This window comes from Oryza sativa, chromosome 12 (genome assembly GCF_034140825.1).
Source record: "Oryza sativa Japonica Group chromosome 12, ASM3414082v1".
In the NCBI taxonomy this organism is placed as follows: Eukaryota; Viridiplantae; Streptophyta; class Magnoliopsida; order Poales; family Poaceae; genus Oryza; species Oryza sativa.
Genome location: NC_089046.1, coordinates 3859447 through 3997992, shown reverse-complemented (window position 1 = coordinate 3997992; position 138546 = coordinate 3859447). Strand labels below are relative to the sequence as shown.

General features: G+C 42.0%; 16 protein-coding genes, 1 long non-coding RNA gene, 1 other non-coding gene and 2 pseudogenes across 23 annotated transcripts in view; 7 read left to right on the top strand and 13 right to left on the bottom strand.

Annotated features, from left to right (window-relative positions):
* The window catches only part of LOC9271134 (probable methyltransferase PMT26), a 4613-nt gene extending 2478 nt beyond the window's left edge, over positions 1 to 2135 (bottom strand). Inside the window, exons 1-2 of the mRNA XM_066306543.1 lie at positions 1854 to 2135; positions 1 to 1420 (exon numbers count right to left, since the gene is read on the bottom strand). The exon at positions 1 to 1420 is cut by the window's left edge and continues 729 nt beyond it. Coding sequence (XP_066162640.1) covers positions 1 to 1372 — 1372 coding nt within the window. The 5' untranslated portion in view covers positions 1373 to 1420; positions 1854 to 2135. The remainder of the gene's footprint in view (positions 1421 to 1853) is intronic.
* Positions 2136 to 4807: 2672 nt separating this feature from the next.
* Positions 4808 to 8298, top strand: LOC4351664 (probable L-ascorbate peroxidase 5, chloroplastic). 2 transcript variants are annotated; one of them, NM_001423353.1, is made up of 11 exons: positions 4808 to 4947; positions 5049 to 5180; positions 5484 to 5604; positions 5686 to 5786; positions 5886 to 5973; positions 6996 to 7063; positions 7151 to 7237; positions 7438 to 7512; positions 7592 to 7669; positions 7769 to 7873; positions 7967 to 8298. In NM_001423353.1, the coding sequence occupies exons 1-11, from the start codon at positions 4858 to 4860 to the stop codon at positions 7982 to 7984; spliced, it is 963 nt and encodes a 320-aa protein (NP_001410282.1). In that variant the 5' UTR covers positions 4808 to 4857; the 3' UTR covers positions 7985 to 8298. The 2 variants fall into 2 exon arrangements, with proteins under 2 accessions (NP_001410282.1, XP_015618475.1); XM_015762989.3 differs by having other exon boundaries at positions 4824 to 4947; positions 7151 to 7258; positions 7967 to 8220.
* A 692-nt stretch (positions 8299 to 8990) lies between these two features.
* On the top strand, positions 8991 to 12841 carry LOC4351663 (probable L-ascorbate peroxidase 6, chloroplastic/mitochondrial). The gene is made up of 11 exons (NM_001423354.1): positions 8991 to 9140; positions 9271 to 9393; positions 9740 to 9860; positions 9933 to 10033; positions 10136 to 10223; positions 11253 to 11320; positions 11402 to 11488; positions 11989 to 12063; positions 12150 to 12227; positions 12324 to 12428; positions 12510 to 12841. The coding sequence occupies exons 1-11, from the start codon at positions 9075 to 9077 to the stop codon at positions 12525 to 12527; spliced, it is 930 nt and encodes a 309-aa protein (NP_001410283.1). The 5' UTR covers positions 8991 to 9074; the 3' UTR covers positions 12528 to 12841.
* Positions 12842 to 12899: 58 nt separating this feature from the next.
* On the bottom strand, positions 12900 to 21737 carry LOC9271186 (aldehyde dehydrogenase family 3 member H1). Its single transcript, XM_015762688.3, has 10 exons — positions 21445 to 21737; positions 20485 to 20553; positions 18998 to 19094; positions 15794 to 16000; positions 15563 to 15678; positions 14534 to 14638; positions 14275 to 14447; positions 14090 to 14180; positions 13809 to 13958; positions 12900 to 13345 (listed from the first exon to the last, which is right to left on the bottom strand). Exons 1-10 carry the CDS (start codon positions 21646 to 21648, stop codon positions 13103 to 13105), a joined length of 1455 nt encoding a protein of 484 aa, XP_015618174.1. The 5' UTR covers positions 21649 to 21737; the 3' UTR covers positions 12900 to 13102.
* A 3144-nt stretch (positions 21738 to 24881) lies between these two features.
* On the bottom strand, positions 24882 to 30448 carry LOC9269277 (putative receptor protein kinase ZmPK1). 2 transcript variants are annotated; one of them, XM_015763262.3, is made up of 4 exons: positions 30098 to 30448; positions 29904 to 30009; positions 28069 to 28312; positions 24882 to 27368 (listed from the first exon to the last, which is right to left on the bottom strand). In XM_015763262.3, exons 3-4 carry the CDS (start codon positions 28094 to 28096, stop codon positions 25054 to 25056), a joined length of 2343 nt encoding a protein of 780 aa, XP_015618748.1. In that variant the 5' UTR covers positions 28097 to 28312; positions 29904 to 30009; positions 30098 to 30448; the 3' UTR covers positions 24882 to 25053. The 2 variants fall into 2 exon arrangements, with proteins under 2 accessions (XP_015618748.1, XP_066162391.1); XM_066306294.1 differs by having other exon boundaries at positions 30143 to 30277.
* Positions 30449 to 30716: 268 nt separating this feature from the next.
* On the top strand, positions 30717 to 32646 carry LOC136354762 (uncharacterized). Its single transcript, XM_066306456.1, has one exon. It carries the CDS (start codon positions 30717 to 30719, stop codon positions 32430 to 32432), a length of 1716 nt encoding a protein of 571 aa, XP_066162553.1. The 3' UTR covers positions 32433 to 32646.
* A 247-nt stretch (positions 32647 to 32893) lies between these two features.
* On the bottom strand, positions 32894 to 36226 carry LOC4351659 (aspartic proteinase Asp1-like). The gene is made up of 9 exons (XM_015765190.3): positions 35997 to 36226; positions 35676 to 35793; positions 34931 to 35166; positions 34602 to 34835; positions 34030 to 34168; positions 33761 to 33949; positions 33607 to 33679; positions 33421 to 33508; positions 32894 to 33342 (listed from the first exon to the last, which is right to left on the bottom strand). Exons 1-9 carry the CDS (start codon positions 36161 to 36163, stop codon positions 33231 to 33233), a joined length of 1356 nt encoding a protein of 451 aa, XP_015620676.1. The 5' UTR covers positions 36164 to 36226; the 3' UTR covers positions 32894 to 33230.
* An 11570-nt stretch (positions 36227 to 47796) lies between these two features.
* Positions 47797 to 50593, bottom strand: LOC136354761 (uncharacterized; annotated as a pseudogene).
* Positions 50594 to 57839: 7246 nt separating this feature from the next.
* Positions 57840 to 58810, bottom strand: LOC136354664 (uncharacterized). The gene is made up of 2 exons (XR_010738233.1): positions 58615 to 58810; positions 57840 to 58144 (listed from the first exon to the last, which is right to left on the bottom strand). It is a non-coding gene; the product is annotated as an uncharacterized lncRNA (long non-coding RNA).
* A 20403-nt stretch (positions 58811 to 79213) lies between these two features.
* Positions 79214 to 83518, top strand: LOC4351657 (eukaryotic translation initiation factor 2 subunit gamma). Its single transcript, XM_015764623.2, has 9 exons — positions 79214 to 79359; positions 79897 to 80010; positions 80602 to 80663; positions 81110 to 81222; positions 81445 to 81547; positions 81906 to 82133; positions 82214 to 82432; positions 82522 to 82782; positions 82859 to 83518. Exons 2-9 carry the CDS (start codon positions 79905 to 79907, stop codon positions 83159 to 83161), a joined length of 1395 nt encoding a protein of 464 aa, XP_015620109.1. The 5' UTR covers positions 79214 to 79359; positions 79897 to 79904; the 3' UTR covers positions 83162 to 83518.
* Positions 83519 to 83640: 122 nt separating this feature from the next.
* Positions 83641 to 89589, bottom strand: LOC9266524 (SWI/SNF complex subunit SWI3C homolog). 2 transcript variants are annotated; one of them, XM_015764621.3, is made up of 9 exons: positions 89459 to 89589; positions 88812 to 89366; positions 88148 to 88707; positions 86911 to 87265; positions 86723 to 86793; positions 86169 to 86257; positions 85934 to 85986; positions 85699 to 85841; positions 83641 to 84549 (listed from the first exon to the last, which is right to left on the bottom strand). In XM_015764621.3, exons 1-9 carry the CDS (start codon positions 89487 to 89489, stop codon positions 83968 to 83970), a joined length of 2439 nt encoding a protein of 812 aa, XP_015620107.1. In that variant the 5' UTR covers positions 89490 to 89589; the 3' UTR covers positions 83641 to 83967. The 2 variants fall into 2 exon arrangements, with proteins under 2 accessions (XP_015620107.1, XP_015620108.1); XM_015764622.3 differs by having other exon boundaries at positions 85934 to 85980.
* Positions 89590 to 91648: 2059 nt separating this feature from the next.
* LOC4351654 (replication factor C subunit 2-like) lies at positions 91649 to 95551 on the bottom strand. Its single transcript, NM_001423352.1, has 12 exons — positions 95387 to 95551; positions 95184 to 95262; positions 95011 to 95090; positions 93918 to 94037; positions 93766 to 93835; positions 93614 to 93687; positions 93412 to 93532; positions 93263 to 93325; positions 93118 to 93177; positions 92644 to 92769; positions 92484 to 92567; positions 91649 to 92013 (listed from the first exon to the last, which is right to left on the bottom strand). Exons 1-12 carry the CDS (start codon positions 95428 to 95430, stop codon positions 91915 to 91917), a joined length of 1020 nt encoding a protein of 339 aa, NP_001410281.1. The 5' UTR covers positions 95431 to 95551; the 3' UTR covers positions 91649 to 91914.
* Positions 95552 to 96419: 868 nt separating this feature from the next.
* On the bottom strand, positions 96420 to 96492 carry TRNAR-UCU (transfer RNA arginine (anticodon UCU)). Its single transcript has one exon. It is a non-coding gene; the product is annotated as a tRNA-Arg (tRNA).
* A 2558-nt stretch (positions 96493 to 99050) lies between these two features.
* Positions 99051 to 101364, bottom strand: LOC4351651 (nifU-like protein 1, chloroplastic). Of its 2 annotated transcripts, none has more exons than NM_001423351.1 (4): positions 101014 to 101174; positions 100670 to 100760; positions 100180 to 100496; positions 99051 to 99528 (listed from the first exon to the last, which is right to left on the bottom strand). In NM_001423351.1, the coding sequence occupies exons 1-4, from the start codon at positions 101092 to 101094 to the stop codon at positions 99337 to 99339; spliced, it is 681 nt and encodes a 226-aa protein (NP_001410280.1). In that variant the 5' UTR covers positions 101095 to 101174; the 3' UTR covers positions 99051 to 99336. The 2 variants fall into 2 exon arrangements, with proteins under 2 accessions (NP_001410280.1, XP_066162074.1); XM_066305977.1 differs by having other exon boundaries at positions 99101 to 99528; positions 100180 to 100499; positions 101014 to 101364.
* Positions 101365 to 104203: 2839 nt separating this feature from the next.
* Positions 104204 to 104725, top strand: LOC107276091 (bisdemethoxycurcumin synthase). The gene has a single exon (XM_015763670.2). It carries the CDS (start codon positions 104204 to 104206, stop codon positions 104723 to 104725), a length of 522 nt encoding a protein of 173 aa, XP_015619156.2.
* Positions 104726 to 105011: 286 nt separating this feature from the next.
* LOC4351650 (protein GAMETOPHYTE DEFECTIVE 1) lies at positions 105012 to 107618 on the top strand. 2 transcript variants are annotated; one of them, XM_015764671.3, is made up of 4 exons: positions 105012 to 105340; positions 106079 to 106659; positions 106804 to 106961; positions 107073 to 107618. In XM_015764671.3, the coding sequence occupies exons 2-4, from the start codon at positions 106120 to 106122 to the stop codon at positions 107305 to 107307; spliced, it is 933 nt and encodes a 310-aa protein (XP_015620157.1). In that variant the 5' UTR covers positions 105012 to 105340; positions 106079 to 106119; the 3' UTR covers positions 107308 to 107618. The 2 variants fall into 2 exon arrangements, with proteins under 2 accessions (XP_015620157.1, XP_015620158.1); XM_015764672.3 differs by having other exon boundaries at positions 106076 to 106659.
* A 493-nt stretch (positions 107619 to 108111) lies between these two features.
* Positions 108112 to 113135, bottom strand: LOC4351648 (transmembrane 9 superfamily member 1). Its single transcript, NM_001423345.1, has 12 exons — positions 112911 to 113135; positions 111836 to 112028; positions 111615 to 111719; positions 111480 to 111497; positions 111296 to 111384; positions 111053 to 111205; positions 110744 to 110878; positions 110466 to 110632; positions 109638 to 109732; positions 109057 to 109430; positions 108551 to 108824; positions 108112 to 108461 (listed from the first exon to the last, which is right to left on the bottom strand). Exons 1-12 carry the CDS (start codon positions 113034 to 113036, stop codon positions 108394 to 108396), a joined length of 1797 nt encoding a protein of 598 aa, NP_001410274.1. The 5' UTR covers positions 113037 to 113135; the 3' UTR covers positions 108112 to 108393.
* A 1387-nt stretch (positions 113136 to 114522) lies between these two features.
* Positions 114523 to 115557, bottom strand: LOC112937427 (momilactone A synthase-like; annotated as a pseudogene).
* On the top strand, positions 115518 to 119550 carry LOC4351647 (monothiol glutaredoxin-S12, chloroplastic-like). The gene is made up of 2 exons (NM_001423346.1): positions 115518 to 115906; positions 118698 to 119550. The coding sequence occupies exons 1-2, from the start codon at positions 115556 to 115558 to the stop codon at positions 119202 to 119204; spliced, it is 858 nt and encodes a 285-aa protein (NP_001410275.1). The 5' UTR covers positions 115518 to 115555; the 3' UTR covers positions 119205 to 119550.
* A 7206-nt stretch (positions 119551 to 126756) lies between these two features.
* LOC9272091 (myb-related protein 308) lies at positions 126757 to 128039 on the bottom strand. The gene is made up of 3 exons (XM_015763436.3): positions 127773 to 128039; positions 127535 to 127664; positions 126757 to 127458 (listed from the first exon to the last, which is right to left on the bottom strand). The coding sequence occupies exons 1-3, from the start codon at positions 127903 to 127905 to the stop codon at positions 126921 to 126923; spliced, it is 801 nt and encodes a 266-aa protein (XP_015618922.1). The 5' UTR covers positions 127906 to 128039; the 3' UTR covers positions 126757 to 126920.
* Positions 128040 to 138546: the final 10507 nt, after the last annotated feature.

Here is a 138546-nt window from a genome sequence, read left to right as displayed (position 1 = left end):
CGTGCGCCACCGCCACCGCCGCCGCCGCCGCCGTGTCGCTGCCGTTGCTCTTGTTCTTGTTTCTGTCGCGCGCCTTCTTCTCGGCGCTCGACTCCGACGCCTGCGTCGGGAACGAGCCGTTCTGCGCCACCGCCGACGCCGTCTCGTTCAGCAGCTCAGCCTGGCCGCTCGGGAGGAGCTCCTGCTCCGCCGCCGGATTGATCTTTTCGGTGGCGGCGGCGGCGGCGGCGGCGCTGTTCGCCGGCGCGTCGTCCTCTGTTGTTTGGGAGACTGTGCCATTGCTGCTGTCCACGGCTGCGAGTGTCGTCGTCGTCGTCGTCGTCGTGTTCGAGTCGTCGTTCATGTCGCTGATAGTTTGGTTGTTCGATGACGCGCCGGTGGCCGTGTCGTCGTCGGTGGTTTGCGCCTCGCCGCCGCCGCCGCCGTCGTCGCCATTGGTGGGAACTTGTTCGGAGCTCTTCTCCGTGACCTTGCCGTCCTCTGCCACCGTCTCGACGCCGTCCATCTTCCCGTTCTCGTCGTCGAATGACGTCTGGTTCTTCGACGGCGTGCCGCCGTCGCCGGTCGCCTTCGCGTCGGTGGGCGTATCGTCGGAGCTCTTGTCAGCCTTAGTCTCGGTGGAAGCCTCATCGGCGTTCTCGCCGGCGTCCTTGGTGTCCCTGGGCTCCTCCGCCGTGCTGTTCTTTTTCCCCTTCGTGTCCGTCGACGGCGCCTCGTCGGCATCGCCGCTGGCTTGGTCGCCGGTGTCCTTGCCGTCGGTTGGCGCATCGTCGGCGCTCTGCTTGTCGGGATCTTCTGGGCTCACCACCTCGCCGCCCTCCGTCTTGCCGTTCTCGTCGGAGAATGTCTGGTTCTTCGACGTCGTCGTCGTCTCGCCGTCGCCTACCTTGTCGCCGGCGGGCTTGCCGGACTCCCCCGCCCCCGTGCCTCCGGTGGTGGTCTTGGCGACCGCATCCGTCGCCGTTTGCGTGTCAACGCCGCCGCCTTTCACGCCGGTGTCCCCGACGTCGTCCGTCGTCTTCGCCGTGTCGCCGGCATCTTGGACTTTCTTGCCAACGTCGTCGGCTGCCTCGTCCGTAGTTCGCGGCGTGTCGCCGCCATCGCCGCCGCCGCCGCGACCCTTGACGCCGTCGGTGACGTCGATGGACGACGCGTCGTCCTCCTTGACCACCGCCGGCGGCTTGTCCTCCGGCGACACGGCCATCGGGACGTTTCCCGTCGACGACATCATCCACGCGCCGACGAGGCAGAGCGCCACGAACAGGACGATGGTCGCCGTCGAGCAGGACGACGGCGAAGAACGGCGTCCTCCGCCGCCGCCGCCGCCGTTGCCATCCAGCCGCTGGTACCGATCCCGATCAAACAACGGCATCTTGTGACAGGCTCACAGCTAGCTCATGCAGTAGGCACTTCACACTCTCTGCACATTCACACAGGAAAGGCTTATTAGCCTCTTATTTTGGAGTGAACAAATTATGTGTAAATTGATCTGGGATTTGAAATCCAAATTCCACATCAGTAACAATCTAATCACACTGATCAATATAGCATATTATTACTCCAGTAAGAAACTGTCTGAGTATCTTATTTAGACAGTTTATTTGTTTATGTTATGTGGACAGAGACACTGTCTGAAATGTTGCAAATGCTAATGACAAGAAACAATAATGGAATTCCTGTTTACAGATCAGATTGTTTGGGTTATTACTACCTACATTATACAAAAGAAGGTGATCTATTAGTTAAACATGCGCCAAAATTCAACAAAATTAAGCACAAATGAAACGAACATCCTAGCATAATTAGCAACCAAGAAACAGTACAACAAAACAACATCCTGGATTGAAACTGACCTGATGAGTGATGAATTGAACACACTCAAAAAAATCTCCAAATCAATTGATCCTCAAACCAATCGAACGGTTGCGAAAGCGAGATCAAATATGCACCATTACTTATATATGCAGCTAGCAGCCACAGTACTAGATCGATCTCGAGCTGTTGCTTTGCTTGGGAGAAGAGAAGAAGAAGAAGAAGTGAAGTAGAGAGAGAAAGTGAGGCAGATGAAGAGAGAGAGAAATTCAAAATGCAATCTACCCCGTTTCTATTTCCCAACAAGAAGCAACCGGGGCATGGACGCATGCGTCGTCTCCTTGTTCCTCTCGTTGGCTAATCTTTTATTAGCGCGGGGAGTTTGTGTTAAGGGAGGATTACGCGGGAAGCGAGGAGAAAATGGGGTGACGTCCACGAACACCACTCTCTCCGGGTTTTTGGCGCCATCACCATGCAAAATTGCAAACTATGCAGAAATGGATCGAATTAATTAATTAGCTGGATCAAATCAATGGGAAATTAAAGAGAAGTTTTCATTCACGAACAAGGGTCGAGTGCTTCTCAAATTTTGGCGATTGAATGGGGAATATTTCTTATATATGGCCACATTTGAAACGCAGGATATAATAAACACAAAAAGAAATTAGAAAAAATGCAGGAATTGAAGGGGTGTGTTTCTTTTATCTTACAGGAATGAAAAACAAATGAAAAATGAAGATAATCCCTTCAATAACAGAAAACAAACAAAGAAAAAGGTTTCCAAAATTGTTGGACGTCTTCTTCTTTTTTCCTATGAAATTGGCTATAGAAATGCAATCCTATGAAAAATTTCCATTCCCTTCTTACGAACATATAAAAATTCCTTAGAAAACTGAATCCTCCAAAATTTGTAAAGCAATCCTCCAATTCGAAGGGACCTTAGAGTAAAGATATATCGTTGTTGAGATATGAAAGTAGGTGTAAACATAATTATATTTTTGGAACGGACGAATACATTGCTGGAAATTCCATGGTGCAGGATGAAAGATGCATGTACTTACTGGTGAAGTGTAGCTGACTCTACAGGAGTTGACGCGTCAAGGGGAAGCTTGGCTGGCTAATCCTTTCCATGCATTATATACCGTTTTCTTTTTCATGCTTCTTATACACTTCGTGTGCAACTAATTAATAGAGAGTAAATTTCATAAAACTGCAACTTTAGTGACAAAACTATCAGTTTGCTGCAACATTAGCGACATGTTTCAGTTTGCTGCGACAATAGTGTGGGAAATTATCACAAAACTGCAACTTTTACGTTATATGCTGCTACAGTACTAGTTTTGTCACTAAAGTTATAGTTTTTGGAAATTTACTCATTAATAAATCCGCTGGTTAGGAGTAAGCATGCAAAAGTTGTTCTTCCACCTGTTGCAACATGCTAACATATCCTGTTTTTCTTTAGCAAGAGAGAGCAACGACTTTCAGCCTCAAAATTGCTTGCTCATAGTCATTGCATCACCAAACTTTAAGCATCTACGGTTTAAATAAATACTAAAATGGAAAAATAATAAGACAAACAAATTAATTATCCACACGATCTTGACAACTATACACTGAAAAAGTTTTGAGGTTTTAGTCTTCATGACGATACCTCCAACTTCCTAAGGAGTAAAATTCGTGTGCTCGTCGCTAGATGCAATCAACAAAGATTATATAAAGGGATTTCACCAAATCTCAGGTATTATTCTCAACTAACCTCGTTAAGACCACCACAGCAAGCAAAAATAAGTCTTGGAGCTCTACTCACTTATTGGTGGAACATCTGGTTAGGGAGGAATTGGAGGATTTAGATCAGCGAGCCCGTCGTAAAAGCTGTGTTATTTAACCCTTGTAACCTCTCAAGTCTCAAAAGTTGTAACCTCATCTATTCTCCATTTTCCCTAAACCTTTTGTATTATCTGACTTTTACTCTTTCTCAGTTATATCCGGCAGAGCACTTGTCATTGTTGGTTTCAGAAAAAGATAATGTATTAGAAAAGGGAAAGCGACCAATTTGATTCTATTGCAAAAACAAGCAATTAAAGCCTAGACATGGAGTTTTCATCCTATGGAAAAAAAATACAATAGCTCTACCACAATATTTAATCCAATCCTATGGATGCACATGGTCATTATAATTTCAAAGTCTAGTTTAAATCATATTTCATATTTGTAACCTAAAGTAAAAATTCCATGCAACTGGACTCCCAAAATTATTTCCAACAGATTATTCAGCATCGATATCAAAATCAGTAATGTGAGCTATGACTGTGTGACAGAAACCCACGGTTCATCTTTCCAATTGAGCACGGAATCCTGACTCCTAGCAGTTTGAATGATTTTCTCCAAATTTTGGTCAAATTTACTGTTTTAATTTTGAATTCTCAAAAACCATTTAATAATTAACTCGCACTCCACTTTTATCCAACATCAAAACCTTCAAAAGTTTACAATTTTTGTACATTTTTATCGCAAACGTGAACCCTGTAGAGTGCAGACACGATTCTCGCGTGTTTACTTTTCTACTTCTTCTGTCCTAAAAATATATATGGTACTCTCTTCGTTTTTAGTATACGACGCCGTTGACTTTTTAAGATACGTTAGACCATTAGTCTTATTAAAAAAATATAATTATTATTTATTTTATTGTGACTTGATTTATCGTTAAATGTTTTTTTAAGTATGACTTAAATTTTTTATATTTGCACATAAATTTTGAATAAGACGAATGTTCAAATGTTTATCAAAATATCAACGGCGTCATATATTGAAAAATGAGCAGTATGAGATTTAACATATTTTAGTACTATATAGATTTGAATAGATCTTTCTTCATATTTATATAGTATCAAATCTTTTATTATAGGTTGCTATATATTCTACAACAAAAGATTTAATCTTCCCAAACTCAAACAAACGGAAAAAAAGAAGCAAACCACTCCCCAAACGGCCAAACCCCCCCCCCCCCCCCCAAACCCTTCCTCTCCCCTCGACTCCGGCGCCGACATGGCCGTCGTGCACCGCATCCTCCGCCGCGGGCTCTCCGCCGCCTCTCCCCTCCCTTCTCTCCGCGGCCTCCTCCTCGTCTCCCCTCAGGTACCACCTATTCACGCTCCCCTCGGCGTCCATTACCCGCGCCGGCGCACGGTTTCTTGATTTTTTTTATCGGTGATGTTTCTTTCGCTTTCCCCGCGAAGGAGCTCGGCAGGCGTCCGGCGAGCTCGTCGTCGTCGGCGGCGGCGGCTGCGGGGGACGTGGAGGCTGAGCTGCGCGCCGCGCGGGAGGACGTCAGGCAGCTGCTCAAGTCCAACCCCTGCCATCCCATCCTGGTACCCTGTACAAAAATTTTTAGATTATCTGTCTAGCTGTCAAATTTTGCATCTGTAAACAAGTTCGTTATCACTGTGATATGTAGTGAACTAGTGCTAACAATATGGTCTATGTGATTGCGTGTTTAGTTAACTGGTAGATTATGCTGTTCGAACCAATAATTTTAGACTTTGAGGGGATGACTGATGAGGAATAGCTATTTTTTTTTAGTATTCGCTATATTTGCGTGGTTCATGGTTGTGCATCTTCTTGATCAAACATGCATATTTATGACATGTCTGCTGAGTTACCATTGGTTTCAGGTTCGGTTAGGGTGGCATGACGCTGGCACTTACGATAAGAACATCACTGAATGGCCAAAGTGTGGTGGTGCGAATGGTAGCTTGAGATTTGGAGTTGAGTTAGTACATGCAGCTAACAAAGGTAGTGGCGCGTCTGGTCCATTAAGTATCAGTTGGTTCCTGATGCATATATGATGATTCTTACAGTAGTTCTCTGCTGCAGGTCTTCTGAAGGCGTTATTCTTGGTCATTCCCATCAAGAGCAAGTATGCAGGTGTCACTTATGCAGATATATTTCAACTTGCCAGTGCTACAGCCATTGAGGTCCTTCTGGCACTTCTAATCTAATCTAATGATATCTATCATTCAAATAGTTCTTCCTTATTTAGTGGTGATATGACTGCTTTGGCTTTCGCATTTCAGGAAGCCGGTGGCCCCAAGATCCCCATGATCTATGGAAGGGCTGATGTTGCTGATGGTGAAGAATGCCCACCTGAGGGGAGACTTCCTGGTCAGTAACTTTTAGGTTCTGTAGACCAAATTTGTTCATAACCATGATTTGTCGTCTATAAACAAAACTATAATGCTGTCCCTTTAGTGTCATGTCATACCGATCTCAAGTTACTATTGCAGTGGGTCATCATCTTACAACTTCATTTCCCAGATGCTACTTTCTTCTAATTCATTAAACTTAGAATATTGATATGTTCTAGAGCATTGAAATTTAATTGATATGCGTTTCAAAACACAGAAATAAACTTACAAATTTACTCTATTTGTCCTCTCCTTTTATCTCAATTTACGAGTTACATGCAATGCAACTGAGATACCTGATTGATGTAATCCTTTTCAAGCTTGTACACCTCTCACTTTAAGGAACCACCCATATCAAAATCTTTATTTGTCTGTTGTATGTACTCACACCAAAGTATGTTAACGTAGTGTCAATAATAGAGGACATAAATATAATTGTAAATTTTTTCTTGCTACTAACTCATTGTAGGTGGCCTGTTATTTTTAAACAGATAATGGTCTGCCTATAATAGGTTGTTGCATTCCTGGTAATGTTTCCCAGGTCCAACTTATTTAGAAGGTTTAGGCAGGGTACCTTATTCATGTATCTGTGGATTTTAGTTTGTGAAATACCAAAATTGGTGTGAACAGACTAAAAAAAAAAGAAAGAAACAAGTTATGAAATATTGCTACTGTGAGCTCTATAATCTGGTGTAATCACATTTTGGATACGCAAATGTGCAAGAAAAATTACTCCAGTTACAATTTAAGGAAAATTTAAAGCTGCCCATGCTGCGCAGAATAAAAATCAGGCATGTGATCGTGCTTTGCCTGTGAAACTGATGAAATATTGCTTCCCTAGTCTTGCTGCAATTTCAGCTGTTTGGTTTTTGTAATCACATGGCATTGATATATTTCCTGCTCTGTCGTATACTGACGATGATCTAATCCTCTTTCCTTTTAATGTTGTTTCTGTTGGTACAATGTTGTTCCCTGCATTTTACATTTCCACCCTTTCAGCTGCTGACCCACCTTCACCTGCTGAACACTTGCGAGAAGTATTCTACAGAATGGGCCTGAGTGACAAGGTACTTGCAAACTGGTTGATTCAATATTCCAAACAACTTTTCTGGGGGGTTTGCATTGGCTAGTCTCATCTGTTTCGCGATCTGCAGGAAATTGTTGCGTTGTCAGGAGCTCATACACTTGGTCGAGCTAGACCAGAGCGTAGTGGATGGGGTAAACCAGAAACAAAATACACTGTATGTAACTTACAGCAGTTGGTATTGTTCTGATTTTAAGAACACCTTGTCCATTGATGCATTTTCGAGTATTGCATGCTATTTAGTTATTACTATTTTTAGATTAGCACACCTTCATGAAGTTCTTCTGATGGTGAATTTGTTCTTCTGATGGTGAATTTGTTATCTGGCTAATTGATTATTTTTCTTGACTGGCAAAGGAAAATGGGCCTGGTGCTCCTGGAGGGCAATCTTGGACATCTGAGTGGCTCAAGTTTGACAACAGCTACTTCAAGGTAGGATGCACAATTTTCTATATTAATACTAAGCATTATAGCAGTAATAGAACTTATGCAAGTCTGCATACATATTCAGGAAATCAAAGAACGCCGAGATGAGGATCTTCTAGTTCTCCCTACTGATGCTGTGCTCTTTGAGGACTCATCATTCAAGGTTAGTGAAGTTGCTCATCAGCTAGTGTTGTAAAGAATTGCAAATCAAAAGTGATGCTCTAAATTTTTTTCTTTTTTTGCTTGCTTGTCATGCCTGAAGATCCATGCTGAAAAGTATGCTGAGGATCAGGATGCATTTTTCGAAGACTATGCTGAAGCTCATGCCAAACTGAGCAATCTTGGGGCAAAGTTTGATCCTCCAAAGGTAAATGAGATTAAAGACTTCCTCACTTCCATTATTGGAATGGAGAAAATGTCCAGTCAACTTGACTTGCTTATTATCGCTGAAATGGCACAGGGTATTTCACTTGAATAGCTGGCGTCAGCTGCCGATGAACTGCATTTTGGCGAGTGATAAACAAGATAATACCTTGTTTGTTCTTGCTACTATAGAGCATATTCTGGTTTTACTACCCATCCAGAAATTTAACTTATTGTAAATGTGATGCTGGTGCTGTGTATTGAGCTGTGTTACTGCTTGCCATCTTATCTATTGTACTATATTATAAAGATAGCTCGAAAAAGAGCAACCAAATTTGTTCAGGTCAACAATTAGATGCATCACAACCTCAGTTAGATAATACTAGGTTTTTATATAACGAAGATAGTAATGTGAATTGTGAGTTCCTACATTATTTCTAACATACTTATTTAGCATTAAGATCAAACTATAGTTGCGAGTTGTGAGTTGTGACACCCAACATGCTAGCACGGGTTCCTTCGGTTTCTCATGGAGGAGGAAGATTTGTATTGTACGCGAAATGAGAAAGCTCATTAGTATATGATTAATTATCTTAAAAAAATTAAATATTAACTATTATAAACTTGAAAAAATAGATTTATTTGTTTTTTAAACAACTTCCATATATATAATTATTTTTTTAAAAGAAAGTAACATTTAACCGTTTGAAAAACGTGCTAATAAAAACGAGAAAATTGAAGTTTGAACTTAAGAAAAAGAAGAGGCCTAAATAACTCAACCTAAATACTCCCTCCTTGACGCCGTTGACTTTTTTAAATATGTTTGACCATTCGTCTTATTCAAAAACTTCTGTGAAATGTGTAAAACTATATGTATACATAAAAATATATTTAACAATAAATCAAATGACGGGAAAAGAATTAATAATTACTTAATTTTTTTAAATAAGATTAATGGTTAAATATTTTTAAAAAAGTCAACGGTGTCGAAAATTTTGGGATGGAGGGAGTATGTGTCTTCCACTCTTCTCCCCCCCAATCAAACGAACTAGTTAAAGAATTCCAAAAAAAAAACACACACACACACACACACAAAAAGAGAGTGAAATTTTGCTATTGGTAGATTCCTCCCCTGACCACGGAGCAGCGAACCACTCCCAAAACGCCACCAAAACCCTCCTCTCCCCACCTCCGCCGCCGCCGACATGGCCGTCGTCCACCGCCTCCTCCGCCGCGGCCTCTCCGCCGCCTCTCCCCTCCCCTCTCTTCAGGTACTAGTACCACCTACGACGCCTCCCCCCCTCCCTTTCGCTGTTCATTACCCGCGCCGGCGGCGGACCGGTTCTTGATTTAGCGATGTCCCTTTCTTGATGATTTTTGTTCATTTTCTCCCCCGTGAAGGAGCTCGGGAGGCGTCCGGCGAGCTCGTCGGCGGCGGCGGCGGGGGACGCGGCGGCTGAGCTGCGGGGCGCGCGGGAGGACGTCAAGCAGCTGCTCAAGTCCACCTCCTGCCATCCCATCCTGGTATGCTAATATATGCTTTGCTGCTTTAGTGTTCTTGTGCAAAGATTGCGGGTTTGTATGGTTCGAAGAGTATAATGGGATTTTAGATTGTCTAGCTATATCCATGGATTTCGCATCTCTACAAAAGATTGTTCTTTGTGTGTTTAGTTAACTGGTCGATTATGCTATTTAAAACAGTAACTTTTACTTCGAGAAGATGCAACTGCTCTAGTTCACCTGTGTGCAAGAAGACTGTAACACGTTCTATGCACAATATTCGCTAGATTTGTGCAGTTCATGGTTCTGCATCTGCTTGATCGAACATTGCATATTTATGACTTGTCTGCTGGGTTAACCTTGGTTGCAGGTTCGGTTAGGGTGGCATGATGCTGGTACTTATGACAAGAACATTACTGAATGGCCAAAGTGTGGTGGTGCCAATGGTAGCTTGAGATTCGAAATTGAGTTAAAACATGCGGCTAATGCAGGTAGTGCTTCTGTTCTGTCATTATCTATTGTTCGTGATTCATGGTTATCCTTACAATAACCCTCTACTTCAGGTCTTGTGAATGCTTTGAAGCTGATCCAGCCCATCAAAGACAAGCATGCAGGTGTCACTTATGCAGATCTGTTTCAGCTCGCCAGTGCTACAGCCATTGAGGTCCTTTTGTCACTTTAGTCTAATGATAACTATGAACTATCATTCAAACAGTATTTATTATTTAATGCTGATATGATTGCTTTGGTCTGTTTTAAAACTCAGGAAGCCGGTGGCCCCAAGATCCCCATGATCTATGGAAGGGTTGATGTTGCTGCCCCTGAACAATGCCCGCCAGAGGGGAGACTTCCTGGTCAGTAGCTTTTGGGTTCTGTAGCCCAAATTTGTTCGTTACCGTGATTTATCATCTGGAAACTAAAATATAATGCTGTACCTTTAGTGTCATGTCACACTGATCCCAAGTTGCTATTACAATTGGCCATCTTCTTGCAGCTTCATTTCGCAAATTCTACTTTCTCCTTATTCATTAAACCTAGAATATTGATAACTTTCAGAGCAGAACTGATATGTGTTCCAACACTCAGAAATGAAGTTACAAATATACTCTATTGGTCCTCTTGTTTAATCTCAATTTATGGGTTATCATGCAATTGAGATACCTGATTGACATAGGAAATCGCGCATATCCATCTTTATTTGTCTGCAATCTATTTACATCAAAATCAAATTATTTAGATGTAGTGTCAACAATAGAAGACATTAATATAAATTGATAGTTTTCTTGCTAACCTACTGTAATAGTCCTGTTTTATTTCTTCTTTAATGATAAATTTATTTTCTTAAATGGACAATGGTCTGCCTATAATAGGCTATTACATTCGTGGTAATGCCTCTCAGATTCAACTTATTTAGAAGGTTTAGGCGTGGTATCTTATCCATGTATCTATGGGTTTTACTTCATGAAGTACTAAAATTGATGCTAACTGGCTAAAAGCATGAAAAAACAAGTTTCTTATGAAATATTGCCACCGTGAGCTCTGTAATCTGGTGTAATAACATTTTGGACATGCAAATGTGTAAGAAAGATTACCCCAATTGCAATATAACAGAAAAATTGTAAGCTGCACATGCTGTGCAGAATGAAAATCAGTGCTATGATTGCACTTAACCTGTGAGATTGATAAAATATAGCTCCCCAAGAATTGCAGCACTTTCAGCTGTTTGTTTTTGTATTCACATGACATTGATATATTTCCTGCTGTGTCTTATAGTGTACTTTGATATTTGAAATCTAGTGCTGATGATGATCTAATCCTCTTTCATATGCATGTGCTTTCTGTTGCAATTTTGTTCCCTATATTTTACATTTCCACCCTTTCAGCTGCTGGCCCTCCTTCACCTGCGGAACATCTACGAGAAGTATTCTATAGAATGGGCCTGAGTGACAAGGTACTTGCAGATTGCTTCATTCAATATTCCAAACAACTTTTTCTGGGGATTTGCTAGTTACATCTGTTTTGTGATCTGTAGGAAATTGTTGCATTGTCAGGAGCTCATACACTTGGACGATCTAGACCAGAGCGCAGTGGATGGGGCAAACCAGAAACTAAATACACTGTATGTAACTTATATAGTTATATCAGTAGTAGGTTATTGTTCTGATTTTAGTAACGCCTTGTCCATGATTCATTTTGGAGTATTGCATGTTATTTAGTTACTACGTATTTTTTAGATTAGCCAATGGGATAATTAAGTTGTCATCACTGGCAATGCTTATTGATCTTGCATATATCTCTTCCTTGTAAAAGCTCTGTATTGAAGATCTTTATATGATTTATTACTACTTCACCGAAGAAAATAAAGAGATGCTTCTGCGCTGTTGTGTTAGTTGACCATATTATGCTTCATCTCTAATCGCGGATGACCTATATTAGCATCAATGCTACAAACTTTCCTACTACAGTGCTTATATGCTTTCAAATATGTTCTTGTGGGTAGTAGACTTGCAGTATTAACTATATCTAGCATGCACTCCTTCATGAAGTTCTTGCTGATGAATGTTCTGAATGTTGAATTTCTTGTTTGGCTAATTGATTAATTTCTTTTGACTCGCAAAGAAAAACGGACCTGGTGCACCTGGAGGGCAATCTTGGACATCACAGTGGCTGAAGTTTGATAATAGCTACTTCAAGGTAGGATGCACTATTTTCTTTATCAATACCAAACATGATAGCAGTTACAATTTACAAAACTTATGTTAGTCTGCATAAAATTTAAGGACATCAAAGAACGCCGAGATGAGGACCTTCTAGTTCTGCCTACTGATGCTGTGCTCTTTGAGGACTCATCATTCAAGGTTAGTGAAGATTCTCATCAGCTCTTGTTGTAAAGAACTGCAAATCAAAAGTGACGCTCTAAACTAAAAAGTTTTGCTTGCTTGCCATGCCTGAAGATCTATGCTGAAAAGTACGCCGCAGATCAGGATGCATTTTTTGAAGACTATGCTGAAGCTCATGCCAAACTGAGCAATCTCGGAGCAAAGTTTGATCCTCCAAAGGTAAGTGAGATTAAAGACTAACATTACTGGAATTAAAAAATGTGCAGTCAACTTGACATGGTTATCACTGAAATGACACAGGGTATTTCACTGGAATAAGTGGCGTCTGCTGCCGATGAGCTGCATTTTGGCGAATGAACAAGACGATACCCTGTTTCTTCTTGCTACTATAGAGCATATTATGGTTTTATTACCGATCCAGAAATTTAATCCATTGATCGGCAAATGTGATGTTGGTGTTTTGTATTGAGTTGTGCTCTCCATTAGAAATAAAAATAGCGGTGGCCATTTTCGTTTCCAGGACCAAACATTTTGGCACATTACAATACAATGTTTTAGATGATGTCTGCATTGAGCTCTTACACAGGATGATCAAAATATATGACATAATTTATTACTGAATCCTTTTGTGATATTTCCCAAGTAGGACTGTACATAACCAGCAATCTCAAGTCAAGTTACTTTTCATAGTTTATTTGGATCATCTGCTTCCAGATCTTCTTCCTTTATTACCAGATAACTTGGTCATCATCCATATAAAATTACATCTGCCAATCCTACTATACATATTTATTTTATACCCACAACTGCACTGAAATGTTCTCTTCATCGAGAAAACATACAGCATACATCTTTTATCATGGTGAAATATACATTGCTGAGGACATAAGATTTCATTTCCCTCTTGGAAACCCCAAGATAGCCTTGATCATGGCTCCCAGGTTGCCCTTGAGCACTCCCCTGAGGATCTTGAGCTTCGCCGGCGAGTACGGCGGGTACCTCGCCGCCGCCTCGCCGGCGAAGCGGCGGACCAGCACGGCCTTCTTGTGGCTGAAGGCCTCGAAGCTGAACCTGCCATGGTAGGCTCCCATGCCGCTCTCCCCAACTCCTCCAAAAGGTAGGTACTGGTTTGTTAGCTGCAGTGGTATTTTTGCAGACACATCAGAATCAGTCACACTTGGTTAGCAATGTTGTTTGCATCAGTTAACATGTAAGTCATGATATGCTTAAAATGCACAATTAAGGATCAGATTAATGATGATTATTACTCTCTGTGTTCATAAATAAAAGTCAAAACGTACCTTAAAGTACTCTTTAACTCACTGGCTTATGTTTTTATATAATAAATTGATATCAGTAGAATTGCTATGAAAAATATTTGCATGCAGTTATAGTTAATGATATTTATGAAAATATGGCTAAAAAGGAACGAGAAATTAGAATCAATCATTTGGTTAGCACTATTGTTTTGCATCAGTTGACATGCAAGTCATGAAATGACTACTAAATGCACAATTAAGGGACATATTAGTACGGATTTTGCGAGTAAATGAAAAGCTTGGATGCAAAATTAGAAGCCAGATTAATGCTGATTATTACGTGGACGGCTGTGTCGTTGACAAGCATTCCTCCTGCAGAGATGGCTGCCTCATATTGTTCCTGGAGCTTGCTGTCCTTGGTGAAGAGGTAGGCTGCAAGTGCCTTTGTCATGGAGTTGATGAGAGCAAAGCTCTCATGGATCTTATCAACCTAAGGACAGCAGCATCATGTGAGAACAGAGATTTGTCCATCATGTATTAATTTCCCAACTAATGGTAACATTGTCAATCTACAGAAACTCATCTGTAGTTGACTACAAAAGGTCATTTATTAGCTCTAACCGTTATGATAGGAAGCAAGGGGCCAAAGATTTCCTCCTTCATGATCCCTGAATCAAGAGGAACATCCATGAAGATTGTAGGGGCTATCTTTCTGAAAATGTTGCAAACAAATAAAATTTTAACTGATCATCCAAACCATGTATTCAGAAGCATTTGTCAGAGTTGTAAAATTTCAGTCAACTTACAGCTGATGTTCATCTCTCTGACCTCCGAACACGATCTTATCAGAGACATTTTCATCGTCCATCAGCTTCTTCAGCCGGTTAAAATGGTTGGAATTCACAATTCGCGACAAGTCAGATGATCGCAGCGGGTCCCTCCCGTAGAACTTCTCCAAAACTTTCTCTAGAGCCTCCAGCTGAGTTCGTGGCACGGTTGATTAGTTAAAACCATTTCACCACATATTCTTTTAAATATTCAATATAAAATGAGTTTTTTTCTTACCAGCTTTGGGGCGAATGATTTTGTTGTTATGATGAAATCAGGAGAAATGCAGGCCTGCCCATTGTTGCAACCCCATTTCCCGGCGGCTATCCTCTTGGCAGTAACCTTCAAATCAAATTAAAGAGAAGATTGCGACATGAACGAACAGGGTATCCTATATAATTGTACACTCGAACTCTAAGTAACCTTCAAATCAAATTAAATATTGTCATATGAACGAATAGTGTGCACTATATGATTCTACATTTGAAGCTAGCACGTTAGGATTTCTATCTTATCATCTTATTAACACGTGTTTCTATATGTGCTCTACGTGATTCTACACCCGAAACGATGCACGTTTTACTCTATCGTGCTATAGGCACATGAATATGACACCTATCTCCCTCTAGTCATAAATAAGTGTCATTCCAACATCTGCGAAGTCGACATAAATTAATTTTAAACATGGCTATTGTTCAAAAATATATGTTTTACCATATGAAAAATGAAAGACAAACTTGTTATAATAAAAACCTTCATACTACTTCCTCTGTCCCAAAAAATCTTGATGTTTTAAGGTTTGTCAACAAAATTTGCTTCATGTTAAAATGATCAAATTACCCCAATTTATTTGATTCGGCTGTCATTTATTTAAGTCAGCACACACTCAGCAGGTTACAAAGAAAATATATGCATACAATTAATCAATGTATTTTTTTCAAAACTCATTGGCAGATGACCTGAAGGAATAGACGGCCCACTTATCTAATCAAGTTTGCTAGTCTAATGACATTTTTATGGGATAATACTGGAAATATTGAACGGCTTGTTTTCTGGGACGGAGGAAGTATTACACTTACGCAACTAATTTTGGATGCTACAGAAAAGAATAAAGTGGTCAAAGTTATATCTTATTAACTTTATATCTTATTTGTGACCGAGGGGAGTAGGTCTCAGTGTCCCATGGGGGTAGCAAATCCTGAAACACCAAAGTTTATGGTGCAAAATGCAAATTCATAGAGGGGAATTGTGTTGTGCTTTGCTTACATGGAGGTTGACATTAGAGTCGACAACAACCGGGCATTTTCCGCCGAGCTCCAGGACCACCGGCGTCAGGTGCTTCGCCGCCGACGCCATCACGATGCGTCCTACCTTGCCATTCCCTGCAATTTCACCCAGTTTCGTCAGATTTCAGAGCCACTGCAAGAGGAGCTAAGCTTCGATCACTTCTCGAACTCCATCAATGGCGACAATGAGAATCAAGAACTAAGAACCTACCTGTGTAGAAGATCTTGTCCCATTTCTGCTCGAGCAGGGTGGTGGTTTCGGCGACGCCACCCTCGACGACCTTGATGCAGCTGCCGTCGACGTAGCGCGGCAGCAGCTCGGCCAGCAGCGACGAGGTCGCCGGCGCCACCTCCGACGGCTTCAGCACCACGGCGTTGCCGGCGGCGATCGCTCCGATGATCGGGTCGATCGACAGCACTGAAATGGATAAGCAAAAGTAATATTAGCTTGATCAATGCTACTGGCAATAAAATAAAATGCTAACTCGATCTAAACCACAGATAACATGAGGAAATTAAAAGAATATCTATGCATGCTGGTTCCATCTAGGCATATAGCTCTAGTTACATGATTTTACCCTCGACGAAAAAAAACAGTTAAAATTTTGGAAAAATTGTTCACTTCAAAATATTTTGTTGCATTCTATAGAACAGCTGTAAAATTAAGGATAGAGCAGTAAAAATTTAAGTGCACGTATCTATGGTTTCACAGGAAATTAAGGGTTGGTTGAACTCAAATATCGTTTTTCATTTGAGAAATATTCTTTTTCTTTTACTCAGCATGATATTGTACCACCACTATAAAGGGTGCAGATCTTTTTCTATTTTCACTTTGCCTGATCAACATGATAATTTCTCTTTTAGCGTTGTCTTAACTAGTGCCTAGTCGATTTTTCTACACAAGCTTAGATTTTAATAGTACAATCGAATTTGATATAAAGCCCATGGTTATAATCAACCAACCCATATGGTTATAATCTACTCTCTTCATTCCAAAATATTTGACGCCGTTGACTTTTTTTTTAAATGTTTGACCGTTCGTATTATTCTAAAAATTTAAATAATTATTAATTCTTTTCCTATCATTTGATTTATTGTTAAATATACTTTTATGTATACATATAGTTTTACACATTTCATAAAAGTTTTTGAATAAGACGAACGATCAAATACGCTTAAAAAAATCAACGGCGTCAAACATTTAGGGAATGAGGGAGTATATATTTTAATAATGCAATAGATATATGTTCCTCCAATATCATGATGTTGTTTATAGTAGAAAAGCATTTTCGCATTCTATTCATGTTATTATTTTTCTGTTGCTGTATTGCATAGAGGCATCATGGAAGTTGCATGCTGCAGGTGGTTGAGAGTTTGCTGTCGGAACCCTCTGCTTCTGTCTGATACACACCTCAAAACTGAATTCTTTTTGAGCAATTAATAGATAGGTTGAGACTTCGCATTGGCATGCCAACACTATGGTCCACTAGTAATCAAACGATTACGGCAACCAGCTAGTCAGCGTCTCAAAAGATGCTTATTTAATTCTGAATTTATTGAAGCTCAAGCAGTCAGACGTCGATCGATAAAGATGGATCACAATTTCAGAACCACACTTAAACTTTTGTTTGCAATGTACTCCGTAGGAGGGAAATCATGTGTACTGGGTGGCAAATCACCAACCATACACATCACATCATGCAAGCCATATGCATGAGTCAAGTTCTTGGATTGAGCAAGCATGCAATGCAAACCACTAGAACGAGACACATCACACATGTGTTTAGAGACATCGAGCAGAAATGTATATACTTCCCTAAAAAATGTAGACATGTATGTGTACTCTTGAAATTAATGGATATAAATGTTGAATCTAAGAATTTATCATGGGTGGGCCTGATGTACTTGTTGCAATACTCAATTCTACTTCCTCCGTCCCAAAAAAAAAAAAACTCAACCTAGAAGGGATGTGACCCCTCCTAAGACAACGAATCTGGAGGGGTCACATCCTCTCCTAGATTAAGTTTTTTTGGACGGAGGGAGTAACTCACAAGTGGATTGAGTGGGTTGGAGTTTTCAAATTCAGATTTTTTTTAATGAAGCCCAATTCATGGAAATGTATATGATCAATTTAAGCAAAGAGAGTTTTGGAGAAATCTAAGGAAAAAATGGATATATTTTTAACCAGTATTTTTGTCATCGACAGAATAACCAAACAATTTAGAATTATATCTTGGGAGTATTTTTGGTAAAAGGAAAATTAGCCCCTGGCCCGTGAAAGAACAAAAATGGAGAAGATGGGCATTAATTTCGATGAGGAACTGCCTCCAATTCCATACTATTATGTCGTCACAACTTGTTAATTTGGATGGTATTTTGGCAAAAATAAATTCTATGACAATTTTAATATATGTTCACTGATAATTTTATTTTTTGGAATATATACTTATATTTGTGAGAGCTTGTTTATTATATTTGCCTAATGTGAGCTCATTTGTGCTCACGCGCATGCTCGCTCTCTCTCTTCCTAGTACCACTGGGAACTTTTTTTTTTATATAAAACCATGCAATGCATTGGCACAACATATATAGTTTTAGAAAATAGTCTATTTGGCAATAGCAACCAGACCGTGGCCATAATGCGTAATTAATTCGTTCAACGCTATTTAAAAGTTCCATCTCTTACATGCCGTAATGTGTTTCCAGTCTAGGCCTCCCTTCCTGTGTGGTCCAACTGCCATATCTGTTCTAATTGTTTCATATTTTCAGAATATATTACTATCTTTTCAATATAGAATTAAAATCAGTGTCAAATACTGAAATATCAAAAGATTGTTACACCAAACAAAATCATCATAGTCCACTGCAAAATCAAATGATACTATATTATTATTGCGGGATTGTTTGAAAGCAACCCTGACCACAAAAAATATTATGCAAGTATTTTTTTAAGTCAAATCTAGTTATATATGAAACCATTGTGTATGGTTTTATCGCATATAGTCTCAGTATTTGAAAATTTTAAAATGCTGAGATTTTCCTTAAAATTTTAAAAATGCTTGCTGACTATTATTTAAAATTTTAAACTCTAGCCGGGTACTGTGAGGAGGGATTGAGCAAGTGACCAACATTAACGAAGCTCTCATCTCACAATTAATTCCAATGAGACATGAACGTCAATGGCATGTCATGCACAGGGAACACGGATTATGTGTTTCCATCGGAATTGCGTGTTTGACTTCTGCTACTCAACGGAAAAACAACATTCTAGAACAATATTAATATTAATATAGTAATTGCTGCAAACAAATCGATTGAGTTAAAAATGTTCAAGGCACGCAGTAAATTAATTACTTTTCTATGAAAGAAAGATCAAATCATATGTGAATGTTAATTTGGTTTTGGTCCAACTTACAGAAAGGGTAGTTCCAGGCCGAGATGACGAGCACGACGCCGAGTGGCTCCGCCGCCACCCTCGCCGTCGACGGGAACGTCATAAGCGGAGCAGTGACCTGAACGCCATGTACACACGTGTGCTAATTAATTACTCCCTCCGTTTTAAAATATTTGACACCGTTGACTTTTTAAGTATATGTTTGACCGTTCGTCTTATTAAAAAAATTATAAAATATGTAAAACTATATGTGTACATGAAAGTATATTTAATAACGAATCAAATGATATAAAAAGAATAAATAATTACTTTATTTTTTTAATAAGACGAATGGTCAAACACGTACTAAAAAGTGAACGGTGTCAAACATTTTGAAACGGAGGGAGCGGTTAATTGGGAAGCAGCTAGGATATAGACATAGGGTACTAATACACTCTAATTAATGACTTGTTAGATAAGGTTTAGATAACTAATGACTCTAATTAAGGTTTAGATAACTGATGAACAAAATTTTGTTTTTTTAGGTAGAAGAGAGGCGCCATCGCTACACTTTATAGTGTTATATATTTTGTGGCAATTTTGATACTATTAAGATGTCTGAAGGAGCATCAGGTGCTATAGTAGTTGGCTAGTTGCCACTCCTCTGTAATCAGCCTCCAGAAAAATATCGACTGTTACACTAAATTATGATTGTTTTACTATGCGCTCCTTAGGTTCTTAGGCTAGTTGAAAAAAGAACCTATACAATATGATCTTTAATTACCAAGTGGTGAAAAAAAAGAGAACGAAAATGGCCTTACGATTCTCGACAATGATACTACGTAGCTGCACATATCATTTCATAGCTAATAGAGGCACCTTGAGTGATGAATTTTTTTTTAAAAAAATGCGTGCAAAATTTTTTAACATTAAAAAGAAACAAGTTTACTCAAAACATGTAACATAATTTTAACGCGGATGTCACCATGTAAGTGTGGCGCAGGAAGAAGAAAACGACCATCTATTTATCAAATGTCTGGATTTTATTTGGCAACCACTTTTTTCAAGCAGACTAGCTACACATCGAACAACTCTGAATGCCTATTTTCTTTTCTTGGGGTGAAATAAGAAATCTAACTTCGGACTTTAAAAAGTATACTTTAGTGTGAATTTTGTCAATATAAAAACAGAAATAATTTATAGGAGCATAAAAAAAACTTATTTTGTTTTTGGAGTAAATGATATTTAGGCTGTGTTCGGATGGCTGTGTTGCGAACTAATCCCTTGCATGCAAAACAAAACGATTAATTAGCGCATGATTAATGAAGTATTAACTTTTTTAAAAAAATAGATTAATATGATTTTTTAAAAGTAGCTATCGTATAGAATTTCTATTTTTCTTTAAAAAACACACCATTTAGTAATTTAGGAAACGTGTGCGTTAAAAACGAGATAGGTGAGTTGGGAAGTCACGAAGTCACAATAAAGACATAGCCTTAATGAAGTGATAACAGCCATAATATCCACACCTTTTGGGGCTTCATCCATTTCTTCAGATTCTTGAGGGCAAACTTGCAGGACGACTTCACCAGCGCAATCTGCAAATTATTTTATTTTTGTCATCTATCAGCAGAGCAGACAGAGTGGCAAACTGCAACAGCATATGCATATGCAATTGATGTTCAGAATCGTCAGATCAGGAAATTGATCAGTTCCTTTCCTCAGTTGTACGTTGTGCGCTGTGAGCGTTTATGTAAGCACAGTTAACATCTAAATCAGCATCATTAATCATGGTAATTAAAACTGCTAACAAGTGGCAATAACGACGTACTAATACTGATCAACGGCCGATATCTGTAGAAACTGGTCGACTGTACGTCTCAGGATGTATACTGTGCCGCTATTGTCAAGGCTAAGTACGATGAATCAAACACAAACCAATATTCAGCTAATCAATTTTGTACTTTTCAAATTATTTACCACCATCACAGGATTACTTTTACTCTACGCTTTGAAAAATACATTTTCTCAAAAAATATTATGTATATTGTGTGAACAACTTATTTTAAATTTCAAATGTTCATTTGTTAAAATATTTAATCTATAACCAATTTAGTTCTTTTCAAACTATTTACCATTACAACAGGATTATTTACCCTACGCACTAAAAAAACATTTTCTTAAAAGATATTCTGTATTGTTTGGACAACTTATTTTGAGTCTTTTATGTTTATTTATTAAAATATTTAATTTATCTTTATAATAAGTAGACAATCCGCAGCAACAATTCACTCAAGTAATCTGCTTCAAACTAAGCGAGACAGAAAATTAAGGACGGAAATGTGGCAGCAGATCAGAGTAGTTAACCAATTCGGTATCAGTAAGCCAGTAACCAACTCGATCATAACAGAACAGAGATTACTTGGGTGGATTATTTTATCTTATTTTATAGGAAGAAAGAAGAGGAAGAAGGGAGAGATTGGATTTGCCTCGTGGACGTAGGACTCGGTGTAGGGCTTGGCGAGGTCGGCGTGGAGGGCGCGGCACACCTCCGCCTCCGCCTCCGCCGCCATCCGCAGGATCCCGCGGAGCTGCGCCGCCCGCCACTCCGCGCCCCGCGTCCCCCCCGCCGCGAACCTCCCCCGCAGCGCCGCCACCTCCGCCTCCATCCCCACGCTCCTCGCCGCCGCCATCTCTCTCTCTCACTCTCTCTCGATCGCCTCTGATCGCCGGCGATGGATGGAAAGGCTTTGCTGCTGCTGCTGCTGCTGGTGATGGTGGCGAAGGATGCGGAGGCGTGTGGGGGGTATATATAAACCTCTCCCCTGCACGCAGGGTTTACCAGACGGTTTGAACGTCAAAATGGGACCCCGGGCGAATTTGACGAAATTCATGAATATCGAGCGAATTTGTGGTGGGAAAAACGATGGGACTTTGTAGGTTGCGATTTAAATCCCGGTGATTTGTTTCGAATCAAAATGTCAGAACGAATTTTTTTTAAAACACATAATAAATGTGGCACACACAACACACGTGTGTTTACATATTTTGAGCACATGCATAAAATTGGACCGACATATTTTTGAGATTAAAAGGCACCACGGATATCTCGCTATCGATTGATACGTTGTCTACCACTTATATAAGGAATAATTAGCTGAGAATATTCGTGTCAAGGGTAAGGCTTTAAGCTGGGTGGACCGGTTCAATATTGTTTTTAAACCGAAAAGTTAGAATATCGAATGAATTTTGTAGAAAGCGATTACTTGCGTCAAAATCTGACTAGTTTCTTGTTAAATTACAAACTATATAATAAAATTTTAATCAAATTAAGGACTTTTCTTAAAAAAAATGCCGCATGGCATTGGATATAATTTTTTTAAGGACATTGGATATAATTTTGACACGCTGAATATGTATACAACACAATTAACATTATATCAACAATAGAAAAGTTTAAAATACATGCTAGCAAGTCACATAATATTATAATGTCCATAGTAGTATCATAATGTACATGATATCAACCAACTAAAGTAACGAGCTTTCGGTCTATTAAAGCCATTTATTTTTCCTTTTTCCTTAGTTGAAGTGCCAGCATATACATAAATTTAACACATTTAATATTTTTTTCGTTTTTAATCAATATTGATGTAATTCACTCTATTGGTTTTGTGACGGCTGTATCTTTTGAGGATTTAGGCCATGTTGTACTGTACCGCATTTTTTTTTTTGCGGGGAGTACTGTACCGCATTTGTAAATTACTGGGATGGAATTTCCGAGATTTATTTATTTTTCCTTGGAAAGAATTAGTTGTCCTGGTGAATTAACTTTCTTTTGGATAAATTCACATTAGAACTTATTTGCTTTCAATTTCTGAAGCTCGGTTGTTTACGGTACAGAGGAACAACAGAAGTAAAGGAAATTTCTTGACTGCATTTAAACATGGAACCCAACAAAAAAACAGAGAACTAAATGCACATGCAAAAAATAATAATTATTGGAATCGAGAGCGTTGTGGAAGATTTCATTTAGATATTAAAATAAGACCTATTCTTTTTAAAATTAAGCACACGAGCTTTATTGTTCGTTCAAAAACATAATGACCACTAGCTCCAACAACACCACAAATTTCTATAGAACACAAAAAAAGTTTGTTATCTTGATGTCTCATTTGACAATGTTGAGACGGAAGAGCCAGAACTAAAACTTTTAATAAAGCCGACTCCCCTTACATATTTAAAACCATATATCTACTATACAAAATATCAATAAAATTATTCCGGCGTCATAAATATTTATGCGGTGCAATTTCAATTGGATTTTAGTGAGGTTACTACTAATTTACCGTTGATCTCAATTTTTTTTAACTGTGTTATAAGATATATTTGCGGGGTGGGTGAGTGTGGTATACTTGTGGGTATAACAATAATAAGAAACCTATGGGGTTAGCTGACCCCACAAGTCTCTAGGGTTGGCTCTGCTAATGAAAGAATGACTAGAGACACTCAATGACACCCAAAGCAAGTACTCCCTCTGTTTCAGGTTATAAGACGTTTTGACTTTGGTCAAAGTCAAACTGCTTTCAATTTGACCAAGTTTGTAGAAAAAACTAGTAACATTTTCAACCCAAGACAAATTTATTATGAAAATATATTTAATTATTGATTTGATGAAACTAATTTAGTATTATAAATATTACTATATTTGTCTATAAACTTAGCCAAACTTGAAACAGATTGACTTTGACCAAAATCAAAAACATCTTATAACTTGAAACAACTTGAAACGGAGAAAGTATCTATTGTTTTTCTATAGCCCTGAAAGATTATAACCGAAACCTAGTGCTGAGAAGCAAAATAGGACGCCTCGCCAAGAGCGTCGCCGTCTCCCGTCCTAGGGCAGAAGAGGTTTTCATATTGAAGAGTAGAGAAGATTTTATGTAAAATATCTTCTCTTCATAAGAAAATAGCTTAATTGTTTATGCTTAGAAAACATACGAGATGAAGATATTGCATAGGTAGTCGTTGTAGCCTTGTGCCTTCTCAGATACACACAACGAACGGACATACTCATGTGTGAAAGGAAAGACACATTATGCATTACACAAATATCAATAAAATTATTCCACTGCTTATAAATATTTAGCATTACGTACACATGGATACACTTTCAATAGAATTTTAGCGAAGTTAGAGGGCGTTTTCATCACGATTCGTGATAATAGTGTGCGTGTAGCGGTATGTGTGTGACTAGGCACACATGATGCCAAAAGCAACTAGTAGTAGCTAACAAAAGAGAAGATTCTTGGTGACATTAGTTAGGCATGACTAGAAAACATAGACCGTGTTTAGATCCAAAGTTTGGTCCAAACTTTAGTCCTTTTCCATCACATCAACATATCATACACACGAAACTTTTCAGCCACATCATCTTCAATTTCAACTAAAATCTAAACTTTGCGCTAAACTAAACACAACCATAGGAGAAGAAGTCCACAGGTCGTCCCCTTGTGCCTCATCAGATACCCACAGAACGGCCGCACTCAAGCCTGAAAGGGATGACGTCCTTTCAGCCTGAAAGGGATGACGTCCAGATTTCTCAACGATACATCTCATGTCCTTCACTCCCCAATAAATCGCACAAAAAATTATGCATCTCAGAAATGTTTAGTAGGTGTCCAAATTTTTCAGTCCCATTGGAGAATATTACAGTTACGAGTACATCAAATTCAGACAGCTAGCTAAAGAGAAGAGAAATGCACCCAGAATGGGAAAAGATACAGCCAAACAAATCTGTGCACAATTGAGACGATAACTATCAGGCGACAATGGTGTAGAGATAATTCCAAAAGATCATTAGAAGGCTAAATATATTGGTTCCAGTGAAAAGGGAAAACACTGTGAAACAGACATATATAGGATCTCATCAAAACAACTAACCACAGGATCATCTTGAATTAATGTGTAATACAAGAACAAGAGTGATACATCAAACATTTGTTTCCATTGCATCCAAGTAGTACGAAAATTATAAAACTGCATTATGGCTTTCATTTAAGGTAAACAGGCGACAGGGACATGGAAAATTGTCGAATTCATTCATACGAAAGGAACTTCTGCACCACATGATTCATGTTTGGTCTTTGGTTCCTTTCTTTCTCCAGGCACAGAACAGCAAACTCCAGCACCAGTAGCACCTCGGAGCGCACAAAGTTGCCATTCAATCTAGGATCAACAACACCATCGATCAATGTTTGGTCACCGGTTTTAATCTTCTCTGTTACTGTCCACACTAACTGCCTCAATGCAGCACCTTCATCTGCACTGCCATTTGCTGGTAGCTCAGACATTCGAAGCCCCATGACTAACTCCAGAAGCACCACTCCGTAACTGTACACATCAACCTTTTCAGTTATGGGAACACCAGAAACCCATTCCGGAGCGATGTAACCCCTAGTTCCTCGGATCTTTGACATGTTGGGATCAGTCTGGTTTCTCTGTAGCAGCTTCGCGAACCCGAAATCGCTGATTTTGGGCTCGAAATCCTGGTCGAGAAGTATGTTCTCAGGCTTTACGTCACAATGGATGATCCAATCCATACACTCATGGTGAAGGTAAGCTAGCCCTTTGGCCACACCAACTGCAATCTTGTACCTATGCTGCCACTGTAACAGTCCCTTGCTACCAAACAAGAACATGGCCAATGAACCGTTCTCTACATACTCATAGACCAACAGCCGGTGACTTCCCTCTGAACATACACCCATTACTCTCACCAGATTCATATGGTAGATGCTTCCAATCACACTTACCTCTGTCTGAAACTCGGCCTCACCTTGCTTCACATCTTTGAGCTTCTTGATGGCAACTATGCGATTGTCATCTAGAATCCCCTTGTACACAGAGCCATATCGCCCACGGCCAAGCTCATCTTTGAAATTCCTAGTAGCCCTCCGCAATTCTTTGTAGGTAAACCTACGGAAATGATCTGTTACAACCCTGTAGCCTTCCTCCGCAGCCCATATCGCTGATCGTGCTGAGTGTGTTTTTGCCATGAACCACCAGCCAAAAGCAATGAAGCAGAGCTCCACAAGAAAGAATGCAGCCAGGAAACAGTAGTAGTAGTACCACATCATGCCCGTTCCTTTGTTGCTCTGTGTAGCGTAATTGAACGTTTGTGTTTTTGATGCATTGCAAACATGGCGATTGGCAAGTTCAGAAACATGTGCTTGTGACCGGGACAGAAAGCTCTGAGGAACCTTGATATATGCTGCACCAGGGTATCCTGAAACTGTCTTGCCATTGAAGAGATCAGACTTCAAGAAGCAGCCATTAGGGTACACTTTGTACACGAATGCTACACAGGAGCAACTCGCCAAACACATTGCTCTACAAGCGTGCAGGGATGTTGACATGACATAGTTCATATCAAAGCCCCAGAAGTCAGTCTGAGGAATGCGCACAAAGCTCATTTTCTGGCCATCATTGCTGCAAGTGAGGTTGAATGCTGGCTTGCATCCTCTGCTCCAATCACCAGGATCACTGACCACATAACCAGGAGGGCAAGAGCAGCCAATCTTTGGTGTGTATGCACATATCCCGTTCCAACCACAAAGGCCGTGTATTTCACAGGGTTGGGAGAAAGCCATCCAAGAATTGTACCAGCTCCCATCTGACTCATTCAGGCTGTAAAGCCGAAGATTTCCATCATAGTCCAACGTGAGTCTCCTCTTAATCTCCAAACCCCAATCTGAGGCATAGAAAGTTGTGTTATCGCTCGCCATAAATTTCCCCAGCTTATCAAGAACACCACTCCTGCTACGGTTGTAAGAGATCCTATAGTTTGTCCAGCTACTCTGGTCAGGGTTAGGCCAGTAGAGGTTAAAGATGTCTGGTCCATCATAAGCAAGTGATAAAACGTACCGATCATCAAACCGTAAAGTGTAGTAACTTGTTGGGTGTGAGGGATCAGTTGATACCAGCTTTGCGGTGGCTGTAACAGGCTGCATCGGGAGCAGAGTGTTGGTTGGATGATCAAAGCTTTGCCATAGGATGCTTCCACCTTGATCCTTCACCACAAGGTTCCCAGAGTCCATGAGCTCGGCACGGACAGCTTCTGCAGAGCTACTGATTTGCCAGACAACCGTGCCATCATAGTCTGTGAGAACCATGCTTCCATCCTTGTTCAGCATGACTTTCGACCCGCTCTCATGCACAGGGCGGTCTTGATTTGCGCTCCAGGCGATGGTCTTGTCAGCTGAATTGGTGAACCAGATTGACAAGGTGAACACAGTGGATGAAAGGTTGTAGAAGCCGAACGAGAAGGTGCCATCCGTTGACCGCAGTACATTAGAGGCATGCTTCGCGGAGAGGGAAGACCCTTTATGCAGGTAATTAGCATGACCAGCCACTGCAGAAATAGGAGCCAGAAAGGAAAAGAATATGAGGTTTAGTATCAATAAAGAGCTTGGCATGATATGCTTTCAAAGAGCAAGATCCAAGGAGAAAAAATGCTGCTACTGTATCATGCAGGAGGAGGAAAGGAATCAGTTGCATGTATGCATAGTTCCATAGTTCTGTACAATTGCAATTAAACAATATGAACAAGCACATGGCAAGTGATTAGGTACCTAATTAAGATTAATAATTCAATCAACTGGGGTACCTTGGAATACAGTCCAATATGATATTCCTTCTCTCATCTGTTTTTTCATCCTATGATAGATGACTAGATGTCACCCGTGATCAGTTTGGCAGTCCACCAAGTTGAAGATTTCAGGTCTTACTATATGTTTGCTTAAATCTATTATATATTTATAAATTTAGGCCAAGCACATGATTACCTCAGAATGCTGGAAAATATATGTTTTTCTTGATTGAGAATAGTAATAATATCATTAAAAAAGTGGGTGCCAGTGATAATTTGGTTTATCTAATTTGACACAGGTTCCAATTAATTTTTCCTTAATTCTTGTTTATGAATTGACAATTATGCAAGTAGTTTAGTATGGTTTATTATTGGTGTACTTTTGCATTCAGTTACTCTCTAAAACATTATATAACAATCTAGATCTGGGTATATCGGGGTATTTTTAAGGAAGATAACTCACCTGGGACGAATGATTTAGATTTCGGCATACCATTTTTTATGATTACATGTAGTGCAATACTACAATCTCACTGGGAAGTCATCAAGTCACCCCAAGGTCCAAGGAGATCATTTGAAGAATAACCAAGTTTTTTGAACAGTAGAATGAAAAATCAGATGGCCAATCCAACTTGAATTTAATACAACATAATTTTGCAGTCTCCACTAGTTTCTTCAATTGATAGTGCAACAAGTCCAGGAAAATGCTACAGAAAAAAAAGTTTACACTTAGCATGAATTAAGAAAAATAAATGATGCATCTCGATTTTAGTTATTCAAACATAAACCCATTGTAAGGAAAGAAAATGCACACCAAAGAACACTCCATCATTTCCCTGTAATAGGATTGTGATGGAATTGTATATGAAAAGAAAAAAAAAAACTGCACACGGAGACTAATCACCAGCATTACAATGGGCATTTGAAGGTGCCTGTGCAGTTCCTGTTATTTCTATAGACTACTGAATGAAACATCAATTTGATGGAACGAAAAGCATGCTATCTAGCATCCCAAAGAAAATATTCTTCTTCAGACTTCAGAGATAGAACTAACAGCAACAAAGGTATTGCTGATCAAGAATCAGGACTGCAATATAGCTGCAACAAATAAAGTGCAGATTAATCGTTATCCCCGACAAGCATGTATATAGGCCACTCAAATCCATATAGCAAGTATGCAAGCCTGAATCAGGGGAGGCACCATGCATCCTAGAAGATAAGACCGAAGACCAAAAAATTAGACAAGAAGGCCATGGTCATGATAGGTGGAAACACAAAATAAAACAAAGTCTTATTGACTACAACAGAGCACACAATATCAGGTAGTATATGATTTAGGTGTGTAACTAACAGATTATTTTGTATCAAGTTGGAGTTAAACAACACAAACCCCTGGCACAAGACTAATTAAGAAAGAATTATACTCTTTTCAAATTATTTGGCATTACTATAAACTGTCTTCTCAATAATATATGATATAGTTCACTCATCACCGTCAACAACTATTTTTTGACTTCAAAGATGAGAAGTTGTAGGCTTTCCACACATGCAATGTGTCAATCATCAGCTAAAGGAAACACGAGTTTTCTCTATTGGTTTGTGGGATCATGCAAGTTTAGGGGAACATCGTCCACCTCTAACATACTTTATTGGCGATCTTTTTTACCTTTTTATGGTCACTTGATAATACCATAAATATCAAGGCAAAGACAATATCTTATTAGTTATCAGACACATCATGGACATAGATTATTCAAACAAATACAATCCAAGAAAAAAATCAAACAATTTGGAGAAAGTTGAATGGAATAGGTTATTTTAGCCACTTTTGAGAAGATATAAATCATGATATCATCTCTTCTTGCTAGACTTTACACAACCTTAGGGATTCCAACTTTTGACCAAGATAGGTGATGGAAACTACTGATGGGTGACAAAAACTGCTGGTAAAACAAAGAACATGGCTTGACATGTTCATTAGGGCATAGCTTAAAGTCTGAAAGGATAGACACAAGATCGAAACTTATGGTCATCGTGAGAGAATAACTATAATCATATGACCAGCATGAAGAATAACTATCATAGTGAAACAGCATTCTTGTGTTGAACATTTAGCTTTATCTAACTTCAGAAACATGCCAGGAAAAAAGGTTTCGGCTTCAGGAATTCAACTGGCCACCAGCACGACAGGATGAAAAGAACATGTACCACTACTCAAAATAACAGCTCAAAATGTAAATTTATACCAGGCAGATTGTACTAAGATGAGAAACATTGCATCAGACAAGTGAGGCTCACAGTATTTATTTCCTTCGAACTGAAACTATGCGGGCAGTGTATTTGGAAGCCCTGCAAAATGCTGTCGTCTATAAACCAGGTATCCTCCATTGGCAAACTCAAGACCCTGCAGGTAGCAAAGATGATAATCCGGAATCCGAATAAAAACTGAATTCGAAGGCATTTTGTTCAAAACCGAAGATTAGAAAACGAACATTTTCTGATAAAAAGAGGAAATCGAACTCTAGAAGAAGAGAGACCCCCAATCTGAAGGGATTTCGTCAGTCTGCTCCCTGCTGCGAATGGCCATTCCCCATTCCCCCCACAAACGCGGCGCCGCCGTGAGACGGTGCTGGCCGGATGGAGACAGCGCCGCCCATGCGAGCAAGCGGCGGAGGACAAAGATAGCGGCAGCGCACTGGCGTCGTGCCGGGCTCGCCTCAACTGCCGACGGCGGCGAGCCGGCGACGGCGTGGGCGCAGCCGCAGTCGCGGAGGAAGCCGCCGCCTTCGCCTCGCCGGCGGCTCATATATGGGCCGATTTAGCTACAGGCCTTAAGAAATTACAGCCCAGAAAGCCCAAAAACGTAAGCAAATATTTCCGACTCCGAGTCTTTGAACATTTTTTTTATTTTTACAGAAATTTTGAAAAAACAAAAAAGTTTTTTAAACATTTTAATAAAAAAATTTCCTGAGCCCGCTTAGCCGAACGGCCCGAACCCAAGTTTGACTCGGTTTGGCACCATCAATTTTGCCATTAAAAGGCAAGACCAAACCGGAAAAAGGTCCAAAAAAAAAAAAGTCAAAGCAGTCAAACCACCGCGCGGAGAAGGAGATGGACGTGGACCCTCCTCCTCCGCTGCCGCCGCCACCGCCACCGCCACCGCCGCCGGCGACGCCGCAGCAGAACAAGGCGGTGGAGCTTCCTCCCGGCGTATACTTCAACCCGACGCGTGAGGAGGCCATGCACCACTACCTCAACCGGTGGATCGCCGGCAAGACGATACCGGAGATGGAGGCCGGGTTCGTCGCCGGCGCCGACGTCTACGGCGACGGCCCCGACGCGCTGCGGCGGCGGCACCGGCCGGGATACTGGTGCAACTGCGTGTACAAGTGGTTCTTCCTTTGCCACCGCAAGCGCCAGAGCTCGCGCAGGACCACCGGCAACAAGCGCGCCGAGCGCGTCGTCGCCGCCGGTGGGCGGTGGAAGGTGGAGCAGGGGAAGAAGGTGCTCGGCGGCGGCGGCGGCGGCGGGGAGAGGGACAGCTTAGGGTTCTACTCCAGTAACTCCACGAAGAAGACGTCATGGATTATGGAGGAGTACACGAGCTCCGCCGCTGATGGCGCCGCCGCCGCCCGCGGCGAGGAGGACAGAATGGAGCCCGTGCTCTGCAAGATCTACCTCTCGCCGCGCGCCCCCGCCGGCGAGAAGCGGGCGCTGTTCGGGGAGGACGGCGTGGCGGTCGGGCCCGACGGACGCAAGAGGAACGCCCGGGTGACGGTTCTGGCGACACTGTTCGACGACGTCGCGGCACTCCTTGGACAGCCGGTCGCCGCGCCGCCGCTGCCGGCGCCAGGCGAACAGCTTGGCCATGGCCATGGCCATTTCGATGATGTAGCGGCTCGTTTCGGACAGGTCGCCGTGGCGGCGCTGCCGGCGTCGGGCGATCTTGGCCACGGCGATTTCGATGACGACGCCGCGGCCCTCCTTGGACAGGTCGCCATGGCGCCGGCGCCGGCGCCGGGACATCACCAACAGGGTTATGTCGTCGCGGAGGCGCCGCTGCCGGAGTCAGGTTATCTTGGCCATTATCACCACGACGGCCATCTCGCGCAGGCGGCGGCGGCGCCGGAGCAAGATCATTATCTTGGCTATCACAGTCACGACGCGCATGTCGTGGACGCGGAGGCGACGCCGGAGCAAGGCTATCATGACGACGCGCATGTCGCGGTGGCGCCGGCGCCGGAGCAAGGCGATCTTGGCCATGACCAGGGGCATCTCGCGGCGGCGCTGACGCCGGAGGAATGTGGCGAGATAGTTGGCGCATACGAATTTCACCCGGAAATGGTGCAGATGCTGTCCATTGGCTTCGCCGCGCCCGACGAACAGTTGTTGCCGCAGCTGCTAGACCCCACCGGCGGCGGCTACGACATGGCTAGCTCCGCCATCGCCGCCGTTGGCGACGTGAACGCATATGCCGCCGCGGCGCCCACGCCGCGAATTAGACCCAACGCGGCGGAGGCAATGGCGGCGACGGCGACGGCAGAGACAATGCCACCACCGCTGGACGCCGTGGCGGCCGAGCTATCCGCGCCGCCGCGTGGCTTACCGCCGGAGCTCGCTTTCAGTGCCTTGCCGTCGGTGCAGCAGGAGCCATCCTGTGACGACGGCGACAACTTCGGCGAGCTCGTGGCGGAGGCGATGCCGCCGTTGATCGGGGAGAACGCCGGCGTCGATGCCGGCAGCGACGAGCCTCTGCCGGATTTGGCCGGCATCATGACGGAGTTGGATTTTGGACATGACTTTTTCAGCAATCAGCACAGAGAATGAAAAAAAAAAGTCATTTGATGTTAAGAGATGGTTTACAATTTGTTTGTTTGGAAAGAGATTTGATTCTTTTAAGTTCTTGCAGTAGTCATCGAAGAACTCTGATCCCTGATTTATTGCTAGGACTGATTTTTGTTGTGGTGACAGGTTCAATCAAACACTGGCCTTCCAGATTATTTGCATTGAATCCGATTGTACAGTGTACGCTCCATGAGTATTTTTTTTTCTACAAAAATATTGGCCTGATAAGTATATAATTCTAGCATTATGTTATGATTCATGACAGCAACACATAGCATTTCACAAGTTACCTAGATGTGATCTTGTCAAAGAATAGAAAAATGCATAGCAACTCCTGAAAAGAACACCGAACATATCAGGGAATAGAACATTGTAACATGTACAGGCACTGCTTTGTTTTCTTTCCCTATGATACTGATAATAAACATGTTCAGATTACTCAATGACACTAAGGAATCAGCTAACAAATCATATACATAGCATATTAGACTACATAATGTATAGTCCCAGCCAATAACAGATTGTGGAACTAATTATATTCAGTCTTACAAGTATACAGGAAGAACTTTGTGCCAACCAAGAGTGGGACTGGGACTGGGACTGTTTCATAGGAACATCATAATTTTATTTCATATGAACATGATGATGTTTACAGGTAACTAGATTTTCTCTTTTCTAAAGAATACATTCACCTAATAATACCGTGTAGAGCCTCCCTTTGATGTTCATCCTTCTGACGGTTGGTCCTTCTATCATCCTAATGGCCTTTTCCCTTGTCGCTCATTTTGTAATTGAACTGTAACAGACTGCGGACTGCTCATTCTGATAACCAATGATGTTGGGGAACTGAGGCCAACAATAACCGTCCTCAAATCCATGAATGGTATTGTCACTGTTTGAATAAACAGAGAGTAATTATGGGTATATATGTTCAGGTGTGTGAAATGATCACAGAAGGGAAGATCCAAACTTGGGGATTCTATCACAGGGTGCACGGATCCATCCAATCTGCCCTCTCTCATTGTCATATATCACCATCTGATCTTGCATTGTGATGTCTGCGATAGGAGAGAAGAAGATTAACACCAAGGCATTAGAAATATGTGAGAAGATGAACTAGGGAGTTTCGTTGCTTGTTTATGTCTCAACTTCCTACCTCCGACAATGTTCAGATCCTTGAGGCCAACCTCTGATCCATTGAGGATGCCAAGGCATGCATTCCCATATTTCTAGCATAAACATAAGAAAATGTTAGCAACCAGTAATGCATAATTAATTACTAGTAATATGCGGAGTTCTAGAATGTTTACAGTGACAATAAGGTAGTTTTCAGGAGGGATCTCCATGAGAGCTTTCTTGCCATTAGAAAAGCTCAATACCACTGTTCTGAACTCCTTTTTTACATCAAGAACAGATTTGAATGGTTTCTTCCCCTTCCAGCATAGAGGCAAAGAGTGGTCAGGTACCTCTTTCAGGTTCTTGCTTAAATCACCCTTAATCTGCAAGGCACAAATCACATAAGCCCCAATGTTTATTTATCAATCCTGTGATGTCAGAATGGGAAATGTTTAAAACTTACTGCATCAACAAGTGCTTGATATGGCTGTGCAGAAAAGTAAGTGAATGAACTGCCGCTGTCAAAGACTACTTCCATTGGCCTCACACCTAGTGGCCGGCCACCAAAGTAAAGGTTTGCCGAGCCAGGTGAATAGTAATTCCTAAAAATAGAAGTTCAGATCATTTGAAACTAGGAAATACAGGTCATGTCATTTTATTCTTAAGATGGGTCATGTCCATGCCTAGTTTGAAGACCCATCAACAATATGGGTATACAATAACAAAAACAACAAACATGTTAACCAAGATTCGCTACACATTCCATACAGAGCAAAATGCAGTGTATAAAATTATCCGTGATTTCCAAGAAAAAAGAAAAAAAGGTAAATCCATAAATGACCATGTTCACTACGCTGCTCTCAATTAATCTTGGGAGTCATTTGACACTAGTAACGATCGACCACTCAATTTCAACATCATATTCGAACATGATACTAGTCATCTGCATTTACTTAAGCATTGTTGCAAACAAGCACTGAGCACCCAACCCATGTTTGTCAGACCAAAATGAAGTCCAAGGATAATAGGGCTCACCGGGATGTGCTACGAGCCATAGGAGCCCACGTTGCACGCGAGTAAGGCACAATGTCATCACCAAAGAAGAGGAACCCTCCACCTCTTGTACTGAGGCAGTGGCCAACCACGTTCTTAGTGATCCCATGCTGCTTGAGCTGTGAAAGCAGGCTGACAGAGCCACTCCCAAGCCCAAGGACACCATCAGTAGCTGACACCTCAGTGCTGCTCCCAACCTGCTGATCATACCCACACCTGCACACACAAAAAGGCCTCCATCAAGAACCACATCAAGTGGCCAATTCTTATCGTCTTCCAATGTTATATCTAACCAGTTACAAGTAGCATACCCAAATGCAAGACCGGGACGGACGATTGAGGAGTTTGCAAGTCGGAGTGCGAAGCTGTCAGTGACAAGCACACCAAGTGATGATCCCTGGTCAGCATACTTAATCTCATAGTCACACTGCTGCTTTGGTGAATCACATTTGTGCCTCCCGGTCAGACCACCGTGCAGAGCGGCGCACATCTGATCCACACATGGAACCAGCTTGTTCTTTGTTGGTCGGTACAGCGGGTGCGGAACCTGTACCAAACCATCACCATGCAAGACAACATTGAACATAATAAAAGATCTTGAGCCAAAAGAGCAATCAAAGAATGCATTCTAATGAGGATTACAATGAGCTAGAGTGAAATATAGCAATTGACATAATCCATGGGAGACCAAAAATGGATTCAACAATCAACACCACATTTAGAAATGGAGAACTGAATAAGAGATGCCCATAAATAGGCTTCAAGCCCAACTGAACCCAACAATGATGTAAGCAACAAAAAGGGACATTTTACAGCATCAGCATGCAAAATCATCATCCCAATTTATAAAAACCATCTCTATTTCTTTTTGAAAGGTCAACCTCATCATCCTAACTACTACTAGCACAAGCCAGGAAAGGAGATTTTCTCCCCTGAAAAAACTACTACTGAGACAAATCTTGGATTACACAAACAAAAAGAGACACAAAGACATCACCAAATATGGACATTGCAGGTTGGAGGAGGTGGATCCCAAGAAGAGAAGAATGCTACTACCTTGGAGCAGCTGACGCAGGGGGCGTCGCACTGCAGCCAGGTGAGGTCGCTGCCGGTGTCGACGTCCAGGAAGTAGGGCCTCGGCGGGTTGCCGATGCTCATCGCCACATAGTACAATCTGCGCAACAACAAGAACAAAAAAGAAAAATTCAGATTAGGACTTTGATTCATCGATGCCTCCAAGGGGCGCACACAGAAATCCATCCCCAAATAAGACCAAAATTTGCAGTCAGTTGATTAGTTCTTGGCGCCGGAGGAGAGGAATGGATCAGAGCGGGGCCGAATGGATCAAGGAGAGGATGGGATGGAAGCGAGCCATACCCGTGGGGGTACACGTCGCCGTAGAGCGGGAACACGGCGGAGGACTCCTCCGCCCCGGCCGTCACCGACAGCCCGCCCCTCGCCGGCCTGTCCGCGCTCGCCGCCGCCGCCAGCACCACCACCACCAGCAGGGCAAAGCCGGCAGGGCGGGCCCACCCGGCCGCCATGGGAGGAGGAGGAGGAGGAGGAGGGGAGAGCTAAGCTCTGCTTCTGCCCCCTTCTCCTTGTCTGCTTCTTCCCCTTCTCTTCTCTGAATATATATATATTTTTTTGGTTCAGATTTCTTCAGAAGATGATGATGAAAAAAAAAGGAGAGGATTTTTTTTTCGATGGATGGTGATGGTGATGGTGAGATGAGAGGAGAGGATGTGTGCAAAATGGTGGGTTTTATAGTGGAAGTATGGAATGTATTGCAATGGAAGGTTCTTTGTTGGGTGCAGCAGCAAGGAACAACAATGGGGGTTTCAGAGCCTCTTTGTTCTTTTCAGAATTGAGAACTTGAGATGACCTTTTCTCCTAGGTAACCTCTGAGATGGATGCAAGGTCAGGTGGTGTGGTGGTGGTGGTTATATGCCTTTTTGTTGATGCTGTGGAGAAAGGTATTTTGCATGTGGTTTGATCATCTTTACATCATTAGTGAAAAAGGCTAAAAGTGTACTTTAGTTCTAAGATGCATTTGGTTTTGACACGTGTGTTTGAAAATGTTAGCTAGTAATTAAGTTATATCTTATAATTTTAAAAGCTCATTCTTCGATTAAAATGTTGGTTCGATTAGAATGGTGGAATAGTTAACATCCTATCTCAGGAAGTGAAATGATGGTGGGTGATTCAATTTTGAGATTTTCTATATTTTGTCATTGACAATGCAACGGCGGAAACACGGGGCACGGCGAGAGGTCAGGTCCCCTCCAACATTTTTTTACATGGAATCATTCAATTAATTAGATAATTAAGCTAAGTAATACTAATACGTATTAGGACTGCGTTTAGTTCCATCCAAAATTTGAATTTTGGTTGAAATTGGAGATGATGTGACTGAAAAGTTGTGTGTACGATAGGTTGATGTGATGGAATTGTGCAAACTTTGGATCCAAAGTTTGGATCTAAACACACCCGTTCCTTCCAAGACTCTTGGAACCCTTCTATATCTAAATCTTAGCTCCGTCATTAGACAAACGATCGATTTTAGGAACCATTGCGAACGTGATTTCTTCTAAATGCCTTCACACATGCATTTTCTTTCCATTTTTTTGTGTCTTCCTTGTTACGTTGCAAAATGTCTATCTTACCCTAAAAAGTATACGCTAGGCTAGGGAGTGCTTAGGGCAAGTTTTATAATAGATGTGGTGGTCACTTTTAATTTTATCCACATCATCCATCCAAAAAATTAAAACTAACTTATATAAATACATTACATTTAATACACTAGTCCCAATACACTTGCCACCAATCAACCCCTCTTATTTTCTCTTGTTTCTTAAAATTTGTGTGGAGGTTGTCTCTTGTATATATGAGGTGTGACTCCTCTCTCTCTTCTCTTCTCTTCTCCACATCGTCATTTCGCCCTTAGTATATTCTAAGGAGTGTCTTTTCCGAGCATTCACTAGAGAACAGTTGGCAAAATACTAATCACGATGGTAAAAAGAAAGAAAAATGCATATGCTATAGCATTTAATATAACTCATGTTTGATGGTAATTCGAAGTATCGACCGCTTTTTAATCGCTAGATGTAGGCAATATTCTTATAAGATTGTTCAATATATTACTACGGGGGATTATCTACTTTATTATAATAATAAAACAAATATTTTAGAAAATAAATTTAAAAATAGCTTAAAACAAGTGATGTATAAAAAAAGTTTATTTGGGAAAATATTTTTCAAAGCATAGAGCAAATAATATGTTTTAACAATCCGGTAAATAATCTGAAAAGAACAAAGTCTAGTATCTCTTTCGATTTTCATAGATGGCACTTGCAGGTTTTCGTGGACTAAAAAACAATGTGTATTGAGGAATTGCTATGATTCAACTTAATAAAACTACAAAAATGAAGAAAAATCATTTTGGTAGTAGGACGAAGTACATATTAAGATGATTAGGCGATGTACTTAATTTGCTTGAGTAAAAATGATATACGATTTACCAACAAGACTAAAACCTGATTTGGATGATTTATCACTGAGCGATAAAATGATCAATATTTGCGCCCTTTGCCGCTCATGCAGGGAACTAACAAAAAATTGTAGCACTACGTGACGGTTGCTTGTCACTTTTCACGAGTACTACTAGTGATTTCTATCAACGTGACAGGTTACAGGTAGACGTGTTGTTTGCTTCGTTCCTTGTTCTTGTCACACTGGTACAGACAGAACTCTCAATTGGCTATATTAAATTGCTGGTTGAGTCAATATGCAAGTCTCCCCTAATAAAGTTAAGCCCCAAAAGAATGTGGATTGATAATGAAATTAAATTAGAACCAGCAAGTAATTACGAGCAAAACCACTCCAAATTCCAAAAACGTGTAGCATCTCTTGAAAGTGGGAAGGCAGATGGGGACTGAAAGTTATATCTGTGTTCCCTTCTTAAAAAAAATCCCTTCTAAAAAAAAGTTATATCTGTGTTTCAAGCTGACTTCTATAAGTAGGAGTAGTTCTTTTTTTAATCAAGTAGTGATTTTATAATTAAGAGTCATTTAACCTGCAATCTATATAATAATTGGGTATAGCTTCTTTAAAGCAAATACCAGAATGAATTCTAGTTTTTTTTAAAAAAGATGAGAACTGAAATAATTTTGATAACACTTCCAACAATTTTGTGCAAATGTTAAAGACACAATAATTTGTAACGTAGAATCTATTTTACGAATTTCATAGGAAGTGTAACTTTTTTTATCCCTGTAAGATTTCTTACATGACACATTTAAATTCTGAAGAAAACAAAACAGAAATAAGTGTACAAATGATACCTTCTGGCGTAGTTTTACTAAAGCAGCAAAAGAATTGCAGTATCCTGGCCACAAAGAAGGTGTAAACTGCAAGTTGGAGTATTTTAAGAGATGAAACCTACACCGCAGTGCAATTATACTATTCATTCTCATTCCTTACTTTAGGCATGCACAAGCACTAGAATAATAATAACAACACAAGAACAAATTAATGTGGGTTGTATTTTGGTGTAAGGAAGCATATAAGTGCAGCTTTATTCCTAGCCTTTGCCCTCCATCAGTTGTGATTCTAGCCTTTGCCATTAGCATCAAGTACATTAGATGTATAAAACAACAGGGAAAAGCATTTCTTTGTTTCTTTACTTTGGAGCCAGTGCAGCCTGCTGATTCATATTCCTGTTGTGCAGGGCGAACAAGTTCTGAAATTTTTCCTTTTCCGAAACACAATACAGATAGGTGACCTATAAACACAGCTTACCCTTATGAGTACTGAAATTATCATCCTACTCTTCACAATTTATGATAGTTGCAAGCGCGATATTTGCACTCTATAAATTCCTCAAAAAATATTTGTAAGAATTTGTAAAATTTGCTCCTCTGGTTCTAAAGTTGTTGTCATCGTCTTTTTCAGAAATTTTTTTTTGTCAAATTTCAAGACATGATACTTGCCCTACAAGTGCCTCAAAAATAATTGTAAGAGTTTATAAAATTTGCTCTAACAAAATTGAAGGAAACAATCCTCTTTTGCCCCCAAACCCTAGCTGGGGATGAAAGATCCATGCTCTATAGTTGCCTTGTAAGGGGAAAATTGAAGATATATGGTCCTAAGAGTGCGGAGATTGTTTTGGTAATTAATGACAACCCATTGTTGCAACTAACTATTTTCATGAGTTGGTGAGATTAGGTTGAGTTCCGGCGTCAAGTTGAAAAATTGAAGCTAAAAGATAGACACTATAATTTGATGATGAGCAAGTGAATACATTGACGATATGGGGTATGAAGTGGCTATCTATGGAAAGATGGTGAAGGGCAAGCAAGGCTCAGTTACGATACCTGGCCAGGCTAAGATCAATCGAGAGCACGATACCTCGAAACCTGATAAAGACGGAGATGAGAATCCATTTTTATGTCTATCAGACTATCACTTAATTAAAAGGTATAAATTGTGGTTCACTTACAATTTATGAATTAATCCATAACACCTCCGTGGGTTGCAGAGAAATTTGAGATTATACCATAGTCAAAGATGGGTTCTCTCAAATGCAAATCTCTCAGATTCGCCAGAATTATATTCTCAAACATGGTGGTGCTCCATGTTAAAATGTCTTTCATCCTCTTTTGTTTGTGACCAGACGAAATTGCCCTTGGGTTTTTCCTTCCACTCACAGTCACCCTCGCCGTGTCCGGGGAGCTCGGAGCTATTCTAAGCCCAAGCTCTTCCTCTCCTCTATGCCAGAAGCTCGAAACTTTCTCTTTGTCACCGCTCCTAGCCCAAGCTTGTCCTCCTCGTGCCACAGGCTGAGCTCAAGCCCTTCCTCACTACTGAGCTTCGAGCTCAACCTCTTCCTCCACTTTATGCCGGAGTCTTGTCTTTATTTCCCTTGACTAGAAAAAATACCCGTGCATTGTAACGGGTGAAGGCTATTTTAATTGTACTATTGTTAGATATATTTGTTTTTGTCTAAGAAGTATATGGGATTTTTGTTTTGAGATGATATCCAATTGAAACCCTTGTATTTTCAAAAACGAACGAATTTAAAAACCAACTTAAATACAGATGACATACCAAAACTATCGGTATTTTTGTTTTGAGATGATATCCAATTGAAACCCTTGTATTTTCAAAAGCGAACGAATTTAAAAACCAACTTAAATACGGATGACGTACCAAAACTATCGGTAGAAACTTCTTCAATTTTTATTAACATATGTAAATACTCCGTAGAGAGTCCCGCCTCTCCCAAGCCGAGCCCACTTACATCTCCCGCCTCTCCTAGGCCGGGCCCACTTACATCTGGCAGCTTTTATAGACCGCCCTCACATACCAACACAAGCCTTTTTTGCACACTTTGTTCTCACTCATGTGCACCCGGGAAGAAGAATTTCCCTGTCGGTCACCCATCCCAAATTACTCCAAGCGAGATCGGCTTCCGGAAAAGAAGTTGCAACTTGTTGGTACGAGTATTCTATTAATCCTATTAAACCCTGGGCTGGGATGTCACATCCTCACCCCCTTAAGACACCGACATCCTCGTAGGTCAACCCCAAGCCAGGAACGTCCCCTCTTGGCCACGTCTGTATGTCGGGATGTCACAAACATCATCTAAGGTTTTGTAAAAAATGAACTTTCTCTCATCCTATTGAAACGAGATTGGTGGCATAACATATATTTTCACCAGCTACCCGTTTCAGTGCCTTAGATCCATTTACCACAACCTTGTGCATCGAATGTGATTGAGAAGAGAAGAAAAGGCAAGAAAGTTGAGGAACACAGAAAACATGGTCACAGATGGCCAAGCAAGGTCACGGTGTAGGACAGAGGGACCCTTATTTGATGATGTCACACTAAACTATAGCCTCAGAGAGAGGGTAAGAGAGAATTGCGATGGGAGGGAACGGGTGGACCAGAAAGGCAAGGATGATATCTCGAGTTTTGTTCGGTGACATTGGCAGGTAATTGTCATCATAATCTTAGAAATATGATGATGCACGTCCAATGAAAGACAACATATACCCCTAAAATGTTGAATTGAGGCAGCGGCAGAGCCACCTCCTGGACTCCGCCGATGGTGTTTTCACTATACTTTCTTTGGCTATACATGCGAAAAATTGTCGATAGCTAGGAAACACCTGGCTCTGGCACTGAATTGAGGCGACGGATGAATCAAAATGTGAATGGACAAAAAAGTATCGTGCTGCATGTGTAATATATAGTTTGGGCATAAAAAATCATGATGTTTGCTCATATTGCTAGTTATTGCATCACCCACGTCATCTTGATCACATAAATCACTTAAGCCTAAATAGCCAAACGAAATTATATGTTGAAACGTGAGTTCATGGTGTTAGTAGCACGTACTCCCTAAAAAAACCCACTTCTGGGTTTGAATCTGGACATACACAACTCAGAAGTGGTTTTTTTTTATTAGGGGAGTATAAATTAGTAACGCTAATTGAGTCTCCAGTATCTAACATGTTTTTAGAAAAAAAAAACAGTATGGAGAAATATATAACCTCTTATATCTTTCAGATTTACTTTTGGCTCCCCACTTTATCATCATCATCGTGGTTAAAGCTCGCGAGCTTCCTCAAGGTCATTGTCAGACGCTCTACCGGGCTCCACCTCTGTGCCCAGCCATCTATCGTTTGCCGTGGCTTGTGACGACGACCTGAGTACTAATAATGGTTGCTGCATCTCCTTGGTTTATTTCGTGCTACTCATCACCGGCGCCGAAATATTATTACTACGAGAAAATTGCATCGCCAGTACATGAACTTGTTGGGTGGGTGTAATCCAGTACACGAACTTGTAAAATGCTCTTTTTAGTGCATGAACTTGTCTGGTGCATGCAGAAGAGTGTGAAAAGGACACTTCATGACTAAACTTATTAATTTAGGGGCTAATTAGGATACTATGTAAATATATACTCCCTCCGTATTTTAATGTATGGCACCATTGACTTTTTAACAAACGTTTGACCTTTCGTCTTATTCAAAAAATTTATGTAATTATCATTTATTTTATTGTGACTTGATTTATCATCAAATGTTCTTTAAGCATGACATAAGTATTTTTGTATTTGCATAAAAAATTTGAATAAGACGAATGTCAAATGTTGGTTAAAAAGTCAACGGCGTCATACATTAAAATACGGAGGGAGTATATAAGAAGATTGCTATTAGATATACACCTCTTCAATAAAAAAATAGAATGGGATGTGGTGATAGTAGAAAAAGATAAAGAAAAAACTGAGCAATGATATAAGTGTAAAAAATATATGAAATTCATCATTTCCATGATCAAGGATAAACTAGAGATCAAATTTATAAATATTGCATGTCTTATGCACACTTATTTTGAACCTCGTAAAATTAACATTGTCAAGTTATTTTGAACCTCGTTCGCACGAACAAGACAAGTTTGTGTACTACAGATATGTAGGTGTGAATTGATATTAAAAAGGAAAAAGTCCGAACTCAACAACCAGACATCTTTCACCTTCAACTATTAATACCGGACGAACTACCCCCGACTCAACCCAGAGAAGTTTTGATCCTAAGTGACAGTCCAGTCAATAATTCTTCTTTTTTAAATTGACGGGCCCCACCTGTCAGTCTTATCCTCTCCATCTCCTTCCCCTTACCTCTTTATCTCTCTCCCCAATCCTCTCACTCTTCTCCCTCCCCTCACCTCCATTTCTCTCCATCACCAAGCCGCCGCACGGAGGGGGAGCCGAGGATGGCGGCAGTGGGCATCGATGGGCAAGGACAGCGGAGGGGGAGCTGAGGACGGCGGTGGCGGGCGGGGATGGGGGTGGCAGCTCAAAGCGGCAGTGGCGGGTGGGGACAGCGACTGGGGCGGGTGGTGACGGCGACGCCAACTCGGAGCAGCAGAGGGGGAACTGAGGACCGCTGCGGCGGACGGGGACGGTGGAAGCAGCTCGAAGCAACGGTGGCGGGCGGGGACGAGGGAGGCAGCTCGGAGCAGCGGTGATGGGTGGGGACAGCAGCTGCAGCTCGGAGTGGCGGAGGGGGACCCGAGACGGTGGCAGCGGTGGGCAAGGATAGCAGAGGGGGAGCTGACGACGATGGAGTGGCTCGGCGGGGATGGCGGAGGGGGAGCCGAGGACGGTGGAAGGGGACATGCCGACAGTGGAAGGGGACATGCCGACGTCGACGCTCGATTCTCTCCCTCTCAACGCCCCCTCCTCTCTCTTCTCCCTCCCTGCGAGGGGCAGGTCTTCTTGCGCAAGTCCGGGGATGGCCGCTGCTCACCCTTTTCTCACGCAAGTCCCCACCCGCCACTGCCTCCGCCACGAGGACACATGCAGCCGCCGGCGCGCGGCTCGGCCTCAGCCTCCACCGACGCTCGTAGCCGCCAGCGCGTGGGGCTCCTCCTCGGCTGGCGCGTGACGCGCACGAGAGAGGGGGTGAGAGGGGAGAGAGAGAGAGGAGAGAGATCTGATAGGTGGGCCCATCATGTTTTTAATAAAAGAATTGATGATTGGACTGCCACGTAGGACCGAAACCGCTTGTAAAGCTGCTCAGGAGGGGGGGTCATCCGGTAGTGATAGTTGAGGGTGAAAGATGTTCGGTTTTCGGGTTTGAGGGCGTAATTGGTGCTGACCTATTAGTTCAGAGGTGTAATTCAGACTTTTCCCTATTAAAAACATATAAGCAGATAGAGAGAGAGAGCGCTCTAGATCGACACCGATACATCATCGGACAAGGAGTTGATTCCTGATCGGTTTGCTCTTTTGTTATTTTTCCTTGAGTCGCTGACGGAGATGGGTCTGTCTTCCTACCCATCACGTGCAGATATGGATACGATTCATGCAAAACTAGAAAGGAGGCAAAATTAATAAAACAAAAGAAAAAGAAAAGGGACCATAGGTGGGGATAATACTCTCTATCCAGCGCCCGATGAAGAAAAAAAATCAGACATCGTCTTACCATGTCATAGCACTTTTGCACTCTTCCTTATGTGCATGTTAGAAGTCTGCATGTTGCATGCATATGTATTATGAGTTTCCTCCATCTAGTAACCTTCAAAATGAGTTTCCTCTTAACTTATTTATCTTATCAACGATCTGATTGCACCATTATATTTGTTATAATTAAATCTTTACAATAAGATGTCACATGATTATATTCTAATGAAAAATATATATGTTTCAGCTAGTGAAACTCGATGTTTCACATGTGTGGTGAGAATGTTTTTACCTATAATTTTACTATGTTCCACATTTTTAAGTTTTTGTGTTGAAATGGATTATTTTTAGTGTTTCAATAACCATTTTATGATAGCTCATTTGAAAATGTTGCATATAGTGTTATTGGATGTTTCGGTAAGTATTCTGAGATGTTTGAATAGGTACTACTCAATGTTTCATATTTAAGATGTTTTAATAAGTATTTTATGATGTTTTGCTAGTGTATTTGTAAATATTGCACATAGTGTTGTTTAGATGTTTCAACAGTCAAAACTCAATGTTCCATATATAATATAAAAATGTTTAAGTTACGAATGTAGTCATATATTTATTTTTTATCAAATTATAATCATATAAGATCTCGTTGTAAAGATTTAATTGCAATAAATATAAAGGTGTAATCGGATCCTAAAACGGATATGTAATTTATGAGATAAAATGGTTTAAAATTTATTAATTAATATTGCATGCATACACGTCAGAAGAAAAGGTGGATCATCTCCCGTATGCATGGATGGAGGAGCACCCGATTTGTACTCGTGTCCCGTAGATGGTCGATTTGGTTTGGTAGAGAAGAACCAGATCGCATCATATATGGAATAATAAAATCTAATCCATGTTCGACCATGTATTAGTCTTACAGTGTGACTTGGGGCGGAGCTAGAACAAAATGAAGGGGGTTCCACTCGCTTGCTTTACTCTTGTTTGAATTAAATTTAGCTTGATACGGGTGTCTAAGTTTAAACTGACAGAGTATATATATGGTGAAAATAAATAAATTATAGCTAAATTTTTTTGAACCGGGTTCCTAGGCACCCCCTAGCTAGACATAGCTCTGCCCCCTGAGTGTGACATGTGTGGAAGCTATATGATTGAAGGGCATCTCGTGCGTGCGCATGTATGCATCTTAACATGTAGTACAACATTAGTCTACTTTTTTATCTTTAATGATTTATACATTTTAAACTGTGTATTATTTTTAAGATCCGTTTTAACCATTAGACTCCACTCAAAATATATAATAAAATGAGCACAATATGAAGTATTTTAAATATATAAAAATAATTTATTTATATTGTAGAAGTAACCAAGTTCTATAATAGAATTAGTAACTTTTTATAGCATTATAAGTAATTCTATGGATGTGTTCAAAGAAGGTCTTCATGGGTAAACTGTAGATTCATAAGTAAATAAATGATTTATTATATATATATATATATATATATATATATATATATATATATATATATATATATATATATATATATATATATATATATATATATATATATATATATATATATATATATATATATATATATATATATATATATATATATATATAGTAAAGTTGTTTGGTGCTCCATGGTGCCCGGGCACCATTGTTGAAATTGAGTATATACCCAATTCAAATGAGCATGAAACTTTTTCAATTATTTAGGTATTAATATTAACTACTTTACTAACTAGTTGAAAGCAAGTTTGAACTGAATTTGAACTTGTTTTTGTTAGATTTTGATTCTAGGTATATAGCATCCATACATATAATTAGTTAGGTATGTAATCATGGATTGTGAAATAAAGTTAAATTTGAGTTGTTTTGTTGATAGGTATAGGTATGAATCGAATTCTTATAACTAGGTATATACTCACAATTTGAAAATTTTGAAAAATTTAAGTGATTTTGTGCATTTGAAACCATGGTGCCCGGGCACCATGGTGCCCCATATATATATGTGTGTGTGTGTGTGTTAGTATTGTTTTTCAGAAAAAAATAATTTAATTTATATAAGAAGCAACTCTTAGAAAACAAAAGTAACTATTCATGATATTAAAAGTAACCATATGACTGTAGGAAAGTAATTAAAAACATAAAAGTAACACTTCATGCTATTTCAAAGTAATCACTATATTATTTTAAAGAAACTTTGCATTATATTGGAAGTAACTGTTAAGGAAATAGAAGTAATTTCATAGTATGAGAATATGCTAAAGGAAAATAACTAACATTTTCACGGTGTTACAAGCTGCCAGAGGGAAGTAACTCTGAGAAAAATAGAAATAACTCTTCACATTATTTGAAAGAACCACACTGGTAGAAGAAAATAACACTTCACGGCATTAGAAGTAACTATACTACAAGAGATAAGTTCTTTGTAGTATTAGAAGTAACTATACTATGACAGGATGCTATATGCAAGGGATGGTGTTTGGTTGGTTGGCTGGACCTTGGGTTGGAAATTTTTAAAGACTGACTCTTGTGCCTGGTCATGATGTTATAGATGTTTTATGGTGGATTTTTTTTCTCTTAAATCATTGTACTAAAGAATTTATATGAAACTGACACAACTTTGAAGGCGTGTGGCAAACACATAATTATTAACACATTTGCACAACATAAGTGTGGACAACGACTAGACTAATCAGTCACTAAATTGTACTCATCATTGGTTATACCACATCGAATAAACACTATAGGAAAAAGACCAATAGATCAACATCAAGCATCAGCTGTATCATCAGCAAACTATAAAAAGCCATACGGCATGGTGTCCACTTCCACCTTAACAAGTACTTAGCCAACACTATTACATAGCCATTTCACTGCAAATATCAAGCATCAACAGCAATAGAGATCTAATCGGTACTTCAGTACAGAAGGCCATATGGCATGGTGTCCACTTCCACCTTAATCAGTACTTAGCAAATGCTAACACATAGCATGGTGTCCCAGTACCACCCCTCCAATACAATTTTAAAATAGTTAGATGCAATCGGGATGATGCTCATGTAGGAACTTCGTAACCCAACGAGCACGACACGCCTCATTCTTCTGAATGTATATGAGGCTTATAAACTTGTTAGCAGCCAGATGAGTTAGAACAAGATCCAATTGGTCCTCATTAAAACTGGGAAGATCCATCACTGCATTGTAGAGTTCAGGGTGCACCTTAGTATGGGTTGTAGAGCGTATGGCAGCAGCCACCTCATGCATATAGCACCAGTCATGTTAGTCAGGAAAGCCCCTTCTTCTTCAGTCACAACAGGGGTTCGCTTTCTCTTCCCAGATGAGGTTGAGCCACCAGCAATGTCATTCACAGTAGGAATAAAGTTACCACTAACAGGCCCAGCAGCACTAGCCCCTGCAACACTTTCACATCCAGCACCAACCCCATTCCCACCCTCCATATCCCCATCCATAACACCCAAGCCACCGTCAGCCATGTCAGCAGGACCACCAAGGGCCTCATTAGAGCCCATTGCAAATCTTCCTGTGGCTTGGGTTCCACCAAAGATAATAGCCATCGGTGTGTAGTTCTCTAGAGGCACATTCAAGAACTCAACATCTTTAGATTTGTCCTACATGATCAGATTTATTATAGTTAGAGTGTGAACTGAAATTTTTTACAGCTAATGGTTGGAAGTACAGCTAATGATGATTTATTACAATTAGAGTGTGAACTCAAATCACATACCTTTGTATGGCCCATATAGTGTTCATCTTCTAGGACAATCATGTTGTTCTGATCATCCCATAAAGCCCCACTTAGATCTTTCAGCCTACCGATACGAACCCACATTGAACGCCATTTGCGAAGATGGTTGTATACTTGGGTTCCACTGGTGTCAAGCCCATAGTGGTCAGTCAAATTCTTAGCAAGCCCATAGTTCAAGTGCACTTCCTTGAAACCCTTGTCAGTCTTAACACCTTGCGCTATGAGCTCGACCATCTTTCTTAGCATAAAGGTAGATATGTGGGATGTCCAGCGCAAGGCTCCTCTTGCACCTTGTCCAGCAACCTTGTCATTTTCACATGTGGAAGTAAATAAACAAAACAATTGAATGATAAGTTGTCAGCCACCTTGTCTTAACATATACAAATTCATGCATTAGTAGAAAAGGTCATAAATACAAATAAATGCCCTATAAGCTACCAGCCACAATATCTTACTCCCTCCATACACAAAAGTTACACCTATTTCACATTTGAGTTTTTCCAAATAAGTTGTTCCTATTTGTAGTCCTTATGTATTTAAGACTTAAATGAAGAGATAAATTAAATGTTTTATTAGAACCCAATGAGTCATCTAAATACTCATTGGCTGCATGCTTGCATTCACTCCTTGATTTTGTAACATCCAAGGTGATTTAATTTCTCCTTGATCTTGGTGTCAAAAGTAATATGTGTAACTTTTGTGGATGGAGGGAGTATAATAAAAAGTTCAAGCAAAAGTAGGAAATGTCACTAATACAAATAATAATAAACTAACCACAATATCTCATAATAAGAAGTTCAAGCATAGGTAGAAAATGTCATTAATACAAATAATAATCAACCAGCCACACTATCTTAGCATGAAAAGTTCATGCATAAGTAGGAAAGACCATTAATACAAATAATAACCAGACACAACATAATTAGTTCATAGATAGTAATGTGATACATATCATGCTACAAATCAGACCCTAGATGACCCTCTAGTTGCCCACGTATCCCCAGCCAAGTCATCCCTAATTTGTACCATTCCCCTATTGTCTTGATCTAATTCATCGAGCTCTTCTTCCTCATCATCACTTGGGTTCCAATCTTCTTCAAATGGCACAAATTCATCATTGCCATAATGAAGTATCCAATTATGAAGAATGCAGCATGCAAGAACCAACTTAACTTGGGTCTTGTATGGATGAAAAGGTTTGTTATATAGACAATCTTGAAACAGTTTTTGAAGGAACCAAGCTCGACTGTGACTCTAAGAGAGGAGTGTCTTAAATTAAACAACTCTCTTTGGTCACGAGGATACTGGCTTCCCTCATACTCTCTCAAGTGGTATCGACACCCACGGTATGGTGGGAGGAACCCTGGTCTAGCAACATAACTAGCATCAACGAGGTAGAATTTTCCTAACAGATGATAAACATGGGTTCAGTCATTACCACAGGACAAGAAATCCCAAATGATCTAAATTATTGACACTCTATCACCTGCGGGGACACTACGGCCATCATCCCTCTCCAAGGCATCTGCAAGTATGAGGGCATCATGTGCAGACCCTTCCCAGCCAGCAAGTACATATGTAAATTTAAGATCAAAGTCAACCGCAGCCATCACATTCTGTATTGTAACACCCTTTCTACCCCTAAATGCTGCTGACATAGCAGATGGAACTCGAGCAAGCACATGGGTTCCATCTATTGCACCATTACAATCCTAATTGACATGAAAAATGTTAGGATATGTTGTGGGGGAAAAAAGGTCATTTGTGGATAATATTTGTTTTACCTTAAAATATGGGTTGAATCTTCTGTTGCCTAGAATTTTTCGAGGTATATCAGTTGAAGGTGGTTTGATCAACTCATTTCTCAGTTCACCAACAACATACAAGACCTCTCTGAAGTACCTACTGATTGTCTTAGTTGACCTTCTAAAAACGGGTTGTAAAGCCCTAAATCTAACATTGTGGCCTACAACTAGAAGGAACATGGCAACATGTTCCTCCACTGAGCTGTGAATAGAGTCCTGTAGTAGCTCTCTTTGGCACAACAAGTGACATAGCCGAAAAAATGGTGCCCTTCTCATTCTAAGCTGATTTACACAATTTGTATCATTTGTATCATAGATGAAACGCAGGTTGGTTTGTCTAATTAAGTCCCTTTCCATCAATGGTCCATAAGAAATCCTACGGGTGCGTTGTCTAGCCCTCCTCACAATGAAACTCATGTAGGCACACATTGTAGCAACTAAACCAGCAGCTTTAGCCTTTAGGATTTGACGTACACAGCGTATGTCTTCCATCTATGCAAATAACAAATTTATAATGCATTATACATTGTCAGAACATGGAATGCAAAAAAGCACAACCATATACCATACATCCAACCACAAGAGGCAATAGATCCTACCCATACTGAGACCTACATACTTGAAAAAGAACTAGATCTAGCAAAATAATCACATAATAATATACTAAATAAACATGATGCAAAAACATGCACAGGAGACCAACTGCCCAACTAAAATAACATCATCAATACTAGATCTATACAATTGATGAAGCATAAGCAAAGGGAGCACCCACGACGGTGCACAGGAGCCTCAAACCCTAGCTTCTTCTCCTGGGGAGTGAAATGAGGAGGGGATACAGCCGTGCGGGGAGGTAACCCTCGCCCTTTTGCATGTGCGGCTGCAACGAGGGGTCTCGTGGGTGCAGTTGCGCTGCACCGGATCAGCCTGGATGCACAGCGATGCTCCCCCCTCGTGTTTCTGCTCAGCCTTGCCCAGAGGGCGATTTTACATCCGCCCAGCTTGGCTCGCGGACCGGTCCAGCCAACCAAACAAGTTAGATTTTGCTGGCCTGATGCGATGCAGGTGCGGTGCACCCATCCATACACGCCCTAAGAGTAAGGAATGAGTGCATGGTGTAGACACATTCTTTTTTGTTGCATGTGTTTACTATTTTTAGAAAGGAAGGGAGTCACCAATTAAGACTAACGGGAGCACAAGCTTGGCTTAGTCACTTCCATATGGAATTATGTCTCTCATACTCCGTACATGTAGTGTATCTTATTGTAAAATGCATCATTTAATATTTAGTAGCATTCAAGCTCTACGCATGTAGAAATTTATGGATATGTTTCAGTATAGATCAACAAATTTACCTGTTAAGATTCATATCACATATTAGACAAAAATATGTACAAGTTCCCTACACAAGCCAATATACACATCAAATTAACATTGGAAAAATAATTGTTATGGAACTCATCTGTCCAAAATTTTCAACATGTGCCCCGTGTCTTTAAACTCTAACATCATCAACCACAAAAAATCAAGAAAAAAAATCAAATGATATACTATCACCACAATTGATGTTAGATATTTAAGATGGAGTATCAAGGAGATAGGTTGACAACAAAGCGGATGGAGAAGCTCCTAAAAACACACTCACATTAATTTTACATTTAAAATTAAAGCAAAGTAACTAATTTAACAAATAAAAATGAAAAAACTATTTAGTTCGCATACATATATTAGAATAGGTCAATGCCGGTTGAAATGACAAGCTTCTCCAAAAAAAAACATCACTACACCTAGATATATCCCACTAAACACCACCACACCACGATATATCCCACTAAAACATCGTGGTAGTCGTAGTCTAACATAATAAAAACATATAGAGCATATCTCAGCAAAACAATGATTGAAAGAACTTTCGCTACAGTGATTAAATACGTTGTCTTGACTAACCAATTTCCTCGGGCAAAATGTGACAAACTATAGCCAAGCAGACCCATAAAAGAAAGGACGCTAACAATGTATGAAAGAATATAGTACTCCTACTTAGAGTTCTTTTTATAGTATGTCAATATTATTATTCATAAACTTTTATCCTGCCTTCTACCAATTACTATCCATAAACTTTTCTTACAATTTGATCAATGTCAATAAAATATATATGCTAAAACAATGAGCATTTGTTAATTGAACGAAAATTTCGTAAGGTTTCATACTGTTTGAATACTTTTGATGTTTCATCATTTACTGGATAATAAATCTATCTTGTCCATATTCACTCAATAATAAGTATTTATTATTGCGGCACTGACATCTTGTTATCAGTTGCATCACATATCCAGCAGCTACCTAAAACTTCTTTTCAGAATAGCATTGACTCAATTAAATTCACAACTTTTAAATTTGCACTTCAAAAATTATACTAATCTTAAAATAAGGTGTCAGGGTTATGGATACCACATACCTCGGCAGGGCCCACCACATACCATGTCCTATACAGGAGCAACCTTCGGATATAGGAGGAGTTCCGGATAAGGAAAGACAACCAGAGTTCTACATGGAAACGACAAGGACTACTCGGATTGTATCCATATTGGTTTCTCTAGTTCTACTTGGACAAGGGGACACCTATGGGTATAAATACAAGGCCCCCTAGAAGGAGAGGGGATACGGACAACACACCCAACACAATCGACATAGAAGCTACAACATAGAAGCCTACATACGCCAAGACACGCCGCCGGATATCAACTTCAGGGATAAGCACGGCTAGTACCCTACGGTGTCTCCGGATACTGTCAGGAGAGACGAAAGCACTATCTCTGATCTCGTCGGGCATGGATTCGAGGTGGAAGGCTACCATGTTGTCGACTACGAGTCAGATCGTCCGACCGCCATGCCGACAACAGTTAGATAGGCTATCCCAAACATTGTACTGGTGTGATTATCATGAATAAGAGCAATACCGGCTTCGGCCAATAGGATGTAGGATTATTACCTGACAATTCAGGGGCCCGAACCTGTATAAAAATCCCTGTCTCCGTCTCTTTTACCTCAGTCTCGCGTATATCCTAGCACCAACGATCCCCATACTGTCCAAATACCGTAGTCGTGACATCAAACGTCGACATAAGGCATACCAAAACTAACCAAATATATATGAGAATTATAATTGAATAGAGAGTGAATTGAAACTTAAATAATAAATTACAATAAAATGGTAATTAATATTATGATAAAGTATTCAAAATTGGTATAAGCTTTCAAAATTGCTAATTACTATTACAAGCAGACAGCATTTAAATCCAATAGTGTAATAATGACTAAAAATAAATTCGGTAACTCAATTGACTATAAAAGCATGAACAAGAAAAAAATAGTGAACTTATTTATATCTATTAAAAAAATGTTTGTGCATATAATTGTTTCTAAGTTTAGAGCTTCGCAACAATTAAAACCCATTAAAGATAAAAATTGATTATCTAACCATTTTCACAAAATAACATGCTATGATGTAAGTCACTAAGAAAACTAGCTTAGGTTGTATAGACATGTCTTTTATATACCTAGTCACTTCTTCAAATTTCACCAATAAAGTTATTCTGTTATATGACAAATTATATCAAATTGTTTACATTTCAATAGTGGCCAGATATTAGACCTTCTGTCTCTTTTTCTTCAACTAACTATCTACATTCTAATAAATATTGTATTTACTAACATAATAAACATATGTTATATTTTCATATTTTATCAATTATAACGAAATTTATATATAAGAAATAAGGGTAATTAGCTTACAAACCAGATAACTTTTTCTTTTACTTTTAGCTTTTTCTAGAGCATAATTGAATTATATTAGCAAAAAAAAATATTGTTTAAATAGCTTTTAATGTTTGATCATTCACTGAAAAATAAAGTTATATTTTTCATGTATTAAATAAGAAAGCTGACCAATACATGGTTAACAGTTATTATATAATAGTCAAAACAGAACTTTTAATCCCACAAATTAATTGTCTTTAGAATACTAATGACTTATATTCACAAATTCAATTTTGTCTTTAGAATAGTAATGACTTAGATTCACAAATTCAATTATTTTTACTTCATATGTATGTAGGTTTCCAGCCTCACTACTTTAAAAGCGCATCCCCTTCACCTTTTGAAAAAAATGTGTAATTCCCTTAAAAACCTTAAAAAAACAAAAGGAAATTCGACCGCACTTCCTTCTCAAAGTTATTTCCTTCTCTTAGAAAACTATCGCTACAAAAACCCTTCTAACTAAATATAAAAAAGCTCAAAAATCATTAAAAAAACTATATAGAAATAAGTCATATTTGTATCTCTAGACCCATTGTTATGCATGGGCATGTAGCTAGTAAATAGCGAAAGCCACAACTCACTTCGATAATATATATAGTGCACTATGACAATTGGATTTATAACAAGCGTCGATCTTTAATTTATCTATAAATTATATATTTTTATATGACTATATATATCGTTGAGTATTATTAATATTTACAACATTTTGGATTATATTTAGAAATAAATATCTTTCCAGTTCTTAAAAAATAAGTTAAGTAACTTGTATAAATAAAAGATCATTACCAAATATAATTATTATTATTATTTACTCATGTAAAAACATAGATAATTTATATTGCGGAGCTTCACACATGAGCTATTAAGGTGGAAGTAATAGTTTTGGCTCTAGCAATATTTATTAGTGAAAATAAAGAGGACAAGAAATCAACAAGAAGATGGAACAATCGAACAATAGAACAATATTGGGTTAAAGTTTTAGTTCCACACCGCATTATGGCGAAGAACAAATTCAATAATATTAAAATATTATTGATTAATGGGAGTATATATCGTACCATGGTTGTGGACAACTTTCCCCCTCATGTGTGTGGCTAGTGACTAACCTTCCTTTTTCTTACCTTCTCGAAGTCCTCTTGATATGTTTAGCTAAGAAATGTTTGTTTTGAAAGAAATAAAAAATGATTTGACGATTATTTTTTATGGTTGTTCACTTACTACCTATATATACTATGGTGCGGCATTTTTGAGAAAAAAGTCAAATCTTGTACTAGGTAGGGAGTGAGGGGAAGCTCCGGAAGGAGTGCCCCAAATATCAGAGTTTTCTCCAAGAAGTTCCGGAGGAGTGTCGAGTTTGTCGACATTTTTCCACTGGAGTTCCGAAGAAGCACCGAAGTTGTCGGCCTTATTCTCTTGCTTGTACCTCGGCAGATGCTTCTTTTAATAATGTAAGTATTCAAGATCTCTTTGTGGTATTTAATTTATTTGCTTGAGTGAGATATATTCTCATCGTTGCGGGTTTGTCACTTAGTTGAATTATTAAGTGCTTCAATACTATGATTTTGGATAAAGAAGAAAGCTCTTGCACGAGGCTAGAGTAATAATCAATAACTTACGTGTGGTGTCTAGGTTAGCGGGTACCTTCGTTTGTTGTGTACTCCACAGAAAGGCGGCAGGTGGTGATAGCCATTTATGTCCTTTGTATCCCTCCACATTCAGGTACATCATAAAGCCATAGGTCGAACTCAGCTTGGCAGACCAGGGAAAAGCTAATGTCCGAAGCAATCGATAGGTTTTACCTTTAACTCAAGTCTAAATTAACTCATAGGAATCTTCTTTAGTCTTAACCCACCATTAGTTATTGTCCTTGGATAGAATTTTGTTCTTAGAATACTCTAAAGTGAAGTGCCACGGTGATATCCATGCGCTTAAGAATTTATCTATGCGCTTACGAATTTATCTATGACTGTATCAAATACCAACAGTCTCAAGGAATTAGAGAATGTTGAAAGCAAAAACTATGCGTTCATCGAAAACAAAGAAGACTATTGTTGCAAGAACCATTGATTCAACACTTCGGCCGGGGAAGGGAACCTTCCTTTTTCTTACCTTCTCTTGAAGTCCTCTTGATATGTTTAGCTAAGAAATGTTTGTTTTGAAAGAAATAAAAAATGATTTGACTAAATTATTTTTTATGGTTTTTCACTTAAGTATCTATATCTACTATGGTGCGACATTTTTGAGAAAAAAAAGTCAAATCTTATACTATAAGCCCAACGGACGGGAGTTTGTTTCCTTTTTTTTATTTTTTTTGACAGATGTTACGGACCGTTTTTTTTTCCCGCACGCATAGAATCGGATCTTTTTGTCGCCCTTTCCTTTTATTTTAACGGACTGACTAATCGGATCTTTTCTTTTCACGGACGCATCTCATCTTTTTATTTTAACGGACGGACTAATCGGATCTTTTTTTTCATGGACACTGATGACTGTTTTTTTTACCGCATCGTATATAATCAGATTCAATTTTTTCGCCCTTTATTTTATTTTTACGGACGACGAAAGCACCTCTAACTTTTTAAGTAGTAGTAGAGATAGAGATGTGTTTTAATTTTTGAAGCAATAGTTGGCTATATTATTAAACTTCCTCTGGAGAAGAAATGTGGCACCACTTGCCTCTCCAACCTGTGCACCCCCATCGGCAAGAACCAAGCTGATTCACAAATCAAATCAACCCATGCAAATCAATTTAAGTTAATTTGGTATTCTGTGTTTGACGAAAACAAAACAATGAACACACAGAAAATAGGGAAACCTTGTATTTTATTAATCATGATTCATTAACATGAATGTTTACAAAAACATGAGGGCTCCCGCAGGAGTTAGCCTTTTGCCTTCGCGAGGAATGCTTAATAGAAAACTACCGATTAATTACATCCAAAGGATGAGCCTATGGAACACCTCCGATTAAGCTGCGCTTTGTGATCGTCGTCTTCAAATTTATTTGCTCGCCGAAGATTGAGGTTGGTGCAGATTTAACGGTGAATATAGTGAATGTAGAATGGATGGCTTTGTTTCGCCAAAACCCAGTCACAGTACACTACTGTCACGTCGGTGTGTGGAGGGAATCTGGTGGAGCGGGTGACCTTTGCCTCGTCAGCGCCCACTCATGTATCTTGGCTTTCATCAAACATGGATTTTATGGTTGCTTTTGCCTCGTTAGTGTCCAGCAACGGCGTATCCGGTTTCCATCCATTTTAGACGTGTTAATATAATAATGACCTGGCCTTGTCAGCACTCGGCCATGGTTTCGTCAAGCCTCGTCGGTCATACACAATGAAACAAATGAATGGCTGTAGCCTTGTTAGCTTAAGCCAATACGTCGCCCAACCTCGTCGGTCTCGGACGCAACGCCTCCGTAGTTGGCGTATGCATGAGTCAAGAACAGCTCCTGTGCATATGCATGGGGGCAAAATATATTTTAATTATGAAAACAACGCCTAGACAGTCCGATCACCAATGGGGGCTGGACATATCTAGTACCATTGTTATTGGTATCATAGTAACCGATAGACGATCCGATCTCCAATGAAGACCAGGCGTCTAGTTTTAATCATAGAAAATATCAAATGGCACTCAGATGATCCAATCGCCAATGAGGGCCGGACCAGCCTAATACCATTGATTATATAAATGCAGTTTGATCATAGCCGTGTTTCGGCTCTCATCAATCTGACTTTAATCATTGAGATAGATTAAGACCATCCATCTGGTAGAATTTGGAGAGAGAAGGAATTACTCCCGTACATGACATGCACGAGGCATGCACGAGGCAAATATGTAACTCTTCCAGAATGAATATGAACTCACTTTATGTTATTCAGAGCGCGCTCCTCTTTTCCAAATTTTCTCTTCTTTTCATACAATATTACAGTTTGTAGAGGCCCTGTACATAAGAACACAGAACACCGTACAAACTAAAGAGCATGTACCTAAAACAAATTATCAATAAAATGAAGGGCTTTTGTGCAAAAATACGAGGGCCAACGCAGACACACGAGAAGCCGCGAAATCCACCCGCCCTCCAGCGCACGCTGACGTGTCGCGACCCGGCAAGGGCCACACCAGGGCAAAACACCGTGGGCGCTACATTCTCGGGCAGGTTTGAAGACTTTAGATATGTATAAATCATGGTTGGTCCGATGCCAATAAGACTCAAACTCATCCCAAGTATATACAAATAAATATCTACATCCAATATTTGATATTTTGATAATTTAGACGGCCCAACCCCCAGAAGGATTAGGTTCACCTCATATTTGTTTGCAGCCCATATTAATCGCTTGACAAAGATGACGTGTGCGTGTGTATGTGCCACTAGGGATACTTATATCTATGGCTAAGTTCACAATACATCCACAACATATTCGTCTGTGCTTCACTTTATTGTTTTACCGTCCGGGCTGCAAAACTGCACAATGCTACGGTGTATATTTGCTCCCTCTAGGAGATAATGACGGGCTATGCATATATCTGCACAGCACTACGGCGTTGTTGTGTTATATAGGATAAACAGCTTGACGGAGAACAAGATCAGCTTGTTGTTTAGGACTCACCGATAGAGATGCCATCAGCGCCTGCTGCTACAGGTACAGATCGCCCATCTGCGGGATACGCATCATCTAATTATGCATTATCTTCATTTTTTATCTCTTTCGATCTCACTTCGTCTCTCTCTCTATGTAAATACTCCTATGTGGGTACATGTGTATGCGTCGCTAGGGCATATTGCTGCCTAGGTGCGCAGCGCTTACGCCTTGTGTGCTCCTCTCGCGATCATGCCGGTTTATATAGGCAGAGCGACAGCAACGGCGCGGCCTCATCCTCGCGAGTTTTCAGCGTCGTCGACGTGTTGTAGATAATGTTAGAAAACCTATGGGCTTGGGCCTATGAAGGCCTAGCCCATATACACTGACCCACACCAAAACCTTCCATATATGGAGGAATGCTATATAAGGAGGAGAGGGATGCTCATATTGTACACCTGTACTCGAGGATGATAGAATGATGAATGAGAAGAGAGTCTCACCCTTACATCTCGTGTCTCCATTTTTGTAGAATTACGGGACCCTCTTGGACTATTTCGTGTAGCAGGAGGGTTGCGTAATACGTTACCAGCACGACGTTCTACCGGAGACCGAGGAAGAGAAGGGTAAGAACTCACAGATCCGTTTTGCATCTAGCTGATTCAATCGCGAAAACGAATCCCTCTCCCCGTTCTCGTTCCGTTTTTGTCGTTCCCGATGAAATCCACCACAGCCGACTTGGAGTCGCCGGTGTATGCCGATTGGTGAAAATCACGGTAGACAGACACGGAGTTGGCGTGCCGCGACACGGCATGGCGGCGAACCCGCGCCACGGCCGCGAACACGCGCCCCGCGCTGGCATGCACCCGGTGCCACGGCCGCGCCTGTACGACGCAACGTGCGACGAGGCCATGCACTGGCCACGTGCTGCACACTAGCATCGTGCCCGACGGCAAGCCCACGCCGGCCGCCATGATAGCAACAGCAAAACGGAGAGGACAAAGAAAAGAAGCAGAACCAAGAACGAAGAAAAAGAAAAGAAAACGAAAGGGCGCCGATGGAGACGTCGGGTCGTCGGCTGCACACCCTCGCCGCCGCACGGCCGCGCAGGCCGCGCCACCACACGTCCGCACCACCGTTGGCTGCCGCACGGCCGCGCCGTCCGGCCACGCCGCCATCCGCACCATGCCGGCCTCCGCAAGGTCGCGCCGCCGCTGCCGCCGCACGGCAGCGCTCCGCCGACCCGGCCATACCCCGTCACACGGGAGTGCCGCCGCCGCGCCGCTCGTCCGCCTTGCAGCAGCGCCGCCGCGCCGCTCGGCCGCCGCGCCGCCTGGCTTCCGGCACCGCCCCGGAATCCCGCCGTGCCGTACATGGCATGTGCGGGGTCAACGGGAGAAGAAGATAAGGAAAGAGAAGGGGAAAAGAAAGGAAAGAAAAAGAAAAAAGGGAAAGGATCCTGTGATTTTGCAAAAATACCCTTGTTGTTTTTGGAAATTAAGTGCATGTTCCTCTGCATTGGAATCTTTGCACTTTAAACCCTGAATTTTCCAAAAACACACAAATAACCCTCTGCATTTGGGATATTTATTTGAATGGCATTCGGAATTTGCAAATATCACCAAAATCATATTCTCGCATAAAAGAGCCACGGGACATTGAATTTCGACCCCAACTTTGCATTTCAGGTACCTTTTTGCTGATGTTTGTGATTATGAAATTTAATTATCGCATTTACGATTATTGATTATTTGTGATGCTTTTATTACTTTTAATTAATATCGTTGCGATAAAATGTATAGAATTCATAGTATATACTGGAATTATTTGTGGGAATTTTGTGTACCATTATATTGCAACACTTGTGCATTTTACCAGCATTTAATTTGCGCATATTTTTGAGTAACGAAAGATGACTGGCATCGCAAATTAGAAATTCGCTAAATCTAGAATATTTCTGACATATTTATTCAATGTCGAAATTACGATAGAGCAAGAAGCTCTACGGTACCATTAATCCAATTGCGCTATGTGCACTGACTCGATGAGTTTGATCTAGCATCTCAATCTCTCGCTAGTTCCTTCAAGCTACTCTCATGAATGAGTACGAATGAGCGCGTTAGAAGATTATGGACCCTATCTCTTGTAGAGCAAGTACTATGAGCAAGAGTTGGTATTTTTCGACTATAATCTGCTGAGTCAATGACCCAGAGAGTACGGTAACACGGTGCACCGAATTTGCACTAAATACTGCAGAAACTCTTGATGTTCTACCCGAACACGACGAAAGTCGCACGCAAACATCACTAGTGTACATACAAAGAAGTATGCCTAACTAGTCGATAATAGAATCGTGTAACGTTCAGGATAGTGTTCACTAGAAGAGCATTATCTTCCAAAAAACCAACTAGCACAGTTGATAATGAATTCAACATGAGCAGCTAGCCTGGTGCACTTACCTCAACGGAAGAAGAGGAAAAGGGGGAGTAGAACACAGGTCAAGGTGAACAATCTAGAACTATGAACATGAAAAAAGAGGACAATCCTAATAGCACACTCATCATGAATTGAGGGGGAGAACTCCTAGCCTATTTGCATGGCCATGGACGTAGAATCTCCTATGCTAGATTGGATCGGTCCTAAAATTTATGTCAGAATGCCATAGCTGTTGAGCAAGAAGCTCACTATGAAGTTAATTGAATCTGATGTACCAGAATACTTTGTTGAATCAATATACTCCGTCATCAATTGTTGCAATTCTTGAATAGAGCATTGCATCAAAGAAATGGTTCTTGCCCAAGTAGAGCACACATTTTCCCTGCAATAAAGAATTATTTCCAGTATAAAATAGCATATTTAAAGCATTTACTATTTTGTTGCTCTTTTCTAGCACATAGTTATAATGCTTTGAATTTTGTGTAGCACCCAAACATAAGAGAAAAGGAATGAATTGTGGTCCGCATAACCACAAATAACATTTTAAGAGAAAGAGGTATTTCCAGACCCATAGAACTGGAAACATTATGACTGTTGCTAGCAACAACAACTGAATTTGTCGGCCTAGAATGCGCCACAATCATATTACCTATGGAACAATTGTGCACTTTATAGAAGCATCTATTGTCCGTCAATCCCGTTGAACTCTCTAAAAAGTGTGATGATTTGGGCTACACCCTTTTAGCAATGAATTTTCAGCCATTTTCGGTCTTAGAATTATAAGAATAAAAATTACAACTCGTATGATCATAGCACATATATGCATAATTTTCCTAAATCATGAAGATTTGTGTGCCAGTATGCACCGACAGGATATTAATGCATAAACCGCATATAGTTCTAGCATCTCTGAACTAGATTGCGAAGAATAATGTGGTTCCCATTTGGTACTGTATGGATATATGCGCTTCCGAAGCAGCAAACATCATGTTCCTCTTAGACACCGTGTCTTTGCCAAAACTGATCCAGCAAGATCACATGAACTCCAATAGAACTCACTAAATCATCTTCAGAAGTCCGCGAGGACAATGCCAGCATTGCATTTGATGATTGGTAAATTGACAGCACGAAGTACCAAATATTCGCATAAGCGGACTAAGTATAAACTATGAATTGCAATATTTGCTATATCATTGTTGTAATACACGTGGTAGAAAAGGACATGTAGTCCTGAAAGCAGCGGACTCTGAAAGAAAATTCAGACCATCGGCATAAACATCCATCCTGCAACTAGTGCTATTGCATCTGTTTGGTTTATGTGCATATCCCACTATCATAATGCGTTGCAAAAGGCTCTCTCCGAAGGTTGGAAACCTTTTACGGAGATAGTTATGAAGCCTAAATTCCTTGACAAATAAGAATTATTTCCAGTCATTTAGGGGGGAGAGAATGAACCCCTAGATAGGAAATGTCAGGAAATATGATAGTAGAAAGGGACTAATGCATGTTACACCACACTAGTGAATGCAGCTTGCATAAAGAATTGAAACTGCCAAATCACTTTGTAAATACTTTTGTGATTTCGAAGAGTTTGACTAAGTTGCATGAATGAAATGCACCGGAGAAGGGTGATACCGAAGAAAGTAAAGGTACCCCTCGTCTTGTCTAGAGGCCTCGAACAAAAAGAATTGGACAAGAAACTTCGGCTCCTCATGCCCCTAAAGTAACCGGAGACGTCTGGTGAAAACAGGGCAAGAGGGACTATCATACTCAAAGTCACGAAAAATACCCCACCGAATAGAAGGGGAGCCAGTTGAGATCTGGCAAGTGGTACGGAACCTCAGAACAGGCGTATCGCACCTTCCCATCAAGGAAGAAAACTAGCTGTTGGAGTGTACACTAACGCTGGTACATGCCCACATCAAAAGGTATTAAGCAAGAAAAAGAAGAAGAAGCATATGAAAAATGCATCTCCTCGTATATCCATGGATACTCGCATAAAGTCTCATACAACCAGTAGAAATTGGCAGTGAGACCTATCATTGAATGGAATTAATGAACTAGAAGTTGAAATGAAGAACTCAACCTGAATGATTGATAAGCATTGAAGATAGAGTCAATGAATGCATTTCAGGAGTTTGGATCTTACACTTGCATAATAGTACATGAAGAAGTACTAGGTCCCGAACCAACATAAAAGAATAGAATAAACCAGAAAAGAACTGAAGAAAACAAACTCGTTCGTTTTGAATTTGAGTTTGATTTGAAATATTTGGCCGAATCCAAATCATGCTTACGCTTGCAGCTAAAGGCATGCGACAGATGGAAGTCTAGTACATCAGTCCAACTGCACTTAGGAATGTTCATGGTGCATAGCTTTGGAATAGTCTATATCGCCAAAATGGGACGGAATTCCTAAACACGAGTGTCATAGCAGCACATGAATACTTGGCTAAATGAACTAAACCAAACTAAGCATCGTTGAACTGTTCAGAGCCTCGGCATGGTTTTGAGAGATGGTTACCCGCGAGAGCAATCGCGATTTGAAAACTATCTCAACCCCCACCATTTATGAAATTAAAGCAGCATATGTCGCACATATGCAAATGAGTTATGTGAGAAGCAAACTCACTAAGCATATGAACCCCCAAGCTCCTCTATGTACATTGCATAGAAGCAACGAACTAAGTCATGTGGAAGTATTGCAGATTCATCCACTAACTCATTACTTACATCTTCCCTTGAATAGGTGTGCCCGAGAAATCGGAATAATGAAACTTAGATAAATGCAAAATTCAGGGGGAGAATTTCGCTAACTCATTTCAGAATCTTGATATAGAAAATCAAGTACCCAAAATCAATCTAGAAAGATTGAAAGAAGAATTGGGTGAATTGTACTCTTTTTCCCTTGGATAAGTTTTCCCAGCAGTTTCTTATCAAGGTTTTTAATGAGGCAATCCGTGCGACATTGCATGCGTATGCTATGTACTCTTTCTCCAAATTTTTCCCACTGGGTTTTTGTGGAGTTTTGATGAGGCATAGACATCACGCGGTGAGTGCCCAAGGGGGAGTGTTAGGAAACCTATGGGCTTGGGCCCATGAAGGCCCAGCCCATATACACTAATTGGGCCCACACTGAAACCTTCCATATATGGAGGAAGGCTATATAAGGAGGAGAGGGGTGCTCATATTGTACACTTGTACTTGAGGATGATAGAATGATGAATGAGAAGAGAGTCTCACCCCTACATCTCGTGTCTCCACTTTTGTAGAATTACGGGACCCTTTTGGACTACGTCGTGTAGCAGGAGGGTTGCGTAATAGATAATCAATCAACCGTCTGCTGTAAATAAGGAAATTAAGAGCATCACCAAGAGATACCCAATACTACTCCCAATCCTAGAATTTTGGAGTTTTACACAAAAAAAGGAATCCAACAGACTTCCAATCAGCATCCTAAAAAATTAGAAATCCCAACTCCATAATTCTCGTTCTCCAGTTATAGGGAAGACCCCTGACTCCCAATCCGCCAGTCACAGGCAACTCCCGCGCACGGCTGAAATGTCCCACAGCCGTCGCGAGCTCGTTCGCTGCAGCCTTAGTTTGCGCCGTCGTCGGCTCACGAACTCATCCGTTGCCACCTCCCGAGCTCATACGGTGGCCCATCGCAAGCTCATGCACCACCGGCCCATCGCAAGCTCTTCCGTCGTCCGCTCGATTCACATCACTGACAGTCTATCGTGAATTCGATTCTCTCATCGTCGGTCCGCCATCGAACTGATCTGCGCCACTGGATTCGTGCCGCCGTCGAATTGATTCGCGCCGTCTCAGTCCATCGCGAGCACATCCGGGCGGCCCTCGATTCGCGCTGCCGCCGGACATGGCGAGCTCGTCTGCGCGTGTCCCTCGATTCTTGCCGCCGTGTCAAACTGATTCGCGCCATCTCGGCCCCTCGCGAGCACGTTTGGGCGGCCCTCGATTCACGCCACAGCCGGCCATGGCGAGCTCGTCCGCGTCCAGTCCTTAATTCGCACCGCTGCTGAACTGCTTCGTGCCGCCGTAGGCCGTCGCGAGCTCGTCCCCTCCTCCCCGGCGAAGCCGATTCATGCCGTCCGGATCATCATAAGCGAGTCCTCGGACGTGTGCTTGATGCCCACGGGAGAGACAGGAATTGAGCAGGAGAGAGAAGGGGTAGAGGGACTGATTTATGGGTCCTACCTATCAGGTAATTATATAGAAGGGAGGAGATCATGTGGTCCCACTTTTTATGGGAGTAACTGTATATTTATGGCGTCATATTTTTCAAAAAAAATAGTCGGTATGTATTTACTTTGTAAGTTCCTAAATTAGATATGTAAGTTTAGTGTATTTATAATGTAAGTTTCAAAAATTGCATATGTAAGTTTCAAAATTACATAGTAATTACATATGTAAGTGGAGTATAAATTTAAATTTTACATTGGAAAAGTTATAAAACAAAAGCATATGCAGCACTTACTTTACAGGAGATGATCAGGAGGAAATCGAACGGTCCGAACAGGCACAGCCAAAGACATGTAGTCTCGTACGAGCAATCGGACGGACGTTAAAGCCGACTGAGATCAGCCCAAAAAGATGTCGACATCTTTTAAGCAAGTCTCCGCTTTTTATTAAGGAAGTCATGTTTACATAATCTGTTAGAGGAGAGTATATTTTACAAGCTCAAATCATGATTAGAAATCTCTAAAACATCATCTAGAGAATGGGTTTATTGGATATCTCTTGGTGATGCTCAACAAAGCGCCTGCATGCAGAAGCAATCACGAGATTAAATAGCTAGCTAATGACGGTGGGCCCCATAAATATATCATATGTGTTTGTTTGCCAATTTATCTCCTCGGCACAGATAAGAACCATGCACAAGCTTAGAGATAATCCTGAGATTAGAATAATCAATGACAGTGGGCCACATGTCATATGTGCTTGCTTGAATCGCCATGTCACAGATAATTAATTAATGACCAAACAATCAAACTACTAGTAACGTACCGTTTGTGAAGGTAGATAATTCTTTGTTGAGCAGCACATATTTCCTCTATTATGTATCACATTTGATTTCCATTTGAACCAATGGTTTTTTATGCTTAAAATGTACAACAAAACGAGTCCAAATTTGAATATATTCAGACATCGTATGATATTTGAATTTTCTGGTCCCACACATCATATAGATGTTCGTCAAATATATTTTGTAAATAACGGCTGCAAATATCATTAGCATGTAAAATTAATGCCAAATGATTTATTATTTTTTTCTATGAATTTTGGTTAAAAAATTCATCAAACATTCTGCTCAACTAGTATGGCACATTATAAGAGTTGTTTGGTTGGAGGTACAAACCTGACTTCCTGGGCACCATTTGCATTTTGTCGAGGAATTTGTTGGGTACCAGTGCAGCAGTCTACTCGCTCCGTCCCAGAAAAAGCCAACCAGTATTAGATATGATGTTTCCTAGTCCAATAAATCTGGACAGACTAGGTTGACTTTTTTAGGACGGAGGGAGTCTGTCAGAAGTCATGCGCGAAAACTGTCACGCCCCGAACTAGTCCCGACCGGAACTAGCCCGTGACGCTCCAAATTAACCTGTTAATCGATACCAGTCCCAGGAAACAGTGCTGGTATCACAGGGAGACAGAGTATCACAGCAACAAAGGTCTCTTTATTATAGAGTAGAAGTACAGTCATGTTGGGCTGCGGACAGATCCCGAGCTCACAACTGCATTACAAAAGGAAAGCGGAAGCTAGGACTTGGACCAATCATCACAGGCGCGACTTGGGAACTAGGCCGAAACCCTAAAACTCATCGTAGCCGACTTGCTCCTGGAAGAACACCTCGTCAGCAGGATCCACTTCATCTTCTTCAGCAACTGGGGGGGAAATTATTTATAAAGAGCAAGGGTGAGTACGGGAGTACTCAGCAAGCCAGGGGAAATAAGTGTTTAATGCAGGCTTCAAGGAAAGGCTGTTGTTTTCGTAATTGATTTTGTTTGAACTCTTTTCTAAAAAGTCTAAGTGAGTGCTTCTCAAACGACACGGATGAGACAGTGCGTCTCGTCCGGTCGGAGTATGTGCAATGCATCAATCTTTAGAATTGAAACAAGATTGGCACCCGGCCAACAGCTTTTCAAACGGCCACCCGGGCCAACAACTTTTCAAACGGCCACCCGGGCCTAGCTGATCCCGTCAGCTGCTGATTTTTCAAATATCGAATCCCCTTTTCACAACAGCAATTTCACAAGCAGTAGTCAAACAAAACTACGCTAGGAATCACCTCACATCCGCCCATGACCGTGGGCACGGCTGTTCGAACAGTTTGTTAACCTCTGCAGAGGGGGTACACTTTACCCACACGACATTACTAACCCGGATCACCCAGCCCGTGGGGATCAGCCACGTCGGGAGACCTCCAAGCTTTCATGACAAGGCATTTTGAAAGCCGATACAGGTTTACCATATGCCGACGAGAGGGGTCCCAGACCAACAACAGGTTAGGTCCCAGACCATACTGTGCCAGGAAGCCCAGGGGTCCTCCCCGACACCACCCCGGCGAATCCACATGTCTCTCGGCATCAAGGCTCCCCTGATAAGCTAGTTACTCAGCCAGGGGTGTCCCATTCCACCCATGTGGTCGTACTTGTCTTATGTTTGGATGAAATTCCAAGGAATCGGTCCTTAAGTGCGAGAGCGGGAAACCGTACACCCGGTACGTTCCCCGGTCCGCGGTTTTGGAAATTCATTTAGTTCGCAAGCACCGACCCAGGTGTCGGGTTTTCCAAGTCTTTTGTAAAACTCCAGTTTTACCCAAGTTGTTTCTCAGATTTTAAGTTTGAAGGCGACCGTCGATACTCGCACAGAGTGCACGAATATCGAGGTGCAACTGGGTGGTTACAAGGGGACATGGTATAACAATTATCAATGGAAGGATCAAATGTAACAAATTAGGTAGGTCTGCCAATCTGCCTTGCAGACGGGACAACAGATTAAGTGTGATCCTATCAATGCATAATATTTCGCAAGCAATATAATTAAATTTCAAATATAGGCTCAAGATGTTCAAAGGTGGCTTGCCTTGCTCGCGATCCGGAGCTTGATCCTCGAAATCCTCGCACTGCGGGTCTTCGGGCTCCGAAACTACACGCGAAACGGGACAACTCAACAAACGGCGAAAATAAAGCCCTATTAATGACCTCTAAGCGTGCCATTAGATAGATCTCGAGATTTGAGGAATTTTGGAAGTTGAACGGAGTCAATCGGATTTACGGTTGGGAAGATATTGAATTTCTAAGATTTATTGGATTTTTGGTCTAAAGGAAAAAGGATTTATTTAAATCCTTTTTTTTGAAAAGAAAAAGAAAAGATGGGAGGGAGGGAATATAGACTTTTCTCGGGTGGCTAGGGTGCGGCCCAAGAGATTTGGGGCGGCTCGGCCGAGCTCAACGGACCGGCCGGCCCAAGCGCGCGCGCGCGGGAGGGGGAGCCGGTGGACCGGGCTCACCACGCGTGGTCCCGGGTGGGACCCGCTTGTCAGCGGCTCGGCTCACCGTGCGGAGGGAGTATGCGGCGTACGCGCGCGGGCGGGGCTGGGACGCGGTGCACGCGCGCGGTTCGCGGAGGAACGGATGCGGCGGGCCCACGCGCAGCCTCACGGCTCACCGCGGACCACACGCACGGGGAGAAACGGAGGGCGCAGCTGGCCGGGTCGGCTTATCCGGTCGCGGCCGAGGTGGCGCCGACGTGGCGCCTACGTGGCAGCCACGCGGGCCGGCGGGAGGTTAGGCCCCTTTTGTTCCGCCGCCAACTCTTTTGGAGTCGTGGCGAGGTAGTGCGTGCGTGTGTTGTTGTGGGTGTTGTTTGGTAGTCTGGTTCTCCTAGGTGGTGTGCGCACAGTCAAGCTCGGCGTAGCTCTGTGACTTGTCCACACCCGTTGTATCAGGTGTTTTTATGATTTGAAAAATCCAGTTTATGCCTAGTGTGTGCTATCTGAGTTGCTATTTACCTTGCTCCTTGCCCTCCTAAGTGCTTGTCTGACTCTTACCTCGCCCTCTTCTGGGAGTTTAGATGGCTAGCCGCCCCCGCCGTGCAGCCCGTGCACCAGCCCGCTTTGGTTTTGAAGATGGTAGAGTTGAGCCAGAAGAAAATCATGAGTCGGCTAATGAGCAGTCACACCACAGCAACCGTTCGCACCGTACTGTTTCCCGCAACGCAGAGGTTGGGCAACCCCGCCGCAGCAACCGCTCGCATCGCACAGTTTCCCATGATGCAGAGATGGGACAGTCTCACCGCTCTCACCGCACTGCCAGTCACAATTCTGGAGAAGAACGCCTCCCTTCCCCACCTCATGTGGAAAACAACATGCAACACATAATGGCAGTTCGGAAACAAATCTTGCAAGGACTAACCACAGCCATAGCCAGTTTTCAGCATAATGCGCATGGAAATGGCCACCCTCACGTGGGCAACAATAGATCCAAGCTGACAGATTTTCTGAGGTCATGTCCGCCAGAGTTCTCTCAGACCGTCGAGCCCGTCGAGGCTGACGATTGGTTGAAAGATGTTGATAGAAAACTCAACTTTGTGCAGTGTACTCCTGTTGAGAAGACACTCTACGCCTCTCACCAGCTAAGAGGACCTGCTGCAGATTGGTGGGAGAATTACTGCAATGCACACCCTGAACCCACTAACATTGCTTGGGATGAGTTTGCTACGGCTTTCCGTGCAGCTCATGTGCCTGAAAGCACTATTGACATGAAGAAAGAAGAATTCAACAGACTTAAGCAAGGCAACAGCAGTGTCAATGAGTACCTAAGTCAGTTCAACAAGTTAGCTCGGTACGCCCCTGAAGAAGTGGACACAGATAAGAAGAAGATCAGGAAATTCTTGAAAGGGATCGCAGTTGGAATGAGACTCCAGTTGCTTGCTCATGATTTCCCCACTTTTCAACATATGATCAACAAGGCACTTCTACTTGAGGATGCCAGAAAAGAGGCTACCGAAGAATACAAGAAACGCAAGTCTAACCATCAGGGAAATTCTTCCCGAGGCGCACCTCGCCCTCGCTACGGTCAACCCATGCAATATCACCAGTCGGTAACTCAGGCTAACCACCAGCCAGGCTACGCCCCTCGTCCTCAGATGAACCGTCCGGCACCTCAGCCACAGCAGCGTGCCCCTAGTGGCAATACTGCGCCAAACAGTGTTACCTCTTTCAAGTCACCACAGGGACCGTCAGCAGTTCAGTGTTTCCGGTGCAACAGGATGGGACACTATGCCAGACAGTGTCCTCGGAATCCTACCAACACCAACTCAGGGCATGCTAATGGCAGCACTGCCAGAACTCCTGCTCCAGCGGCAGCTCAGTCTCTTCCTAGCTCTCAGGCAAGTGGACAAGGTTCTCGTGCGTCCAACCACTTTGGTCGAGGACGTGTGAATCACATTCAAGCTGAAACCGCTCAGGATGCTCCAGACGTTGTGATGGGTATGTTCTCTGTCAACTCCGTACCCGCAATAGTTCTGTTTGATTCAGGAGCTTCTCATTCTTTCATATCGCAAGCTTTTGTGAAAAGAAATGGTTGGAAAACCCAAAATTTGCGTGTACCGATGATAGTACATTCCCCTGGAAGGAATATAAGGGCAACTCAAATATGCCCGGAAGTTAACCTTAGAATTGAGGAAGTTGACTTCCTAGCCAAACCGATAGTCCTAGACTCGCAAAGCTTGGACATCATTCTAGGGATGGATTGGTTGGCTAAGCACAAAGGACAGATAGATTGTGCCGAAAAGTCCATCACCTTGCAAGGACCTGGAGGAAAGCAAGTCCGCTTTACCCCTAACACCCCTACCGCAAGTCGGTCTATCCTAACTTGTTTACAAGTCACCTCCTTGGAGTCGGTGCCCATAGTCTGTGAATATCCCGACGTATTTCCGGAAGAATTAACAAGAATGCCACCAGACCGAGAGATCGAGTTCGCCATAGAACTGGCACCAGGCACAGCTCCAATTGCAAAAAGACCCTACCGAATGGCAGCTAATGAGTTAGCAGAAGTTAAAAGACAAATCGAAGAACTGGAAAGTAAAGGTTATGTGCGACCTAGCTCATCCCCTTGGGGAGCCCCAGTGCTTCTGGTTAAGAAAAAGGATGGCTCTGAGAGAATGGTAATCGACTATAGAGCCCTAAATGAAGTAACTATAAAGAACAAGTACCCGTTGCCACGGATTGACGATTTATTCGATCAACTTAAAGGAGCAAGAGTTTTCTCAAAAATTGACTTGAGGTCAGGTTACCACCAACTGAAAATCAGATCTGAAGATATCCCGAAGACCGCTTTCTCAACGCGTTATGGTCTATATGAGTTCACAGTTATGTCCTTCGGACTCACCAATGCTCCAGCATTCTTCATGAACTTAATGAACAAAATCTTTATGGAATGTCTGGACCAGTTTGTCGTGGTATTCATCGATGACATCCTGATATACTCTAAGAACGAGGAAGAACATGCTGAACACCTGAGGTTGATAATGGAAAAGCTCAGGGACCATCAACTATTCGCAAAATTCTCAAAATGCGAATTCTGGTTAGACCGAGTAGCATTTCTTGGACACGTGATCTCCCCCAACGGTGTCGAAGTAGATCCCAGCAAGGTTGAAGCTGTACTTGCTTGGAACCCGCCCAAGAATGTGTCAGAGATTCGCAGTTTCCTTGGCTTAGCTGGATATTATCGAAGATTCATTGAAGGATTCTCTAAGCTAGCCAGACCTATGACCGAGCTGTTAAAGAAGGAAAAGAAATTCCAATGGTCTGTAGCCTGTGAAGACAGCTTTCAAGAAATGAAGAAAAGGTTGACCACTGCCCCAGTTCTCACCTTGCCAGATATCCGAAAAGATTTCGAGATCTTCTGTGATGCATCAAGACAAGGCTTAGGATGTGTCCTAATGCAAGAACGAAAGGTTGTGGCCTATGCATCCAGGCAGCTCAGGCCTCATGAAGTTAATTATCCCACCCATGATCTCGAGTTGGCAGCCGTGGTTCATGCTCTTAAGATCTGGAGGCATTATTTAATCGGGAACAGATGTGAAGTATACACCGATCACAAAAGTCTTAAGTATATCTTCACTCAGACCGAGTTAAATATGAGACAGAGAAGATGGTTGGAACTAATCAAGGATTACGATCTTGGAATCCACTATCATCCTGGTAAAGCCAACGTGGTCGCTGATGCGCTAAGTCGCAAGGCCTATTGCAATGTAGCTCAAATACGGCCTGACCAAGATCACCTGTGCAGAGAATTGGAGAAGTTAAGACTGACCGTGGTACAGTCAGGTGTCCCTGCCAGCTTGACAGTACAACCTACCCTAGAGTCGCAAATCCGGGAGGCTCAGAAAGACGACGAAGGGATAAAAGAATTAATAAAAAGAATACAGGAGAAGAAAGACACAAATTTCTCCATAGACGATCAAGGCACAGTTTGGTGCGGACCACGCATCTGTGTACCGGCCAAGAAGGAGTTAAGAGATCTCATCTTAAAGGAAGCTCATGAGTCCGCCTACTCCATTCACCCAGGAAGTACGAAGATGTACCAAGATATCAAGGCATACTTCTGGTGGGCTAGAATGAAGCGAGACGTCGCAGAATACGTAGCCCTGTGTGACATTTGCCAAAGAGTCAAGGCGGAACATCAGAGGCCAGCTGGTCTGCTGCAACCCCTACCGATTCCCGAGTGGAAATGGGAAGAGATCGGAATGGATTTCATCACCGGTTTGCCAAGAACCCCCAGCGGGTACGACTCCATCTGGGTAATCGTGGACCGACTCACGAAGTCAGCTCATTTCGTGCCAGTGAAAACCACCTATGATGGAAAGAAACTAGCAGAACTCTACATGACTCATGTCGTATGTAGATTTGGCTGTCCCAAGAAAATAGTGTCGGACCGAGGCACTCAGTTCACCTCAAGGTTCTGGAAGTAGTTGCATGAAGCCCTCGGAACTTATCTGAATTTTAGTACAGCCTACCATCCGCAGACCGATGGTCAGACCGAAAGGGTAAACCAAATCCTAGAAGACATGCTACGTGCGTGTGCCTTGGATTTCGAAGGCACTTGGGATCGTTGTTTGCCGTATGCTGAGTTCTCATACAACAACAGTTATCAGGCCAGCATTCAGATGTCGCCGAATGAGGCAATGTTCGGAAGAAAGTGCCGCACCCCCTTGTGCTGGGATGAGGTGGGCGAAGCCCTGGTATTCGGTCCTGACATACTCAAGTCAGCAGAAGAACAAGTTAAGCTGATCCGAGAACGTTTAAAGACAGCGCAGAACCGTCAGAAAAATTACGCTGACAATCGGAGACGTGACCTTGAGTTCGAAAAGGGAGATCATGTGTACCTGCGAGTATCACCCCTCCGTGGTATGAGAAGGTTTGGGATGTCCGGCAAGTTAGCACCCCGCTACATCGGCCCCTACCTCATAACCGCCAGACGTGGCGAAGTGGCTTATCAGCTTGAGCTACCTGAAGGTCTCGCAGACGTGCACAACGTGTTCCACGTATCCCAGTTAAAGAAATGTCTTCGAGTTCCAGAAGAGCAAGTTCCCCTGGGTAATATCGAGCTGGAAAAGAATCTGACCTACAAGGAAAGACCGATCAAGGTTCTTGAAGAGGCAGAACGTCAGACTCGAAGGAAGACCATCAAGTTCTACAAAGTCCAATGGAGCAATCATTCCGAAGACGAGGCAACCTGGGAGCGAGAAGATCTTCTCCGCGCCGAGTTCCCGGACCTACTCCCTTAGGTGCTGAATCTCGGGGTCGAGATTCTTGTTAGGGGGGTTGGTCTGTAGCGCCCGTTCCGTCGTGGCGCCTAGCGGGAAAATTATCTCTTAAAAACCCTAATTGCGAAATTTGTTTCTTTGCTTGTTGTCTAGTGTCCGTGCCATCTCAAGATCTCAATCCGCAATCGATCGTCGAGATCAATTCCGAATCCAATTCCTTCCAAATCGAATCCCTCCGCAAAAGTCTAGTTTGCCTCCCTCGGGTTCGATGGGCCGAATTCCGCTCGGCCCATCTCTTCCCCGGCCCCCCCTCTCTCTCTCCCGGGCGCCCCCTCTCTCTCTCTCTATCTCTCTCTCTCTCTCGCTCCCTCCCCCCCCCCGGCGCGTTCCCCCCCCCTCGCTGCTCGCGCGTGCGAGAGCCGCGCCGAGCGCCTCTCTCTCCGCTCCCCTCCGCTCCGCCCGCGCGCCGCGCGCGCGTGCGCGGGAGTCGCCTGCGCCGAGCGCCCCCTCCTCTCGCGCGAGCTCCCCGCTCGCAAAGCCGGCCCCGCGCGCCGTTGCTCGCGCGCGCGCCGCGTGGTTTCCCGCCCAAGCCGCGTCGTCTGCGCCGTCCGCGTCGCCCGGTCCCGCTGCCCAGCCGCGCCGCCCGTTGCTTCCCGCGCGCGCGTGCCGAGTGGCCGACCGCCTGGTCGCCGCCGCCGTCACCCTCTGCCGCGCCAGCCCGCGCCTGTCGCCCGTGTCGTCGCGCCGCTCCAAACCATCCCACCGTCATCGCCGTCGTCATCCCCCGGCCCCCGCCACTCCGCGCGCAAGCCGCCAAGAGGCGGAGGCCGAGCTCTCCCTTCCCTCTGCCGCGTCGCCCCGCTCCCTCCTCCTTTTCCCGATTCGGCAAAGGGGCAAGCCCCTTTCTCTCCCTCCTTTTCCCCTTTCCTTCCTTTTTCCCCTCTCGCCGGCGTCACCTCCTGTCGCCGCTTTGGACGCTAGCCGGAGCGCCAGCTCGCCGGCTTGACCGCTCAATGTCGGTTTCCCTCGCCCAAACCGACAATACCGCCCATTTAAGCCCAAGCCCTCCCCCTCCAAACTCTCTCATTTTCGCCTCCGCGCCATTGCCGCCCTCTGTTTCACCGTCGCCGATCGTCGTTGCGCGTGTCGGAGGAGCCGGCACGAGCAAGGACGCGGAAGAGGACTCCGGCCGCGCCCTCTTCTTCCTCTTCCCCGGCCCGAGGCCGGAGAGATTACTCCCGCGCCGTCGGCCTCTCGTCACATCGCCTCGTCCCGCACGGTAGTGTCTCCCTCCGTTCTTCCTCCTCGCTCCATCTCCTCCCCTTAGATTTCGGTAGTAGCTCGGGTAGCCTCCCCGTAGTTAGCTGGCGCCGCCCCGACCGTTGCCATCGCTCGCCGTGTGCTCGCCGCCGTCGCCGCCCGAGCTCCGTAGCACCCGCTCGTCGCCGGCCTCGCTCGGCGTAGTTCCGCCCAATCCGACGCTAGCGTCGAGTTCCCGAAGCCGCGTAGATGCTCTCACCGCCGGGAATCGGCCCCTCGTGGCCTCATCGCCGTTTCCCTCTTCCCTCGCCGCCGGTTGCCGCCGCCGCAATCCGCCGCCGTCGAGCAACCTCCGGCGAATCCGAGCCGTTGGCTCGTCTCCCCTCGTCCTGTGCAGCCACCCGGTGTGCTCGTTTTCGCCGGTATCGCCGTGGCTCGCTCCGCCGCTCGCCGCTGTCGCCCGCCGTCCATTCGCGGCCGGGTCGTCGTCTACCTCCCGCCGGCCCGCGTGGCTGCCACGTAGGCGCCACGTCGGCGCCACCTCGGCCGCGACCGGATAAGCCGACCCGGCCAGCCGCGCCCTCCGTTTCTCCCCGTGCGTGTGGTCCGCGGTGAGCCGTGAGGCTGCGCGTGGGCCCGCCGCATCCGTTCCTCCGCGAACCGCGCGCGTGCACCGCGTCCCAGCCCCGCCCGCGCGCGTACGCCGCATACTCCCTCCGCACGGTGAGCCGAGCCGCTGACAAGCGGGTCCCACCCGGGACCACGCGTGGTGAGCCCGGTCCACCGGCTCCCCCTCCCGCGCGCGCGCGCTTGGGCCGTCTTGGGCCGGCCGGTCCGTTGAGCTCGGCCGAGCCGCCCCAAATCTCTTGGGCCGCACCCTAGCCACCCGAGAAAAGTCTATATTCCCTCCCTCCCTTCTTTTCTTTTTCTTTTCAAAAAAAAGGATTTAAATAAATCCTTTTTCCTTTAGACCAAAAATCCAATAAATCTTAGAAATTCAATATCTTCCCAACCGTAAATCCGATTGACTCCGTTCAACTTCCAAAATTCCTCAAATCTCGAGATCTATCTAATGGCACGCTTAGAGGTCATTAATAGGGCTTTATTTTCGCCGTTTGTTGAGTTGTCCCGTTTCGCGTGTAGTTTCGGAGCCCGAAGACCCGCAGTGCGAGGATTTCGAGGATCAAGCTCCGGATCGCGAGCAAGGCAAGCCACCTTTGAACATCTTGAGCCTATATTTGAAATTTAATTATATTGCTTGCGAAATATTATGCATTGATAGGATCACACTTAATCTGTTGTCCCGTCTGCAAGGCAGATTGGCAGACCTACCTAATTTGTTACATTTGATCCTTCCATTGATAATTGTTATACCATGTCCCCTTGTAACCACCCAGTTGCACCTCGATATTCGTGCACTCTGTGCGAGTATCGACGGTCGCCTTCAAACTTAAAATCTGAGAAACAACTTGGGTAAAACTGGAGTTTTACAAAAGACTTGGAAAACCCGACACCTGGGTCGGTGCTTGCGAACTAAATGAATTTCCAAAACCGCGGACCGGGGAACGTACCGGGTGTACGGTTTCCCGCTCTCGCACTTAAGGACCGATTCCTTGGAATTTCATCCAAACATAAGACAAGTACGACCACATAGGTGGAATGGGACACCCCTGGCTGAGTAACTAGCTTATCAGGGGAGCCTTGATGCCGAGAGACATGTGGATTCGCCGGGGTGGTGTCGGGGAGGACCCCTGGGCTTCCTGGCACAGTATGGTCTGGGACCTAACCTGTTGTTGGTCTGGGACCCCTCTCGTCGGCATATGGTAAACCTGTATCGGCTTTCAAAATGCCTTGTCATGAAAGCTTGGAGGTCTCCCGACGTGGCTGATCCCCACGGGCTGGGTGATCCGGGTTAGTAATGTCGTGTGGGTAAAGTGTACCCCCTCTGCAGAGGTTAACAAACTGTTCGAACAGCCGTGCCCACAGTCATGGGCGGATGTGAGGTGATTCCTAGCGTAGTTTTGTTTGACTACTGCTTGTGAAATTGCTGTTGTGAAAAGGGGATTCGATGTTTGAAAAATCAGCAGCTGACGGGATCAGCTAGGCCCGGGTGGCCGTTTGAAAAGTTGTTGGCCCGGGTGGCCGTTTGAAAAGCTGTTGGCCGGGTGCCAATCTTGTTTCAATTCTAAAGATTGATGCATTACACATACTCCGACCGGACGAGACGCACTGTCTCATCCGTGTCGTTTGAGAAGCACTCACTTAGACTTTTTAGAAAAGAGTTCAAACAAAATCAATTATGAAAACAACAGCCTTTCCTTGAAGCCTGCATTAAACACTTATTTCCCCTGGCTTGCTGAGTACTCCCGTACTCACCCTTGCTCTTTATAAATAATTCCCCCCCCCCCAGTTGCTGAAGAAGATGAAGTGGATCCTGCTGACGAGGTGTTCTTCCAGGAGCAAGTCGGCTACGATGAGTTTTAGGGTTTCGGCCTAGTTCCCAAGTCGCGCCTGTGATGATTGGTTCAAGTCCTGGCTTCCGCTTTCCTTTTGTAATGCAGTTGTGAGCTCGGGATCTGTCCGCAGCCCAACATGACTGTACTTCTACTCTATAATAAAGAGACCTCTGTTGCTGTGATACTCTGTCTCCCTGTAATACCAGCACTGTTTCCTAGGACTGGTATCGATTAACAGGTTAATTTGGAGCGTCACGGGCTAGTTCCGGTCGGGACTAGTTCGGGGCGTGACAAAAACCTTGGCCATGGGTGGAGCAACTCCCACCGGAAGAGCCCTGCGGAGGTGGAGCACGGGGACGCCATCGCCTCCATCAGGGTTCCGCCTCCCGCGTCGGCGTTGGCAGCGGCGGCGTCGGTGGCGTGGAGTGCGTCGTAGGCTGTGTTCGGGACACAAAAAACAAAGCACGCTATTATAGGGAGATTAATTAAGTATTAGCCTTAAAAAACTTAAAAAATGGATTAATATTTTTTTAAATAACTTTCATATAGAAAACTTTTGTAAAAAATACACTATTTAACAGTTTAAAAAGCGTGCGCGCGGAAAACGAGGAAAGTAAGTTGGGAAAGGGAGAAAAGAACACAGCCGTAGTCGTTATCATCGTTAGCCTCCGCCGCGGGCTGCTTCGACGATGGAGAGGGGTTGCACTTCCGTCGTGCCATGGCTAGAGCGAGGCGCGCTTGGATTTGGGGCAACCTGAGCCCGAAAATCCTAATGGGCGATCATTCGGCCCGCGCGATCAGCCCTTTTCTCACGTGATTTCCTTTTTTAGCATCCCATTACTTGTCTACTTTAGTAAATTTATGCACCTAAAGTTTGTACATCTCAAGTTTACACATCTAAAGTTTATACACCCAAAGTTTATAAGTCAAAAGTTTATATACCCGATTCAAATTTAAATTTAAATTCAAATATCTTATATATATATATATAGTATTTTCTATAAATAAAGTTTATACGTACCCAAAGTTTATATACCCGATTCAAATTTGAATTTAAATTCAAATATTTTTTATATATAGTATTTCTATATATAAAGTTTACACGTGCAAAGTTTTATTTATACGTACCCAAAGTTTATATACCCGATTCAAATTTGAATTTAAATTCAAATATTTTTTATATATAGTATTTCTATATATAAAGTTTACACGTGCAAAGTTTTATTTATACGTACCCAAAGTTTATATACCCGATTCAAATTTGAATTTAAATTCAAATATTTTTTATATATAGTATTTCTATATATAAAGTTTATACGTGCGAAGTTTACGGTACAAATTCTATACATAAGTATATAATCTATGCACTAAAAACAGTAGTAGATTTTTTTTCTGTATTTTTTTAAAAAATTTCTAACTTGTTTTTTTTATTTTTAAAAATTTATGACGTAGGAAGAAAAAAAAGAAGGGAAGAGGAAGAGGAGAGGAGAACCCCGACGAGCGACACCCGCTCATTAGCGATGCCCGCCGGAGCCAGTAGTAGCGTTGAGTCGTTGTCGCGAGATGGATTCCAACTTGGGCCTGTAGGCCTAGAGAGGGAATAGAAGAGAGAACGGGCCGGCAGGCTCGGCCCAAAATAGCGCCGGAGTCCGTAAATACGAACAGCCCAGCCCACCGCCGCATCCTCGCAACCACTGTCTCGCTCTCCGCCGCCATCGCCGCCGCCGCCTTCCTCTCCGCCGCCGCCGTTGGTACTCGCGCTTGCCGCCCGTCGAGCTCCCCTCACCGATAAAGGCTCACCGAAGGTTTCGTCGTCGACCCCGGGAGGTAAGCGTCGATCCCGCCCCCTGGCCGTTCTTAGGGTTTTTCCTAGGGTTTGGTTCCGGTTCTCCCCAGTCTCAGGCAGGAGATTTCGGTTTCGCGCCATCCATCGGAGTCGCGTTGCGAAGCGGAAAGCTTTGCGGCGAATCACGTAGAGCGAGGGACCTTGACCCGCCACTTGCACATTCATGTGCGTGAAGAACACGATTTTATGCGGAAGATTTCTGCAAGCCACACATAAGTGACTGTGGATCTAGATACGGGCTCCCCCACTCCTTTGGAAGGTGTGATGATTTGTGGGTGTTCTGGTAGTGTGAATTTGTTGCTCTGTGAAGGATTTACAGATTGCTGTTTAAAATGTCTGTATTCTGATTTCTGAAACTTATGGCAAGTTTAGCAGCTCCTGTATATGCCGATTGAAATACAAGTAGAATTATGCACACTGTAGTTTAGTTAGTTCAAATGTCATGGGTGGAGATAGTGTGTTTTCTGTTTTACCTGCTGCAATTGGTATTAAGGCCGTAGGTGACCTTGCTTTTGCAGTTTCAAATATGTCTGGCCGAGGACTGATGAAGCAGGACTTAAGCAAGCTTGACGTGACGAAGCTCCACCCTTTATCACCTGAAGTTATCTCACGCCAGGCGACGATCAATATCGGTATTGATGCAACCCTTTTAGCAATGCTTACTGTTATATGGTTAAGTATTACAGAACTTATCGCTGCATTTTTTATTTTGTGTGTTTTCTTATGTACAAACTACATATCATGATTCATGATTCTGAAAGAATGCTTAGGTTGCCCCTTCATAAGCATTTGGCCGTGTTAACTAGTATCATGAAATGACCTACATGGTTGTTCTTTTATACAACCTTACATTTCCAGTACTTTTTGCAGAGTAGTTTGCTTCCTAGGTTATTACAGTTCATCAGTACCATAACTCCTCCACAGTGGAGTTTCATTTGCATGCTATTGGTAGTTTGCTCATGTAGATGTAACTTTCCTTTCTTCTGTTTGTACTTGTGGACTTGTTCAGTACAATACTTACTTTTTTTGTCCAGATACTGTGCATGGGAGGGAGCATTCTGATTTTTTTAAAAGAAAAAAAAAAGATAACAACTAATGGAGATGTTTGTCTCTGGTTTTTTTGTTGTATAACTAGGGACATTGTAATGTTATATTATTTGCATATCTGATTTGTGAACTTCCTGCAGCGGCATGACATTCTTTTTCATTCTGTAAAATTTCAGGTACCATAGGGCATGTGGCCCATGGAAAGTCCACTGTTGTGAAGGCTATATCTGGAGTTCAGGTATTATTAATGTATTTTATTATCATGCTTCTTTCCGAGTGATGAATCTGAACTCTGCGTATACCTGACAACTATGTATCACATTTATTGGTAACCTGTGAGTTTTCCATATATTCTACCACATGATGCTTAGATGTGTGCCTTTTTGTACATGCTTGAATAAATTGCAGAGAACTTTAAAATGTATTGATAAAATTACACCATAGGGTGTAGAATTGAGAAGAGTTGTATCTGGAAATCCATATGATAAAGTAGTATAGAGGAGAATATGCCCCATCATAATGTCATTCTGTATATTGTAGTTCATGACTAGTTGCTTCACATATTCCATATGTAGTGGTGTACAGTTCATGAACATCTTTCATATTTAGTATTTATGTTCTTCACATGTAATTCATATATTTATATTTGTATAGTTGTCCTGATGTCTTCCTTGTGATTTGTAGACCGTTCGCTTCAAGAATGAGCTGGAGCGTAACATCACTATAAAGCTTGGCTATGCTAATGCGAAAATCTACAAATGTGAAGACGAGAAATGTCCACGACCAATGTGCTACAAGTATGCAAACAAACCACTAGACAACATGATCTTTTTAGTGTTTCCATTGAATATCTGATAGAAATTGTCAGTAGAGACTCAAATGATTGATTCTCCAAGAAAATAACTTAATAAAATTAGTTGCCATTCACCTCTTAGGATTATTGCTTTGGTGTGAAGCTCTTATACAATATGTGTGCTCTTGTTCACTCTTTGTTGACTTTAGTTTCCTATTACATAAAGGGCTTATGGAAGCGGAAAAGAAGATAGCCCTCACTGTGATGTGCCTGGGTTTGAAAACACTAGGATGAAGCTACTGAGACATGTTTCTTTTGTTGATTGTCCGGTATGATGAAATCCCTTTCCCTGTCAAATATGAATCCTCTCTTGAGACACGGCCTGATCAGTCTACCTGAATGTTTAATGATATTGCTTTATGCAATTCATTGCTTTGCAGTAGCATGTATATTTGGTTTTAAACATTTCGGTCTGTCAATTGTGATCATGGGGTTGTAGTTGCATCTGTTTTTAGATGCAAATATTGTTTCCACTAATAGGTGCATGACAATATACTGGAGGACTGAAGGATATAGATAAAAGAAATTGTAAAATGCTATCATTTCAACTTCTTTTATGGGCCACTAAGACTAGGTATTGGTTTACATTTGTTGAAGCCTGAGAAATTACCTATTTCCTCTTAACAGGGACACGATATTCTCATGGCTACGATGCTTAATGGAGCTGCTATCATGGATGGAGCATTGCTTCTGATAGCAGCAAATGAAAGTTGCCCACAACCCCAGACATCTGAGCACCTTGCTGCAGTTGAAATCATGCGTCTCCAGCATATCATCATTCTTCAGAACAAGATTGATCTTATCCAGGAAGGTGCGGCGATGAATCAGCATGAAGCAATCCAGAAATTCATCCAGGTCACTGTTGCCCATCATTTCTTATCTAGTAGATTATCTCATCTGTCTTTTTGTTTATGGAGATTTTTTTTTCTCTGCAGGGCACCATTGCTGAAGGTGCTCCAGTGGTGCCAATATCTGCTCAACTGAAGTACAACATTGATGTGATCTGTGAATACATTGTGAAGAAAATCCCCATTCCTGAAAGGAACTTCACTTCCCCTCCAAACATGATTGTTATTCGCTCCTTTGATGTCAACAAGCCTGGTTCAGAGGTTGATGAAATTAGGGGTGGTGTAGCTGGTGGCAGCATTCTCAGAGTATGTGTTCTCTCCTGTAACATAATTAAATATTTTAATCAGTAGTTTTTTATGTTAAGTATGAGCTGAATGGTAATGCTTCGTTCCAGGGAGTTTTGAGGGTTAACCAGAACATTGAAGTTCGCCCGGGAATTGTAATGAAGGATGAGAGCGGCAACATCAAATGCACCCCAATCTATTCGAGGATCGTTTCACTCTATGCTGAACAGAATGAACTCCAATTTGCTGTGCCAGGAGGTCTTATTGGTGTTGGAACAACCATGGATCCAACTTTGACACGTGCCGATAGACTGGTTGGGCAGGTTCTGGGTGAAGTTGGATCCCTTCCTGATGTCTATGTGGAGCTTGAGGTTTGCCATAACTCATTTGTTTCTTCAGGGTTTTAGTGAACGAATGTCATTACTTACATCTGAACCTTTCACACAGATCAACTTCTTCCTTCTTCGGAGGCTATTAGGTGTGAGGACAAAAGGCACAGAGAAGGCTGGGAAGGTCTCCAAGCTCACCAAGGGTGAAATCCTCATGCTTAACATCGGATCTATGTCGACTGGTGCTCGCGTGGTTGCTGTCAAGAACGATCTCGCCAAGCTTCAGCTCACTGCCCCTGTCTGCACAAGCAAAGGTGAGAAGGTTGCCCTCAGCCGCCGTGTCGAGAAGCATTGGCGCCTCATCGGATGGGGCCAGATCCAGGCTGGCACGACGCTCGAAGTTCCACCATGCCCGCTCTGAATTGTGTTTCTCCAGGCAGAAATCCTAATCTTTGAGAGAAGATAGAAGAGATGTGGAAGGGCAGAGAGCTCCTAGGCACTATTTTTGTGAGGTGGATGAGAAAACATGAATTTGATTTGGAAGCCATGTCATTGCGTGCTATCGAATTCAGCTATGCTACAAAAGTTTTGCTTACATCTGCATTCTGAATTATGGAGAATCGTTTTTTCACCATGTTATAATGAATTTGAAGTGGGGAGAAACCTACTAATTGATCAGAATTGCATTATTGCATTTCTCACTGAATCCAATCAGTGATGTATTATTGCATTGAACATGTTGCAAGAAAGGAACATATCGCTCTGGATTTTCTTTTTCTATCTTCTCCTCCCTTAAACCAGTTGTGACTTGCGACGCAAAGAATCTCCATACGAACATGACTATTTACTAGCATATCATCAAAAGTTTCAAAATATAAACCACAGTAACCAGCTAAAGAATACACAAGAATGTAACCTTTGCACAGGTATCTTCTACAGTAGCAGTCAGGAGAAACAGTTGTTCGATTCAGGATGAGCCCCCATTTCTATACGCAACCTTACTTAGGCTAGGCACTGGAATATCAAAAGCTATCAAACAATTGAGATTTTTGAGGCAGTTGAAAAACTAACATCTAAATTCTAAAATACCCCCACTCTACCTGTGATTGTGCAATTGAATTACAATGGTTAACTATCACACGAATCAGAGCTACAAATCAAGAAACTAGGATGTCTGGAAATCTCTCTACTCAGCCTATACTCTAAAATTGCTCCCAGAAGGCGGTCTCAACCTTGATTCGATGGACCGGGCATGTCAGGGTTGTCGAACATGACATTGGGCGCTGCCGAGGTTGAGGGAGCGTTCATCGCTGACAGAGGCAACCGACCCCCGAAAGAGAGCATCTGCAGCTGCCGCTGCTGCTGTTGCTGCAGCTGCTGCTGCTGCTGTTGCATCTGCTGCTGTTGCTGCTGCAAGAAGGCCTGTCGCTGCTGTTGCTGCTGTAGTTGCATCTGCTGCTGTTGCTGCTGCAGCTGCATCTGCTGCTGTTGCTGCTGTTTTTGTTGCTGTTGCTGCATCTGCTGCTGCAAGAAAGCCATCTGTGGGTGCACCTGCATGTTATTGGAGTAGAAAGCTGGAGTGCCGGCCTGGGGCATCGATCCCGGTATTCCTGGCGGTCGAATGTTCGCTTGACTCAATGGATTTGAGGCCATAGTGTTGCCTCTGGGTGAAGCTAACCGAAGCCCTGACATCATCCGGATGCGCTGAGCTTGCAGCCCCTGCCTCATCCTCTCGGACTGCTCACTGTCCCTCAAAAGGTAGGTCTCGATGTCTGCAAATTGCTTCAACTTCAACTCCAGCCTCTTCAACTGCAAATGAGTATTACAAAAATAACAGCAAAGAGTCCAAATGAAAATGATGAAAGCCACATCAAATATCAGCCAGTATGGCATAATCAAGTGAAAATGACATATTGGACAGTCATTAACCCCCACATCACATGCATAAATTTCATATCAGATTTAGGAACCAACTCCTGGAGGACAACTGATGTCAATTACCAGGTGGTTGGTTAACACTAAAACAGGCTACTAGGCTAGTTAAGGTTCCAAAGATAAATCAACATTCAACCCCGCTGGATCCTCCTGGTTTTAACTAAAAGCCAGTTTTAACCCTGGGTAATTAAGTTTCTGAAAACTTATTAAAATTATTGTCACAGGAGGATCTGTTTTATCCACACTCCAAATTAGCTAGAATCATCAAAACTTGTAAAAAAAATCTCTCCCACTGGGTAAAGCCAATACTTGCCGAATGGGCGTTGATGCTACTCAGTGACTATCTTTTATGCTCAGAAGTCACAACCTCTTTTGTTTCTCAATGCTTGGTCAGTTTGTTGACATGTCACTGTAGATTGTGAACTATCATCGTCCAATCACAAACTGACCGTTGTGATCCATGTTTTTATCAAATTAGCATAATATTGTTTCTGCACTATAGCTAATTCCATTCAGAATCAGATTTCAAGGCTTCTTCAAGTCCAAAAAGAAATGAGCAAGGACTGATAACGCTTCATCTATACTTCCTCCTTTTCATATTATAAGACTTTCTAGCATTGCCCACATTCATATATATGTTAATGAAACTAGACATATATGTGTGCCTAGATTCATCAACATCTATATGAATGTGAGTAATGCTAGAAAGTCTTATAACCTGAAACGGAAGTACTCTATACTACTATAAATGTTGGTAGTGGTAGTGGTAGTGGTAGTGGTAGTGGTAGTGGTAGTGGTAGTGAATCTACCACCACAACACCCTATCACTGACGTGTCGGACCCTCAATGTCGGTGAAAATTTTGTGCTCCCTAGTTCAAATCCTTTGATTCCGTGGCAACACACGGGCAAATCAGCTAGTTTAATACAAATAAAAACAATGCCACAAAAGAATATGAAGCTAACTAGATTGTCATTACCATTAGAACAAATTGCAGAATGTGAACTTCTGTATTCCAACAAACCTGATGATTTATGATGGTAGCACTTAATCTCTGAATTTCACGCTCCTCCTGATCCGCAAAAAGTTTACACTTAGTTGCTGCTGCCGACAAGCCACATCTTGCAGCATGTCTAACATTTTCTGAAGAGACAGCCAATGAGGAATCTGTATTAAAATAAAACTGCATGTTAGAGTAACATCTTGAAAAGAAAGACTGAAGGATGCGGAATTACTAATTTTAGGAATAAGGTAGTCACCACAGTTCGGTCGAGCAGCATGGCCCATAACATCATTGCCAATTGAACTGATCCTTAATTGATGAACATTATTGTGTTAAGAGAAATCCAGCAAGGTGAGATAAAGTGAAAAGTAAGTGTAAAGACCCGAAGTAGAACAATTTACACTCCAGTTATAGAACTGGTATAACATGTCGGAGCTAAGAGTTCATTAATCTCATCCCTAAACCTCCCTTACACAGCATAGGTGGCTCACCTGGAGTCACCTCCAGTCAAAACAATTAATGCTTCACTTGCACAGGATGCCGCAACTCTTGGTCCTAATGAAGAGGCCAAAAATGCAATCTGCAAATCATCTCTGAACAGTAAGGCCAGAGACATAATAGAGATCTACAATAAACTGACAAGATCTGGGGAGAATGATCCAGTATGTGGGAGATTACTATCATAGTTTTCTACCTATCTACTAAGTTCCACCTAGATATTATGTTTCCATGTCTTGTCCCATGCCGCAAGCTATCATGTTAGTTCTAAATGATGGTCTGCACGAGATATTAAATAATAAAATGCCCATGGCTTTGCAACTAAAGCTGTGGTTTGCCTATACAATAAATCCCAGCTGTCTTACATCAGGTGTTTTTTAATTTGAGAATTCGGTCAATGGCAAGAAACTATGTATATCACTAAAAGTGGGCTGTATAAAAGCAGTGAAGATGACTGATATTGCAATGGAGCATAATGGTTTCAGCACCCAAATTTGAATTGAGCAGTGCAATGACATAATAAACAACATAGTCTGCAGTCACTCACCAGTGACATGACAGGATTAGCAGTGTTAATGAAAGGAAGGTCTCCAGCTTCGCCGCTTTGAGGCAAGCTTCCTAAGGCAAACAATTGTGGCAATTTAAAAACGGAGCCAGAAGCATTTTGCATCAACCAAAACTGATATCCAACACAAAAAAATGTTAAGTTTTTCAGTAAAGAAACAATGAATAAACCTGAAGTACTGCCATTGGAATTTGAATGCAAAAAACCATTGTTTTGTACTTTCGATGAAAAGGATGCTTCTGGTACTTTAATATTCTCTAACAATCCATCTTCTACTGGAAGACGAAGAAAATGGTGAAGACATTGTATTTTCGACTTTGTTCCAACATGCTCCGCAACAGCATTCCAGTTTTCTTTGTATTTGTCTATGCCCTCCAATAACAGAAATGTTTCCTGATCAGTCCAGCTGTCCCCATCATTGTCCAGTCCATCTTTCTTCCCATCCACTCTCTGAAAATCTAAGCTTGAGTGCCCAGTAACAAATCTTGCATCGTGGAAGCAATCCGAGCAAAGAGCAATGTCTGCCTGCTTAGTCAGTTAAAAGGAAAGCCTGAAACACCTTTACAAGCTTCTTTCAGAAAGAAAGGGATTTCTCAAGAGAAAGCAGAATAAAATTACTAAATACGCAAGAGATATAGATATCCATGAAGATGCACATGATTCAAGAAGGCACTTTGTGCAAGAGGGTCAACAGGGGTGGCAACTAGGACCAGCCTAACTAGAGAATTCTAAGCAATTATCAGGCATATTACAAAAGAAGATAGGCAATACTACCTCCATTATTATTTTACTTTACAATTTGGACATCGACACAATATCCAATGCACATGTCTCATCATTAACTTTTCTTAACTTTAGATTTATAAAAATTATTAGAAATAACTATATGAAAGTGTTTTTCAGGACAAATCTGTTAATACAATTCACATATAAAATCCTAATATCTTATTAATGATACACGATATCGAGGTTTGATTACACACATTCTAGAACGTCATCTATTTGAGAACAGAGGTAGTAGAACACTAAAATAGCAGAACAAGAGCCCTGAAGACAGGTTAGCCTAATGCACCATCCTAATACCTAATCACTGCAGTTATCTAGCGCCTATCGGTGACTTTTAGAACACTGCATATGCACATCAATATCTTAAATGGATCTGCTACAAAAATGCAGTTTCGCACACTAGACAATACACCATCCATTTTACAATAGTTGTCCAGTGCACATACATAGAAGATACAAAACTCCTTATTAGTTCAATTGGACTCTGATTGTTCTTAAGATCAAATTACTCCATCTAATGGTGTCAAATATAATCTAATTCCACCAAATATTATTACTGGCTTGTGTATTCAACATTTGAAGAATGATAAATATCTAATTGGCAGTCAGAATTATACACACCTCCTTTTGTGACTCGTAGTGCAAGCTAGGCAAAGGTTGTGCGCAGAAACTACAAAAGCTCTCAGACAATCTCTCCAACAATGTCTTCTCATCAAAACCAGCATCACCATTTTCCATCCCTGGAGAAGATGAAAGTGATGCCCCAGAAGCAATATCCTCTGCCCGGACACTGCATTTTGGTCGATCAAACAAAATTAAACCATCAATTGATTTCAATGGAGCAGACATGAGATGCAGCTCCCCTGTTGGCTCCTCTCTGATTAGTGTTGCTGCCATCCTCAAGCCCCGTTGAACAGACCCAGCCGCAAGGTAATTAATAATCCCCCAAGCGTCCAAAAACCTAACAATTCTACTCAGGTCATACAATTCAGGCGTGCTTGTGACAAGCCCTTGGCACTCAGAAAATGCAAGCCTCCTCGCAGGACGCTCCAGATACGTTGTAATTACCCTATTCCTCAACATAATGTATTTCTCTGGCGTGTGCCCCGGGGACTTCCCTGAGAAGAACTGCGGCAGCACTTGCCTCTCCAACCTGTGCACCGTCATTGGCAAGAACCAATCTACGATTTCCAAATCAACCCATACCACACAGCTTAAGTCAATTTAGTGTTCAGCTCAACTAGTATGGCACATTTCAGGAGCTCTTCGATTCAAGGAAACAAACCTGAATGCTTGGGTACCATGAGCAATTTGCCATCGAACTGCTTGGCCACGCCGCGGCACTCCATGAGTAGAGGAGGGGTGCAGACGTAGGAGGACGGCTTGTCGGGGTCGTTGGACAAGGACGGGTGGTCAGGGAGCACGGACGAGAGCACCTGGAGCTGCCCGTGAGAGATGTTCTCGAGCGCGGGGACGGCCGCGCCGCCGCCGCCAGCACCAGCACCAGCCGCGGCGGCGGCGCGCTCCGCCGCCATGACGGCGAGCACGGAGGGGTGGAGCCGGTTGACCACGCGGCGGAACGCGGGCGGGAAGGCGGAGACGCGCTCGATCGCCGTGGGGTGCACCTCGGCCTCGCGGAGGTCCACCACGGGGTCGTCATCGCCCCCGCCTAGGGTTCCGCCTCCCCCGTTGGCGGCCGCGGTGGCCGCGTGGAGCGCCGCGTCGTCGTCGTCGTTGTCGTCGTTCGCCGCCGCAGCCACCGCGGAGTCGGAGTCGTCGGAGTGGTCGGCCGCGGAGGTGTTCGCGTTGCGCTTCCGCTTCCGCCACTTGGCCCGAGCATCTACAGGGGAGGTAGGGTTTTGGCCGCCAGCGTCAGCGCGGGAGGAGGTCCCCGCGAGGGGGAAGTGCGAGGCGAGGAGGGGGGGCACGTACCTGCGGAGGAGGTGGCCTTGCGAGGAGGCATCGTCGCCGGCGCCGGTGGCGGAGGAGGCGGCGGCGGCGGCGGCGGCGGCGGTGGGGGAGCTTGGAGTGTTGCCGGCGAGGGAGGCACGTGCGAAGCGAGTGAGGAAGGGCGTTGAGCAGCCGCGGTTCGAATTTCTTCCCACTTTTTCGGCTTTTGCTATCCAATCAAATCATTCAAGCTTTGGTTACTGGATTATTCAAACGCGGAAATGTTAAAAATTATTTAAAAGCATTTTCTGAAAAAATAAAATATATCTGAGAAAAAAAGTTACATTTTCTAAAAATTAAGAAAATGTTAAAAATAGAGAAGTCAGACAGTTAAACCTATGACCTCATGTTCTGACTGTCACGAAGCGTTGATGTCGGTTGAATACTCGAATTAGAGTTAATTTAGAATAGATTAGGAGGAGGAGGAGATTTGGGGATCTAAATCCCAAAGGATAAATCTGGATTCTGAAGTGATGGTTGCACCTGCGATGTGGCAAAAGGGGGAGGAAGGAGGTGGCACCACCGGCGATAGATCTGAAGAGACTGATGGACCAAGTACACACCGAGAACACAAGAGCGATAGGCTAGATTAGATGGGGTAGAGACTATCACCGATCACAAAGAGGGGATGATCAACTAAGGTGTAAGGTTCAAGCGAGGCAAATCATTAGAGAAGAGGGTGGAGGTAGTAGTAGTCGCAGTCGGTGGAGAATTAGGTAATTTTATATAAATGGTAGGGGTGTCCACCACTTTATTATTTATTTATGTTCTTCTATTATTTTTTAGTCCTAAGGTACGAATTCATTTAGTTTATTTATTTGTTTAACTCTCGTGTAGTTAAATAAAGCATGAATGTGAATCTATGTGTGTTTTTCAAAATAAACATGTAAAAGATAACGTGATATCATTGGTTCAACGCATCAACACGCTACTTATGAAGGTGAATTATGGTATTATATCTTTCTAAAGCGGTAGTGTTAACCTGACATTTATAGTCGAACAAGACATAGTTGGAAAGATGAAATTGTCGGAATCAATTATAAGGAGGTCTTGTTAAATTTTGATTAGAAAAATGTTTGAAGTAAAGATAAATAAATCCTTATTTGATCAAAGTAAATTACTTTTAGAAAATATTGATAGGCTAATTTCAAGGTTTTTTTTCTCCGCAGTAGTGAGTGCACTTAACTTGTTGGACTATTAACTTACCGCTAAATCGCTAATGGAGCGTACGCCGATTGAACAGTCAAATGGAATAGGGAATAGTTAGTACATTTAGCTAGTCAGTCTATTGACTTGCTACTACTGGAGTCTACGCTAATTCAATGGTCAAATAAAGTCATATGTAAGATCTGTTATCCGAATCATCAGTGTTACTGATATGTGTGAGATTCCACATATCAATGCCATTGCATGACCAAAGTCTCGTGCATCATACATTATCATGAGCGGGCTTGTCCATCTAGGCATTTAGGGTACGTTCAATTCTTTATCTCTCATCCACATATTAAAATAGTAAATGCTATATAATGTCTCATTGGTGTTACACATGTTTTATGGTTTCTTAAAAGCTATATAAATATCTTAATGTGTAATTTTTTTCCCCAACCGAGGATAAACATAATTTTCGTTGGTAGACCCAGTTTAGCATGCATTAATTAGTGTAAAGAGGCAAAAAGGATTCGGGGACCCATAATAAACAGCATAGAGAACAATTGTGCGGCCATTACAACCTGCAACGAACTGCACTAGCCAAGCAAATTCAATTATATCTAATTTGGGAAGAGCTGACGAAAAAAAAAGTCTATATGTACTAAATTTTATCTTACTAAACTTGTATTAACAGTGTGTTTCATACTGTGTGTACATCTATATTTTCTATTACTATTTATTTAAATCAAAATGGTTGACATGATTGTTTGTTCGCAAGAGTTTTGTAAAAGAAGTGTAGCAGCGCTCGAGATGAAACTATGCAGTTATCTGCTTGCAGTCGGACAGTCTGATCTTTTTCATGGATTAACTTTTGCTTCTATAAATTCTTGATCAATGGTTACCACAAAACACAATATCAACTTCAGTCTTTCACAAAAGAGGACTATGCCGTTGTAAAATAGTTAACAAAAGAGGACATCAAACTGAGTGGAATTAAGAGCCGGGAAATGCCAATGCAAGCTTCCATCAAACCATAAGCAGAACAAGAAAATGATGCATGATGTACAAGATGACAGGCCGAAAACCATTCTTTCCATGGACACACTGGTGCACAATTCAGTTGGTTACAAGGGTGGAGTTCACACTATTTAATCCCCATCACAAACATAAAAAAGGCACAACAGTCTGTCGAGAAAATGAGCTTCCCCCAGAACCTAAACTTGGAAAGGAGACAGAAGATATCCCTCGCAGAAATGGCCACCTGCGTCATCTTTCCAATCCATGTTCTCTTAGAAGACCAGCGTTTGTGGCATGTCAAAAAGAGCACGGATAGTCTCACTAGCCACATCCAAAAGCTGTAAATACTCATCCGCTCCATCGACCAAGCACTACATATTCCAAAAGAAATGGAATGAGAAAATTGGGATGGAGCAACAATACTTCAGAGCTATCATATTAAGTGTATGCTTTTAATGATGTACACATAAAATTGCTGGAACTGTTCCACATATAAGTTAGCAGTTTTATTTGAACTTCAGTATGTGGAATATATGACAAACATAGAAACAGAAAATTCAATCCTTCATTACAATCATCTATGGTACATTGTATACAATGTTGCCTTCTAAGTTTTTAGTCACAAACATTCACCTCATGATGACAAGAAGGATCTTACAAAGACTTGTTCGGTAAAGTAAATCTATAGATATAGTGGAACAAGCATCTACTCCCTCGGTCCCAAAGCAAGATTTATTTCTATGTTTGTCATATATAATTGTCCACATAAACCACTTTCATAAGGAGGCGAAGGGAGTAGGAAAGAATAACAAAAACAGAAGAGAAACCCAGTAGGACAAACCTTATCTGCTTCCCCAAGCTTTTTACATATTCTTGCCTTCTGCTCATCTGGAATATCATCGGCATTAACTATCACATCTAGAAACTGCACGGAGTAGTTAGGTTAGCAAATGACAAGGTGAAAACAGCACATATCTAGATTTAAATTAAATAGAGATGACCTGTGAGATCAACTGTGAAACGGGGTATCCATCTGCAATAATATTATTGACTTCCTTGTTTGCCACATCAAATTCACCAGATTTGCAAGATGCAAGCAATGACTTGACAACGTCTTCAGGGATAGCCTGACATATGGACAAACAAGATGAGCAAAATAATTTAACCTCCCATAAAATAAGGTTCCCTGGACTACTTATACCAATCACAAACTACTTGCACACTAAAATTTATCATGACATGAGAGAAGTTTTTCCAGGTTACAAGTACACCGAATTTCTCTCAATTAAACAATTTGATCACCACGTGCACAGGATCTTGTTAACAAAATGGTGCAAAATCCACTTTGCTACTTTCAGGAAAACAATGTCATCAAGTAAGCGTGACTTTGTACAGACTCAAACATAGAATAGCAAAATAAATGACACATGTAAGTTTAGGCATTTGCAAGGGAACAGAAATGAGTGGTAATGTACCCCTGAAACACTAATCAAGTCAGTAGAAGAAATAGAAGATCCAAATAAGCGAGCAGCGCTCTGCAACAAAAAACAAAAGGTATATTAAATTAAGATTAATATAAATAAACCACATAATGCAAACGCCAAACTAGATAAACCATACCTGAAGATAGGTTATAGCACGGCGGAGGTCACCATTAGAGATGGTGCTTAGTGTAGCCAATGCCTATTATGAAAAATAAAAAGAGTGTTAGCAAAAATGCGGATATTTAAATGTAGATTTAGATTTTGAAGTGAATGCAGTACAGTTACCTGAGCATCAAGACTGAGCCCTTCTTCATTGCATATATGCAAAATGCGATTGCTCATTACTTCTTCTGAAAGAGGCTTGAATCTAAACTTTGCACATCTTGATGCAAGTGGTTCTATTATCCTGTATTACACATTAGGATAATGAATTACATAAACTCAAATAAAGATCCACAGGGGGAAAAAAGGAGAAACAAACTAATACCTGCTGATGTAATTGCATATGAAAAAGAATCTTGTCACTTTGGAGTAAGTCTCCATAGTACGCCTTAAAGCATTCTACAGACAGATATAAGACATCATCAACGCACGGTTCTGCAGCAACAAGGCTTTTAGCGTTCTGCCTGTTGTCTATACCTGGGCATCTTCTGTCATCGAATCTGCTTCATCTAGTATAATAATCTTGTATGGTGGGCAGGGATAACCGCTGAAGGCCATCGCAAAAACAAACTAGTCAAGAATGCAACTACAGATGGAAACTGAAAGGTCCCTAGTTTTGGTTAAATTACCCTTTTCGTGCAGAACCAACAGCAACAGCAGCAAAGTCCTTGATCTTAGTCCTCACCACATTAATTCCACGATCATCACTAGCATTAAGTTCTAGAACTCTTGACTTGTAGAGCTCTGGACTGCATCATCCAAATAGTACGAAAAAACTATCATGAGTCCCAAACTTACTGAGAACAACCTTGCACTATTTGCAGAAAACATATCCTCTTAATGTTATTTCATTATTTAGTAGTCATGATTAGAATGGGGTTTTTCTTGCAAATGAATTTAGGAAGTAACCACCATATTAGAAGAGCAAAATTGGCAGACAGATAATCTCAATCACTATAGTGCTCATTATCAGTTGAAAAAAAAAGAGAATAAACTTCGCTACTACTCAATCTAATCAAATTTCCTCCTAACAAACTGTTTCAGTATTATTTTTTCCCTTAATTCATATGTGCTATTCCACATGAAAATTTTGATTCTCTAGATTTCCCTCCATACATCTGACCGCCTCCAATTATCATTGGTAAGACATGAACCATTACACACATCGAATAGATTCTAATCAAGCAAGTGAGATTCTAATCAAGCAAGTGAAGTGGTAACAACTCAACAAGAAAAAAGGGGCCTGTGAGAGATGCAAGAATAAATTACCTAGCCCAGAAACAATGAAAATGGCTGATGAGTGAACAAAATTATAACAGATCTCAACATTTCAACAATCCAAATTTTAAACTTGAACTACCATTTCACCATACATCATTCAAACACATTGATCCAGTGGTCCGATTAGTATTGTAATATGCAGGACTAGGATCAACCATGTCATCAAACTAATTGTACCCACTTTTGGAACGCCTGCCTACAAAGATGTATACCAATATTTGCCAAAATAAACAAAATACCCAAGATAATGAAGGTTATCAATTCTAATGTCTCAAAAGTTAAGTGATTCACCCCCAGCGCAGCCTATCTAATGCTCCCATTGCATTGAGAATTACCACCTCTTCCAAGATTACTAAGATAAGCCAATTTCAACCGAACCAAAACAAGATTCTCATAAAGAGAAAAATTCAAGTAAACAGTTGCCAACAAGAATTGAGTTACCCGTAGAGCTGGTAAGCAATGGCAAGCGCGGTGGTGGTCTTCCCGGTGCCAGGCGGGCCGTAGAACAGCATGTGCGGAAGCTGCAAAGGGACCAGATCACAAATCAGAAACCTCCCAGGGGGTCACAAGAGAAAAAAAAAAGAAACAGAGCTAGGGTTTAGCCCGCGGCTCACGTCGGCGGTCTGGAGGGTGGTGGTGAGCACCCGGACCACCTCCTCCTGGTGCGCGACATCCTTCACCTGCCTCGGCCGGCTGCGAACGGGAGGAGGATGAGCAGCGGGGTCAGTCAGTCGCAACTAGGGCAATCCATGAGGGCTTATCGACAAATTGAGGGAGGAAAATGGTGTGGGGGAGGGGAAGAGAGGGCGGCGCTTACTATTTCTCCACCCATGGCTGCGAGGACGGCACGAGCGGCGCCATCGGGCTACCGCGTCCTCTTGCGCCGCTGCCGCCGCCGCCGCCTTGGTCGTCGCCGCCGCCGAGGGAGGGGTTCGCGCGCGCGGAGGGCGGAGGCGAGTGGCGGGCTGCGGCTTCGCTTCCCGCCTCTTCTCTCTGGTTCTTTTGTGTGGGGAGGTTTTGCAAAGTCTGGAGGAGTGAAGGATTTTGGGCCGGCAGGTAGGCAGGATGGCCCCAAAAAAATCGTGAAAAACCGAGAAACTGGATAAATTTTACAACAAGTTTTAAAAATTTTGTTTAAACTTTTTCGAAGTTGGTCGGCATACTTGGCTGTTACATTATTACTATCTTAAAAGCACAGTCGTCATCCTCTCATTTCTCCCTTTCCCATGTATATACAAAAAAAAACAGCTCCAAAAGAACCATTATACCAAAAACATCTTCCGGTGAGATTTGGTGTCAGTGTTAGGGATAGGTTTTGAGCGATCTCGGTTGTAGGTACTTTGTTGGTCTAGTGATAGTCGGTTTGGTGTTAGCCTTCTCTCGGGTATGTGTTTTGGTGTTGTCAATGTGTGGGTGACGGTTTTTTTCCTGATTATGACCTCTCAAGATTATAATATTGTAATTTTGCGATTCCTTACCATATGAATATATAATGATGTATCGTGTACAGTTATCCTAAAACGGATGGCATGGATTGTTCTAAATTTTATAGGTACACCAATAGTACAGGATATTAAATACCAATGGTGCACAGTTTCTCTATTTGTGTGTGTGTTTTGAAAATTTGTTATGTAAATTTTTGAAAATAAAAGGTGTAGCAAATCATTTTGAGTTGAAATAATATTAAGCAAAAGTCAATGCACCATGGTTAGTGCTCCTCTGATTTCTTTAGTGATCAAACATGTTTTCAAATATAACTTACGCTCAGGTTTTGAAATTAAACAACGATTATAAGCCATAATCCAACTGAGCAACAGTTGCAATAGGATTAGTAGAATCCAAAACGAAGACACGCCTGGTGGGACTCGAACCCACAATCGTCTGATTAGAAGTCAGACGCCTTATCCATTAGGCCACAGGCGCCTTCTCTTTCCTGGGCCCTCCGTTTTACTCATTTTATAGGTAAATTATATAGTATTTAACATTAAATTTATCGGGAAACTATGAATCACCCGATATTTAATATTGAAGCTATAACAAAACTATATAAGTTTTTTTACTTTAAATCCTAACACCATTGTCACGTTGGAGCTATTAACGTTATAGTTTTGTAACTAAATATGTTCTAAACATATGCTCCCTCTGTCAAAAAAAAAAAATTAACTTAAGAGCGGATGTGATTCCCTCCTAGAACAATGTATCCGGCATACTCTATTTCTATATATGTTGTCTATGTCCAAATACAATGTCCTAGGAGGGATCATAGGTTGATTTTTTTTTACGGAGAGAGTTCTGTGATAACGATATACTCCCTCTGTTTCAAGTTACAAGACGTTTTGACTTTGGTCAGAGTTAAACTGCTTTAAGTTTAAGTTTAGCTAAATATATAAAAAAGACAGTAATATTTTCAACCTAACACAAATTTATTATGAATTTATATTTAATTGTTGATTTGATGATACTAATTTAGTATTATAAATATTATTATATTTCTCCATAAACTTAGTTAAAAATAAAATAGTTTGATTTAGATCAAAATAAAAAAATCTTGTAACCTGAAACGGAGGGATTACTAAATATGTAACCTGAAACAGAGGGAGTACTAAATATATTATGCTACATCTTAAATGTGTAGTTTCGTGATAAATTAAATATGAAATTTATAGTTTTGTAATACACTAATAATAAGTTATAAAAAATAGTTTGTGGTATTTTGATCATAGTATACGTATTTACTCGAAATTGTAAATACGCATACGTATACACGTGCTGCCCCGCAAGCCTCGTTCGTCACGTCGGTTGGCACCCTCCCCGCGCCGCGACACGACGCCCGACTCCGACTCGCCGCCGGCTTCTCCCCTTCGCCATCTCTCTCGCGATCTCGCCGCGCCCTCGCCGGAGGAGCGAGGAGGAGATGGAGGCGACCAAGACGCGCGGCACCGGCAATGCGGCTGCGGCGGCGGAGAAGAGGAGGGGGCACGGATCGACGGCGCTGTTCGTGGCGGTGGACTACGCCTTCCTGCTCGCCTTCGCCGGGTTCCTCTCCTACCTCGTCGTCTCCCACCTCCTCCCCTCCGTCGCCTCCTCCTAGATCTGCTCTGTTTTCCCTGTTTTTGTTATGTTTCTTTTTTTTTTTCGTTTGCTCGATCGGATCCGACGCGGGTGACGTCACTTCAGATCGCCTCGTCGTCGGATGCCATGACATCTCCGATGTGTAATTCCGTGTAATGGGATGAGAAACCAGAGCTGCAGTTTCTTGGAAATTTGGCATGGATTTCAGTTCTTGCTTGCTTGCTCATTTGTTCTTCAATTGTTCATGTCCTGGTCCCGATTGGTTGGCCTCTGGATCTGATACTGTTCTTGTCAATGCAAATTTCTGAATGCCATTGTTGCCTTGTTGGTGTTAGATCTGATTGGTTCATGCTTTGTTTTGTAAGTAATCCCTCCATTTCATAATGTAAGACTTTCTAGCATTGCCCATATTCATTTAGATGTTAATGAATCTAAACATATATATGTGTTTAGATTCATTAGTATCTATATGTATATGGGTAATGCTATAAAGTCTTACATTGTGAAACGGAGACGGAGGGATTACAACATAATGCCACCACTACGATTTGAAGATGTGAGTGAAAATATTCAATTATGTGTCACTTGGGAGGTCCAAAAGATATGTAGTGAGCTTCTCATCAGTTTTTGATTGTCCAGTAATGCAGCTAGTGCTATAGTTGATGACTTGATGTCACCTGACTGTTTAAGCAACAATTCAAGCCTAAACTTTATTGGAGTTTCTTTAGACAAATACAAGTGAATGCCACTGCAGAGAGTATGTAGCTCATGCTGTTACATTGAGAGCTTGTTCTAGTTCTCTTTGTCAGAAACTACATTGAATTGGTTTCGCGTATAACTGGTGTGTTTGGTGTAGAGACAAGCATTTAAAAGCAATTTCTGAGAGCTTAGAACTCCTGTATCAAATAGCCAAGAAAATGGATCAATGTTTATGAATGTTAATATCTATACAAGGCAATGCTATAGCCACTCCAATTCACATTGCCTCAAAGCTCTCTGCATATTTACAACCAACCTATAGCAAGGAAAGAATCAAAAACCTCTTTTGTTAGATATCGGCATATCATGCCGCAATTGTTCATATTTATTTTCTTTTGCTTTGTTTAACCTTTTCATGTGCAGGTAGAAACATGGAATACACCACCATTTCTTTTTATGCTTTAATTTCTTCGCAGAATTGCACAACACAGAGCCATTCACACAAAATTACATTGTCGACATGCCTTTCTGTACACAAAACGAATCTCTAAGTCAGAAGACTCAGAAGTTCCTGTAGATTTTGATAAACATCTGTTCCGTCGTGTTTTCCATGCTTCGAGAAATCCTTTGATACACAAGAGTTTACGTTTTTCTAATTTGCACTCTTTGGCAGAGCTGCACAAAATTAGAGAGAGAAAAGGCAAGTTAAATTTAAGTCAACGTGTGCTGTTGTTTACGATGGGTTAAAATAACTCCAGAATTCCACCAAGAAACACACTTTTCCATCTTTCTTTCAAGAGGAACAGATCAAAACTTCATTACAGATCTAGACAGATAGTATATGATATATCTGATCCCTGTGCTGAATGCTGACTAAAGATGGGCAACTCTTCGTGAGGCTTCTGAAATGCAACCAATTTACAAATTTACATCAATTTTCTGTACAGTGTTGCAGATGTGCTGCTTGAGAGGGGTGGCACACAGATATTCTTCAGACTATGACAATAATTGGACGATTTGGATGGATGGAATCTTCTCTCGGAGCTTCTTACTCACGGCAATCCGAACAGTCCTCACAACTGCAGCAGGGCCTGTGAGCCGAACTTTCACAATGGGGCCCTTGATCATGAGAAACTGGAGGCCACCACCTCCCGTGCCAGCAAGGTATGGCCTGATTTCATTGAGAACCTAGTGAAAAATTAAATGCATTGTCAGTACATCTCTTTTCTATTACTGCCAATTATATATTTTGATCCATATTATGGAAAGAGCAATTCCAACTTACAAACATATGATGGTGTGAACCATAGAGACTAATGAATCCACATGTGATGAGAATTAAGATATATTTGCTGAGTAAAACTACCATGTCATTGAATTGCTCACTTAAATTATGAACACATTTTTTTTTGTATATTTCGAATAATACTGCTAGATGCATTAGTGGTAAGCAACATCGACCAATAGAAATTCAAAATGGAATGTTATGAACAAGTGAACCACAATAAAATCAATATAGATCAATATAATACAGTAATAGTATGCGGTTCTTTTTATCCCCAGGAAATGACAAGTGACATCATCTAACAGATGATGCAGTTCCTGGAAAAGGAAGACATGCCAATACTTGAATGAAAATTTAACAAAAATTCCAAAACAATTTTGCTGATCAGCACAAACTAATTATGTTATTGTAAATAATTTGTCATAAAGAGGTAGCTATGCAAAGTTCTCTCTTTGAAGCTTTTTTTTTCAACAAATTTTCAAGGCATCAATTTGTTTCTGCATGTGCAACAAAGGCTACAACTGACAATTCAATTCAATTCATTATCAGTTTACCTTCTCAACATTCTCTTCATTCAGCTCAAGCCCAGTCTCCTTATCTGTAACAGGTTCAACAGCAGCAACATCTGGTATTTTCTCCATCAAGCGGCGCTCGATGCCCCTCTTGATCGTGATCAGCGAGCTTGGGCACGATCCACAAGCTCCTTGAAGCTTCAGCCTCACCACATTCCCGGCAATTTCATGAAGGGCAACATCCCCTCCATCTGCCGTCAGGTAAGGGCGCACTTGATCTAGAACAGACTCGACGTTCCCAGCGGTTAATGGCAGCTGCACCGCGGTAACCGGATCCAGGCCGGCAATGGCTCCAACAACTGCTACAACAACAGAATGAATTGGAACAGACACGGGTCCAGTTCATAAGAATATAAAATGTCCAGTAGGTATGCTGAATTGTTCGGTTTATTTCAATTATTTAATAGTGAATATATGCAATTTTGCTCGATTTCATTGGAATTTTGTGTGCATTTAAAAGCAACAGCCTCACCTAGCGGTGGTCGCTGGTGATTGGGGGCGGCGACCAATCTTGTCGCCGGAGAGGAGCTGCTCCGGCATGACGACCAAGCATAGGCCGCAACCTTGGACATTCCAATCATGCAATGCAGGAAAAAAAACCGCAAATATCAGGGAATGATCTAATATCAAATAAATAGAAGGGTGAGCCTTCGAATCCAGGTCGTCTAACTCATCATCTTGTGGAGCTAGCTAGAAGATCTCTAGGCGTTTCTCATGCAATGCAAGAACCAGGCGGGCAGCTCGGTTGGTTTATATCAAGTAAGGATCGAAGGAATCGCCAAAAAGACAAATGCAAGAGGTGTGGCGTCGCCTAACCTTGAAGGAGGCGGAGGAGGAGGTGGTGGTGGACGGCGCCACCGCCGCCGCTGCCGCCATGGGCACGGTCGTCGTCTGCATCTCCGGCAGGGCTGCAAGCCTTGCGGAGCTGAGACGGCGAGACGCGCGGTAGGCTCCTCCGGTCCCGCTCGATCTCTCGCTAGCTGTTGGCCGTGATGGTGTTTCGAGCAGCTATTTATGTGAAACGTCTAAAAATGGGGTCCTCATGCTTCCTCCGCATTTTGCTGTTAAAATTGCATGCAATTTTGGCATTTTGCATGCATGATGCATGGTGGGACATCTTATACCCCCCTGTTTCTTTCTAACAAATCTTTTGACAAGATGTTAACTATCTTTTCTTGACAACTATTTATTCGATCTGTAATCTGATTGCACCGTTGTACTTGTATGTAGTTAAATATTTATAACAAGATATTATATGATTATAATTCTGATAAAAAAAACATGATTAATTAAAATATTTTTACATTATTTGTGAAACTCGAGATATAACTATTGAAACATTATGAAATATTTGCTAAAATATTCAAAAACACCTCATGCATCATGCAACATTTACGGATGAACATTATAAAATATCATTGAAACATCCGAATAATACTACGTACTCCGTACAACACTAGAACATTAGAAAAAATACTTGCTAAACATGTGAATAACACCAATATTAGAATAGATCCACTATTAATGTTTTCGCTGGATCTTTTGGTATGTCGTTTGTATCTCTATCTGGTTATTATGTTTTTAAAAAATGCTACAATGTTTCTATCCTCCTCCGATTTCTACCCGTCTCTCCTGACTTTTGTCGGTTTTGCATGCGTTGGCTCTGTTCAGGTCGCTCTCCCACGCGTGACATTGGATCAACACTTGTTGTGTCCGTTTCTAGTCGGTTCGTTCCCAACGCAGCTACAGCCAAATTAAAGTCCTATCCAGCAGGCAGCAATGATTGCATAGATTGAAGGCAAATTATTTTATTCAATACACTTTAGTTCCAAATAAATAATAATAATCTTATAAAAACCATAATATATTTTAAAGTATCTATAAAATTTCTAATCTTTTTTTAATATCAGCAAGTCAATATATATATATATTTATTTATTATGTTTTTAACTATCCATATTAAATAAATTGATAGAGATGAATTAAATTATGCTTAATAATACTCTTTCTTTTTATTTATTGAGGGATATGCTTTACAAAGTTGAAAGCAAGAATGACTTGATACAACAATGCAAGTTGATGAATTAAATCTTATGATTATAATATGAAATTTCGGAATTTTTGTTCAAATTTTGGAAGTTTTTGTTGCAGGAGTATGTTGGTCATTTGGAAAAAATGTACAGTACTAACGACGACTAACTGAACGGTGAATGTAAATCGTAGTAGTTAAGCAAAAGTTGATGGCATATTATAGAACGTGATAAAGTCAGTGGCAAATCATAGACATCTCACAAACTCACAGTATAATGGATCCTCTCTCTTCTAAAAATAGACAAATAGTAAACACATGCACCACGTGTCTACACCGTGCACTCGTTCATTAGTCCTAACTAATGTGCTCGTGTTATTGACAAAAATAGCATCATTTCCTCTCTCTCCTCATGTGCATCTTTGTGTTGAAAAAACACCATATGCAATCCACATGCTGTAGTGACCAAATGAATGTCCAAGATCTTGGGAAAAAAATATATATATGAAGCCTATATTTAGAATGTGCATAGAAAAAGATAAAAAAAGAGGCATATTCATTCAAAGGAGTTAGGCCGTGTTTAGTTCCAAATTTTTTTCTTCAAACTTCCAACTTTTCTATCACATCAAAACTTTTCTACACACAAACTTTCAACTTTTCCGTCACATCATTCCAATTTCTACCAAACTTCCAATTTAAACAGCCTTAGAAAGGCATGGCACATCCTAATCCCTCGTCTCCTCACTAAGTCATTATTTCAAGCCCATTAGCCCAATCACCCCCCCCCCCAAAAAAAAAAAACTAAGTTGCCCTAACTCTTCCCTATTCCCTATGCATGGAGGATATCTCGGAAAAAGATGGGAGGATCATCCCAAAAAAAAACATGTGTTTGGTTAAAGGGAAAATTTGAACCATGCCACATAAATTTTGTAAAATTTGTGATATGCCACCCTGACTCACATGTCATTGACTCATGTGTGTCCTACATATCATTGAGATACAGGTGACATATCTCAAATTTTACAAAATTAGGGTGACATGGTTCCAACAAACCCATTCTTTTTTTTGAACCATCCCATCCAACAAACCCTTGGTATGGGATGGTTCAAAAAAAAAGAATATCCTCCAAATATTCGGGATGATCTTGTCCGGGAAAAACTGGCGGACAGCACTATCCCACCTTCACACTTGCGCCTCACACGCTTCTCGTCGCACGGTAACCCTCTCTCGCCCACTTCTTTTTCCACTGCTTCCTTTTTTTGGGTTAGCTAAAAATATGTTGACATAATTTTTTTGGCTAAATACAGTTAGTTTGTCTGCCATCTAATCTTCATCACTATTCCTGCAAAAGTGTATTTGGATAAGCCGATCGAACAATTTGTTCCCGAGGTGGCGAGTCCTTTTTCTCTGCATGACATGTTCAGGTTAGTGAAGGTAATTACACTATTTACACATAAATTATATTATAATTGCACATGTAAATATAAATTGCATTGTAGTTACATGTATAATTACTTTATAATTATAATTACATTGTAACTTTTTTATTACTCTGTAACTTTTATATATTTTGATTCTGAATATTTGTAGATAGTTTTTCTAGATAAAAGTTAATTTATGTTGTGTATTTTAACAGTAAATTTTAAAGCTTACCATATCGTATGAATGATTTGTGTTGCCTTTGATATAACCGTAACTTACCAATATTATTTTAATCATGTATTTTAATCCTGTGATCTAAAATTCAACAGTGTGGAGCTTAGATTTGTGGCGCCAAGTCTTCTTTTTTTTAGAAAATTCGATCCATAGCACAGGAAAGAAAGCAGTAAAAAAATAGCACAATAATTTTTTACTTTCGATCATAAGCACATGCCACCGATTTTTCTTCCCCCCATAGCACTTCCGTCGTGGTCATCATTCCAGTGAACTGTTTAGCTGTTAGTTAAGAGTTAGAAAGACCATATTGCTCTGGTTCATATGAGCCACACGGAGGAGACGATCGCCGGCCATCGAGAACTCCTCAAGCGTGCCGCTCCGTCACTCGACGTGCGGCTCAGCTTCGCCCAGGACGTCATGCCGGAGCTGGCCATGGTCACCGCGGCGAGGGCAATCGCTGAGTGGGACCACCCTGCCGCGGACATCACCCATCTCGTCATCTCCACCAACGCCGGCGCCCACACCCCTGGCGCCGACAAGCGGCTTGCGGCGCTCCTCGGCCTCCGTCCAGCGCGCCATCCTCTACATGCACGGCTGCTCCGCCTCGCCAAGGACATCGCCGACAACACCCACGGTGCGCGCGTGCTCGTGGCCTGCGCGAAGGTCTTCCTCATAGCGCCCGTCGCCCCCGACGAGGCCCACCTCGACACCCTCGTCGCCGCGTCGCTGTTTGGCCGCGGCGCCAGCGCCGTCATCGTGGGCACCAACCCGAGAGCCCCCGTCAAAAACCCTGTCTTCCACATGGTGTCCAATCGAATGGGAGTGAGAGCTAGGGTTTGGTAAAGAGAAAGAATGAAGAGAACAAGATGACACAATGGGAGATTACGGCAAGGAAGATGAAGGGCAAATGGGTCAAACAAAAATTTTCTATACTTTAATCTAACTCTGTTAATTCCAAATCCGACGGAAGTGCTACTGGGCGATGAAAAATCGGTAGCCTGTGCTTTTGATTGAAAGCGAAAAATTCTTGTGCTATTTTTTGGTACTTTTTTTCCTGTGCTATTTTTTTCTTTTTTTTTTCTCGCTCTTTTCGCTGTGAAAAGCCGGGAGGGTTTCCGTCTGTCCCTCTGTCCGTACCCACCAACTGCGTCATCTCTCTCTCAGGCCGTCGCGTCGCCGCCGCCGCCGCCGCCGCAGCCGCAGCCGCCCGCCGATCAGACGCGGTCTCGCGGTCGCGCCGAGCCGCTGTCCGCCAACTCGCCAACCCCCGCCCGCCTTCGCGCCTTGCTCCCGCCTCGTGCAATCGCGTCGCCTTGAGAAGCCGAGAGGCGAGAGCCGCAGTCGCCGCCGCGCCCGACGCCAAATAGCCAAGCCCGGCCAGCTTCGCGCCGTCGCGCGGTGCCGCCGCCGCCGCCGCCGACGCCCTCTGCGCTGCCCCGAGAGGCCGAGAAGCCCAAGGTAATTGTTGTCTGCTGCTGTGGTGCTGCGATTTTGGATTAGGAACATCTCTTTCATTTGAAGCCTGGGATGGCTGATTGATTGCTAGTATATTTGAACAATTGAACTTTCAGTTTTGAACCTTGTCCCAACTCCCAAACTCCCAATTTGAACCTTGTGAAGCATTGCCAGTTAGAAGTTTCCTACTTTCATATGTTAAGCACATTCAATTTATAGCCAATTTTATGAATTTATGAAATTATACTTATATCTGCTATATATTATCTAATAGTAGTTTAGAACTACATGAAATTAAACATATCAAAATTAGGCTTTGGGTTGTAAAATTTTCTTATTCCTTCACATTTCGAATACCTAACCTCAAAATCATTGGCTTGTCCCTGACAAGGAAGGAACACAACTTTTCCCATTTTTAGGAAGGAACATAGTTGGTCGCCCTAAATTTCGTTAGAACACACACACTAGTAGCAGAGAGGGAGAGATAGAGAGAGAGACTGAGTTGGCACAAGACTTGTTTTATGGATAGGTATATCTCAAATACGAGGAGGTATATACCTCTCCAAGGATGGGAGAAAATCTCTATAATATTTGCATATTTTAACTTGCTTGTTAAGTTAGCTGACTATTGTTGTTATAAGACTCTATTGTTATATTTCTAATTTTGTATAGCCCTTTCACTAACTTTGAACTTGTGTATAAAATTTTGGTATGTGATGTTAACCTGCAATTTTGAAGTAGGACTACCCAAGGAAAAATTCCTAGCTATACCACTGTTTGCCATGGCGCCTGCCGGCTTCTTCGACCTCAGCATCCTCCCCGACGACTCCAAATCTACCACCACCAACACTAGCGTAGTCGCCCGTGCCCTTGACCTCGGCTACTCCGCGGTCGCGCTTGATCACCCTCACCGTGGCCTACTCACTGACTCCCATGCACCTATTGCCTCCTCTCTCCGGGTGTCACCCTCCGCCTCCCTCCACCGCCGTCGACATCCCTTCCTACAATACACGCGCATCACCCTCTCCCTCGACTCCGCTGCCGCCTGCGCCTCCGCCCTGGCCCCCTCTGCCGCTCGCCTCCTTCGCACCTATGACATCGTCGCCGCGCGGCCGCTCACCCAAGCCGCCTTCGACCACCTCTGTCAGGCCACATTTGACCACCTCAATATTGTCTCCATCGACTTTTCCCACAAGCTGTCCTTCCGCCTCAAGCTCCCCATGCTCAAGCTTGCACTGCAGAAGGGCCTGCACTTGGAGATCGCCTATTCTCCCCTCATCGCTGATGCCGCTTCAAGGAGACAGGCCATAGCCGAAGCCAAGGTTGGCCATCTCTTGCTCTTCCTTATTGCCTTTGCATATCGTAATACTAATACTCAGTTCCTTAGTAACCAAAACCTTTTCATCTTTTTTCAGCTCTTGTATTACTCAGTTCCTTAGTAACCAAAACCTTTCACCTTTTTTCAGCTCTTGGTGGAGTGGACTAAAGGAAAGAATCTCATCATATCAAGTGCTGCTCACACTGCTTCTGAAATTAGAGGACCCTATGATGCCATAAACTTATCTTCTTATTTGCTTGGCCTTTCTACCCAACGAGCCAAAGCTGCTCTATCCGTCAACTGCAGGTCACTTGCACGTCTCTTATATGATATCCGTAGCTTATTTTAGAAAGCTAGGCAGTTTAGCATGAATCATGATGCCGTGCCATGTATTCTAAGCCATATGTTCATTCTCAGGTCACTGGTTTCCAAGGCTCTGAGGAAAAAGCACTTCTACAAGGAAACCATTAGAATCGACAGGCTGTTACCAAATAGGCAGTTGAATTCAGCAGACTTCAAGCTTGCTGACTGGATTAGTTGGGATCCTATGCCTCATGAAGTAGATCTGCTATCTTTGGAATTGCCAGCTTACAAAGGAGAACCACAATCTCTTGATATAAATCCAGAACCTTCTGCCAATGAAGATGATTGAACTACTGCATTTACCTTATGATGGTGATGAGTCCCTCTTTGTCGAGCAGCAAGAGCAGTTAAGCCATGGCAACGAAATCCTATTCCCAGTTGAAACTCAAGAAGGGCCTGTGCAAGTTAGCAGAGTGAAGTCTTATGACTTGTGTATTGTCTGAAGAATAGGTAAATTTTTTGTTTGTTCTTGAGAGCGAGAACACAATTCTCTTGTACCACATTCCAATCCATCTCAGATATTGCAATTTTGGTTGCTACTTAAATAGTTACACATTGTTCATTCTTCCGCTATGAAAGATCGGACCATCTACATCGATCGATCATGAGTTTTGATCTACATTTTAGCTTTTATATATTCAGCATCTGGATCATGATTTTTTGTTATGGATTGTTGACGGCAACTGGACTAGCAGAAAGTAGTGTTTATAGCTTGGTCAATAAGATCCCAAGCAGCAATCAGATTTTACAACAGATCATACAAAACCACGATATCTAGCTCATTCCCTACTGCCAACAATGACAACATTTAATCATGTAAACCTGCCATACGAAGGACATGCGTAAATTCGAATATTCAGGTTAGTTAAATCAACTGTTTGCACATAATAACAGTATAAATTAAAGAGAAATATACTAAATTTGTACCTCGAAACATGTGTCCAAAGATTAAATGTAGATAAACCCATGTATAAAGCTTAATGGCTATAACAATGTTGCAATACATATAACCACAGTGTGCTCGTGGTAAAATGACAGCCTTGAATTGGAATCCACAAGCCCCCGGTCCAATCCATACGAAGAGAAGAAATCTAGTGCCGCATGAATATTTCACATGTTACAATGTTACATCCTACTTCTGATTAAAAAACCAACCAAATCCTCAACTACCACAGGTATGCATAATCAGGGCGACATAGTCAAAAAAGAGAGTAGGCGTATGAATGTATTTATATTAAGTTAGGAGATCATGGCCCCCCTTCGGTCTGTGGCTCAAAAAACTTAATCAGCATCTAGCATTAATCCACTTCTTGGCCTCTCTACCACAGTTCCAGTGACAACATGTGATCTGCTATGTCTTCCAAACTGCGATCATCTAATCACATTTGATGTTTCTGTAGATTCTCCTCACAAAAAGAGTTGACCCTAGATAGCCAATAGCACCTGAATCGCCAAAACAGATGTCAAAACAAAAACATCATAATGATAAAGTGTCACGGATTAAAAGGTACTAGTAGAAATTAAGATCTTACCACAAAGTATGCCTAGACCAAGGCAGAACATCAATGTGTAACCGAAGTAGAAACTCGTCTGGAAAAAACCTGACATCTTTGTCTTTACATGATAGTAGTAGATGGAATATAGATACACATATAACGCAGTTGATGCAGCAGAGAGAAATGAAGTCCATTGCCAGTGATAGTTCTCAGCATTCAGCAAGAAATAAGTACCCACAATAGTGACACAGATTGTAACTATTAGAAGGATGACAAAGACCAGCAGCATGAAGCCGTAGACATAATAAACCTGCCAAGGAAGTCAAACGAATTGTCACGATCAAATTATCCATATTATTAAAATTAAACAAAGTGCATAGACAGATGTATGAAGCAGACATATTAGAAATCCACCAAGAGTTCATTCAAAAAATAAATTGTGTAATTTATGAAGCAGCCATATAAGAGGTTGAACACCAGTACACCATAGGCACTACTTCTGTTTCCAAAACAAACTTGGATACTTAAGTTAAACTGTTTACCTTGTAGTTCCAGAATGACGTGAACACAAAGTACATCTCAATGAAGATACTGCCAAAGGGAAGCAGCCCACCCATCAATGAGATAACAGAAGGTGTAAGGTACCACTTCTTCTCTGGAATAGGCCGTGGAATAGTCTTTACTCGGCAGGGATTGTTAGGAGCACCACTCCAGTTCCTACCAACAACAGTTCCCAGAAGCACCAGCGGAAAAGAAATGAAGGCCCAAAGAACGAACATGACAACCATTGTGCCGAATGGTATTGCCGCTAATGATCGGTAGAAGATAGCAATTGTATTCAGAACAAAGCCAATTGCAAAGCACAAGAATGGAAATAGGGATGCTGTAAGGATCATAGCCTTTATCCAGTTTTTACCTGCCATGTAAGGAAATTACGGTTCAAAAAACCATACATCATGAAGTGGGAAAATATAATATATGACAACATGCAAATTCTAGAAACTTCAAAAAAAAAAAAAGGAATGACAGGAGGAAACTATGAAACAGAACCTTGAGAAGAGATTGAATTGCACAGACAAATAATACAAGAAAATAATGCAATTCCAAAAGGAAAGAACCATACCACCATTCCTTGAGTAGAGGCCACCACTGACATAGCCAGAAATAAAAGATGTAAGAGCATAGCACACAATGAAGGTTGTGATGATAGACCCTCGCCTGACAAATATCGCGCGCTATATAAGTTAGAAAAGCAAATCCATGCACAAAATGTGAAATGCTAAAAAAAAGAAAAAAACTTAAAGCTGTTTTCAAAATAATATAGGAATTTTATATCTTTAGGATTCATACAATCACAGGCCTTAGGGATTTGGGCTAATGGATGTGTGCATTTTTAACAGAAGGCAGACATTCCACCACTCCAACCAGTAAAGTGAGAAACACAATACAAGGCAATTTTTGGACAATGAAAAGGTACAGTTCCTTTCTTTTCTTAGTTCTTTTCAGCATGGTTAGGACATAAACAAGAAATAGTCGTTTGACCAAAATGTTATCTGCACTTAACAACCTATGTGCCGTTGTTTCTCAGGTTCAGACGACTGGTGAGTGGTGAGCCAGTTCCCAGTAGTTTTAAGTCATACCAACCAGATGCAGAAAATTTAATCCAAGACATTTTAACAAAATTGTCTATTATGCATGTTAGATTCAGAACAATTCTTCATTATTGAAATTGATTACTGCAGAATCAAGATTTTCCAGGTAAAGTACAGGACATGGAAGGTTCCTGGACAGCTTTCAAAAAACATGTGGTGGGAACCTAACAAGTTCAGGTATTCCCTATCTTCTTTCTTTCATCTATTGAGTAATATGGTAGTTTCATTGGTCAGCAACTCAGGTATTCCAAACTATGCATTGTATGTGCAAGGAGATTTTGGGGATGGGGGTTGCTTACCCAACATATAGCATGCCAACAATGGCCAATACAATAACAAGAAGGATAAGAGCTGCCAGCTGAGTGCCGATGCCAACAACTGCAGAAAGAAAGGCCAAACTTCGAGGAGGGCGAAATACATCACCATGAACAAGCTTCCATCCAGATTCCTCATTAACATCTCTCTCCTAACAAAAGGAATATCAAGACTTGAGGTCCCAATCGAGTGGCACTAGGTGAAAACAAATCCAACTTAGATGCTAGAGCTAAGAATACAATTAAACAAAAGGTAGATATACCAGTGACTCCAGATCATCATCTTCACGAGCATACTTTGCATAGTCATTTCTCAATGTCCGCATCAATATCATTGAAACCAAACCAGTGAGGAAAATAACCATCATGAAAGAATTGAAAATGGAGAACCAATGAATCTGAACATTAGAAATTTGCATAGAAGTCAGAACCTTTGAACAACTTTCAAAAAGAACAAGACGATTCAGCTCCCTGTTGTTACAATTAACATTTTTTCTCTTTCACATAAGTAAGCAAGCTGAGAGCTGCATGTTACGCATAGTTTTTTTTTCTTTGGAGTGGGAAAATATTACCTGGTGCTCAAAGAAAGGATAATCCAGGTATACTTCAAAGCGGCGTGCAAAGGTCACATCTGTTTGTAACCACTTCACTGAATATGTCATGTCCAATTTCTTACCAGCTTCAAGAAGCTTAGGAGACTCTTGGGTGAGATTAACATGAATGATCTAAAATAATAAAATGAGATCAAATTATGTTATCATGTCAAAAGCAATGTGGTAATGAAAAGTTTTATCACTTTTATGCAAAACTCGTACCCTGTTATCATTGTATTTGACAAGAATGCTCTTGTGTGTGTAGAGATAACGCTTGTTTTCATTGTTTTTGTCCGTCTCCCCAACAAAACCTGTTTAAAGCACATAGCCAAAATCTAGTTAAGAAAAGAAGTGCAGGGAAAAAAGACAGAGAAATCAATGGAAGTACAGGTTGATAGAAACATACCCCAAAGAGGCAGATCATCTAGGAGAATATTGCACCAAGAATGCAAAAACAGTTGATAAAAATACAATGTCAGAAACAAAAAGAACTTTAAAAAACACAATGTTACTACCCAAATCAAAATATCGATTCACATACCCATGAAAAACTCGAACCAGTATGAGTTATCAATGGCATCGGAGAACTGCTGAACCTTTTTAGAATCAAGCTCAAGTGTACAAATGGAGCCCCTCTCCTCATTTCCTAAACCAAAGGAAGCACTTATACAATTCATAAGACAAGAAAATACACCAATCTGTGGGGCATTAGAGCAAATAGTAGATAAACAAAAGGATAGAATGAAAGAAAGATTGACATACTTAAGAACTTTATGTCAATCTGACTATCAATCAGCTCATTTCCACCCAGGACCTCTCCAAGACCACCCCATTTATGCGCAGGGTTCTCAGATGGTTGACAAAATGGAAGGCTGTGATAGTTGTAAGTTTCTTGTGGATTATTGTAAGGGCCGACTTTGTTCACCCAGAGCTTAACTGGTTCTTCAACTTTGTACTGCATATAAGAAGCATAAAAGGCAGATGAGAACTGTTGAGCTCACAAAGTTCTACCATGGAATTATGGTAAACATAATAATGAATTTATTTTAGGAAAGGAAACAGCACTTAAGATATTCTGCTGCAAATTCTCACTCGTTATATTTTTGTCTACTACTTCTAACCAAGATGCATGCCAACATGCAAGAGAAGCCATGGAAGAATTTATAGGTAACGCAAGGCTAGCTGTTAGCACATTTCTTGAAACCAAACAACACTATTGACCTTACTATACCAGAAACTGTCCTCAGTCATAAGAACACATCGTAGCTAGTGCTTAATCTTGACTTTAAAGTACGCAATAAAGCATCAAGGCGTGAAATTCCTTTTTTTTCCTGGAAAACACCATGTACCATAGTGTAAGACATTGCTGCCTCAATTTAGATCATGTGCTACATACACACAAGGATCGCGTAGTCTCGATCTCAAGCTTTGAACACAGGGGAGCGCGATGATGAGTAAGTATTTTTCCACTACCATAATCTACAACCTATTTTCCTGCCGATTATTTTTCTTTTCTTGTTGCGATTATACGGCGCACACCACTACGCACACAACATCCACAAGCTCTTGAGAGACGGAAACCAACGGCGCATTCCTGATCTCACTAAAATTCCATTCTCTACGCGCGCGCGCGCGCGCGCGGAACAATTGTAGTAACATCCTCGGCGACCGGACCCGCACGAACGCTCGCACCGGCCACAACCAGAGCGAGATCGCGCGCATGGTTGCCCGGATCTGGCGCCGGGGGTGCGACCAGCTCGAGCGTGCGTGTAGGGGGGGTAGGAAGAGGTTTTAGATCGAGAGGGAGGGGGATAGGCTAGCGAGCGAGCACACGCACCTTGTGGTCTGACTCGGAGGCGGAGGCGGGGCGCGGCGTGGCGAGGGCGAGGAGGGCGGCGGCGAGGGCGAGGAGGAGCGCGCGGCCGCTGCCGCGGCAGGCGGAGGCGGAGGTGGGGAGCAGCATGCCGCCGCTGCCGCCGGCGAGATCTGAGGAGGGTCGGGTCGACTCACGAGCTGATCACGAGCCAAGCCGCGGTTGATTTTCTTTTGGTTTGGTCGAGCCGTGGGGGGAGGAGTCGGGTGGATCGGGATGGATCTCGGGTGGGCTTGGACGGCCGTCGGATGTTTGACCATTGACTTTTTTTTTCTAAGGACACTTACACTTTTTTTTTTAACAAAATACAACTTCCTTTTTTTTTAACAAAATACAACTTCCTTTCAAACTTGGAAGGCGAATGTTTTACGTGTTTTGTGAACTGTACTGAAATGTTTGATGTGTATTTTGTACTGTACTCACGGCGGAGTATCCGCAGATACCCGACTTGATGAATATAGGTTTGGTTGTAGAGCTGTTTTGGATTGAAGCTAAAACGTGTCCCTACCAAAAATTTTGGTAACTCAAATAGTAAACGTGTTTTTTTATTGAAGCAAAACAGTTGGTAGTGCCCATGCTCAATTTGGCTATATTCTAGAATTTTCTTCACCATCCTCTTAAAATTTAGCTTTATATTGGTATTAAACCAAACATAGACTAGCTAATTTTGTCCTACCAAAAAAATTGGTAGTGCCAAAATTTACCTAGATTTTGGCACTACTAATTAATTGGTAGGGTAAAAAACCAAATAAGCCCGTAATGTTTTATTTGTGGGTATGCTCGCCAAAGACCTGAAAAACATAGTAGGTAGCGGCCGAGTTTTGATTTGTTTTTTCCATGGGTAACCTATGCCCAACCCGGTATAGATGTATTAGTTGATTTTGGCTCATTTCTTAATTCTCATACGCCTCTCTCTTTTATTATTTGTGATGCTAGCTGGTGCTAACTTGCTATTCAATTTAAATTATGGTTGATAATTTGGTAAATTATTGATTTTATTTTTCTTTGTTAAATTGCCTATTTATTGAGATATTATTCGAGCGAGAGCCACTCGCCATCCACCGGATATGCCTGTGTCTGCTGGGCATAGGTATGAGCACGGAGTTTTGCCTGCTAACCTTAGTGGGCATGGTTCGGGCAAGCGATTTCGGGCACTCAATCGGGTATGTTTTTGTTCTACCCGTGCCTGACCCGGCCCATTACCATCCCTAGTTAGGGTAGCAATATCCTGCAAAGGAATAAGTTCACTTTAGGTCTCTTAATTTGTCACCAAGTTTGAAATTTATATCTCAACTGTAAAACCGAATACAATGCATCCTCTAATTTACAATACTAGTGCAAACAAGCTCCCTCAACAATATTGTTCCTTGTTTTAGCTGACGTGATGTCTATGTAGCTCCTTTGACTAGGTCTTCTTCCCACGTGACATTGACGTGGCGTTACGTGGTAATTTGATTCGGAAAAATAATAAAACTAGTGGGGCCCATATGTCAGTTACGCACACAAAATAAAAAAAACGTGGGGCCCATGTGATCCCCATATGTCATCCTCACTACTCCCCTCTTCTCTCTATCCTCTATCTCTCCCCTGTATGTGGCCAGAGCAAGCGACGGGCGGGATGGAGCGGCCAGGCGGTGGAGCGGGCTGCACGGCGACCAGAGCGGCGACGTAGCGCTAGCTGCATTGGGATGGTGTGCGGCGAGATGGCGTTCACCCGCACACCGTCCCGTGCCAGCTGCCTCGCCACCGTTCACACCATGCCGACGATGGCCGCCTTCGATGTGGAGTATGCGCTAGGTCCAAAGCCGCCGACCACCTCCATCGTGCTGGTCGTGCACAGGATGCAGCCCGTGCGGTGAGGGGCCATGACGCGCACCGCGTGCTTGACGAGATGTTGAGGTCGAGGGCTATGACACGGTCGTCGAGGTCGAGGGTCACCAGGGACCGGGCGTTGACGTCCATGACGCAGTTGTAGTCGTTGAGGTCGAGGGCCGCGAGCGTGGCTGAAGGTATCGCGCTCGCGATGCCGTTGTTGCTGCAAATGACGTCGACATGTGCGTGGCATACCATGGCAAGATCGACGGCCGCGACAATATCCCTCTCAACACGGCATCCGGCCCGAGCTCTCTGGCCACGGCACGACCGAGATCGTCATGGATATCAGCAATAGTAACATTGGCGCCATTCCCAACGAACTCCTACGTCGTGGCCTCGCTGAATGGCTTAATGCCATGTGGGACGAAGACCTAGTTAAAGGAGATACGAAGGTGCCACGTCAGAAAAAAACCGGAGACAACACTATTGAGGTACCTTATTTGCATGGTTTTGTAAGTTGCAAGCTGTATCCGGTTTGTGGTCCAGGGACGAATTTTCGACTCGACGATATATTGGGGGACCTAAAGTGAACCTATTTCGTCCTGCAAAATAGCAGGCGAGACGTCAAATGTTTGGGTCGAATTGGGCCCATCTCCCACTTCACCTGGTGGGCCCTCCAGCACAGCCTAGCCCAGCCCATTCAGCAACACACACAAAAAAAAAAGGAAAATATCGTCAAGCAACTAATCCACCTTCACCAACCCACTCCCGTCATCGCCACCTCATCCACAGCCATGGCGACCTCCTCCGCCGCCGCCGCGCTCCGGCTTCCCGCCTCCCAGCTCCCCCTCTCCGCGCGCCCCTCCTCCTCCTCCACCCTCCGCTTCCCTCCCCGCCGCCCCGCGCGCCGGGGAGGCCTCGCGGTCTCCGCCTTCACGAAGCTCTCCGAGGCGTCCCCCGTCGCCATCCCACCGGAGCCCGCGCAGCCGTTGCCGGACGAGGAAGCCCTGCCCCCCAAGCCCGGGGTCTACGGGGTGTACGACCCCGCCGGCGAGCTGCAGTTCGTCGGGATATCGCGCAACGTCAGGGCCAGCGTCGAGGGCCACCGCCGGAAGGTGCCCGCCGACCTTTGCGGCTCCGTCAAGGTACACCTCATACATACTCTAGGATTTAAGTGTCTTCGTGTGAACGTTTCTGTGGAATAATCCACTGAATAATTGTACTGGATGAAATTACGATCTGAAAAAAAGATTGAAATGCGGCAACATTTTCCCTTGCAAAGTGTGAAGGATGAAACTGAAGCTTATTCGGAGTCAACAAGCATAGGCAGACCATCCTGTAGCTAATTCAGCACTGTAATCAGTGTCAGGCTGTCAGCACCATCATTAGAATTTTATAACTGCATTAGTGGGCCAGTTCTTTTTATTTAGGCTCTGTTAGGCACAGCTCCAGCTCCAACTCCACCTCTCCTGTAGCTGGAGCTCAGCCAAACAGTTTCAGCTCCACCTAAACTGGGAGTGGAGCTGAGTGGAGCGCTCTCACAAAATGAACTAGAGATGTGGAGCTGGGTTTTGGTTACTCCACAACTCCACTCCAGACCCAACTCTTAGAGCTAAATTTTAGAGTTGGAGCTCTACCAAATAGGGTCTTAAGTCGAATTCGGAAGTTACCGACTGAGGTACTTCCATCTACAGCCAATTAATACCCCGGGAATTATTAATCAATCTGATCATTTGGTGCATGCTGGAGCCTATAAATAAAGCATAGCATTGAGTAAAATAGAATGGCCTTGTGACCATGGTGGCGATCGTGTGTGTGTGGCTCTGATACCAAGATGTTAGGAGCCGGTGCTGTTTCTAGGCTTTGCAGGTGGTATTGGTGCTCAACAGGAGGGCGAGGTGGACCTCTCCTCCCTGGAGCCGTGATGGAAGATACAGGAAGAAGGGAGGAATTAGGAGATTAAATTCTTGCTTGCCTTTATTGATTCAGAGAAGGCATTACAATCTGCTAATGCTGAGGAACTAACTTTAACTGAAAAGAAAATCTTAAGGAACAAATTCTTATCTAATGGCAAGAAGAAACGGAAATCCGAATGCCGGCTCGCCGATGTGCGCGGTTCGCGTGCTCACATGCCTGTCATGCACCACCATCGCGACCACGCCACACGGAGGGAATTACCCACATAACATCCACTTGGTCATGCATAACAAGGGCATACCAGGTGTGTGTCTGATTTTGCTTGCACACCAAAATAGTGGAGAAAAAGGAAAGATTTAAAATCGTGCACTAGAAATGTTAATCAGTTTCACCGTTTTGATATATTGTTGGACACAAAATGTTGCTTTCCACAAAACACTAGGCTGTGTTCGGCTCTTTGGTTGGGAATTAATCTCTTGCACGCAAAACGGAGCGACTTATTAGTACATGATTAATTAAGTATTAGTTTTTTTTTGAAAAATGGATTAATATGATTTTTTAAAACCAACTTTTCTATAGAAAATTGTTGCGAAAAAGCACCATTTAGCAGTTTGGGAAGCGTGCACGTGGAAAACGAGTGAATAGAGGTTGGGAAAAGTGCGAAAAGAACACAGCCTAGGTGAACTAAAAACCAACTGTTCTGGTCACTAACAATATATTGATCCTGGTCTACTATGCCAAGGGCAAGATGATACTTCAGAAGGCACTTCTGATACTATGTGTGGTAATTGAGATGGCTTTTTAAGTGTTAACAGATCATCGCATATCCTCATGTTGAAAACATTGTGTGACTATACTGCCCTCGATCCTCTGCTTGATTAGAAGAGAAATGAACCGAAAAGTACCTTGCAACCGATTGTAGGGTGATATTGAGATATGAAAGAGTAGCACAAACATGTTCTCACATTGCACTCTGTAATAAAATTCTTGAATTTCCCCCGATCCACTATTTAATTTGCTTCTACTCAAACAATTAATAGAGAAGGTTTAGTTTGGATACTGTATAACTAATAACTAAATATCTGTACTAAAAGATATAGTCGTCCTCCTCCCACGCGCGCAGCATGAAAAGTCTTCGTAAAAACCAAACTGGTCTACCTCTCCCACCCTACTGCCCCCTCCCAAAATTAACTGACCAATAAAACCAGATTATATAAAATCATTATTCCCTATTCATCCAGATCCCATTGCAATGCATGGGCATAGCACTAGTAGTAGTGAAATAGTTGTGTTATTTAAAGAAGAATAACAATTGTAGTTGAACTCTAGAAAATAAATAAATAAATACACAAAATGAGTTCTTGTTCTTCTAAATTTCTAACCAATTTGGAGACAGATGTGGCAAATGAATGTTTGAAACAGTTGTTAGGGTGTGTTCGCTGGTTCTAGTTCCCATCCAGCACAGTGAGGACGGAAAACGGAGCGATCCATTAGCGCGTGATTAATTAAGTATTAGCATTTTTTTTCAAAAATGGATTAATTTGATTTTTTTAAGCGACTTTCGTATAGAAACTTTTTGTAAAAAACGCACCGTTTAGCAGTTTCAAAAGCGTGCGCGCGGAAAACGAGAGAGAGGGGTTGGGAAAGTGGGCATCCAAACACACCCTTAGACGCTAATTGATCATTCTTTATATCCTCAATAATACTATAGGATTTAGCAAACCAGTTGTACCTAAGTTAATCTTCTGAAGTAATTCTGTGTGTTTTTTCTGTATTACTGGGTGTGTTTCCCCCAGGGTGGATGGTTGTTTTCTTTTTAGTTTTATGAACTCTGTAATGAACCGATGGTAGTCTGCATTTCATTAATGAAATGGGAGAGGGCTGCTCTCTTTCTCAAAAAAAAAAAACTAAGTTAATCTTCCAACAGCAAAAAATTTTGGCTACATTTTAAGCTTCTGATTTCTCATTTTGATCACATCGCTTCTGTTTCTGACCGCACTGGCGTACTGTCATTAACAGGTTTCAATAGCAGATGAGGAGACACCAGATCGAACTGTCCTGACTAATGCCTGGAAGTCATGGTTGGAAGAACATATAACAGCCACCGGAAAGGCACCGCCGGGGAATGTTGCTGGAAACCACACCTGGGTTGGACCTCCACAGAGGCCTCCGGACTTGCGATTGACACCTGGCCGCCATGTTCAGCTAACCGTGCCACTGGAACAATTGATTGATCGGTTAGTGAAGGACAACAAAGTGGTCGCGTTCATCAAAGGATCAAGGAGCGCACCCCAGTGCGGTTTCTCGCAAAGGGTTGTGGGAATCTTGGAATCACATGGAGTAGATTTTGTAACCGTTGATGTTCTTGACGAGGAGCACAACCATGGGTTGCGAGAAACCCTGAAGACATACAGCAACTGGCCGACTTTCCCACAGGTTTTTGTTGGAGGGGAGCTTGTGGGTGGATGTGACATTGTTTCATCCATGGCCGAGAAGGGGGAGCTTGCTGCCCTTTTTAAGAAATAGGACTCACTCTGGAGTGCTTAAGTAATGCCTTGAACTACTGTTACCTGATGCGAATCGCTAGCTTGGCAGCTACCATCATTTTACATGCTGCAGTAATGCTTCATTTACTGCAAGGCACATTGGTTTGGATCAGTTATACATATACACGTTTCTTTGATTCAGATGAGGAAATGCTGTAAATTGTAATATGGTGGTTGCTTTTTGAGAGAGGATTTGCAAGGGCAGAGGGCTGTCAGTATTTTGTGGTCGTTTCAGATTTTGTACGTGAAAATTTGTATCGTTATGAGAAGTGAAAAATTGTATCGTTATGAGAAATAAGTATATGCTGCATAACTGATGGCTATTCAGTGCTGACTGTGTAGATAATTACTTGAGTGCCTCAAGTTAGATATGAACCTATTATTACGACATTAAACTATCAAAGTGTCATTGTGGTTAAACCTCGAGGTTCTTTCGTAGCTTCAAACATAGTATATCATCTTATACCTCAGTAATAATTCCTTGACCCTCTTGTTTTATGAAATGTTGTACCGTTTCTAATAATTAGCTGAATCATTTCCCTTTTTCTGCTCCTAGACTGTTTCATTGTGGGTTTTATCAAAAACTCAGCAGTGCAGCCCACCTTACGGCCCAGCCCGGTAGCTATCGGGCCCATTTCTCAAGTTACTCAGACGGCGTTGTGCTAGACGATCCATTCAGTACCTGGTAATGTTGGTTTCTGGAGTACAAAAGCTGGATAGGCTCTTGCCGATCTTTGAGCTAAAACCATTATCAAGACTTAAAAATACACTGTTCTCATTAAAAAAAATTCCTAAAAAAAATAATAACATTGCATATGATCTAGATTTATAGCTAAATATTACTATATTTTAAGACGGAGAGAACAAATATGAATTGTCTATCATCTACTAATAAGAAAACATGAATGCCTCATTTGGAGAGCTAGCTTATAATTGTCAATCACAGAGACATATCACTAGATGTGTGTGTGTGTGTGGAGGGGGGGGGGGGGTCGAATCTCTCCTGATTAATACTCATGATTATCTACATGCATGGTGTGTATGTGTGTTTTTATTAATAGCTAGCTAGAATTTTGATAAGGTTTCATAAATTATTTTCAGGTACGTAGGCCTCCTCCTGCAAGTAGGGTAACATTAAAATGTAGAGAGATGTATCGCGAATGTGTGAGTATGGTGGAATTAATGATGTTTATCGTTTAGTCAACTTAACTTACAAAACTATAAGTTTTTATTAATTTAATTAACTCTCGGACTCTTGTTATCTTGCATACAAAGGACATACATGCTTTAATTAAGCACAGCTCAAACCTTTGCATTAGTCATACCAACACAAATTTAATCACATTATATATACGAAGTTAGTTTTTACACGCCTATCAAATTACATCCGGCCATATCATGTTAACGTCACAAACCACTATAGTCGTTGCAATTGCTTCAAGGCAGAACAATGGAAATTAAATGCAACACCAACCATGCATCTTTCTTTTATCCCCTCTCATTGACTAGCTGTCTAGAAATGAAACCAAAACTTCCTAAATATTGAATCACCAAATCAAAATGGCCCTATCAGTGATGCTATCTTCTCTCTAAATCTGTGAAAATTCTATCAATTTAACTGTTTTGCAATGACAAGAGGACCAATAGAATCTTTCCATTTAGTTGATGCTATATGCCACCTATAACCATCTGCATGCTTAATTATGGACAAAATGAGGCGTCTTTGGTGGTTAACTGGATGTTAACTAGAGCATCGAACCTACACTCCTCAATTTCTTGTTAGGTGATGCTGATGATGCAATATTGATGACAAAGATCTGCTTGAGCTTTCTTGTGCATGTACATATACCTTCTAGAAGATCTAGTGCATGTGCACTTTCGACATCGTTGATGTAACACACTGTTTTTTCTTTTCTGCAGTTGCTCAACTGATCCAAGTGTTAGGTAAACATGATGCGCTGATCATGACTGCCACAATATACAGTTCATGAAAGGAAAAATTAAACAGATGTGACTTTATATATTCAGTATTATTATATGAAATTTTACTCTAGAATTAAATTAAGAGGTGGTTACAAATCTTTCGAGGTCTGCAATATATATGGACATCCGGCAATGCATCTACATGTCACTTGCATATCTCTTTTGCCGCCCTTATAGCTTATCACGTGAAAAACTCGAGAAATTTGGCGATTCGGCACTAGGTCATATTACACTTTATACCATCCATTAGCATCTGGATTTGGACAGTTCTCACCCAAGCACTACATGCATCTAACCATTTTATCATTGGTAGGGAAGCCACTGGGGGTGGGGCCACCTAGGCTAGCTTCTAGAAGGTGAGGGGCCACACTTTATTTCCCAAGAGCCATCAAGTTTTTGCCCAAAACTACTGGAAAGGACACTGGTGATTCTTAGAAAGAGGAAAGCTATACTAGGATTGGAACTCATGCATGATCATCTGTACATCTGTTGAATAGAGGTGCCATTGTGGTACCAACCAACAACAACCACCGCCCAATGTAACCTAACCATTGCCATCACCATCCAAATGCTGTTTGCTGAAGCACCCAGTGGGGAAGATTCGACATTAATTTCCTAATGCAAAAAAGGTATAGAGATATCATATAGATGAACTAAATGTGTTTTTGAATCATATGGTCAACCATCACAAACTTTTGACCATCAACATATAAGATGAATTATATATATCTCTTACAAGATTTGGTCTTCAAAACGAGGACATGCTTGAAAGCATATGTTAATTAATTATTAGCTTTGTGAAAACAGCTTGTCATTAAATTATAAGTATTTCTATATATACTCCCTGTGTTCTTTTTTGTGTCGTTTTAGAATGCTTACAATCAAACCTCGAAATCTTAATTCACAAATATATGCAATCAAATCTTAAGATTTAGTATATGAATATATATGACATTGGAGATGTGTCATGAAAAATTCTTTCATGTACTTATCCTTATATTAATTATTTTTATAAATATATATAGATAGAAATAATGAGTAAAAACATCAGGTGACTATTTAATTTATTAATGAATACTCCCAAAGAAACCTACATGCGTATATAGGTTGTTACATAACACAAAACTACGGGTTTTCTTACATAACACAAAGCTACGGGTTTTCACAAAAACTTGCACATGACATGACCATAGGGAGGTACATGGGCAGATATCATACTAGCACAAACCCATATTTTCGCCATCATCCCAAGCACCACATTTCTCACTTGATTGACCGTATATGAGGTGCAGATGGTGCAACCCTTTTTTTCTAGGGTGAGCTTGGTTTGGCCAAACTTGACAAAATATTTCTATTCTATAGCATATAAGCACGCAAGTAATCCCGCAAGATCATGTGTTTGCACTTGAGCATAGTTTTTCTACAACCTAGTTAAGTCATTGAATCAAAATGCAAAAGGCATACATGATGCGATGATGTTGGCCTTAGGGTTTGGGGAGAGCTGGCTTGTCAATCTCTACTAGTACTTATTGGAGCACTTTCGCTATATGTTTCGAAACAAAAGAACGTAATTCCAATGGCGTTCTTAACTTTTTGGGGACCAAAAACCATGTCAAAGAATTCACCTCATTGTTAGTTGGTCATAAGTCATTGTACAAAATGATCTTGGTGGTGTCACTCGTTCTGAATGGATGCTAACTTTGGTGGGAAGGTTCATGCATGACATCTGTAATCACACGCTTGTTGCTACTTCCCTACAAGAAAACCACCTTTTGTTGATTCATATCATCTCAGCCTTTTCTTGGTGTTGATCATACTATCGGCTCTTACTAGCTAGCAATGATTTGTTGGTCCACCTTAGAAAGATTAGTAGTGGATGCCATACATTGTGGTACAATACTGCTGCCCTGTCCATTCGAAGGGTGAAAAAAGTTTAACTTAGTGGTGATGTCTTGTTCATGACTAATTTGCACGGTGAATATCTGTCCTGTTCTCTCTTGGCCTAACAGTATAATGATCAATCACTAGTATAAATAGCCGATTTCCACATGCCTAGGCTCCTGGGTAAACATATGTACAAACAGGTTAATTAATCAATTGCCTTAGAAATGTTTTCTGTATAGTACTGTATATATGATCTGTATATATAGAGGGTAAAATAATCATTATTTATTTATGAAAATGGGTAAACCATTAATTATAATCATACATGTTTCTAAGTTTATTTCAGGTTTTATTTTTCTCAGAAGCATAGGGGAAACGCCCAATACATCGAAACTCATTACCCATGGCCGGTCGAGAAAAAAATATATAGCACGATGAATTATCTCCATTATGATAATTTTTTCTTCTTATTTTTCTAATTAATTAAGATATACATATATTTCTTGGATGATTCCATCTCAATCGGTTAATACATATATCAGATTTATTCATACATGCATGGTTCTAAGCAGAGATTCTTTGCGTGGAGATGTAAACGGATGACAAAACTTTGCTTTCACAAACGTGCCTCCTGGGGTAAATTGATCGATCTTCAACTAGGATTTTTCACGTCAACCATAGACTTTTGCTTCTCTCTATTAGTTCAACAAAGCGTCCTAATCATATATAATTTCACAGAAATTTTCAGCAGGTACACGCGTTGTACGGGGGATATATAAGAAAATCAGGAAAAAATGTTAGCTTTCATTTTATCTTATGACGACGGAGCATGTAAATGAAGAGTACAGCGACAAATGAGCGATATAATAGTCACTATATGATTAGATGTCACAAAATGGCAGATGCAAGAGCATATATATGTGCATACTTGAAAAAGATGATCAAATATACTCACTCAGATCTATTTTTTAATAGATATTTTTTAATAGATAACGCTGTTGACATTTAAACACATATTTGACTATCATCTTATTCAAAATTTTATGCAAATGTATAATATATAAATCATACCTAAAATATTTTGAGTGATATAACAACACACAACCAAATAAATTATAATTACGTATTTTTTAATAAAACAAATGGTCAAAAATGTGACAAAATATCAATAGCGTTATCTATTAAAAATAGATGTAGCATGGTGCGGCTACTGTTTGATATAGACTTTTGGTCGTTGTAGTTTTGCATGAAGTCTGACCACACATGATGAGGTGCTTTATTCAGCGGTTTACATGTGGAGAGAAATGATCAAGCTAGCTATATCATCTTACATGTAATCACTACAATAAAATGGATTTACTCCCTCTATTTTAAATTAGTTCTCTTTTTTTAACTTTATCCTAATTAATTAGGTCAAATATTCCTAGCTAAGGGTCTGAATTTTTTTTAGCGGCATCTCCTCTCAGAATCAAAATACTTCCTTCAAATAGTCGTCTAGCTTTCCGTCCAGATTCTAATAAGAAACTATGCAGTTGTAAGTCAGAAAATAAACTGAAAACCAAAAGTTGTTTTTCACACCTTCTTCGAATTATCACCCACTGCTTATCAGAATATAAAGCTTCCCAAACCAGCCTTAAATTTTCTCTGAGATCAATCTAACAGAAAAAACAACTTTTAATTTGTCATGGCCCATGTGGTCTAGCTACTTCACTCACTTGTACCCTTCTTATGTTGTTATGCATCCATGCATACATGAAGCTTAGCTTAAATTAGTTAGATGGAGAGATCCCTAATTAATTAGCTTGACCAACAAAATCAGTTCGGCGCATGCATGCCAACAACCACCTCTCCATCTACCCCCTACTACGTACAAAAGAGCACAAGCCAATTATGCCATTGCTAGCATTAACTAACAAACAACAGGTACTCCCTCCACTCTTGTACTATATATACCCTACAAAACCTTGCCTCAAAGAACATCTCATATATACTGATTCCTACTCCCTGACAAAAGCCTCAGAAACACAAAAGAAATATTCCCTCTGCTTGTAAATATAATTTTTTATTCAAATTTTATATTTCCTCTTCTGTTTTAATTTATTACTTGTTGTTCTATCAAATCTCACAGGAGGCGTGGAAAATTACGTTTCTACTCTCATTAGTTACATCATAATCATCTTTCCGAAAACAAACATTAAAATTTCTTAGAGAAGTAGTACTAGCATGCATGTCTGTATTATTGAAGGATAGGAACAGAAAAACATTACTAAAAATGCTTTAGAATGTAAGAACACCAATTATTTTGACAAAAAAAAATTGAATGCTAGACCAGCAAGTAAATTGAAACAGGGGAGTACACAATATAAGCATTTTTGGTACGTGAATTTCAGTGCATGGAAATCTAAACATTTTTAGTTAATAAGGTGCTTATTAAGAGGGAAATTAAAGCAATTTAAAATTGACTAATGAGGTCACTTAAAGGGAATATTTTCTCTTAACTTTAATCTTGACTAAACAATCTAAAATTTTGTATTTTGGGAATGGAGGGAGTAGCTTATTAAGCTCAACTTTCCACCGAAGAAAAGGAACAAGGACTTCTCTCTTAAAAAGAAGCAGAAGTCTTCTTTTGCAGCCTTGCATGTTTTGGAGGTAATAGCTCATCAGTTGCTCTACTCTACATCTGCATACACACATGCTTACATGTTCCTTTTTTTTTTCTAAAAACAATTTCCTGAGAATTGGCTTGCAAGTATATATATACACACTGTATACGAATAAGTGGGAAAAAATATGGTGGAAACTATATATATATATATATATATATATATATATATATATATATATATATATATATATATGTAGTGGGAACCTAGCTAGAAACTATCGTTGGATCAAAAAATAGACGTCTGGGATTCATCAACGTCATCACGAGTAAAAATTTTACTCGTAAGTTTACTCATGAGTAAAAATTTTACTCCAACTTTTACTCATGGCGACGTGGACGAATCTTATACGTCCATTATTTTTCGATTCAATGGTAGTTTCTAGACTTCCACTATATATATATGGTTTGCATTACATATTTTCCTTAAATAAGCTGTGTTACACTCATAGTTTATAGTACTCCACTATATACTAGCACTGGCCCTCTCTTATCAGTAGACTAACACTCACTTGTAAGTTGTAACAAGCCTTAATGACACTACTACATGCAAGGAGATGTATCAAGATAGCTAGGAAAAAAAATTCAAAGAAGAGAGGGGTAAAGACACATTTCAAAGAAAGAAATGTAGTTCACCAGTGTGCATTAATTCTGTGATCATATGGGGACTAGCTAGCTTATGTGTGTGACATGACAAGAGCTTTTGCCTTTCCCCAACACCGAGATCAAGAGATGCTGTAGTTGAACTAGTAATGGACAAAAAGAAGGTGACATGCATATATACAAGCCAAAAAGAAGGTGAAGAAATTAAAGGAAGTCCATGGACTGTCACTCCTCATGAACTGCACTACTGGTTGTTGTCCTGTGCATCAAAAGGAATGAAAACAGCATGGAATTCAACCAACCGAGATCATCGATCGAATTAACGTTAATACGATGGTCTTATCAATCAGCACAGTCAATTAATTAATTTTCAAAAATTAAGAGAAGAGGGAGATGATGATGATGATGATTATGATGATTTTGCTAGCTGATCATGATCAAATCACAAAGTTAGCTAGATGCCTAGCTCAAGCTTGGATTGAGTTAATTCAATTAATTCAGCATGCATGTGCTCTACCTCTCATTAATTCTCTTAGTCTGAAAATCGCTGAATTTCTCTGTGTTTTACACTGTTGACGACGATGCATTGGCGAATGTGAACGCTCGCGAGCTCGCCGTCGCCGGCGGCGGCGAGGAGGAGGAAGAGGCCGACGAGCCGCCGCAGCTGCACTCGTCGCCGCCGTGCAGCCCGAGGTGGTTCAAGCACAGGCATATCTTCTCCCTCGTCTCCGAGTAGTGGTGGTGGTAGGTGTAGCTCGCCGTCGCTCCGGCGCGTCTCGCCTCTGCTTCGTGCGGCGGCGGCGGCGGGGAAGACGGCTGGGACGACGACGACGGCGGGCTTATGGACAGGTTGAGGTCGATGCCGCCGCGGTACTCGTCGCCGTCGCTGCAGCTGCTGTGGCCGCTTGTTGCGTCGGGCGAGCAGCTGGAGCCGCCGGCGGCGAGGTGGTGGTGGCCGGCGACGGCGGCGGCGGCATTGAGCGGGCGGTGCGTGAGCGGGTCGAGGCCGCGGGCGAGGAGCTTGCGCTTGATGTGGGTGTTCCAGTAGTTCTTGATCTCGTTGTCCGTCCTCCCCGGCAGCCTCCCGGCGATCAGCGACCACCTGACAAAAAGTATTAGCAATTGATTAGTCAATTACTCCCTAATTAATCACTAATTAAGATTGATTGATGGATTACTTGTTGCCGAGGAGCTCGTGGAGCTTGATGATGAGCTCGTCTTCCTCGTCGGTGAAGTTGCCGCGCTTGAGGTCGGGGCGGAGGTAGTTGATCCACCGGAGGCGGCAGCTCTTCCCGCAACGCAGCAACCCTATTACCATGTCAGTCAAACACAGTGATGAGTCAGTGATCGATCGCCGTCGTGTCGCCGCCGCCGCCGCGCCATGGCCGGAGTGAGAAGGTAGAGGCACGTATATACCGGCGGCCTTGGGGAGCGACCTCCAGCAGCCCTCGCCGTGCTGGTTGATGTGGGCGATGAGGCGCTGGTCCTCCTCCTTGGTCCACGCGCCCTTGTTCGTGTGCGCCTTCTCGCAGCACGGCGACCTCCCCATCGCTCCGAGCTGAGGAAGACGACGACGAAGACGATGGTGGAGAGTGGAGAGGAGGAAGAAGAGGAGGAGAGGGAGCTCGAGTTTATATGCATGGTGGCGCCATGGCGGATCGAACTCGAAGCGAGGAGAGAGGTTAGAGAAAGAAAGGGAGTGGGTCCCACTTGAGTGAGGTGAGGGACATTTGACCGAGTAGGTGGTGAGCGTGAGTGAGGTAGTGGTTGTTGCCGTTTGCGAGCTCGAAGCCCTAGGGTAGGGATGGATGGATGGATGGATTTGGTAGGTAGGTGGTGGTCTTGTGCGCCTCTTGTCCTATACTACTACCACTCTACTCCTACTATTGCATAAATTCATTTTGGTGTATATTATATCTTTTCTTTCTATTTCTCTTTTTATTCTATACGTTAAATGCATGTGTACGAACATCACTACATATTGATAGAAAATATGTACTACGAGTGAACCGCGCTATTTGAATTTAAGGTTAAAAAGAGACGGAAAGTTCTTTTAGCATCTAGGTGTTGCGGCACCTAGGCTGGCAACCACATGATGGCTTGAACATTCGTGCACACCTTTACCACACGATGTATTGTGTGGTCAGTGAGAAAATACAGCACGAATCGCTGAACAGATCTAATGTCTTCTAGCTTAGGTGCTGCTGCATCTAGGTGTAGAAAAAACTGTATTCTAGAAAGAGATAAATGTTGGCAATGAATTTTTAAGTTCCGCGTCGATATAAAGTTCATTTGTGATCAGCAAGATTGAATTTCGGTGGGTGAAGCCATGCGAGTATGCTAGCTACCATCCTTATTCCAAATTTCAAACATCTCTTCCTCCATTTCCTTCTCCATATATGTTTGCAGTGGTGTCGGTTTTTTTCCTGCTTTATTATATATATATATTACAATTTTTTTGAATGATTTGGTTCAGCCAGCGGTGGTGTAAAAAGGCATAAAAATGAAAAGAATTTTGTGCGAAAACCTACGGAAAAAACTAGACAAATGACCACAATTGAATGTAAAATGGAGTAGCATTCAAAAATTGTTTAAAAAGAGTTTACTTGGAGCCCCTTACCTACCCTCATCCAACAAATCAAGGTAGTGTTTTAAATGAGTCATGTCCCTTTAATATCTCCTACGCTTCTGCCTACCCATTTGGCAATACAATTTTTCTATTAATAGGCACTTTGGTATTTTCCCTCCCTACTGGTTTATTTTTGAAATGACTACAAATCACTCTTTTTTGGGATAGAGGAACTAGTAAATAATGAATCCTGTAGGGTAAGATTTCTGGGCTGTCACTGGGTTCCGTTTATGCATGAAACCATGAAAAGTTCTTATGTTTCCTAGGAAAGGAGGCCTTGTGGGGTGTGCTATGGCTGTGTTTAGATTCAAAGTTTGAATCCAAATTTCATTCCTTTTCCATCACATCAACCTGTCATACACGCACAACTTTTCAGTCACATCATCTTTAATTTCAACCAAAATCCAAACTTTACGCTGAACTAAACACAGCCTATGTCTAACTTAAATTATTGATCCTAACGCATGCAGGAACACTAATTCACATATTTGTTACAGGGAATTGATTTCTAACTCTGTGAAAATTGCAAAAAAAAATGATATATCCCTAAATTGTAATTTTTGCTAACTCTCAGCACTTTTCAACTATAATAGAAAAAGTCTTTTTGGATTTCTTTGTCGAAAGTCTAGTCATGGAAGTAGGCCAATTTATACTACTACGAGTGTTTTTTTTTCTGGATTAACCATGCATACAGTTTTTTTTATCATGCTATAATGTGTAGCAGTAACAATTAAAAGCATATCTAAATGAATTATAAACGCTAAAACCATGCAAATATATATGAATCAATTATAAAACGGTAAAACCATGCATATAAATGCATAGTATAGTATGTTTCCACGACCAACATTTGATGAATAATAGAGCATGTGGTAGTACTAGTACCAAGTACCAACCTTTGACATTGACAAGCTTAATTAGGAACTGTTCGATCGGTACATGCATATACCCCTGTCCTCTCTTGAAAGTACCATCCTGCTGCTTAATTAGTTCCCCTACTTAACAGGCACTTTAATTTCTAACAGTACGTAGTACTAGCTATAGTTAGGAGCTATCTAAAATCTCTTTTTAAGTTTCTAGAACTAAACTCAAGCAAGCATGTCATTTTCTTAATTTGACAAAATATATAGGAAATCTGCCCAAAAAAACAGAGGTTAAGCACACTAGCTAGAAATTAGATGGTACTGCTAGATAATTGATACTCCCTCTCTACGTTTCATAGTATAAGTTGTATGACTTTCTCTTAGTTAAATTTCTTTAGGTTTGACCAATTTTTATTAAAAAAATTAGCAACATCTACAACACTAGATTAGTTTCATCAAATTTAACATTGAATATATTTTGATAATATATTTATTATGTATTGAAAATATTACTATATTTTTTATAAACTTGATCAAACTTAAACAAGTTTAACTAAGAAAAAAGACAAACGACTATAATATGAAACAGGGGAGTATAATATTAAAAACCCTTAATTTACTTTTTTAAAAATCAAATATGGTTCTGAAACAAAATTGGTTAGGTGAACAAAAACCCTTTGCCCTTTTTTGTGTTTGAATTGGTTACTGCATGCCTTTCTGTTTACTAATTGAGGACTAATTAACCTTTTCAGCATTTGATCACGTACGCACCTGTTGCAGGAGAAGGGGAAGATTCCTTGGCTTCATCAGAATTGAAATAATTAATTATATATTATCTCAATTCCAAGAAACAGCTAGCTTATTAATTCAATTACCTTGGTGTTTGGTAGCCCTCACCTGCTCTAGCTTGTCTTTTTCCACTATATATGTTAATTTATTTATATGTGTACAAGAACACAGAGCAAACTTTTCCCGAATTGGAGCGTTCTTGCTGGGGCCAAAAAGCCGCGAAACAATGCAAGAAACAGTGTGAGCTGCCCAGTGTTGCAATGTCGCTGTACTTAGACCATTTGAAATCTAAAGAAATCCGGTGTTAAATGGCCATTTAAACTTTCCTGGGATATCAATCAATCAATCAGTAGTATTACATGTCAAGAGAAAAAGTAGTATTAGGGGCTTGCTAGCTAGGGCCTGTTTAGATCAATTTGTTGTGGCAAATTTTTTTTATAAAAGTTTTGTTGGCAAAAGATTTGTCATTGAAGTTTTGTTAGTTGGTGTTTAGATGTATGGTAAAATTTTGCCATTTTACAAGTAAGGTCTTGTTTGGATCTTTAGTCACTGAACTAAAATTAGTCCATGGACTAAAAACTTTAGTCCCCTACTGTTTGGATCCAGGGACTAAAGGCACATAGACCGAGGAGAGAGAAGAGAGAGGCTGCCACTTTAGTCCCTATAAGTATCTCCAAGAGGGACTAATGGATTTTAGTCCCTTTAATCACCCCTGTTTGGATTCTTAGGGACTCACTGGTGGAGAAACCCTTTGTAGTCCCGGTTCGTAACCCCCCTTTAGTCCCGATTTCCAAACCGGGAGTACCAATCGGGACTAAAGATCGCTATCTTTAGTCCCGGGTGAAATAACCGGGAGTAAAGATCGATCTTTAGTCCCGGTTGGTAACACCAACCGGGACTAAAGATGGCTCAGCCACGTGGCCGGCTGAGCCATCTTTAGTCCCGGTTGGTGTTACCAACCGGGACTAAAGATCGAGCTGACCTTTTTTTTTTGCATGGCCCTGTTGCTGCATGGTTTATATATATATATATATATATATATATATATATATATATATATATATATATATATATATATATATATATATATATATATATATATAAACCATGCATATATATGTTTCAATACATATATATGCATACATATATATATATATGTATATATATATATATTATATTATATTATATGTATATACATGCATAATATATATGTATTTATACATATATATGTTATGCAAATGCATATGTATATAGATATATATATGACCAAAATATATTTACATTATAGAAAATGTGTACACATGCATATAGAAACATATGTAGTCATGTATTAATTACAATCCATTATATGTCCTAGCTAGCTACGATTTCGACGTAGTAGTACTCGCTGCTAGCTCAGAAGCTAAGGACCGGTGAATTGTGTTTCCGTCGTAGTAGAATTCACCCTTGGGATCAAGGATTTCTTCGTTGATGAATCCCATGAGTTGTTCTTGAACCGCCACGATAAATTCCTTGTGTGTGGTCAGGTTATCCCTCATGCGAATAAACTATATGAATGTATGAAATTGATTAGTAATTAAACAAGAAATCGCTACGTAATGAAATTTTGAATTTATTTGTACGTACATCGAGCTCTCTTGTGGTGATGATTTGGTCTGCAAGGCAGTGGCAATACTCGCACACGTAATAGCCGCACAAGTTAGTTCCCTGCTTTTGCTTTGCGCACTACAAATAAATGACAAACAACGAGAGATCTAATTAATATACACTTGTATGTATTTGAATCGGAGAAATATAAATGTAGAGGATGTGTACTCACAGAAAATTTGAACTTCCGCCTAAGTCTTTCTCTCCATTTGCCGCGGACCAAATGACGGAACCGATACCAAGCCCTACATGGAGTTTAAAGCTATGATTCGTAGTAGTAATTAACATAACAAGATTTTCTTAATTAACAAAGGAACTTATGACGGTACCTGTCTATAAGTTCGAAAACCTTGTCAAACGTAGACTCTTTTTTATCCATTGAGTCATATACGTTGACGGTGCAGGCCTCCAGGTCGAAGAGTAAAAGCACCCAGTGGAATCTGCAATGTGCGTGGGATGCATTACATATGAAACACTTAGCAAGTTCGTACGGGAATGAAATTTGGTATGTAGGAAGACAGTAAAATTAAACTAACTCTGTGTTGTATGGCAACAGTATGAATGTCTTGTAATGCTGCGCCTTCAGGAGATGGACGAGATTGTCCTATGTTTCTTGTGGATATTGGTCGAGCATTGCGACGTTTACTTTCCGAGGGTCGATGAATCCAGTATCGAAAACCCTCCGCCGTCGGGCCCTTTGAATCTCCATTCTACAACGATAAAAGGGAGTATATTATTTTCTATAGTCTACTTATATACAAGGACCTAATTAATTAAAGGAGACGTATAGTAAGAAATCTAACTGAACGATATACTTACAAAATCTAGCAACTCATAATAGAGACGTCGAGGGCGTCCAGCTGGTATAGTTCGTAGATTCCCCTGAAATTGATCCAGAGAATGTCATCTCCTTGCAAGAAGTCCGTGTCCCTGATCCTCGCTCCGATCATCTCTCTACCGGTGGCGCTCATCTCCATGTACAGCTGATGGAACTTGTACATTTGTGTGGGTAGGGACTGCAGCAGCTCAGGCTTGACAAGCGGTTTACCGAGTTCGTACATGTATTTCACTTCCGCCTTTTCGATTGGTGCGACTCCTAGCAATTGATCCGTAGTTAGACCGGTGTCAGTAATAAATTGTTCTATCGTCATTTCTTTACCGGTCACCAACGGCTCGATCTCCTGGTTTGGTTGCTCTCCAAGCTGAGGGACTGGTTTGGACTTTCCAGAAGATGCTTTCTTCAGCGTTCGCTCATAGTCCGATAGCTTGATGGCCTCCTTGATAGATGCAGACATACCCCTGAAGAAGTTCCTGACACTGGGGTCTATAGGAATCTTCTTTTCTGGACTTCGAGGCTTGAATTGTCTCTTGACTTCTGTTGCAACGTAAGCGTCAAGCTCCTCTTGCGTGCAATCGTACCCCGGGTCCTTGTTCTTGGCGGCGTCAACTTTCGCCTTCTTCGTTGCCCTTGTGTGGGCAGGCGGTGGAGCTGGGGGGGCCCTTGACTTTGAAGGTGCCGGAAGAGGAGCTTGCGGGGGAGTAGGTGTAGGAGCACGAGGAGGAGTCGGTGCAGGATCCTGAGGAGGAGTCGATGCTGGAGCCTGAGGTGGAGACGGTGCTGGCGGAGCATGAGGAGGAGACGGTGCAGGATCCTGAGGAGGAGATGGCGGAGCCGGAGGAGATGGTGCACGAGACGCCACTTGTCGTCCAGGGAGGATGATGTACCGCCTGCGCCATAGAATAATGGCATGGCATGTGTCTCGTAGATGCGTCTCACCGTCTCCTCCAGGGTAATCCAGCTCGAGGTCCTCGTACGTGCCTTCGACCAACTCAACTTCGACCTTCGAGTATCCTGCTGGAATCGGCCTGCAGTGGTAAGTACCTGATGGGTCCGTTGGGATGGCCATGCCCGACGACACCTTCATGTTGTGAGAGATTATTTATTAGTAATCAACATATATAAGCAGCAACTAGCGGAATGGCTAAATCTTACCTTTATTGATAAGTTCTTGAAAGGAATATGCAGCTCACATGGTGTCCGCTGAGTGATGTCATCAATGGGACAGGTCGATTCGTCCTGTGTTTGCATGGCGTCCATGCTCTGTGATCCTACCTGCCCCGTTGAGGTGCAGCTGCTACGGTTTCCTGACGGGCTCACCATTGCAGGAGGAATGGTCGGCTGGGGATCATGGGACCGATGTGCGGCCATGCGTTCATCAACCTTCCTTGCCACCTCCTCTTGCATGTTGAGTTCGTAGCTCGATACCCGGAACTCTAGGTCTGCAATCTTCGCCTCGGTATCTCTCTTGCTCCTCATCTGACTCCTGTACGTGTGGATGTCCTCCTTGAAACCAATCTTCCAAGGAATCACCCCTTTCCCTCGTGTTCGTCCTGGATGCTCTGGAGTCTGCAGGGCGAGTGTCAGCTCGTCCCAATCTCTGTCTGGTTGGAACGTGCCCTGAGAGGAGGCTTCCACTGCATCTGTTAGTCGTCGCGCAGCCTCTCGTATCTGATCGCAGAAGACCAGTGAGCCATCAGCTGGGTTGAGCGTTCCACCGTGAGCATAGTACCAGAACTTCGATCGTTCCGGCCAATTGGCTGTTGCCGGTTCGATACCCCTCTCAATCAAGCTAGCCTCCATCTGCTCCCACTTCGGCATCGCGACGCTATAGCCTCCTGACCCCAAGTGGTGATGGTACTTCTTCTTGGCGGCATTTTCTTTGTTTCTTTCCATCATCGCCTGCCCTTGTTCACCTGTCTTATATGCAACGAACTCGTCCCAGTGATCCCTTAGCTTTGGGAATGTGTCGAAGTTCGGTGTCTGCCCCTTCAGTATATACTTCTGGTACAGATCTCCCTTGAAGCTCTGAAACTGTTCTGCCATTTTCTTCAGAGTCCACCTTTTCACTTTGTCCTCTGTACCCGCAGGAAGGGTGAATGTCTCGAGCATTGTGGTCCACAGCATCTCTTTCTCCGAATCTGGGACAAAGCTCTCATGATCTCCGCGTGCCCTTGTTCTTCGCCAGTACACCGTACTGACAGGCACGTTATCCCGCACAACCCAACCGCTGTGACGTACATAGTTCTTGGCGGCTTCGGCCGGGGCACTAGGACGTCCATCTTCTTCCACTTCCGTTATGATGTGCCGACCCTCAAGCTTCTTCGCTGCACCTCGTTGCCCGCGTGCCCTCTTCTGTCCAACGGAGGGTTGACTACCACTAGCCTCCTCCTCCTGGTTCCCCTCCACATCCCTTTCCACGTGCCCCTGCTGGTTCCCCTCCGCATCCCTCTCCACGTTCCCTTCCTCGTTCAAGTACTGGTTTGGATCCTCGTTCCCCTCTTCTTCATTCCAGTACTGGCTGCTTCCCTCCGCGATTGTATCGTACAATATCTGTTCCTCATCGCGGTCAGCCATCTGTTGATACAAGAAACATCTGCTAAGTCACGAGACATTTATGTTTTAACAATCTAAGTCATGTATGCTAAGTGTAAATGTCGTACATTAGAACCCTACACAACCTTACGTGCTAAGTCTAATTACAAATCGTGATATAAGCTAAGTCTAGGTGACGTATATTATACAACCCTAGCTAGTAAATAATTATATACTAAGTCTAATTACAAATAAAATAATCTTATATTAAAACTCAAATAATATTACATGCTAAGACTAAAATAGTCATGTATATGCTAAGTGTTTCGTGCGTATATGCTAAGTCTAATTAAGACTACAATAGTCAATTGCTACTTGTCGCACCAATTCCGTAGTCAATAATTACATACTAAGTCTAATTACAAATAAAGTAATCTTATATTAAAACTCAAATAATATTACATGCTAAGACTAAAATAGTCATGTATGCTAAGTGTTTCGTGCGTATATGCTAAGTCTAATTAAGACTACAATAGTCAATTGCTAGGAGTCGCACCAATTCCGTAGTCAATAATGTCATACTAAGTCTAATTTGCAATAAAATAATCTTATATTAAAACTCAAATAATATTAGAACACTACACAATCTTATATGATAAGTCTAATTACAGGTCTAATAATCTTAATTAATTGCATTACAAATATAACAATCATTTATATTATTACGTCACTTGCCTGCTCCAATTCCTTCTAGGGCTAGCTCTTCCACTCAGGCTTGACGGACGACTCCGACAACACGTCTTTTCTGCAAGATACAAAAAGATGTATTAGGATAAATGCGAAGTAACATATATATATATATATATATATGTATATATATTGCATTTCACGTTCACGTTCCCTAGCTCGTTCACGTTCGTTCGCTCGTTCTCATTCACGTTCGTTCGCTTGTTCTCATTCACGTTCGTTCCCTCGTTCTCGCTTGTCTTCGTTCGATCGTTCTCGTTCTCGCTCTCGTTCGTTCGATCGTTCTCGTTCTCGTTCACGTTCTCGCGGCAACGTACGTTGACGTGTTCGTTCTCGCTCTCGTTCGTTCGATCGTTCTCGTTCTCGTTCGTTAACGGCGGTGTGGCGGCATCGGGGCGGCGGTTGGCGCGGCGGCGTGGCGGCGGCGGCGTGGCGTTGTGGGGCCGTGGCGGCGGCGGCGTGGCGTGGCGGCGGCGGCATTGCGCGCGCGGCGGCGAAGGTGGCGGCGGCGTGGCGACGGCGGCGGCGGCGGCGTGGCGTTGGCATGCGGCGGCGGCGTTGCGCGGCGGCGAAGGCGGCGGCGTGGCGCGTCGTCGTCGTGGCGCGGCGTCTCGTGGCGGGCGGCGCGACGGAGAGAGATCGAGATCGGAGAGATCGAGATGCATGAAGGGAGATCTGGCGGCGGCGGCTCTCACCCCAGAGATGCGGCGGCAGCGGAGGAGGCGGAGGCGGCGGCGAGGACGACGAGCTCGAGACGACGGCGAGATACGGCGGCGTCGGCGCGGGGATTTGCCCTAGGCAGTGGCGGCGAAGGAGAGAGGCCGAGAGAGATCGATCGGCCGAAAACGTCTAAGTGTTGGTGAAGAAGACGAGGGCGCACCGGGAATATATATACCCCCGGATCTTTACTCCCGGTTGTTGAGAACAACCGGGACTAAAGATATCTTTAGTCCCGGTTGTTGAGAACAACCGGGAGTAAAGAAATGATCTTTACTCCCGGTTGTTGAGAACAACCGGGACTAAAGATATCTTTAGTCCCGGTTGTTCTCAACAACCGGGAGTAAAGATCTTTTCCCGCTATTTCAAAATTCTTTTTAAACCCGGTTAGGGTTAAGAACCGGGACTAAAGATTATAGCACTGCATATGATTTTCGCTTACATATGTGTTTATAAAATAGAAGTTAATGCATTAACATTATTTAAAGTACAAAGATTAATGACAATTACTTCGAAAAATTATTTTTGTCTGTGATAAATTAAGTGGATAAATCGTAATAAGCAAATATAATTAATAAAAATTCCAATAATCATATATACTTAGCATATATATGAATGATATTATTATATTGGTAAAAACTCTAATTAAGATATGTATGTACATACTGCATGATTTAAAATTAATAAAAATTGTAATCATCATATGTACTTAGCGTAGGAATTATATTAAATTAAATGCTAAAAACTCTAATTAACATATATAAATGCCACATCACCTTAGCAGGAATTCTCTTCTTTGTTAGCTGCCCGTCAACTTCTCCTGGATCGTCCCGTCTAATCTTGTATCGTAGTGCTTTGCAAACAGGGCATGCTTCTAGGTTCTCATACTCCTCACCGCGATATAGGATACAATCGTTCGGACATGCGTGAATCTTATGAACTTCCAGTCCTAACGGGCAGACTATCTTCTTAGCCTCGTACGTTGTCTCGGGCAATTTGTTTCCCCCCGGAAGAATGTTCTTGACGAGTTTCAATAAATCGCCAAATGCCTTGTCACTAACCCCATTTTTTGCCTTCCATTGCAACAACTTCAGAGTGGTATCCAACTTTTTGTGCCCCTGCTCGCAACCTGGGTACAACGAAGTTCTGTGGTCCTCCAACATCTTGTCCAATTTATGGGCCTCCTTTTCACTTTCGCAGTCCTCCCTGGCGTCCTGCAACATCTGACCAAGATCATCCGCAACGTCGTTACCATCAGCAGCTATTTCCTCCTCGCCCGTTTGATTTCCTTCAAATCCAACATACTGAGCAAAGTCCGGAATATTGTCGTCTTCCACTTCATCTTCTTCCATTTCAACACCTTGCTCTCCGTGGGATGTCCAACAATTATAGCTTGGCATGAACCCCGACTCAAACAAGTGGAAA

What these genes read in the sequence shown, in the direction of transcription:
- LOC4351664 (XM_015762989.3), top strand. Translation starts at nt 4,858, where the DNA reads ATGGCCGTCGTGCACCGCATCCTCCGCCGCGGGCTCTCCGCCGCCTCT. An exon ending in ACCCCTGCCATCCCATCCTG is followed by an intron (nt 5,181 to 5,483) that starts GTACCCTGTACA and finishes CATTGGTTTCAG; the next exon opens with GTTCGGTTAGGGTGGCATGA. An exon ending in GAATGGGCCTGAGTGACAAG is followed by an intron (nt 7,064 to 7,150) that starts GTACTTGCAAAC and finishes CGCGATCTGCAG; the next exon opens with GAAATTGTTGCGTTGTCAGG.
- LOC4351663 (NM_001423354.1), top strand. Translation starts at nt 9,075, where the DNA reads ATGGCCGTCGTCCACCGCCTCCTCCGCCGCGGCCTCTCCGCCGCCTCT. An exon ending in GCCAGAGGGGAGACTTCCTG is followed by an intron (nt 10,224 to 11,252) that starts GTCAGTAGCTTT and finishes CCACCCTTTCAG; the next exon opens with CTGCTGGCCCTCCTTCACCT. An exon ending in TTGATAATAGCTACTTCAAG is followed by an intron (nt 12,064 to 12,149) that starts GTAGGATGCACT and finishes ATAAAATTTAAG; the next exon opens with GACATCAAAGAACGCCGAGA.
- LOC9271186 (XM_015762688.3), bottom strand. Translation starts at nt 21,648, where the DNA reads ATGGCGGCGGCGAGGAGCGTGGGGATGGAGGCGGAGGTGGCGGCGCTG. An exon ending in CCGAGTCCTACGTCCACGAG is followed by an intron (nt 20,554 to 21,444) that starts GCAAATCCAATC and finishes AATAATTTGCAG; the next exon opens with ATTGCGCTGGTGAAGTCGTC. An exon ending in CCTTGCTTCCTATCATAACG is followed by an intron (nt 13,959 to 14,089) that starts GTTAGAGCTAAT and finishes TGCTGTCCTTAG; the next exon opens with GTTGATAAGATCCATGAGAG.
- LOC9269277 (XM_015763262.3), bottom strand. Translation starts at nt 28,096, where the DNA reads ATGCCGAAATCTAAATCATTCGTCCCAG. An exon ending in ATCTAAATCATTCGTCCCAG is followed by an intron (nt 27,369 to 28,068) that starts GTGAGTTATCTT and finishes CTATTTCTGCAG; the next exon opens with TGGCTGGTCATGCTAATTAC.
- LOC136354762 (XM_066306456.1), top strand. Translation starts at nt 30,717, where the DNA reads ATGGACGTGGACCCTCCTCCTCCGCTGCCGCCGCCACCGCCACCGCCA.
- LOC4351659 (XM_015765190.3), bottom strand. Translation starts at nt 36,163, where the DNA reads ATGGCGGCCGGGTGGGCCCGCCCTGCCGGCTTTGCCCTGCTGGTGGTG. An exon ending in ATCAAGCACTTGTTGATGCA is followed by an intron (nt 33,950 to 34,029) that starts GTAAGTTTTAAA and finishes TGTGCCTTGCAG; the next exon opens with ATTAAGGGTGATTTAAGCAA. An exon ending in AAAACTACCTTATTGTCACT is followed by an intron (nt 33,680 to 33,760) that starts GTAAACATTCTA and finishes TGTTTATGCTAG; the next exon opens with AAATATGGGAATGCATGCCT.
- LOC4351657 (XM_015764623.2), top strand. Translation starts at nt 79,905, where the DNA reads ATGTCTGGCCGAGGACTGATGAAGCAGGACTTAAGCAAGCTTGACGTG. An exon ending in CCAGGCGACGATCAATATCG is followed by an intron (nt 80,011 to 80,601) that starts GTATTGATGCAA and finishes GTAAAATTTCAG; the next exon opens with GTACCATAGGGCATGTGGCC. An exon ending in TTTCTTTTGTTGATTGTCCG is followed by an intron (nt 81,548 to 81,905) that starts GTATGATGAAAT and finishes TCCTCTTAACAG; the next exon opens with GGACACGATATTCTCATGGC.
- LOC9266524 (XM_015764621.3), bottom strand. Translation starts at nt 89,489, where the DNA reads ATGCCTCCTCGCAAGGCCACCTCCTCCGCAG. An exon ending in TTCCAATGGCAGTACTTCAG is followed by an intron (nt 86,794 to 86,910) that starts GTTTATTCATTG and finishes TGTTTGCCTTAG; the next exon opens with GAAGCTTGCCTCAAAGCGGC. An exon ending in CTAATCCTGTCATGTCACTG is followed by an intron (nt 86,258 to 86,722) that starts GTGAGTGACTGC and finishes GATGATTTGCAG; the next exon opens with ATTGCATTTTTGGCCTCTTC.
- LOC4351654 (NM_001423352.1), bottom strand. Translation starts at nt 95,430, where the DNA reads ATGGCGCCGCTCGTGCCGTCCTCGCAGCCATGGGTGGAGAAATA. An exon ending in CGATGACAGAAGATGCCCAG is followed by an intron (nt 93,688 to 93,765) that starts GTATAGACAACA and finishes ATCTGTCTGTAG; the next exon opens with AATGCTTTAAGGCGTACTAT. An exon ending in ATATGCAATTACATCAGCAG is followed by an intron (nt 93,533 to 93,613) that starts GTATTAGTTTGT and finishes TGTGTAATACAG; the next exon opens with GATAATAGAACCACTTGCAT.
- LOC4351651 (XM_066305977.1), bottom strand. Translation starts at nt 101,094, where the DNA reads ATGCAGACGACGACCGTGCCCATGGCGGCAGCGGCGGCGGTGGCGCCG. An exon ending in TCACCAGCGACCACCGCTAG is followed by an intron (nt 100,500 to 100,669) that starts GTGAGGCTGTTG and finishes CTGTTGTTGTAG; the next exon opens with CAGTTGTTGGAGCCATTGCC. An exon ending in ATGAAGAGAATGTTGAGAAG is followed by an intron (nt 99,529 to 100,179) that starts GTAAACTGATAA and finishes ATTTTTCACTAG; the next exon opens with GTTCTCAATGAAATCAGGCC.
- LOC107276091 (XM_015763670.2), top strand. Translation starts at nt 104,204, where the DNA reads ATGAGCCACACGGAGGAGACGATCGCCGGCCATCGAGAACTCCTCAAG.
- LOC4351650 (XM_015764671.3), top strand. Translation starts at nt 106,120, where the DNA reads ATGGCGCCTGCCGGCTTCTTCGACCTCAGCATCCTCCCCGACGACTCC. An exon ending in AGGCCATAGCCGAAGCCAAG is followed by an intron (nt 106,660 to 106,803) that starts GTTGGCCATCTC and finishes ACCTTTTTTCAG; the next exon opens with CTCTTGGTGGAGTGGACTAA. An exon ending in GCTCTATCCGTCAACTGCAG is followed by an intron (nt 106,962 to 107,072) that starts GTCACTTGCACG and finishes GTTCATTCTCAG; the next exon opens with GTCACTGGTTTCCAAGGCTC.
- LOC4351648 (NM_001423345.1), bottom strand. Translation starts at nt 113,036, where the DNA reads ATGCTGCTCCCCACCTCCGCCTCCGCCTGCCGCGGCAGCGGCCGCGCG. An exon ending in GTTGGCATGCTATATGTTGG is followed by an intron (nt 109,733 to 110,465) that starts GTAAGCAACCCC and finishes GATATTTGTCAG; the next exon opens with GCGAGGGTCTATCATCACAA. An exon ending in CGTCATTCTGGAACTACAAG is followed by an intron (nt 108,825 to 109,056) that starts GTAAACAGTTTA and finishes CTTCCTTGGCAG; the next exon opens with GTTTATTATGTCTACGGCTT.
- LOC4351647 (NM_001423346.1), top strand. Translation starts at nt 115,556, where the DNA reads ATGGCGACCTCCTCCGCCGCCGCCGCGCTCCGGCTTCCCGCCTCCCAG. An exon ending in ACCTTTGCGGCTCCGTCAAG is followed by an intron (nt 115,907 to 118,697) that starts GTACACCTCATA and finishes TGTCATTAACAG; the next exon opens with GTTTCAATAGCAGATGAGGA.
- LOC9272091 (XM_015763436.3), bottom strand. Translation starts at nt 127,905, where the DNA reads ATGGGGAGGTCGCCGTGCTGCGAGAAGGCGCACACGAACAAGGGCGCG. An exon ending in GTCGCTCCCCAAGGCCGCCG is followed by an intron (nt 127,665 to 127,772) that starts GTATATACGTGC and finishes ACATGGTAATAG; the next exon opens with GGTTGCTGCGTTGCGGGAAG. An exon ending in CACGAGCTCCTCGGCAACAA is followed by an intron (nt 127,459 to 127,534) that starts GTAATCCATCAA and finishes ACTTTTTGTCAG; the next exon opens with GTGGTCGCTGATCGCCGGGA.